Here is a 144,179-nt window from a genome sequence, read left to right as displayed (position 1 = left end):
TGATTACCACCTGGGTACTGGGGCACAGAGCTCCAAACTCAGACCTACAGAAGCCTGGGTTCCCTGAGATCAACCCCCAGATACTGCTCTAAGGGACAACCAGTTATCCCTAAATAAACTGACCAAACCATGGGGTACCCAGATTACAGCTTCAGCTCACTAAATTTACAGCAAGAACCCCAGCATGAGGGCAGCTGTCTCCAGGATTTCTCTGGGTGAGAGGAGAGCCCCCTTGACTAACACAGAAAATTTCCACTAAGGTCCGTATGCCTAAGGTGAGCTGTGACAATTCCTGAAAAACACCTGTCATTCAGTGACCGTACCCCAAAAGCTAAGAAAGCCTCCTTTGAAAAAAATCTTCTTCCTGCCAAAGGGATTCTCCTTCTCCCCAGCACAGGATTCTAGGAACCACCAGACACTAACACCCAACACCTAAGATAGCCAAATGGGTAGAGGCCAGCATAAAAGCTCAACCAACAAAAGACAGAGCAATATGGCATCTCCAGAACCCAATTATCCAGGAGCAAGCAGCCCTGGATACCCCAGCATAAAAAACAATTTCAGGCCAATTTCCCTTATGAACATTGATGCAAAAATACTCAACAAAATACTTTGCAAACACAATAAAAGAACACATCAAAGATATCATCCACTACAACCAAGCAGGCTTCATGGCAGGTATGCAGGACTGGTTCAATATACAAAAATCCATTGATATGATCCACCATATTAACAAATTGAAAGAAAAATAAACACATGATAATCTCCTTAGTTGCTGAAAAAGCATTTGAAAAAATCCAGCATCCATTCATGTTTAAAGTATTGGAGAGATCAGGGATAAAGGGCACATACCTAAACATGGTAAAGGCAATATACAACAAGACTATAGCCAACATCAAGCTAAATGGAGAGAAAATTAAAGCAGTCCCACTGAACTCAGGGACAAGGCAAGGCTGTCCACTCTCTCCATATCTCTTCAACATAGTTCTTGAAGTCCTTGCTAGAGCAATAAGACAATTAAAGGAGATCAAAATAATACAAATTGGAAAGGGAGAAGTCAAAGTATCACTATTTGCAGATGATATGATAGTATACCTGAATAACTCCAAAACTTCTACTAGGGAACTTCTATAGATGATAAACACCATCAGCAAAGTGGCTGGAGACAAAATTAACTCATAAAAAATTTAGCCCTCCTGTATATAAAAGATAAAAGGGCTGAGAAAGAAATTAGGGAAACAACACCCTTCACAATAGCCTCAAAGGACATAAAGTACCTTGGTGTGACCATAATCAAGCAAGTCAAAGACTTGTATGAAAAAAACTTCAAGTCTCTGAAGAAAGAATTAGAAGAAGATATCATAATATGGAACTATCTCTGATACTCATGGCTTGGCAGAGTTAACATAGTAAAAATGGACATCTTACCAAAAACAATCTACAGATTCAATGCAATTTCCATCAAAATACCAACAGAATACTTTACAGACCTTGATAGAAGAGTTCTCAACTTCATATGGGATGCAATGAAAGCAGTCCTAAGAGGAGTTTGAATAGCAACAAAGGCCATCATAAGCTATTGGAGACATCTCATACAAGCAACTTAATGGTATACCTGAAAGACCTAGGAAAAAAGAAGCAGACACACCCAGCAAGAGTAGACCACTAGGAAAAACCAAACTCAGGGCTGATATCAATAAATTAGAAACAAAGATAATAATTCAAAGAATCAATGATACCAAGAGCTAGTTCTTTGAGAAAATAAAAAACACAGACAAATTCTTAGCCTAACTAAGTAAATGGCAGAAAGATACTATCCAAACCAACAAAGTCTGAAAGAAAAAGATATAATAGACACTGAGAAAATCCAAAGAATCATTACCTTTTATGTCAAAAGCCTATATGCCCCAAAATTTGAAAATCTAAATGAAATATACAATTCTCTTTAAAATCCACTTAGCAAAGTTGAATCAACATCAGGTAAAGATATTAAATAGTCTTATAGTGAATAAGGCAATAGAGGCATCCATCAAAATACTCCCAACCAAAAAAAATTCAAGGGCCAGATGATTTCAGAGCAGAATTCTACAAGACCTTCAAAGAAGAGCGAATACTAATATTCTCCAAATTATTTCACAAAATAGAAATGGATGCAACATGACCAAATTCCTTTGGTGAGACCACAGTCACCTTGATAAATCCTCAAAGATCCCCCAAAAGAAAGAGAACTTCAAACCAATCTCTTTTATGGAAAATTATGTAAAAATACTAAATAATATACTTGCAAACCAAATCCAAGAACATATCAAAGATATCATCCACCATGACCAAGTAGGCTTCATCCCAGGTATGCAAGGGTGGTTAAGTATATGGAATCCATCAATGTAATCCACTGTATAAACAAATTTAAAAAAAGACCATTTTCTTAGATGCTGAAAAAGCATTTGACAATATCCAACAGTTATTCTTGTTTAAAGTCTTGGAGAGACCAGGGACAAAGGCACATATCTAAAAATAGTAAAGATAGTATACAGAATATACAGAATATATACAGAATAGTATATAGATAACATCAAACTAAATGAAAAAATGTTAAGTCAATTCCACTGGACTTGGGGACAAGACAAGGCTACACACTCTCTCCAAATCTCTTCAATACAGTACTCAAAGTCCTATCTAGGGCAATAAGACAACTAAAGGAGATTAAGGGGATAGAAATTAATAAGAAGTCTAAGTATCTTGATTCACAGAAGATATGACAGTAAACAAAAATGACCCCCAAAATTCTACTGTAGGGAACTCTTACAGTTGAAAAACACTTCAGCAAAGTGGCTGGATATAAAGTTAACTAAAAAAAAAAAAAAAAAAAAAAAAAGAAAAAAGAAAAAGAAAAAAAAAAGAAAACTCAAAAAAATACACTCCTGTATGCAAAAGACAAATGGACTGAAAAAAAATAGGAAAATAACACCCTTCACAATAGCCAGTAAAAAACAAAAAAAAAACAAAAAACAAAAAACAAAACATAATGTATTTTGTTGTTATCTTCAATAAGCCAGTAAAAAAACCTATATGAACAACAACAACAAAAACCCAAAAACTTCAAGCCTCTGAAGAAAGAAATTGAAAAAGATACCAGAAGATAGAAATATCTCTCATGCTCATGGATCAGTAGGATCAACATAGTAAAAATTGCGATCGTACCAAAAACAATCTACAGATTCAATGATATTCCCATCAAAATATCAACACAATTCCTTAAGGACCTTGAAAAAACAATTCTCAGCTTCATATGGAAAAATAAAAAAGCCAGAATAGCTAAAACAATCCTGTACAATAGCAGATCTTCAGTAGGTATCACCATTCTTCATCTCAAGCTCTATTATAAATCAATAGTAATAAAAACTGCACGGTACTAGAATAAAAACACTCAGTGGATCAATGGAATTGAAGTGAAGACCCATAAATAAACCCACACACCTATGGCCAGTTGATTTTTGACAAAGAAGCCAAAACCATGCAATGGAAAAAGGACAGCATCTTCAACAAATGGTGTTGGTCTAACTGGAAGTTTACATGTAGAAAAATGAAAATAGATCCATATAGATCACCCTGCACTAAAACTGCAGTCCAAGTTTTTCAATGACCTCAACATAAAACCAGATACACTAAATCTGTTAGAAGAAAACGTGGGAAAGAGTCTTGATCTCATTGGCATAGATGATAAATTCCTCAACAGAACACCAAGAACACTGGCTCTAAGATCAAGAATTAATGAATAGGATCTCATGAAACAAAAAGCTTCTATGAAGCAAAGAACTCTGTCAATAGAATAAAATCGCCACCTACAGCCTGGCAAAAGATCTTCACCAACCCCACATACAACTGAAAGAGCTAATAAACAATATATATATATATATATACATATATATATAAAGTGCTGAAGAAATTAAACTTCAATAATCCAAATAATCGAATTTAAAACTGGGGTACAGAACTATACAGAAATTTCTCCACAGAGGAATATCAAATGGTGGACATTAAGTGCTCAATATCTGTAGTCATCCTGGAAATGCAAATGACATTCCACCTTAAACCCATCATGGCTAAGGTCAAAACCTGAATTTAATAGCAAGCTAGTGAGAATGTGGAGAATGAGGAACACTCCTCCATTGCTGGTGGGTGTGCAAACTTATACAACCACTTTAGAAATCAATCTGATGCTTTCTCAGACAATTGGAAGTAGTGTTACTTCAAGACCCTGCTATACCATTCCTGGGCATATATAAAAAAGTTGCTCTACCATTCAACAAAGATATTTGATCAACTATGTTCATAGCATCTATATTCATAATAGTCAGAATAGGGAAACAAACTACATGTCTCTCAAACAAACCATTGTTTTACAGAAATTGTGGTACATTTACACAATGGAATGCTACTTGGGTATTTAAAAACAAAAAGGAAACCATGAAATTTTCAGGCAAGTGGATGGAACTAGAAATGATCATCCTATGTGAGTTATTGCAAAACCAGAAAGACATGCATGGTATTTACTCATTTGTAAGTGGATAATGGCCATAATATAGGATAAACATACTACAATCTGCAGACCTAAAGGAGCCAAATAAAAAGGAGGACCCTATGGAGGATGGTCAATTCTTATTCAAAAGGGCAAATAGAATCAACACCAGAAATGACTGAGGAGAGGGAATAGGATGAGAGCCTAACATACATATTGTCCGAAATACTCTACCCAGTAGGGGTTCGAAGCAGATGCTAAGACTCACAGTTAAACTTTGGGTAGAGCACAGGGAATCATAGGAAAGAGTGGGGGGATAGAAAGTAGAAAGATGCAGAGCTGGAAGGACTTACATAAGACCAACAAGGACAACAAATCTGGGCCCATGGGGACTTGCAGAGATTTATGCACCCACCAAAGACCATTCATGAAAAGGAACCATTACCCTGCTCAAATGTAGCTGATAGACAGCTCAGTCTCATGGGGGTTCCATAGTAAGAAGAGTAGGAGCTGGCTCTGACATGGACTCTGTTGCCTGCTCTTTGATCACTTTCCCCTGGTAGAGGAGGCATTGCTATACCACAAAGGAAGAGGATATAAACAGTCCTAGTGAGCCTTGATACGCTGGAGTCAGATGGTAGGAGATGAGGGCTCCCCTTATCTGAGAAATTAGAAATGGGATAAGGGTCAAAGAGGAACAGAGGGGTGAAACCAGGAAGAGACAAGGGAGGGGGGTAAAATTGGGATGTTAAGTGGATAAATTATTTTTAAATTTTATTTATTTATTTATCACAATTTATTTACTTTGTATACCCACTGTAGCCCTCTCCACCATCTCCTCCTAGTCCCACCCACTCTCCTTCTTCTCCCCCTATGCCCTTTCCATAGTCTCCTGATAGTCGTCCCCTTCTGTCTGACCCTAGCTTTTCAGGTCTCATTAAGGATGGCTGCACCATATTCCTCTGTGGCCTCACAAGGCTACACCCCCAGGAGGAGGTGTTCAAAGGGCCGAGTTCATGTCAGAGAATAAATTATAGAAAAACAAATTTATATTAAAACAAATTAAGTGTGAATAAAATAAATAAATAAAGTCTAAAAAAACAAATACAGCAGGTAGAAAGAATGTCACACACCTGCAATTCAATAACTCAGAAAGCTCAGACACTGTTAGTGTCATGAATACATGCCATCCTAAGAAATTAAATATACTCTCTTCCAAATTTCAAATGCAGGATATAGATGAAGATCAGCACAACAACCTATGCTTACGTGTACAAAACAAAACAAAACAAAATTAAAAAACAAAACCCAAAATGCTACATTCCAGACTCAGCAGATAATGTTGATATGTATGTTGATGCCAGGCATGTTGGACTATATTTAAGCCCAACACTAGACTGGAGTTAGATCTGTAAGTTCAAAACCTTTTTGGTCTACATACCAACTTTCAGGACAGCCAAGGCTACAAAGAAACTTTTTCTTCAGTGTCAAAGATAGAAACATGATCTTCTCTGGGAGCTTTTTTGATTCAAGCAAATAAGTTCTGACCAAATTCCCTATAGGCTTATTGTCATCCCCTAATGAAAATGTAGTCTAACTTTAATGAGCCTAAAATTCTGCAATAACTCATACACTGTTCAAATATCCAATGTTTCTTCTGACACACAAGAAAATTTCTTGGCTGCCACATCTTTTAACATCAGAAACAAATCACTTTATTCTAACTTAGATGCACAGAAAACCCCTTCCCATTCCAGTAAAGAGGAATGTATACATAGTGTGGGAAGAATGGACCAAGGCAAGAAGATTAGCAAGGAAAACAATAAATCCTGTTGCTATTTTTAAAGGCTTAGATTTCCCTATCCCTACAACATCTCATACATCTCAGTTTGGTTACTTCCACTTGCTACAGGAAGCACTCTATGGGAGGTATGTCATAACTTAGGTACCTCAACATCTTGTACTGTCAAGATGCAACTCAGGCTTCACCCTCACTGCTTCATGCAATGAACTTTTACAGCTGACTCTACCAAACACAGATGGCTGTCACAGTGTTGAAATGAAAACACAAAGGAATAATCTTAAATTTTGCATTTTTTTTTTTGTTTCCAGAATGAGCATAACATGGGTGAGCCTGTCAAGTTGGATTTTAAGTTGGGATGGACAAATTGGGATGGACTGTGCCACACTTGGAACACATTTGGAGCAGGTTTTATATGAAGTTCTTTCCTGGTACTAGGAATCATTTACCTACTCTTTTGATTAACAGAAGAATTATCAGGAGGGAGTGTTAATTTAAGGACACCATCTTAGGCTTCAAACCCAGACCTAGGACCTTCTATTTGATGATGATGGTCTCCTTAAAAATTCCTGTCTCTGTTTCAGCATGTGACTGCCATCTGAAACTACCTAGTGATGCTTTTATCAACACACCAAAAACTTTACATTTATTTCTGCTCCACTTGACTCTTTCTTTCATTGTGGTCCTGAAAGTCTCATTAATAATAACCATTCAATAGATTCAATATTCCTTCTAAGAAATCCAGCCCATCAGAAGTGGCTGCATTGTCATCTTCTGTGGCCTGATAAGGCTGCTCCCCCATCAGGGGGAGGTGATCAAAGAGCAGGCCAATCAGATTATGTCAGAGGCAGTCCCTCTTCCCATTATTATGTAACCCACTTGGACACTGAACTGCCATGGGCTACATGAGAACTGATAGACTAAGATCAGAAAGAAGGAGAGGAGGACCTCCCCTATCAGTGGACTTGGGGAGGGGCATGCATGCAAAAAGGCGAGGGAGGGTGGGATCAGGAGGGGAGAAGGGAGGGGCTTATGGGGGATACAAAATGAATAAAGTGTAATTAATAAAAGTTAAATAAATTAAAAAAAAGAACTCAGACAACTCAATAATAAAATGGCAATCCTACCAAAAAGGAGTGAAGAATTGGAATGGACGTTTCTCCAAGGAAAGATCTACAAATGATAAACAGGAATGTGGGAAGGTGTTCAATATCATGTACCTTCAGGGAAACACAACTGGAACCAAGATCTTACCCCTTTATGCCAAGTGCAGCAGCTATAATCAACAAGCCAAACAGCAACAGCTGGTAAAAATCTGGAAACAAACACACCTTACTCTACGCCCCTGCTTGGAGTGGACCATTTGGTTTTCAACAGGGTTTGGCAGTTCCTCACACCATGAAACAGTCATCGTGTGGCACTGCTACCCTACTGGTATGGGTATGTACTCACAGGATGTGAGTCACAAGCCACACAAGTGTTTATAACGAAATTATTCCAAAAAATAGGAAGAGACAAAAGGGCCATCACCAGATGAGTAGGTAAACATATGACATATCCCACTCTGAAATGTTACTCAGCAATAACAAGAAATGGAGCACTGACTTTGTCACTGTCTGGATGAGTCATGGAAACATAATAATAATAATAATAAAAGAAATCCAGCCCATTATTGTTTTAATTCTGCGTTACTCAATTTCTCAAGACATGGGCAGAATAAGTATGATTTGCAGCTAAAATATCACACAAATGACCTCTAGCTTAATTTTCCATGGAGTCTATTTTTCACTGAAATCCTATGACCTGGACTTTGTCTGCAGTACTCTCAACACTCTGATCTTCTAGGTCCTGCCAGAACAGCTGATGAAGCTCTGTATACAGCTTTCTAAAGCTTTTGCCAACTTAAATCCTGGTGTTTTCCACATTCCTTACAAAGAGAACATTCCAAGATTTTGTCCAGCAGCAAAAATCACTCTTTGCATATATTTTTTTGTTCTAATTTGCTACTTTGTTCTGTGACTACATCCCCTAACCAAAAGAATCTCAGGTCATGAATGGGTTTATTCATTGATTTTGGTACTGTCAGATCACAGTCCATTACTTTAGGAGCTTAGCATAGAAAGTCAAGCTTGAAGAAAATTAAGGCAAAAGCCATCAGCAAAAGTTTTCTGGGTTGGTCTCTTGCTTCGTCACTGTCTCATACTTAGGTAGTTGTCTTACATGGCCCAGGCCTACTTGCTAAGGGATATTGCATCTCTCAGTGAAAGAGCCTATCCACATCAATCATCTGTCAACACAATCTCTCACAGATATAGCAACCAGCTTCTCTGATGAGCACAGGCCCTTAATTGAGGCTCTCTCAAATGACTGTAGGGTTCGAAATGTTGACAACTGAAGCTAATAAGGACAAAGAGACAACAATATATGAGAAAGTTTTAAAAACCCTAAACCAATGTGTTAATTCTATCAGTCATTTAAGTAGCAAAAACCGAGACATTGATGATTACAACAACATGAAAAACAGATATACCAAGAAATGAGGAGAGGCAAGTCTTTAAGATCAATAAGAGTAAAGTAAAACTGTTTCTCTAAATCAAGTCTCCAAATCAAGAAAAACTCAAGGAATTATAGCATAATATAATAAATTTTCAGAAGGCAAAAAATATGTGAAGGTGTATGACTTTCAAGAGAAAAAATATACTTAGATCATAACTAATCAAATCACACAATATACATAGCAGCCCTGTCAAAAGGAAACACAAAGCTAGCCCTATAAATATAATACAGTCCTATAAGTAAATAAAATAACATTATAGTCAAAATCAAAATCAAAGAAATCATTGGCCAGCACCCAACTTGTTCAATCTGGTTATTTTCTTTGGCAACAAGAAAAAAATGGAATTGAGGGCTATTCCAACTGAAGAAATTCATTAAAGCATACAAATGTTTCAACATTAGAAAAAACAAATTTGACTACTAAAATTAAATCATACTCTTTGATAAAGAAAAGGATATCTATTATGATCACTTGGGAACCATATTATTTTCTTTGACTGATGGTTGGATATATGTCTGTGTCAGTGTGAGAAAATGTAAACTTTTAAAAGCCAAGTAGAAGAAAGCAGATTTTTAAGAAACAGTGTGTTTGTACTTAAACACTGCCTTTTGCACCAATTTGCTTTAATGACCAATATCATCTTCATGGAGTTTGTTTCAAGATCTTTTTCTTGTGCTTTCAGCTATGTTTGTATATTCAGGAAATGCTGTGGTATGTGGTATGAATAAATTCCATAAAGAAATCCAGGCAAAACATAATCAAACAATTGGAGGTAACCATTAAATTCCTCAAATAAAGTCATGAAACAACAAACAAACATTTGAGGAATGAGAGGCTTTTCTTGATTAGGGTGAAGTCTGACATCTCTGGATAACCATTTATTTCCACTCAGTCTATGAAGGTGAACTCTCTTTTCTCAGTGAAGGGCCTAAAAATCTGCCTCCTGATCTCTATGACTCCAAGTTTTATAAAAGGTCTCACATAGCCCTCAGGAAAGATTATTATTCAAACCCTTTCCAGAGAAGGAAACTGCTCCAACAAGCATCTGGGAATTCATAGAAATGGATCACCCTGCTAAGGATCATAGTCTTCAGCAGCGACTTTCAACTGTACTCAGAGATTTTTCCCTCTACATATATAGGATAATTGAGTACTGTGATCTCCTTCTTGTGATAGGACCATGCTACTGCATGGAAAATGAGGCATCATGGCCCAATATTTAAGCTAAGTATCCTTGATCCCTAGACACCAGAAAACCAAACATTCATACTCGAAATCTGTCCCTCTGGCCAAGATTTATAAATTCTGATCTCAAACAAACATGCTGGGGGTGCATGCATGCTGGTAGGTTGTATACCACCTGATACCATCAGCCTTCTATCATGGCTTCTGATATTCATCATTTATCCACCTCTGGGCCTACTCACTGCCCCACTGGGCCTAGGCCTCACTGGGTCTGTATTTCATTAGGCCTATGTCTTGGATGCAAGCCAACCATGCATGGACTTTTACTTGTACCTCTGAGGTGAAAGTCCTTAGAGCAAGGCACAGCAGCTTATCTGAGAATGGTAGCACTTTGGTATTGCCATAGGCTCTGGAATACCAAAATTTCCACTACCACTGGCGATTTCATTCTAAAAGAGCTAACTACCTGTAACAGTCAATAGAAAATTCTTTCCACACCCCCACCAAGTGAACATGGGTATTTCCCTAACGTGTTCTAGCTGCCCCTGAGAGAAATGGAGCCACTTTTCCATCTGGAAGCTGAGCTCCAGGCCTCTTCTGAATGGAGAATGACAGAATGAAACACATTCTGAAAATATGGAGATTTTTTTAAATGCAGAAATTTAGGGAATCCTGGAAATGAAAAATTTAAAGACTATAACAAGAAAATACATAGGCAAGGTTCACACAGAAAACAGACATCAAGGAGATAAATTTATGCACTGAATACAAAATAGAAGAAATGGAAGACAGGTGTGTTTACACACTCCTATAATACCAGAACTCATGGAGGCAGAAACAGCTGGACTCTTGTGAGATTGAGGCCAGCCTGGTCTACAAAGTGATTCCAGGACAGCAAAGGCTACAAAAAGCAATTCTGTCTGAAAATAAACAACAACAACAACAACAAAAAAAAAACAGAAAAAAGATTAAATAGATACATGTGTCAAAGAAAAATGTTAAATCCAAAAGCTCCCTATCACAAAACATCCAGGAACTCTGAGACATTATGCAAAGACAAAACATGCTGATAATCAGATTAGCAGAAGAAGGATGAGATCACGGGTCCAGAAGATATTCTCAACAAAATCATACAAGAAAAATTTCTTCACCTAAAGAAGAAGATGTCTATCAAGGCACAAAAAGCATACAGAAATACAGCAAAGAAAGTCCTCTTACCAGAGAATAATAAAAACGCTAAATATACAGAACAAAGAAAGAATATTAAAAGTTATAACAAAAAAATAAAACAGACCACACTAACCAATCAGACAAACCGAAACAAACAATAACCAACCAAGAAATAAATAACGGCAGATCTATTGGAATTAATCCTGTATTCTCAGTAAAGATGCTAGAGGTTGAAGAATATAGACAGTGTTCTTGTGACTCTAAAAAAAACTAGAGAAGCCAAGAAAAATTACTAACTATGCCCAGAACCTTTTAATCAGCAAGTGGAGAAAATAAGATGTTGCATGTTAAGATCAAATTTAAACAATATGTATCTAAAAATACAGCCCCACACAAGGTGCTAAAACCACCACCACCTCCACCACCAAAATACCAAGATTAACAATCACTGTTCATTGATATCTCTTAATACCATTGACCCAAATTCACCAATGAAAAGACACAGGCTCACAAAATGGGTGATAAAACAGAATCCACCCTTCTTCTAAACACATCAAACACAGCTTCACTTCAAGGTAGACATTATCTCAAGGTAAAGATTTGGAAAAAGATATTCTAAATAAATGGACTAGAGTATCAAGCTCATATAGCAATTTTGATATCTAACAAAACAGACTTCAAAAGCAACTAATCAAACGATGGCAAAGGACATGACATATTAACAAAAATCCAGCAATATAACATTTCAATACTTAACATCTATGGCCTGAACCTAAGAGCACCCAAGTTATAAAAGAAACCCTTCTGCAGCTTGCATCACATCATGGCCCTCATAAGCCGATAGGGGAAGACTTCAATATACCACTCTCACCAATGGACAGGTCCTCCTGACCAAACAGAACAGAGAAATGTTCCAGATAACTAACATTAAAAAACTAAATATACCCAAATGATGTTTACAGAACATCCACCCAAGCACAAAAGATTATTCCCTCTTCTTAACAACTCATATACTATGCTCCAAAATTGATGATATACTTGAACAGTGGAAGTCTCAAAAGATAAGAGAAAATTGCAATAAGTTCATGAAATGAATACATAACATATCAAAACTCGTAGCACACAACAGAAGTGTCGACCAGAAGACAGTTCATAGCACTAAGTACATTCAGAAAAAAAAAAATCAGAAAGATCTCTTCCCAGCAACTTAACAGCACACCTAAATATTGTAGAACAAAAAGAAATAAACACAACTAAAAGGAGTAGATAGTGAGAAACTGTTGAACTGTGTCTTCACTGGTAAAACTGAATGTTTCCACAGGAAAAGAATGGTGGATCCTATCAAAATTGATAATGATTATATTTGAATAGTAGAGATCGCCTGAATAAGCAGATGTAACTTTTCATCAGACAGCTTGGTCATTGAGTACAACCAAACTTATGAAGACTAGTGTTTTCTTCTTAAATAAAAAAAATATATATACTTTTATTGTTTCATATTAAAAAACAGTTAAGGGGTTTAAAATGTTTTAAGTAAATTCAAAGGTATAAACTTGTTTGCGTTGGAATACTTTGGAGTGAATATAAACTTTTTGATAGACAGTGTGGTGATAGACAGTGCCTTTAATCCCAGCAGAGACAAGCAGCTATCTATTAATTAGTTGTTTTCTAAATTCAGAAGTTACAATGACAGGGTGTTGGTGGTTCATAGCCTTAATCCCAGCATTTTGGAGGCACATGCCCTTTACATACCACCTGGGAGGCAGAGGGAGGCACACAGGATTTACAGTGATTTTATTTAAAAGCTGCTTGTAAAAGGCAGGCTGAAAATCAAAGTGAGTGCCTTTTATTATCTAGAAGTAAATACACTTTAAGGTATATTTGTAAACTTTGAAAGATTTTTTAACTTTGAGATATTATACTTTTCTATTTAAAAAAAACCATTTTGCCCTATAAAAGATATAACATGCCTAAAAAGGTATGAACCTCACCCCTGAATTAGGGTTGGGGTAGGGTTTTGATTTAATACTTTCAGGAGAATAAAATCATTCAACTAAAGAATGTGGAGACCACTGGACACATGAAACTGCTGAAGAAAATGACAGATCACCAAAAAATAAAAATAAATAAAATGTCAAAAGAGAAGGAGTAATCTAGCCAACTGCTATCACTCACCTCCATCACCTTCATGTTGTCTCTTCTGCCTTCTACCGACATGAGTGCAAATTGTCTTTATGTGATTGCTAAAGAACAATCCAAAATCTCTATCTCATATCAGAAAAGCCACCTGGTAAGAAACAGAGGAAAACAGAAAAATAAGGGATGATTCTATTGTCACAAATCTCATAATCTTCTGGCGTGATGTGACTTCTGTACTTACCACAAACTTCAATAATCAAGAATGTGCACAGTGTTTGTGAAAGAATGAGGGGGTGAGAGAAAAGGCCAAAAAACAGAAGCCTAAAATATAGCCAAGTTTACATGAAAAGACCTAAGGAAACTCTAGCATGAAAAATGTGCACTGGACCAGAGATACCTTTGATTTTGTAATTAATACAAATTAAATAAACACAGATTTCACAACTGCTACAAAACAAACACAAAGTGACACCTAAACTGTTATATTTCTGACCCTAAAGTACTACTAACTTCTTTTACAGAGAGTCCTTTTGTTTTTGAAGTCTCTTGGAAAATGGAGGTGATCATAAAGCTGGGCTATGGCTTGCAGTTCCTCATGTCCACTTGTGAGTTCAGGCACAGCCCAGGCTTGCCAACACTCTCACACAAAAAATGTTGGAGAATAATTTAGTATCTGTTTCTCGCTGCATGGATTATGTCACAAGATGTGTAATCTGCCTATTCATATACCTAAAACCACGCACACCTGACACTGACAAAAGTTTGCATCTCAGAAAATCCTTTTGAACCCAAGAATTGAATTTCCCTGAATCACATCATTGTGCCCGGTGGTAGTTGAAAGGTGAAAAATAAATTTAAAAAAAATAAGCAAGTGTTGCTTAATGATGACCACCACCACTTTTTCTTTTTACCAGTTTCGAAACTATTTATAAAATTTGTTACACAAAACCACGTGTGGATTATAACATGCAGCATTTCTAAAAATGAGACCTTCAGTTTTCCAATCTATCTATCTAAAGCACAGCGAAAGCAATGCCTGGGCGTGAACACTAGATAGTGATACTATAAGCACCACAACTTTCTACTGCCCAAGCCACAGGGTCCCCTCCTCCTTGGATAGTCAACACTCAAGAAGGGTCAGAGGACAAGGATCTCTGCTGAAGTCACCACATGGAAAACAATAGAACCAGAGTCTGAACCACAGCTCATCTCGGTCAAAGCAGATAATGCTGTGATAGTTCAGCAGACCTGCTCTGCCTGGCCTGGGAACAATAGCCCCTCATTCACCATGGCATGTGCTCTGGTCTCATTCACAGCTCCCTACAGCTACATCAGAGGACAATCCCAGAACAAACCCTTACCTCCCACTGTTGTTCCTGACTGCTAGGCCCATGCAGACTCCCTCATTAGCTTGGACAATACATCTGTGTCTCAGGACAGTAGTAGCTCTTCTACCAGTGGATCAAAGATCAAATAATGCAGATAGCAGAGGTATTCTAGCTTTGCCCTAGAGGCACACAGAACCCAGTGTTGTTATAAAAGAATGAAAATCCCAATTATTCGATTTTAAAACCTGCTAGCACAGAGAGGCAGAGAAAGCACCCATCTGACCCTGCTACTCACCTCACCTCCAAGAGAAAAAGCCACAAAACTTCACTAGTTCATATGACAGCTCAAGGGTGATAGGCCAAAGGAACCCAAGGCCAAAGGCTTTCTAGCTCAAAGCTCAAAAAGCCCCAAAGGAACCAAGATAAAACTCCTTCCACTTTTACACTCTGTCTTAAATACATTTCAGCCGAAAGTTCCACTTACTCTTTAATCCATGTCAGCTGGTTTCTTGCTTTGACTCTTGATCTAGGGTTAACATTATTTCATCCTGTGCACAGAGAACTTTTGAATTGAAGGTCTGTTCTAGGGCTGGTGGAACCATACTGTAATCACCTGTTTACAATAATTTGTAAGTTCTTGGAATTAAGGATTGTGTTAGGGCTCACCCACACTAAACAAAGCACAGGTTTTTACAGTTTACAATCTAAGGGATCACACTGGGATCAAATATCCTGCAACAACCTCATCTTGAAAATGTTTTAAAATACAATCTCACACTTTCCTAGGGCACCTGCTCATCTTCCAAGTTACAGTCATTTATGTTGCACACTCCATTACACACTCAGTGTCCAGTGCAGGCACCTCTACCTCATAGTTGGGAAGTCCTTCATTGAAACTTCAGTCAAAGCCAAAGAGTAATAACCATTAAAGAAACAAATGTCCATGAATTTTAAAGAAAGGAGTAGTTAACGGGAGCTCAACAAAAATGAGATATAAACCAAAAAGGATATGGCTGTTCCTAGGAATATTGGAGTAGAAAGTTTATTATAGATAGACGAGAGAATATAGTCAGACCCAGGGAAATCTGGGACAGTCTAGAGTTGACATGACCCTGAGCTATGTGAGAAGAGAGGAGAGAGGGAAGTGGAGAGCCAGAACAAAGGTCCAGGAGGATAAATGATAAATGAAAAAGACCAGGTAACCAAAACGATTAGAATACAAAAGGAAGGACTGCTGGGAAGAGGGCAGCTCAACTCCTGGACTAGAGATCTGTGTTTGACAGCCATACCTTGTAATAGGTAATGACTGAGGGATGCTGGGAGAACCTGACAGCCACGTCTGCTTTGATTGTTAAGTAGCCTCCTTAACGATTCATCCCAGCATTTGAGATGTAAGAGTAGAGAGAAATGAGAAGGATGAAATGATTTCATTATAATCTCAAAAATTATTTTTAAAAGTTGAAAATGGCTTTATGGTCCAATATTCTTCAGGGACTTCAAGTATGTAATAAAACACACCAAGTATTACTCACACCTTTTCTCTCAGGTTGTGCATTTTCAAATGGGGGGAGGGAAAAGCATTCCTGTTAGGCACTACCACACCACTTTGTCCAGATCTTCTGTGTGTTTGAACTAGTGTAAGTGTAGAAATTTGCTTTCCAGAAACAAGTTCAGCAAACTCGCAGGCCTAGGTGTACACTTTTCACTTTTACTGACCATCTAAAATTGATTACCTGACTCATTGACATCTTCGCTCCTTCCCCTCCCTTTCTGTGTTGTGACAACACCAGCTTCAAAGTAGGTCAGTGAACTCAATTCTTACACAGGTCCCTCTTTATTTGTAATCAACCTCAGAGTGGAAAAAAAAAACATAGCCATACTGACCTTGAAAAACACAGGCCATTTTCTTGTAGAGGGAAATCCATTAATAAGATACTGTTTGATGCTGTCCCTGTGTACAATATTAGCTGCTGAGACCTTTAACCTGACAAAGCTTTGGCCAATAGCCTGTGTCTCAAATTTGAACTGACAGAACTGTGTCAATGAGGATTGTACATATGGGCATAGGACAGTCCCTTAATTCGAAATTCAATATTCACTGCATCAAGCTACCTGACCCAAATTGTACACCCCCCCAATCAAGTCTGTTTTCATTCCGATTCATGAATTGATAAATACAGGTTGGGAAATTACAAATTAAAAAACTTCACTCTGCCACATTTCTAGATAATCCTGGTGAACAAACGTGTATCCCCAGATCCTAATCTCTAACGGGCCTGGTTAGCATACTACTTATCTGTGGAATGTTTTACAGGCAGTCTTCCCTCAGCTAAAATCTAACTGATGCCACTAGTTTCTCAGCAATAGGAAATCCTTTACATCATCAGTTCTACTCTTCTATATCACAGTTTACTATTGGAGTACTCTCTGACACATGACATACAATTTACAATCCCCACAAAGTCCAAATGGATTTTTTAGAACTGAGAGAACCATACCTGACACCCCTAAAGGTCACCAGGAACTAGGCCTAAAAAAGTCACCCAAAGGTCACCAGACTACTGACTCTACCCCAAGGTCACCAGGAGAGATGATGAATGTGCCCCTATCTGTAAATGGTGGGAGAGAACCCAGTTTTCTGTGATCTCCAAATCTTTGGATAAGGACAAGAGAGGTAGCTCCTGCAGCACTGATTCACTGATGTCCTACTTTCAGTTTTTCTGCTGCATGAGTGTGGGATTTGTTGTCTGGCCCTGTGTTTCCTGCTGCACAAGCAGTGGGTTGTGGCTGTTTGTGTCTTTTTGTTTGACTGTATTGTCTATTGCTTCCAGCTGCCTTTTTTTTTTTTAATTGGGACTGACTGAGGATATGTAACAGAATCCTTCTATCCCCCTTTACTTGATTCTTTCCCATTTCAGGAGGCTTGAGCCATGCTCCACAGGCTCCAGTGACAGTGGCAAGGAGACACCATGGGATGGATAAGATATGCGAAGCCCCAGTCTTGGCACCTCTGCAAATGTTCTCTGTTCTCTGTTCTGCTAGAAGTTAGCCTCTGCTCTGGCCTCTGGTCTGGCAGAGCTCAGCTGCTGCTATGGTCTCTGGTCTGGTAGAGATTGGCTTCTGCTTTGGGTCTGATCTGGTAGAGATCAAAAGATGTTGATGCTCCATTCTATGGTCTGGCTGAATGCGGTCACCATTCCAAACTCTGGTGTAGTTTTGTGGAGCCTGATTTGGTGGTAATCCACCACTAATGGAACAGGATAGTTGGCCAATAGAGAGAGAGAGACCACTGTTCTGAGTTTTGGTATTTTCTTCTTCCATTATCTTTGTGCACATTGTACCTGGTACATTCTTTTCTTGTGTTGTTCTTTTGTGGTTTTGTTTGTTTTTGATGGTCTCAGTAGGCCAGTGACCAAACAGCTGTGTTTCTTGGTGACTTTTCCTGCCCCATGCTCCCAGTACTACAAGTTGGGACATCTCTGGTCGCTAGTGGGAGCACACATTTCTACACGGTTGGCTGGGAAGGCTCAGTTGGAGAGGGGTCTGTGTGCAGCAAATCTTGCTGGGCTGGACCTCTTTGCCTCCTTGCTTCCTCTCTGAGAAAAGTTGGTGACCTGAGGTTAGCTCTGGCTTGGAACAATGATTGCCAAATATGCTCTTAGCCAAAATGTATTGTGGTTATTACTCTTGCTATTATTTGGTTAGGGTCCCCTGTAGCCCACCCTGACCTGAAACTAAACAGCTATAAGATGACCTTGAATATCTGCTCCACCTCTTATCAACTGAGCTACACCCCTAATCCCTCAAACTCCTTGTATTGAACCATAGGTGACTTCAACAAGGAAGTGGACCGAACCTGAAAGGAGAAGGCTTGGCTGCACTGAGCTCCTGCATCTGTGCCAGTGTACTGACACTTTCCAAGAATACCCACCTGAGCACCTTGGCACATGGTTCATTAGCCTGGCTGCACTTATGAAATTGTCACCTGAGAACTAAGCCAATTCTTTCTCTTTTTCTTTTTTTAAGATTTATTTTTTTATTTATACAGTGTTCTGCCTGCATGTGTGACAGCAGGACAGAAGAGGGCACCAGATTTCATTATAGATGGTCATGAGCCACCATGTGGTTGCTGGGAATTGAACTCAAGACCTTTGGAAGAGCAGTCATTGCTTTTTAACCTCTGAGCTATCTCTCCAGCCCAGCCAATTCTTTTTAGGCGAGGTCTCAGACTGGCAACTCCAAGAATTTTGTTAGAAAATCTTAGAAAGCACATGTATGATTGTGGTTTGCTTGGGTGGGGATGCAATACCAGGATCACATGACCCTCATAGACCACCAGAAGACGACTTGATGCAGGAGCAAGAGAGCTTTATTACAAGAGTGATTGAACTCGGGGCCCAAGTCTCACTGACACAGCAGTAGAGATCTGGGACCTTGAGCCCTGAGTGAGCAGGGGTTTTAAAGGGAAAGACTCTAAGCAGGTGGTTTCCATAACAGCAAGCAGGAGGATATATGTTTCCATGAGAGAAAGCAGGGGAGTCCATGCCTTGATGCTACAGAATTGGGTAGAAGCCATAGAGGAGAGGTGACCATTTACATGATCACAATTACCTGGGAGATTGTCTCTATTTTTTACTAAACATTTATTCTGTCATATTTCCTGGAGGCCATTGCTTGGAGAGCTAACTTTGTATTCTGCCAGGTGCACATTCTGTGATATTTCCTGGTACCTGAGTTAAGCTCCTGGTCAAGATGGTGCCTTATTTCAAAATGGAGTCACACATGTAACTTAAACTCCTCAGGGAACTTCTGTCTATGTGTTCTCCAAAGTACAAAAGGATTTAAGTGGAGGGTGCAGTAGAGGGATAGATGAAGAATTCACCATGTCTGGGGATCTACCCCTCCCCCACTGAAAATGAGTTGATTTACTTAATCACCAGTACAAGAAAAAACTAGCCAGAATGTATTTTAAGTTCAAGACCTAAAAGTGAGGCTGCAGGGGTCCTTTTGGCAATGCTTTTGCAGCATTGCATCAATTCACTTGCAATGTTTGTAAATTACACTGAGCAATGAAGGAAAGGAATGGGAGGAAAGTGAAGGGGAGGAGAGGGTAGGGGAATGGAGGGGGAGGGAAGGAACATGTTCAAAATCTTCCTGGCAAGAAAACAAAACGGAAAAAAATCCTGCTTAATGAATTTCCACCTTTTGTGTGTCCAAGAATTCTTAAGTTGTGTTTATTTGTACATCTTTTCATATTTACATATATGATGAAAAAGCTTGCTGAATAATCGTGTTTCAATGTCTTCCTTACATTTCAACTGAATTATTTTGGGGCCCTAAATCTAGACCTAATTCTTATCAATATTTGGAGGTTTTGCTTGTTTTGAATATGTTGTTTTATTTTCTTAGTTAATAGTGTGTCCACAATCCATTACACCAGGGTCATCATACTTGGGTCTCTAGAAAAGTAACGAAAACCAATAAACAGTACTAATAATGTTAGTGACTAAAATGAAAGTAACTGAGTGCATTGCACAATGATCTCAGATGATCTTTTCAGACAGGTCATTTTATGATGAAATCTTTTTTTCATGAGGAACAAACTGCCTGTTAAGCTTAGGGCTTGTTTACAGCATGCTCTTGAAAACAAGGTTCAAGATGCATCCTGAAGTCATAACATCTAATGATGTACAGAGAGAACACAATCAGCTTTGCGGATATGGTCTCCTAGTGATAAGTATGGCAGGGTGCAAAGCCCAGGATATTTTCTGAGGACCTGACCTCTCATAAAACCTAATGAAAATATAGATTCTTCTCAGAAAATGAACATGTACATAAAACCAATTATGTATAAAACATGTATACAGTGAATGTCAGGAGAAGGACCAGGATAAAACTAACAACAAATAAGTAGCACTGTTGTTGTACCTGTAATTTCTATTTATCTGGAAGGCAGAAACAGGAAGACTGTTAACCCCTGTATTTAAGGCAGAGCATCTGCATAAAGAAAAGCAATGCTTTGCTTCTCCTGTTCCTTTTCTTCCTCCTCTTCTTCCTCCTCTTTCTTTACCTCATATATGTGAAGGAAATGTTCTACCTCTGACCTGTATTTCTAGCTTCTGTACAAAACAGACAGATACAAATAGTCTTTGCATATGATAAAGCCATATGGTAAACCTCACTAAAGCTTAAAGGAAGTAACTTGTTATGAGATAAATGAAAGAGAACACAGAAAAGGCAACAGACATAGAGGCTGTCCTACTAACAGCAGAAACAGAACAAAGATAAAAAATATTTCCAGAGAAGTTTATTACAGATGGCACAATGGCTGTCATTAACAAATAAAATGCTAAGTGCTCCCATCCTCTAGGTGGGAATTCTGTATTACTATCAGATTATGAAACCTTTGTTAATAGCATTTACTGTTTAAAATGTGATTTGTCCTTCTGCAGACAGTTACTGTTTGTGAATTAGGTACTCAATACTGTGCTAAGTCCTGAACACACAAAAATGATTCATGCAAACATCATTTTTTCTCTATAAGCTTACAGTCTTGTGGGGTTATCCACCAAAAATAAACCTATAGACCATGCATAGAAATATGTACATCACTATAAATTACACTATGTAACCTAAAGAAAAGCAAGAGCTACTTAACACCCCAAAAGGGATAATATATATATATATATATATATATATATATATATATATATATATATATATATATTCAAAGGCCTAGAGTTAAGAACATTTTAGTTCAGCAGGTGAAATGAAAGAAGGTGAATTTGTTTGGAATAAACTAGGGAAGAAGAAAGGAATAATAATAATAATAATAATAATAATAATAATAATAATAATAGAAGAGATGGCTTAGTGATGAAAAATACTTTCTGTGGGACTGGAGAGATGGCTCAGAGCTTAAGAGCACTGGCTGCTCTTCCAGAGGTCATGTGTTCAATTCCCAGCAACTATGTGGTGAATCACAACCATCTATAATGAAATATAGTGCCCTCTTTTGGCATGCAGGTGTACATGCAAACACAACATTGTATACATAATAAATAATAAATCTTAAAACAAAACACAACAAAACATTCTCTGCTTTTTTTTTCCGAGTTCCTAGCATGTTCATGGTCGCTGTCAATCTTCTCTAGTTCCTGTTTCAGGGAATTTGATGCCATTAGACCTCCTGGGATATAAGGCACACATGTGGTACACTTAGATTCATACAAGTAAAATACTCTTACCACTGATCTACACAAAATTTAAAAATACTCCCCTTCAAAAAAGGAGGTCAGCAGGCATAGTGGCACCCACTGGATCTCTGTGTGTTTGAGGCCACCCTTGTCTACAGAGCGAGTCCAGACCAGCTAAAGCTACACAGGGAAAAACTGTCTTGAAAAGCAAAACAACAACAACAACAAAACAAAGCAAAACAATACAAAAATAAACAAGATCATAAAGCAAGTGTGTTGACACATGCCTCTAAATGGAGCATCAGGAAGGTCAGGAATGAAGGTCAACCTGGACTATAAGAAACTCTGTCTCAAAAACAAAATAGCAATAGCAACAACAAAACAGCACAAGAATCTGAGTGTCTGGGAAGCTTTTGGACATTGAAATTTTTTATCTTAATTCCTGGCTACATAGGACGCTATTGAGGAGTGTAGTTGTTTGAATGATATGTTTGAAAATATGGTCCCCAGTTGATGGATCTGTTTTAGAAAAATTAGCAAGTATGCTCTTGCTGAAGAGGTGTGTCACTGTGGGTGGGCTTTGAGGTTTTAAAATCCCACACCATTCTCAGTTAGCTCTTTGCCTCATACTTATAGATCAGGATGTAGGCTCACAGCCACTGTTCTCTCTGGTTCTCTGCCTGCCATTTCTGTTTGCCACTATGGTCCTTTCCATGATGGTCATGGACTTACCCTCTGAAACTCTAGGTACCCAACCAATTGTAGGTACTTGTGGTAAGCAGCCTTGGTCATGATATCTTAGCACAGTGATAGAAAAGTAACTAAGGCAAGGGGTTTGAAAACAGGAGAGAAATGCTTGGAGGTACACTTATCTCAAAGAGCCTTTTGTCCCGTAAAATTAATAGTAAAATTCAGGCCTCACAGCATCCCGACCCAGAATGCAGAACCTACTCGGGTGGGGCGGGGAGGGGCTTGCCTGAGGCGCAGCACAGGCGCACTGCGCGCCTCCATTGTCAAGGATGATGCAAGCGCCATTGCTATGGCTACAGACGCTGAGCTCATCCCGGGCCTGGTGGGCGACAGCGTCGAGGGCAGCGACGGGAACCCGCTTCCCGGGCGCGGTGGCGGCGGTCGTGGCACAACTTCATTGTGGTAGGCTGAGACCAGGAGAAGCCAGGTAAGGGTGTGGGGCGGGCGCAGCCTTGGGCTCCGCCTCCGCCCCTGGGCTCCCGCCTCCACCCCCGGGCTCCACCCCCTGGCTGGGCTCCTCCCCCACCTCTGCCTCTGGGCTCCGCCTCCTCCCCCAGCAGCCATCCAGTGGGCTAGGTGGTGCTGGGGCAGGCATCGCAGCTGGGAGGTGGGGAGGGGAGAGCGTTGGGTCCCGCGGCCGAGGAGCGGCAGGTCCACGGGTGTTGGCCATCGCGGAGCGGTTGACCCTGGCTGGCTGTGGGCATGTGTGAGGGACCCGCAGAATGACAGTCGGGAGTGAGGCTGGGGCTGTGCAGTTGTAGGCTGGCGGGCTGGGCAGGTCGGGAGAGCCTGCCCAGGTCTGCCAAGAGCTTCTGTGGATGCTGCTGGTACCTGGGACTGCGCCCTCGGGCAGCAGGAGTTGGGAGGGCAGGAGCACACTATGTGGAGTTCCTAGGGATACACTTGTGCCCTGCATCCTGAGGAAGAGTGATACTGGGGCCAGTCCTCCCGGAAAGGAAGTGCAGAGAGTCCGGTGTTGCCTCCTGCCTGGCCTGGGGCAGGTGGGGTGGGGGATTCTGGACATCCCAGTGGAATGAACACTTGCTGCTTGGAAAGGCCACAGGATCCTTGCACCTTGAAACATTTCTAGGACTATTGTTTCAGGACATATGTGGCGGCATTCCAGAATGAAATGACTCTTCTTAAGTAAAGACAGCCAGCCTACCACTGCAGGTGCTCTCTCTCACTTAGCTTTCAAATGATTTGATTGTTCTCTTTATTCCATCAGAAAATTCATCTTAAGGCACAGTTTGGTACCAGCAGCCCCTTGTCTCAGGAAGTGCTTAGGTTGTGTTCGGATGATAGTTATTCGTTGGTTGCACTAGTGTGCTAATGTTCTACTCATCTCTTTTTTATTATTTATTCATCCCTAAGAAATTGTTTAAGAGAAGGGACACTTCACATTTTTTTCTCACTATTACCTAATTGAGGTCATTTAAGAGAATCGCTTGCAGGTTGGTAGGATGACATAGTAGATAAAGGCTCTTGCTGGGCAAGCCTGGAGACCTGAGTTTGACCCCTGAATTCCTGAAAAGGTGGAAGGCAAAAATGACAGCACAGAGTTGTCATCTGACATTCCCCTGTGTTCACTAGTATTCATCCTTTACCCACATCATGAACACTCCCTCCTCCCCACACATACACAACAAAAAAAGAAGACTGTGGGCTGTATTTAGAGAATCTTATTGCTGTTCCACAATGTCATGTCATTTCACTTTTCAGTCTCTTACAGACATAGTCTTACCCAGACTGCCAGTGTGGAGAATCAGCTTTGTTTTTAATCTTGTTCAGTTTTCAGTTACATTGTTCTCCTTACAACAATTTTATTTAGTTTGGTTTTTTGAAACAAATTCTCTCTACAGAGACCTGGTTGTCCTGGGCTTCCCTATGTAGACAAGGCTGGCCTTGAACCTACAGAGATCTGTCTTTCTCTGCCTCCCAAGTGCTGGAGTTAAAGACCATGTTCAGCTCTCCCACAACACTTTTGAAACGATAACAAACTTGAAGATAGTTTCAAGTATGTACAGTTAATTGCTCTTTTACTTTGGACATTTTGAGAGGAAGCTGCTGACCTTATGCTCTGTCACTCAGAATGGTTTAGTGTTGATTTTATACAAACAAGAACTTTGTCTTACATAATGACAGTGCAGTTATCAAATTTGGTAATTCACACTGACACAGTATTACATTTAATTTGGGTTTTGTTGACTATGTTATTACTCACATAATTGTCGAAGAAGTTGGTACATTTAAGTGTTGCATTGTTTCCTTATCTTTTTCGTATCTTTCAATATGGAATAGTTCCATCATCTTTTTCATGATCCTGTCACTTTTGATGACTGTGGGTCAATTGTATTTTGTCTTCATTAATTTATTTATTTGTTCATTTTACATCCCACTCACAACCCCATTCCTTCCTCTCCTCCCAGTCCTGCCCTCATCCCACTCACCCATTTTCCCCAGATAGCCCACAACCAACCCACCCTGGCACATCAAGTTACATCAAGATTAAATACCTCCTCTTTCACTGAGGCAAGATAAGGCAGCCCTGCTAGGGAAATGGGATCCAGAGGGAGGCACCAGAGTCCAAGTCATAGACAGACCCTGCTCTAGTTGTTAGGGGACCCACTTGAGGACAAGCAGCCCATCAGTTTCATATGTGGAGGGGACCTAGGACTAGTACAGGCATGTTCTTTTGTTGGTGGTTCAGTCTCTATGAATCCCCATGGTCGCATGTGAGCTGGTTATGTAGGTCTTGTGGGGTCCTACCCCTCAAGCTCCCTCAATCCTTCCTTTAATTTTTCCACAAGACTCCCTGAATTCTGCCAATGTTTCTTTGGCTGTGGGTCTCTGCAACTGTTTCCATTATCTGTTGGATGAAGCCTCTCAGATGATAGTTATGCTATTCCCCTGTCTACAAGCATAACAGAGTATTATTAATAGTGTCAGAAGTTGAGTCTTTCCCATGGGTTGGGTCTCAAGTTGTGTCAGTCATTGGTTGGCCATTTCCTCAATCTCTGTTCCATCTTTTATCCCTGCATATCTTGTAGGTGGTCAAATTTGAGTGAGAGTTTTCTGAGAGTTATCCCTCCTCTGGCTATGGGATATGTCTACTTAAGTTTCAATATCCCTGCTTTTAGGAGTCTCAGCCAGGGTCACCCTCATATCTTCCCAGGCACCTCCAAAATTTCAGGTCTTCATCTTGTCTCAGATATGCCTCAACACCAATTTCCCTTCTCTCCTAGTCCTCTCACCCCCATTCCCACTTTACCCACACCTGATCCCCCTCCTGTTCCTCTCTTCACCCCAGTCTCCCACCCACTTCCTCTCTCGATCCACCTCCCATGTCTGTCCCCTTCTTAGTGGGATTCAATAATCCTCTCTTCAACCCTCCATGTTACTTAGTTTATTTCAGTCTGTGGGTTGTACCATGGTTATCCTGTACTATATGGCTAATATCTCAGGTTGATTATTTTTCTAGACTCTCTCTAAGCTCTCTGTGTTCTCATGGATCGATGCATAAACATGGACAAGGTTATCACAAAAGTGTAATACACTGTGTCCTGTCAGGTGGTACATACTTTCAGTCTGATTACTTGTAATCAGTGTTTTCCAGGCTTTTCTACTACACAGTTAATATGCTGCACCCCCATGAGTACCTTGACACTATGTCTTGGTCCTCATCAGAATGTTAATGCATTTGCCATACACTTACATCAATATGTATTCATGATTTATGTGCCGTCTGTAGTGGACTGGACTGTTACTGTTTGTTTTAGTCTGCTGGGGCTAAGTGACAAATGATTTATAAATAAAGGCTTTACTTTTCACAGTTGTGAACTCTGGAAAGTCTAAAGTTAAATTATAAGGTCTAGTTGGGGGCATGCTTGTCTACAGTCTTGTTCTCACTTTAAACTCAGTGTTCTAAAGGGCCACATGATTTTATAAGGTCTCTTCAATAAGGTTATGAACCTATTTATAAGGGCTTCACCTCCCAGACCTGAGTACCTCCCAAATATTTCTTGTAGTTCTATTACTTTGGGTCTCAAGATTTCAACATAGGAATTTTGGGAGGACGTAGATATACAGAACATTTTGATGTTCAAATTGTTTTGTCATTTGACCAATGAGAGTTTATATATATGGCTTCTGTGTCTTTTTTTCTTTCCATTTTTTATATTAATTTTTTAATTACACTTTATTCACTTTGAATCCCTCTGTGCCCCCTCCCTGCTACTCTCCCAATTCCATCCTCCCTCCTCCTTCTCTACACATGAACCTCCCTAAGTCCACTGATAGGGAAGGTCCTCCTCTTTTTCCCTATGATCATTGTCTATCAGGGCTCATCAGAAATAGCTTCACTGTCTTCCTCTGTGGTCTGGTAAGGTTGCTTTCCCCTCAGGGGGAGGTGATCAAAGAGCAGGCCAATCAGTTCATGTCAGAGCCAGTCTCAGTTCCCATTACAATGGAACCCACTTGGACACTGAACTGCCATGGGCAACATCTGTGCATGGTTCTAGTTTATCTCCATCAATGGTCCTTGGCTGGAGTATCAGTCTCAGAAAATACCCCTGTGCCCAGATTTTTTGGTTCTCTTGCTCCCCTTGTGGAGCACCTGTCCTCTCCAGGTCTTATTATTTCCTACTTCTTTCATGAAGTGCTCTGCACTCTTCCAAAAATTTGGCTACAAGTCTCAGCATCTTCTCTGATACCTTGCAGGGTAGAGCCTTTCAGATTCCCTCCGTTTTAGGCTCTTATCCTGTTCCCTGTTTTCTTCCCCTTCTGATGTCCATCCTCTTTGCCTTTCTGAATGAGGATTCATCACCTTAGCCAGAGTCCTCCTCATTCATAATTTTCTTCAGTTGTATAGATTTTAGTATGTTTATCCTATATTATATGTCTAATATCCATTTTTGAGTAGTATATATCCTGTGTGTCTTTCTGCTTCTGGGATACCTCACTCAGGATGATCTTTTCCAGTTCCCACCATTTGCCTGCAATTTTCATAATTTCCTTGTTTTTTTTTTATTGCTGAGTAATATACCATTAATTAGATGTACCACAATTTCTGTACCCATTCCTCAGTTGAGGGGCATCTGGGTTGTTTCCAAATTCTATTACAAATAAAGCTGCTACAAACATGGTTGAGCAAATGACCTTCTTGTATATTTGAGCATCTTTTGGATAAATGCTTAGGAGTGGTATAGCTGTATCTTGAGGAAGCACTATTCCTAATTGTCTGAGAAAGTGCCAGATTGATTTCCAATGTGATGTACAAGTTTACATTCCCACCAGGAGTAGAGGAGGGTTCCTCTTTCTCTATATCCTCTTCAGCATGTATTGTCACTTGAGCTTTAGAACTTAGCTCTTCTGATGGGTGTAAGGTGAAATCTTAGGGTTGTTTTGATTTGCATTTCCCTGATGACTAACAGCATTGAGCATTAAAGTGTTTCTCTGCCATTCCTCTATTGAGAATTCTCTGTTTAGCTCTGTACCCCATTTTTTAAAAATTGGATTACTTGATTTATTGCTGTTTAACTTCTTGAGTTCTCTATATATTCTGGATATTAGCCCTCTGTCAGATATAGGGTTAGAGAACATCCTTTCCCAATCTGTAGACAGTACCCTTTGCTTTACAGAAGCTTTTCAGTTTCATGAGTTCTCATTTATTGATTGGAGCTGTTAAGAGTCTGTGCTTTTGGTGTTTTGTTACACCAGTGAAGACACAAGACCTGAGAAAGAGATTTTCCTGACACAGGCAAGAAGAGCATAAGAGTCCTTTGCAAAGCAATGGTTTTCTTCAACAAAGCAAGCACCAAAATTTAACTTAGGGCATAAGGATAAGTTCAAATATGGGTTTGCCTACTCAGAGCCATTCTAAATTAATTCCCATTTTGAATGTGATAATAATGTAAAAATAAGAGATAAAAAGGCAATCTTGGCTCAAATTCATGCAGAATTAGATGTAAAAATTTTAAAATTATGGACAGAAATGCCTCTGGAATGGTTATCCTGTACTATATAGCTAATATCCCAGGTTAGTTATTTTAATAGACTCTCTCCAAGCTCTCTGTGTTCTCATGGATCAATATATAAACTGGGACAAGTGTATCACAAAAGTGTAACACACTGTCCTATCAGGTGGTACATACTTTCACTTTGATTACTTGTAATCAGTGTTTTCAAGCTATTTCTACTACATAGATAATACCCTGCACCCTCATGAGGACCTTGACACTCTGTGTCTTGGTCCTCATCAGAATGTTAATGCATTTGCCATACACTTAAAAAACATCAATATGGATTCATGATTTATGTGCCTTCTGCAGCAGACTGGACTGTTATTTTTGTTTTAGTCTGCTGGGGCTAAGTGACAGATGATTTATAAACCAAGGCTTTACTTTTTACAGTTGTGAACTCTGGAAAGTCTAAAGTTAAATTATAAGGTCTAGTTGGGGGCATGCTTGTCTACAGTCATGTACTCACTTTATACTCAAATGTTCTAAAGGGCCACATGATTTTATAGGATCTCTTCAATAAGGTTATGAACCTATTTATAAGGGCTTCATCTCCCAGACCTGAGTACCTCCCAAGGATCTCCTGCAGTTCTGTTACTTTGGGTCTCAGGACTTCAACATAGGAATTTTGGGAGGACATAGATATGCAGAACATTTTGATGTTCAAATTGTTTTGTCATTTGACCAATGAGAGCTTGTATATTCGGCTTCTGTGTCTTTTTTTCTTTCCATTTTTTAGTTTTATTAATTACACTTTATTCACTTTGAATCCCTCTGTGCCCCCTCCCTCTTCCTCTCCCAATCCCATCCTCCCTTGTCCTTCACACATGTGCCTCCCCAAGTCCACTGATAGGGGAGGTCCTCCTCTCCCTCCCTATGATCATTGTCTATCAGGGCTCATCCCGAATAGCTTCACTGTCTTCCTCTTTGGCCTGGTAATGTTGCTACCCCCTCAGGGGGAGGTGATCAAAGAGTAGTCCAATCAGTTCATGTCAGAGACAGTCCCTGTTCCCATTACAATGGAACCTACTTGGACACTGAACTGCTGTGGGCAACATCTGTGCAGGGTTCTAGTTTATCTAAATCAATGGTCCTTGGTTGGAGTATCAGTCTCAGAAAATACCCCTGTGTCCAGATTTTTTTGGTTCTGTTGCTCTCCTTGTGGAGCACCTGTCCTCTCCATGTCATATTATTTCCTACTTCTTTCATGAAGTTCTTTGCACTCTGCCCAAAATTTGACTACAAGTCTCAGCATCTTCTCTGATACTCTGCAGGGTAGAGCCTTTCAGATTCCCTCTTTGGTAGGCTCCTGTCCTGTTCCGTTTTCTCCCTCTTCTGATGTCCACCATCTTTGCCTTTCTGAATGAGGATTCTGCATCTTAGCCAGAGTGATCCTCGTTCATAGTTGTCTAGATTTTAGTATGTTTATCCTATATTTTATGACTATTATCCACTTATGAGTAGTATATACCCTGTGTGTCTTTCTGCTTCTGGGATACCTCACTCAGGATGATCTTTTCCAGTTCCCACCATTTGCCTGCAATTTTCATGATTTCCTTTTTTTTTATTGCTGAGCAATATTCCATTATGTAGATATACCACAATTTCTGTATCCATTCCTCAGTTGAGGGGCACCTGGGTTGTTTCCAACTTCTATTACAAATAGAGTTATTACAAACATGTTTGGACAAATGTCCTTGTTGTATACTTGAACATCTTTTGGATATATGCTTAGGAGTGGAATATTGAGGAAGCAGTATTCCTAATTGTCTGAGAAAGTGCCAGATTGATTTCCAAAGTGATTGTACAAGTTTATATTCCCACCAGGAGTGGAGAAGGGTTCCTCTTTCGCAACATCCTCTTCAGCATGATTTGTCCCTTGAGCTTTAGAGGGACAAATAGCTGTCTCTTAGCTATTCTGATTGCTGTAAGGTGAAATCTCGCAGTTGTTTTGATTTGCATTTCCCTGATGACTAAGGGTGTTGAGCATTTCTTTAAGTGTTTCTCTGTCATTCCTCTATTGAGAATTCTGTTTAGCTCTGTATCCCATTTTTTTAATTGGATTACTTGAGTTGTTGCTGTTTAACTTCTTGAGTTTTCTATATATTCTGGATATTAGCCCTCTTGTCAGATATAGGGTTAGTGAACATTCTTTCCCAATCTGTAGACAGGGTTCTTTGCTTTACAGAAACTTTTCAGTTTCATGAGGTCCCATTTATTGATTGTTGTTTAGAGCCTGTGTTGTTGGTGTTTTGTTACACCAGCTAAGACACAGGACCTGAGAAAGAGATTTTCCTGGCACAGGCAAGAAGAGCATAAGAGTCCTTTCCAAAGCAATGGTTTTCGTTAACAAAGCAATCACCGGAATTTACTTAGGGCATATAGATAAGTTCAAATGTGGATTCACCTACTCAGAGCCATTCTAAATTAAGTCCTATTCTCAATAATGTAAAAATAAGAGATAAAAAGCACTCTTGGCTCAAAGTCATGCAGAAATAAATGTAAAAAATTTAAAATTATGGACAGAAATGCCTCTGGAATGTTTTGACCATAAATTCTTATCTCAAAATGAAGTAAAGGAGGCCATAAAAGTAGATTGCTCAGGGAGCAATGCCATCTGGTAATAATGTCTTATCTATGAGGGGGATGTTACAATACTACAGTTTTCACTTACAGAAAGGACAAAGCACAATTTCAGAAAACTTCTAACGTCCCTGTGTACACTATCCCTCAGGAAAAAAAATCTATACTTTGAAAGATAGTTTGCATTTTGAAATCATTGTGTAGCCATGCCTGTTTTAGAAGTGTCCGTGGAGGTGTGCATGGTGGCACACAGCTGTAATCCCAGCACTCAAGGAAGATGAGGCAAACAGATTTATGTGATTTTGAGGATGGCTGGGTCTACAAAGTGAGTCCAGAACAGCTAAAGCTACACAAGAAAATTGTGTCTCAAAAACAACCAACCAAACAAACAAACTGAAAACACACTCTGTGGAACAATCTGGCCTCAGTCTGAAAGATTAGCCTGCACTGAATAATAGATTTAGGATGACAGGGATGCATTTCTGAGCTAAGCTATGATTTTTAAGTGGTCTATCCTTGAATCAAGGAATTAAAGAATAAAATAAGATGTACGAAGGAACCATTTTCCTTTTAATGAACAGCAATAAGTCTTCATATTCTACAAATAATTTCTGTTATCTATAAATGGCTGCATTGCTTTGTTAACTTCATCATTTATAACCAGATACTAGACATATAAATATAGGGTAATCATACTAAAATCTGTAGGGCTAAAGAAGCTAATCAAGAAAGAGGACCCTAAGTAAGATGCTCAGTCTCCATTCAGAAATAGAAACAGGATGGACACCAGAAGAGGGAAAAAGCAGGGAACTGGACAGGAGCCTACCAGAGAGGGCTTCTGAAAGACTCTATGCAGCAGGGTGTCAAAACAGATATTGAGACTCATAACCAACCTTTGGGCAGAGTGCAGGTAATCTTATGAAAGAAGGAGGAGAAAGAAAGACCTGGAAGGGACAGGAGCTCCACAAGGAGAGCAATAGAACCAGAAAAATCTGGGTACAGGGATTTTTGGAGACTCATACTCCAAACAAGCACAAAGAATGGATATAATGTAGTACCCCTGACAGATTTAGCACATTGCAGCTCAGTGTCCAAGAGGGTTTCCTAGTAATGGGAACAAGGACTGTCTGTGACATGAACTCAGGGCCTGGCTCTTTGGTCACCTCTGCCTGCATGGGGAACAGTCTTACCATTCCACAGAGGAAGACAATGAAGACAGTCCCTGTGAAACCTGATAGATTAGGTTTAGATGGATGGAGAGAAGTACCTTCCCTATCAGTGGAGTGGGGGGGGAATAGGAGAAGAAGAGGGAGAGAGGGTAGGATTGGGAGGGGATGAGGAGGGGTCTATAGCAGGGATACAAAGTGAATAAACTATAATCAATAAAAATAAAAATGAATTAAAAAATGCTGGAGTGTGTTTGTGTATACTTACATGTTTTGTGTATATGTGCTAGTGAGAGTACAACTTATTGCTGTTTATTATCTACATCCCATATATAAGTTCTTGACATGGAACACAATGAGTCTTTTGGCCAGTGACCACACTGGCCCTTATTTAGCCTGAAAATATATTTACATATCTGCTAGTGTGTGAATTTGCATATACAGCAGCCCAACTATAGAAACATTAGAAAAATCCGTAGCAGTGATATGGACTACTCAGGGATTGAGCTCAAATCATCAGGCTTAGCAATAACTAAATTTACCCACTGAGACAATTCTCTGACATTCACTTGCAGTTTTGAGAAAGTCTTATGAATAAGTCTTTACTCCTAAGAACCAACACGTTCCAAAATGAGACAGGAGTGTATAATTTTCATTTGCAAGTAGCATTTATTATTCAAATCATTTTATATTATTCCATTCTCTGATGACAATATATTCATAATCTGAATAAAATACAATATTGTACTGATGTAATGTTTCAACTAAATTTTGTGCATGTCAGTGAGCTCAGTGGGAAGACTGTTATGCAAAACTGACAACATAAACTTGAAGATCATATAAGCATGACTAAAATAAACCCCACAAAGTGTCAGACAGTCTTCATATATCTGTCATAGCCTAAGAATGAATAGTCCACTAAACACACAACATGTTTTGAAATAAATCTCATTGCTGTTACATTAACTAGCACCTCTAGATAAATCTCTAAGAAGGCTAGATAAATCTCTAAGAAAGCTAGATAAATCTCTAGGAAGATGATGTGCCATATAGTAAATGTGGGAAAATGCAGAAACATGGAACTTCAAACAACATATACATATATATACACACACACATACTATTGAGCATTTATTAATTATTGATATCCAAGCAAGGCTTAAAAACAAACATTTTAAATGAATTTGTGAAAACATAAAAAAAAAATACCACACGTTCTCAGAGACCCTTCCTTGAAAACTATGATCACAGACTGCCTGATATAAATAAGCAATGGACCACATAGATGATGGGGATCCCATTCTATACATTGCACAGAAAAATACCTTTCACCAAGTGGAAATGCATTAGAATACGAACAGCCACCACAGAAGGAATATCAGAACAACCTCATAAACTTCTGTGAATGGATTTGCTACACATACAGCAAATTCAACACCTACTCCGATGTTCAAAATTCAGACCACAATCACAAATGGTGTTCTGCTCCATTACATTTAAGGGAACATGGTAAATAATTTACTTCCTCCAAGGCTATGATAAAAACAGATACAAAAAAGGTTCTTTTCTTGAAAATGGATACATTTATTATGTACAAAGTAATCAACTCCTTTGTACAAATAGGGTTGCTCTCCTATGAATTCTTTTCTACTTCCTGACATCACGATAATATAAGATATTTACAGTACTAGAGACATGGCTTTGCAGTTAAGACAAGTTCATTCCCAGGACCTAGGTAAGGTTTTTGACAACTTTCTAGAATTCCTGGTATGAGAAGATCTGGTCTCAGAAAGACCAGACGATAAGGTCTGGTCTTCATGGAAACTAGAAAGGACAGGCACATCAAAAACACAAAGACAAACTGTTATCACATAATGGAAATTAAAACTAATTCTTAAATATGTTTACTCATGAATGTTTTACTTATATAAGCATTCATTACTGAACTCAGGTGTTGAGGCAACTACAGGCTTATCTATAAATGTTTTCTTCATCATGAATTCTTTCATGTAACAGAAATCAAACACGTACATTTGAAGTCAGAGAAATGAATCCTTCTCAGTTGGTGGTATCATTTGGGAATGTTTATGAAATGTATCCCTGCTGGAGAAAGTATGTTACCACATAGGTTACATTAATAAGGTTTCTCTCGAGTGTGAGCTCTTTTATGTATTAGGAGATGACTGTTACATGCAAAGCCTTTCCACATTGCTTACATTCATATAGTTTCTCTCCAGTATGTCTTTTTTATGTCATGGGAGATTACTATTATGTCAAAATGCTCTATCACATTGGTTACATTTGTAATGTTTCTCTCCAGTGTGCATTCTTCTATGTAGATGGAGATTATTATGGCATGAAAAGTTTTTCACACGTTGGTTACATTTATAGGGTTTCACTCCAATAAGTGTTCTTGTTCAAGATGACTCTTACATGAAAAGACTTTATTATGAGACTGTTGTAAAAAGGTGATTCCACACGGCTTACATTCATAAGGTTTTTCTCCAGGATGTGTTCTTTTTGTCTTCAGAGACTACTCTGAAATGCATAGACTTTATAGACTACTCTGAAATGCATAGACTTTATCACTTTGGGTACATTCATAAGATTTCTCTCCAGTGTGAATTTTTTTATGTACTACCAGATGACTGTTCTGTGCAAAGGCTTTACGACATTCATTGCATTCATAAGGTTTCTCTCCAGTGTGAGTTCTTTTATGTCTTAGGAGAACACTGTTATATGCAAAGGCTTTACCACATTGGTTACATTCATAAGGTTTCTCTCCAGTGTGAGTTCTTTTATGTCTTAGGAGAACACTGTTACATGCAAAGGCTTTACTACATTTGTTGCATTCATAAGGTTTCTCTCCCGTGTGAGTTCGTTTATGTATTTGGAGACTACTGTTCTGTGCAAATGCTTTATCACATTGGTTACATTCATAGGGTTTTTCTCCAGTGTGAGTTCTGTTATGTACTAGGAGAGTATACCTCTGTGCAAAGGTTTTACCACATTGGATACATTCATAAGGTTTTTCTCCAGTGTGAGTTCCTTTATGTCTTATGAAATCACTGTTACATGCAAAGGCTTTACCACATTGGTTACATTCATAGGGTTTTTCTTCAGTGTGATTTCTTTTATGTCTTAAGAGATTACTGTTACATGCAAAGGCTTTATCACATTGGTTACATTCATAACGTTTTTCTCCTGTGTGAGTTCTTTTATGTATTAGGAGTTCAGTGTTAGATGCAAAGGCTTTATCACATTGGTTACAGTCATAAGGTTTTTCTCCAGTGTGAGTTCTTTTATGTCTTAGGAGATGACTGTTCTGCGAAAAGGCTTTACCACATTGGTTACATTGATAACGTTTCTCTCCTGTGTGAACTCTTTTATGTATTAGGAGAACGTAGTTGGATGCAAAGGTTTTACCACACTGGTTACATTCATAGGGTTTCTCTCCAGTGTGAATTCTTTTATGTAGTAGGAGCTTTTGTTTAGATGAAAAGGCTTTAACACACTGGTTACATTTATAAGGTTTTTCACCAGTGTGAGTTCTGTTATGTACTAGGAGAATATACCTGTTTGCAAAGGCTTTACCACACTGGTTACATTCATAGGGTTTCTCTCCCGTGTGAGTTCTGTTATGTAATAGGAGTGTACACCTCTGTGCAAAGGCTTTACCACATTGGTTACATTCATAAGGTTTTTCGCCAGTGTGAGTTCTTTTATGTATTAGGAGACCATTGTTGTATGCAAAGGCTTTACCACACTGGTTACATTTATAGGGTTTCTCTCCCGTGTGAGTTCTGTTATGTAATAGGCGAGTACTCCTCTGTACAAAGGCTTTACCACATTGGTTACATTCATAAGGTTTTTCTCCAGTGTGAGTTCTTTTATGTATTAGGAGACCATTGTTGTATGCAAAGGCTTTACCACACTGGTTGCATTCATAGGGTTTTTCTCCATTGTGAGTTCTTCTATGTCTTAGGAGATAACCATTATTTGCCAAGGCTTTACCACGTTGGTTACTTTCATAACGTTTCTCCCCAGTGTGAGCTTTTTTATGTATTATAAGAGTACTGTTACCTGCAAAGGCTTTGCCACATTGGTTACATTCATCAGATATCTCTGCTATATGTGTCCTTTTATGTCTTAGGAGATGACTGTTATGTGCAAAAGCGTTACCATATTGGTTTGATTCATAGCGGTCCTCACGAATATGCTTACTTTCATATGTGTGGGGACTCCTGTGATGTGTAAAGACTTCACCATATTGAGTATCTTCAGGGGGTTTGTCTCCACTATGAGTATTTTCATACCTGCAAAGATAATTGATACATATGAAAACTTTACCACATTCATTACACTGATGAATCTAATTGTCCATGTCAATTTTACAATTTGGTGTAAAGATAAATAGGAATTACATCTTAGTTTTCATCATTATTTTCACATTCACGGTTTTCTCCTTCTCTAGGGGGTGTTTTGCATATTTGAAAATACCTGTGATGGTGAAAATATTTGTCACCTTGCTCACATTTATACTATACTTTCTTACTTTATTCTTTAAGGTGTTTTGCCACATATTTGTACAAAACTGCAATACCTCAGAGTTTTAACTCACTGATTGGGTTAATAAATTTCCCTATACTGCACACCATGGTAAATTGGCAAAGTTAACTGTGAGAAACAGAATAATTTATATATTCCTAAAACTACATTTTCTGAAGTGTGATTTTTGTGAAAATTCCTAATGAAGTTGAATAACCAGTTAATTGATGTTGTTGTAATATTATGTGAAAGTGTGTCTGTATTGGAATGCTGATTGCTGAGACAGCAGAAAGCTAAGTGCTGAGCAGATTGCATAATTCTCTTTTTATGGTCCATCACCTGCCCTATATTTTGTAAACATTTGTCCTTCCTTACATTGGAAATAATAAAGAGCTGACAACTGATAGCAGGGCACAAAATGGAGGGCAGAACTTCTGAGTGAGAGAGGTTTGCTGGAAAGAAGAAAGCAAATGACAGGCGATTCACCAGCAGGACAGAGGGGTTAAGAGATAGACATGAAGATGAACAAAGAGGTAGTGCTGCCCATGCAGCAGGACACTGTATTAGGTTTATTTGTGTTAGGGAAAAAGAGGTTTCAGAATCCAACCAGTTAAATTGCCTAAGCTTTAAAATATAAAATAGTCTCTGTGTCATTATTTATACTGCTTCCATCTCTGAATAGTCCATATAAAGCATAATAGGTATCCCCATTTAAATATCTACTCATAATGGGGACTACCATTTATTTTAGTTGTTTTGAGTGGTATATTGTTTCTTTCAATATATCTATGACTTGTATTCATTGTGATATATGATGTCCCTATTAAAAGAAAAATAATAAATGACATGGTTTCACGTTGCATTCACACATTTGATTTTTGTTCATTATAGATATGTGCTACAGGGATTATGGTTTTTCCACAACAACATTCCTGACTCTAAAAATCTGTCCTTCTCACAAAGCTTAGCAACATTATTACAAGTGTATGAGTAACCCCAGCTTTACTATGGACTACTTTAGTATAATGTTTTCTACATACTTTCAGCAACTATTTACTGTGAATACCTTTAGCAATATCTGAGTTGTAGGAAACTAAAGAAATGCAGCTCCACCTCATAGCGCTAACAAGGCTATGATTTAAATGTTGATCTTGCATGAGGTATGGTTTCCTTGCATTCTTAGAGGAGTGCCTTGCAAACACACATCAAATACCTAACATGGAGGTAAATAGTTTAGTAACAAGTTAGTAATCATCAGTAAATATACTTAAATTTACACTGTCCCTTTTCTTTCAAATTTCCAAGACACATTAACATTTTCTCAGAACCATATTCATATCAGCTTACATATGAAAATTACCTTATATGTCTTCTAGAACTCTGACAATGCTTTTCAATATTATGATCTTCCCAACTGTAGCCTAAAATACAATACCAGAAAATGTAGGTTTTATTATTGGAAATAAGGCAAAATTTAGGTCATAATCTATGATCAATCAAAGAACCATTCACTTTAGTCTTCCCCATGGGCAAGTGAAATTACAGAAGTACATCAATAATAAATAAAGAGTTCCTCCCTCATTTTAAAAAGTAAAGATTATTCACTCTCATACCTATAGCAGTGAGATTCCTGTAGGTCTCCAGCATCACATCTTGGTAAAGATTCCTCTGGGAAGGATCCAGCAAAGCCCACTCTTCTCGAGTGAAGTTCACATGCACATCATTGTAGGTCAATGCATTCTAAAATATTCACACATGTGTACAACAGAAAGCATGAAACGGACAAAGTATACTGGAAATGTATACTTCGTTTACAATATTTTCATTGAATTCTGGTGTTTCTTCTACTTATTTTCTGATACACAGGTTCTAATGTAATCATGAAATCTTTTTAGGAGGAAACTGAATAGTGAGGTTCACCTCTCTAATTTCTGCATCCTTTCAGGAGGATATAGCCTTGCAAGAGAAATGCCAATTCACAGACATAGAGAGAGAGAGTAAACACTAACAGTAATGAGCACATATCAGATAAATAGTATGAACAATCCCTAACTAAAATAACAATGGACAAGCTGGGTGTATTTTCTCAAGTCTTTTATTCCAAGAACACTCAGGAGACAGGCCCAGGAGTATTTCATAGAGCTGGATGCTAGCCTGATCTATCCAGTAAGTTCCAGGACAGTCAGGGGTATGTAATAAAAACCTGTATATTCTGTAAAAATTAATCAACCAAATAAAAAACATAGAGACACCTCTGTGAACACTACACCAACAGCTCAGACAATAAGATCAACAATTAACAAAGGGACACATGAAGATGAAAATCACCTGGAAGGTAAACAACTCCATCAATAGAACAAATGATAGCATATGGACTGGGAGAGGACCTTCACCAACCCTATCTCTGACTGAAGGATAATATCTAAAATAAAGAATTGAAGAAATTAGACACCAACAAACCAAATAACCCAATTAAATCATGGCATAAAGAACTAAACAGACAACCCTCAACAGAGGCAGTGCTAATGGCTGAGACCCACTTAAAGATATGTTCGTTGTCCTTAGTCATCAAGGAAATGCAAATCAAAAGGACTCTGCATTTTGAGCTTACATTTGTCAGAATGGCTCAGATCATGAACTCAAGGGATAGCACATGGTGGTGAGGATGTGGAGTAAGGAAAACACACCTTCAGTGCTGGTGAGAATGAAAACTTAAACAACCACTTTGGAAATGCATCTAGACAGTTCTCAAAAACTTTACAACAGTCCAACATCAATACCTATATACCTGAAGAGCTATACTACTCCGGGGAATATACCCAAAAGATGTTCTACCATAACACACGGACACTTGCTCAACTATGTTCATGGCAGATTTATTTGTAACAAAGAGAAACTGGAAAAAAACTAGATGTCTTCTGTTGAAGAATGGATAAATAAAATGTGATACAGTTATACAACCGAATACCAATTAGCTATTAATAACAAAGACTTCATGCAATCAGCCAGAGAATGGATGGAGCTAGGAAAGATTTTTCTGAGTGAGGTAACCCAGACCCTGAAAGACCCACATGGTACCTACTCACTCATAAGTGGAAATTAACCATAAAGTACAGGATAACCATGGAACAATCCACAGACCCAGAGTGTCAAGGAGAGCAAAGGGAGGATGTAGGAAACTCACTCAGAAGAGAAAATAATATAGGTATCTGAATTAAATGGAGGGAAGGAATAGGGTGGGAGAGGGAGTGAGGAGGATAATGGGGATGGACATCAGCTTTGGGGAAAGTAGAGGCAAGGAAGGAATCAAAAGAGAGAATAGAAATCAGGGTGGGTGAATTTGGAGGTCATGGGAGGCCCCTGGCAGGATACAGGTGTGGCCCTAGATGAGAAACCAGAGCAGCATGGGTTACGGACCATGAAGTTACCAAATGAGAAATATAATATGCTCTGTTAAATCTCAAAATTCAACATGTGGATGAAGATCAATTGAAGAACAGATTTGATATGTACAAATACCTACATTTCAGGTCATCAGCCAGTAATATAAAAACAAAACAAAATTACAAAGCTAGCACTCTAGTTTAAGATTCAGATGAATCTCTATGTCTGAGGCTTCTGATTTACAAACCTACTTACAGGACACACAAGATGGGAGAAATTTTTTCTTCAAAAACAAAACCAACAAAATTAATAATATAAAACAATAGATCAATAGTCCCTTAGAAAATGGAAGCAGTAATTAAAAGTCTGCCAAACACACACACACACACACACACACACACACACACACGCCCTGGGCTAGATGGTTTTAGCATTGACTCATACCCGATTTTCAAACAAAAGTTCATACCAATATTCATCAAAGTATTCCACAAAATACAAACAGAAGGAACATTGCCAAACTCATTGTGATGGCAGTCACCCTGATACACAAACCAAACAAAGTCTCAACAAAGAAAGAAAATTTCAGAGCAATCTCACTCTAGAACATAGAAAAAAACATATTCAATAAAATACTCACAAACCAAATCCAAAAACACATCAAATATATACACGATGAACGAATAGGCATCATCTCAGGGATACCAGGATGGTTCAAAATCCATCAGTGTAATCCACCATATAAAAAAAACAAACAACAAAATCACATGATCATCTCATTAGATGAGAAAAAGCCTTTCACAAAATCCAACACCCCTTCATGTTAACAGACTTAGAGAAATCAGGCATACAAGGAATTGGGCACACATTTAACATAATAAAGGCAGTAAAAGGCAAGCTGAGAGCCAGCATTAAATTATTTGGAGAGAAACTTAAATTCCACTAATATGAGGTACAGGACAAGGATGCCTACCCTCTCCATATCTTTTCAATATACTACTTAAGTCCTAGCCAGAGTAATACCACAACTGAAGATGATCAAAGAGATACAACTTGGAAAGGAAGAAGTCAAAGTATCACTATTCACACATGATATGCTAGTATACATAAAGATCCAAGAAATTCTACCAGAGAATCCCTACAATTGATATATACTTTCGACAAATAGGCTGGGAACACATTTAATGAAAAAGATCATTAGGCCTTCTGCTTACAAATGAAAAATGGGCTGAGAATGGAATTTGGGAAACAACACCCTAAACAGTAGCCACAAACAATATGAAATATTTTGTAGTAACTCTAACCAAATGAAAGACCTCTATGACTAGAATTTCAAGTCTTTAAAAAAAGAAACTGAGGAAGATATCAGAAGATGGAAAGATCTCCCAAAATCATGGGCATGTAGGGTTAACATAGTAAAACAGCATTCTTAACAAATGCAATGTACAGATTCAGTCCATTTCCCACCAACATTCAAACGTAATTCTTTAAAGACCTGGAAAGAGCAAACAAATTTCATATGGAAGTTTGAAGTTTGAAGTTTGAAGTTTTCATATGGAAAAATAAAACACCCTTTTGAGCAGACCAATCCTGTACAACTAGAATAAGGACATAGAAATAAACCCACACTCCTACTGAAACTTTACTTTCACCAAAGACAAAACCATACAATGGGAAAATAACAGCATCTTCAACAAATAGTTGTGGTCTAACTGGATGTCTGCCTGTAGAAAAATGCAAATAGACCCCTTTGTATCCCCTGAAGAAACTCAAGTCCAAGTGGATCAAAGACCTTGACATAAAACTAGAGCCTCTAAATCATTTAGAAGACAAGGTAGAGAAAAGTCTGGAACTCATTAACATAGGAGACAATAGAACAAATCAGCACAGGCTCTGAGATCAACAATTAATAAATGGGATCTCAAGAAACTGAAAAGCTTCTGTAAGTCAAAGGACATTATCAAAAGAAAAAATGGCAGCCAACAGATTGGGAAAATAACAACACCAACCCTACATCAGACAGAGCGGTAAAATCCAAAAAGAAATCAAGAAATTAAACACCAACAAATCAACTAATCCAATTAACAAATGGGGTTCAGAGCTAAACTGAGAATTCACCACAGAGGAATCTCGAATGGCTGAGAAGCACTAAAGGAAATCATCAAAGTCCTTAGTCATCAGAGAAACAGAAATCAAAATGACTCCAGGATTCCATCTTACACTCGAATGGCTAAGATCAAAAACTCAAGTGACAACACACGCTGGTGAGGATGTAGTAAAAAGGGAACGTTCCTCCAACTTCTCTGGAAATCAATAAATCTGGTGCATTCTCAGAAAATTGGGACTAGTTCTACCTCCAGACCCAGCTATACCACTCCAGGGAATATATCCAATAGTTGTTCTCTTATATTATATAACAAGGACATTTGTTCTACTGTGTTCATAGCTGTTTATTCATAACAGCTAGAAACTGGAAATATCCTAGGTGTCCCTCAAATCTAGAAGAATGGATAAAGTACTTCTGGTACATTTACACAATGGAATACTAACAAGTTATTAAAAATAAGAAATAATGGAAACTGCAGGAAAATAGACTGAACTAGAAAAAATCATCCTGAGTGAGGTAACACAGACACAGATAAAAACACATAGTATGTACACATTTATGAGCGGATATTAGACCTATAATACAGGATAACCATATTACAATCCACAGACCCAAAGAAGCTAAATAACAAGGAGGGTCCACAGGAGGGTGCCAGAATATCACTCAGAACAGAAAACAGAATAGACAGCAGAATTGGATGAAGAGAGGGAACTGAGCAGAAATTTTTTTTCTATCTGTGAAGAATAAGAATAATATACTTTTTATTGCATTTGTATTGAGTTTGGGAATAGCTTTCAGTTGAATGGTCATTTTCAAGATTTTATCTTTATCAATCCAGGAACATGGGATGTCTTCCATTTTCCAGTGTCTTTCTTGATTCCTTAAGGTGTTTGAAGTTCTCATTGTAGGTATATTTTTTCTTTCATCTGTTTATTACTAGATATTTTACTTTCCTTCAGACATTTCTGAATATATGTTCAAGATCACCTTTGAATGTTTGATGTTGGTACATACAAAAGTAAATAGATTTGTGTACGCAGATTCTGTATCCTGTCACATAGGTATACTTTTTAATCATTTCAAAATTTTTTGTGATAGAATTTTGGGGAATTTTAATGCATATTATTACATCATCTGCAAAGAGTGATAGTTTGAATTCTAATTTTCCTATTTATATTTCTTTACTGCTTAAACTAACACTTTGAGCAAAATATTGAAAAGGACTGGGGGTGGTGGACATAGATGACAAACTTCTGACCTGAGTAAACTTGCCTGGACCTTTTCTCCATTAGGGATGATTCTGGATGCAGGTTTCTCACCTATAGCTTTTATTATGTTCAGAGGTGTTGCCTCTAGCTTTACAACTTTTGAAACTTTTATGATAAAGGCATGTTGGATTTTTTTCAAAGATTTTTGTTGTTTTTCTGTTTAAAATCTTGAGATGTTCATGTGATTTTTGTTTATACATCATTTATGTGATTTTTATATTTATTGACGTATGTTGTGCCATATCAGGGATAAGAAATTTGTTCAGAGTGGATAATAATTTTGATGTATGTCTATATTCTCTTTACAAGAATTTCATTAGAATTGAGTCTATTTTTATTAATTAATTTTTCAATAAATTAGTTTATTCACTTTGTATCCCCACTATCCCACTCCATCATCCCCTCCCAATCCTACCCTCCCTCGCTTATGTCCTCCCTTTTCCCACCACAAAACGACTAATAGGGGAGGTCTTCCTCCCATCCCTAGCTGACCCTAGCCTATCAGCTCTTGTCATGACTGGCTGCATCGTCTCCTGTGTGGCCTGTTAAAACTACAGTCCCATTAGGGGGAGGTGATCAAAGAGCCAATCACTGAGTTAATGTCAGACAGTCACTATTCCCCTTTCTAGAGAACTAACTTGGAGACTGAGCTGTCATGGGCTACACCTGTGTAGGGGTACTAGGGATTCTAGGTTATCTTCATGCATGGTCCTTGGTTGGAGTAGAAGTCTCAGAAAAGACCCATATGCCAAGGTTTCTTGGATCTGTCATTCTCCTTGTGGAGATGTTGTCCCCTCCAGGTCTTCCTACCTCCCCCTTCTTTTGTAAGATTACCTCCTCTGTGCCCAAAGTTTGGCTGAGTATCAGCACCTGCTTTGATATCCTGTCGGGTATAGTCTTCAGAGGCCCTCTGTGGTAGGGTCCTGTCCTATAGCCTGGTATCTCTCACTTCCAATGTCCATCCCATTTGCCATTCTGAGTGAGGATTGATCATCTAAACCAGGGTCCTCCTTCTTGTTTAGCTTCTTGAGCCGTACACATTTCAGTATGTTTACCATGTATTATATGTCTAAAATCCACTTACAAGTGAGGATATGCCATGTGTTTCTTTCAGTTTCTAGGAAACCTCCCTCAGTCAAGATGAGCATTTCTAAGTCCCACCATTTGCTTGCAAATTTTATAATTTTTATAATACCTGAGCAGTATTCCATTGTGTAAATGTAACACAATTTCTGTGTCCATTCTTTAGTTGAGGGACATCTGGATTGTTTCCATATTCTGACTTTTACAAATAAACCTACTATAAACATGTTTGAACAAATACCCCTGTTGTATTCTTGAGCATGTTTTGGATATATGCCTAGGAGTGCTATAGCTGGATCTTGAATTAAGAGCATTCCTTTTTCTCTGAGAACATGCCAGATTGATATCCAAAGCGGTTGTTCAAGATTACATTCCCGCCAGAAGTGAAGGAGGGTGCCCCTTTTCTCCACATCCTCTCCAGCATGTGCTATCACTTGAGTTATTGATCTTAGCCATTCTAATGGCTATAAGGTGAAATCTCAGGGTTGTTTTGATTTGCATTTCCCTGATGATTAAGGAAGTTGAACATTGCTTTAAGTGTTTCTCTGCCATTCAATATTCCTCTATTGAGAATTCTGTTTAGCTCCATTCTGTTTACTATATTTTTAATTGGATTATTTTTGTTTAATTTCTTGAGTTCTTTATATATTCTGGATTAGCCCTCTGTCAGCTATTGGGTTGGTGAAGATCCTTTCCTAATCTGTAGGCTGTTGTTTAAGTCTGATGACAATGTCTTTTGTTTACAAAAACTTTTCAGTTTCATGAGGTCCCACGTATTAATTGTTGCTCTTAGAGCTTGAGCTGTTGGTGTTCTGTTTAAGAAGTACTCTCTTATGCCAATGAGTTCAAGGCTCTTCCATGTATATGTAGGCTTTTTGTTATTTCTGGTGTTATTGAAGTCTAGTTTTAGGCCATGTGGTCTGATAGGATACAAGGGATTATTTTGATCTTCTTGTATCTCTTGAGGCCTGCTTTGTGCCCGATTATATGGTCAATTTTAGAGAAAGTTTCATGTGGTGCTGAAAAGAAGGTAAAAGAAGGTATACTCTTTTGTGTTTGGGTGAAAAATTCTGTAGACATCTATGAGGTCCATTTGATTTAGGACCTCAGTAATTGTCATTATTTCCCTATTTAGTTTCTGTCTAGATGATCTGTCCCTTGGTGAGAGTAGAGTGTTGAAGTCTCCCAATATTAAAGTGTTGAGATTGATGTGTGGTTTAAGCTTTAATCATATTTCATTTGCAAATGCAGGTGCTCTTGATTTGGGGGCATAGACGTTCAGTGTTGTAATGTCCTACTGGTGGATTGTTCCTTTGATGAGAATGGATTGCCCTTCCTCATCTTTTTTGATTAATTTTGGTTGAAAGTCTATTTTATTAAGGATATTGGCCTATGGTTTTCTTTTTGTGTAGTTTTAATGGGTTTGCAAATGACAGCAATGCTGGATTTCTAGAAAGGGTTTTCACAGGCTCCTTCTGTTTCTTTTCATTTTTTTCTTTTCTTTTCATGATAGTTTAGGAAGGATTATTGTAGCTCCTTTTTGAATGTCTGGTAGAATTGTGGTGTGACTTCATGTTAAGCAGACACACCCAAGTGGAGTAGATGATTAGAAATAATCAAATTCAGAGCTGAAATCAATGTATTAGGTACAAAGAAAACAATTCAAAAAATCAATGAGACTAACAGCTGGTTCTTTGAGAAAATCAACAAGATAGACAAATCCTTAGCCAAACTAAGTAAAAGGCAGAGAAAAACTATCCAAATCAGCAAAATCAGAAATGAAAATGGAACGTAACAACAGACATTGAGGAAATCCAAACAATCATTAGGTCTTAATACAAAAGCCTATATGCCATAAAATTTAAAAAGCTAAATAAAATGGACAATTTTCTTGATAGATTCCATTTACCAAAATTAAATCTAGATCAGATAAATAAATTGAATAGTCCTATATCTCCCAAGGAAATAGAATCAGTCTTCCAAAAAAAGAAAGCTCAGGGCCAGATGGTTTCAGCGCAGAATTCTACCAGACGTTCAAAGAAGAGCTAACCCCAATTCTCTTCAAACGAATTCACAAAATACATACAGAAGGAACATTATCAAACTCATTCTAGGAAGCCAGTCACATTGATACCTAATCCACACAAAGATCCAAGAAAAAAGAGAACTTCAGACCTATCTCTCTTATGAATATTGGTGCAAAAATACTCAATAAAATACTTACAAACCATATCCAAGAACACATTAAAGATATCATCCACCATGTTTAAGAAGTACTCTCTTATGCCAATGAGTTCAAGGCTCTTCCATGTATATGTAGGCTTTTTGTTATTTCTGGTGTTATTGAAGTCTAGTTTTAGGCCATGTGGTCTGATAGGATACAAGGGATTATTTTGATCTTCTTGTATCTCTTGAGGCCTGCTTTGTGCCCGATTATATGGTCAATTTTAGAGAAAGTACAGGCTAGAGCAGTAAGAAAACTAAAGGAGATCAAGTGGATACAAGTCAGAAAGGAAGAGGTCAAAGTATCACTATTCACAGGTGTTATGATAGTATACATGAGTGGACCCACAAATGCTACCAGAGAACTCGTACAGCTGATGAACACCTTCAGCAAAATTGCTGGATATAAAATTAACTCAAAAAAATCCGAAGTCTTCCTGTATACAAAAGACAAGTGGGCTGAGAAAGAAATTGGGGCAACAACAACCTTCCAATATTCACAAATAATATAAAGTACATCAGTTTAACTCTTATCAAGAACGAGAAAGATCTGTATGAAAAAAAAAACTTCAAGTCTCTGAAGAAAGAAATTGAAGAAGATATGAGAAGATGGAGAGATTTTCCATGCTTATGGATCAGTAAGAATAACAGCAAAAATGGTCATCCTACCAAAAGAAATCTAGAGATTAATGCAATTCCCATCAAAATATCAACACTATTCCTTACAGACCTTGAAAGAACAATTCTCAACAACATATTAAAAAAAAGAATAGTTAAAACAACCCAGTATGATAAAGAACTTCTGAAGTTAACTCCATCCCTGATCTAAAGCTATACTATAGAGCAAGAGTAATAATAATGACATAGTACTGGCGGAGAAAAAGCCTTGTGGATCAATGGAATTGAATCAGATATCCAGAAATAAACCCACACACCTACAGACAGGCAGGACTAACGCCAGAAATTTATACACTGAACCCCCACGCTATGTCCTTCTCCCTATCAAGCTACTTAAGACCTCCATCCCCCGGTACTACAGCATAGAATCTCTACTTCCCCGCTCAATAGACTACCATATCAGTGTTCTGTCTGAGAGAAAAATCCTGCTTTTGGAAATGCCCGTCTGCTCTCTTTTAAGTCCATGACACCTGCATCAATCCTGATCTAACAGACACTGCAACATGCACTGAGGAAAGCTGTAAATCATTGGTTCATATTTTAAAAGTTTTCATTCAACTAAGCATTTAAATGCAAAAAAATTAATGGGTAGACTTCTAGATGTATAAAATCTAACAACATTAAATCAAGATGAAATAAATTATTAAAACAGAAACATAACAACCAAGATAGAAATGGTAACTTAAAAATCTCTCAAAAAAAAAAAAGAGAGAAAAGAAAAGCCTAGGTCTAGAGATTCAGCATGAATTCTACAAGAGTTGCAAATAACTCACTACAATACTCCTCAAAGTATTCCATAGAAGGGACAAGGAAGAAACACTTCCATAATTTTGTTAAGACACCAGCAGTATTATCTTGATTAGAAAAAAATCAACTTCTGAAAATTAATAACACAACCTAATATTGTGTTAACTAATTAATAACTCATGTTATAAACAACTTCTATATAGGTACTCAGTTATTCATACAAGAGACAAACTCACTCACCTAATACATCATGACTGGAAGCCATGATTACAGACTATTTCAATATCAATGTCAAATATTACTGATCCCCATAATACTAAATTATATAGTACACACTCACATTTCATCTTTTATTTACCTATCATTGACTGAATGAAAAGTTCAACTGACTTGCTCAACAATCATCTTGATATCCTACTTAAAGTTCATCTCCAAGATTCGTAAGTGTCAACGAGTCCTAGTTTATATCTTGTTGGTTTAAAACCCACACATTATACTCATCACTAACACACTGAGTTGTGGCCCAAGCTTATGAGTACTGTCTGTGTTCTAAAATTTATTAATGGAACCACAATTTTCGTTTCACATTCATCTTACCTTATTAATACTAAATCATCTGTGAAAGCAATTACTTTTCTGTTACTGCTGGCTTGAGGACAGGGTATTTATTGTCCACAAAAGGATCTTTTTATGGTCTTTTGTCATAAATACAGATTGTATTTTAGGTGAAATGGTTGCTTTGCATATGAGGCCATAGTCTATATCTTATGTCATTGGACATATTCTATGAAATCATAAAAATTTTGGTTCTTGAACTTGCTATATTTTTACACTATGTATAATTGTATCTTACAGAATTTCATCTCACACTAGGAAATCATTTGTTGAAAAACATTCAAATTTAATGTCTTCAAATGAGTGCTTTCTGTCCCCAAATCATGTAATATATACTCATACACTTTGACAGAACCTATTTCCATTTTAATTTGTACTTGCAAATATAAGATGAAAATGTTTTATAGGTTTGAGGATAGTAATTACTTAACAATAATATAAGATCCTGATGCTTCGCTTGCTTATGAGTGAGGCTTACCTGACATGGAAGAAGCCAGTCCATGTTTCTGTCTTCTTTAGGTCCCATTTCAATTTTGCTCAGCAGCATTTTATGAAGGGCATGGGACACTGCATACACTGCATTCCATATGGAATAGCTGGGCTCAGAAACGGTCACCACATCATTTTCTTCTGGTTTAATCTCTATAGAAATTGGGTATGTGTCATGATTTTCATATAGCACAGCAGGAGATGAGCAATCAAACCTGTCAATCCAGAATTTATGGAAGTAAAAATCTCCTGGGTACTGGGAGGCTGTAGAAGACTAGAGATAGTTCATTAAGCCAGGGATAGCTCTTCTCTTCGAATATGAGAAGCCTCCTCTGAAAAAGTTCATCAAGTCATTCCTATTTGATAGGGACTCAAAATAAACTGTATTGGTTTGCCATGTTCTACACCTTCCTTCTGGTTGAAAAAAATTTATTTACCATGTGGAAAAAACTTCAGTTACTTATGTGAGTACAGAATACCTGCACTTTTACCTGTGTATGTTGGTTCAAATTCAGGAAATCAACACCAAATAGTACCCAAGTTTTAATTAGCTGTTGTTTTTCTGCAAAACCACACAGATTTCTTTCGTTCTTTCCTTCCTTTTCTTTCTTCTCTCTCTCCTTCCTTCCCTCTTCTTCCTCCTCCATCTCTTACTTTTTCTCTTTGCCCATATGTATATGCCTTTAGAACAGCAGAGGTAGCCAGATCCTTCTGTACTGAGTCCCCAGCACCCTAACAACTAAGCCCAGTGCACCTACCTACTCAACCCCCAGCCCCCTAAACATTATTTATAGGATCCTCCCTGCTCGTGCACCCGCAGGCCAGCAGAGGGCGCCAGAACAACCAATACAAGGTCGTGCACAGCCTCACCCAGGACGGGGTGCACCCATCTCCCCCAGGAAGCATGCAGGAATGGTGGGAGCAGAGGACTGTGCCTCCTCTCTTCCCGCCATCCCCTGCCTGCAGTTCTGCACGAGCCTCTCGGGGACTCCAGGCGGATGGATGGAAGGCGAGGAGTGGACAGAGGAGGGAAGCGGGGAACCCCAAAATCCCTCCTTCTCCCCTTCCTCCCCGCCCCCACCCCACGTGTGAGCAGGACTATGAATTCATAACTGCTTGAGATAAGAAGATTGCTGACCTGGGAAAACCGTTCCGGGTAGCAGCGCGTCTATAGCGGAAGTCCCGCCCCTTATGGCTTCGCTTCCAGATCCGCCCCGCAGAGAGCAGAGACTTCCGGGCTCGGAGGCACCGAGGCCACCCTACCATCTCCCTGGCCTGGGCTGTAAACACAAACCCTCTACTCACAGACAGACCTTTATCCCTTCGTTTCTCACTTCGGAGCTCTTGCTGGTCACGGAAGTCCCAACGGTCCAAGATACATCGCCTCAGAGACCCACCAGCCTGAGAACTACAAACATGGCTTCGGAGCCAGGACTTCCGGGATTGTATCGGAGAACTACAAAAATGACGTCCACGTGGCGCGATGCATTCTGGGATTGCTCGTAGTCCCGAGTTTGATTCCTTCCCTGTCCGTTGCTGGACCGTGGACACTGAGTCGCTTACAAATCCCAGAATCCCATGCGCGCTTTTTCCAGCATTATAAACGCTGGGAGGCAGAGATGCACATGGAGAGACCCATGACAGGCCCGGCTTCTGTATCCCTCTGTCCGGAGTAGGCGTGGGTTGATGACGCACTTCCGGCCTGGTTTGTTTTTCTCCCGCTGGCGCGCTGGCCGGGGTAGTGAGCTGTGGTGGCTGTGCTTTGGAGGAGACGGTGCCCGTGAGCCCTGCTTTCCGGGAATCTCATCGGGGTCTCGGGGCCCCGGAGGCAGCGTTGGCGGCGGCCTGCGCGGTGGTGCTGGCGTTGAAAGCAGAAGCGGAGGAGGAAGAGAAGGACCCCGGGGACGCTTCGGGCGGCTGCGCTCCGGGGACGTGTCCGGCCCGGAGGAGGCGCTGAGCCGCCGGCGGGAGCTGTGCCGCCGCTGGCCGCGGCCCGAGCGGCGCTCCAAGGAGCAGATGCTGGAGCTGCTGGTCCTCGAGCAGTTCCTCAGCCTCCTCCCGCGCCGGCTGCGCCACCGGCGCCCCGAGAGCGGGGAGGAGGCGGCGGCCTGGGCGCGCTCCCTGCATCCGGCCTCCCCGCAGGTGAGGACCCCCCCAAACCCCGAGACCGTAGGCGAATGACTCTTCCCGCCGCTGTGTTAAGGGCTCCGAGAGGGAAGGGCTTATTTTGGGGTGTCAGGGTAGAACAAGAGCCACAGTCCAGGCCCAGGAAGGTGCAGCAGGGGTGGGGCTGGTCCCCTTGTTTCCCAATTAGCGGTGAGGAGGAGGTGGACACCGGCGCTCCCCTTGTCTCCATTCCGCACATTCAGCTTAGTCAAAGCTGCCGGGAGATGCTGGCTAGCTCAGGCTAGTCCCGAAGCCGTGTTTCAGGGGTCCCTGAGTCCAGTCGAAGTGACGTGGGTCGCTTTGTTACCCTGCCACTCGGCTCACCAGCTCCTTGCTACTCAGCAGAGAAAGCGAGTACTAACTGAGGTCTTGCGCCCCTCCAGGGCACCCCGACTTTCAAGGCCGAGGCTGAATGTCCAACCCAGGGAGAATGGCAGCAGCTGGCTGTGGATCCCCAGAACGGCTCGTGCAAAGAGAGCGCGGAGGACTAAGGGAGCACGACCGTGCCGGGTGAGTGAGGCTCCTCTCTGACGCCCTGAGGTCCGCATGGCTCTGGTGAGCCAGGGTCTCCTCCTGGATGCTGTGATAAAGCGTCCTTCCCAGAATACCCCAGTTCCTGTCCTGCCTCTGGAACCCCTCTTCTTCCCAGTATCCCCCAGTTCCCATCCCCCCCACCTCCCTCTCCCTAAGCGCTCAGGGGAACAGTTCTTATAGATTGACCCCCTGACCCCACCGAGACCTTGGGTCCTAACACTGACATTGGAGTCCCGGGCTGGGCCCATTCTCTCTCTGCTCACATTCTCTCGTTTCAGGCCTGGAGAACCAAGCTGCCTGAAACCTAACCTGATCCCAAAGCAGTAAGAGGACTACAAGGAGGAGACCAAGCCTGCGCAGGCCTGGGTACAAGGCGCGCCCCCCGTCCCCCTGGGGATGGACTTCGAAAGGGAAGAGAAACCACCTAAAGATGCTGTTCTGCCACCGCCACAGCCCCAGGGTGCTCCAGGAGAGTCAGGGCACACAGCCACCTCTTGCGTCCCTTGTGCACCCAAGGAGGAAGGGCTTTGGAGAAGTGGAGAGCCAGGTGCACGGCCACCTCATAAGTCCTCTGCAGGGCCAAGGAGGAGGGGCTTTGGAAAAGTGACAACCTTGAGGTTGCCACCACCCCTGCCCTTGCTCGGGATCAACTGTGCCACTTTTGTGAAGTAGTCCTCTTTGGATAACAAGTTTGCTGTGGGGAGTGGAGGCTGGCTCATCTCCTCAGTCTGCTACTTTGAGTCTGAAAACAACTGGTGAGCCATGCTAATCCCCCTTCCCTTTCTTTCTCCCTCTACCTCCTCCTTCATCCCTTCATCTCCATCCTTCCTTTTCCAGCCCCCCACTCTTCTTAATTCATGTAGGAAGCATTTCCTCCTGACTGCCTTGGAGCAGTTGATTCTATGTGTTTGCAGAGAGGTTGTTAGTGGACTGGACCTTACTGTGGTCGCAAATGTAGTCCCTAAACATGAGCTGTACGTCAGCCCTCAGGCCAGTGTGGTGCACAGGCCTGTAATTCTAGCTTGACTTTAAGAGCAGTGTGGGGTTCACAGCAAATCAGAGGCCAGCCTGAACTCTGTATAGGAAGCTCTTCCCTGACGGAGAGCAAGCCAGCCTTCAGCAGGAGCAGCTGTGAACTGTAGGGAGCCCATGAAAATACTCAAGCCTAAGTCAAAGGGCAGCCTTACAACATTAAAAGTGCCTATATGACTTATCTCTGTAAATGTAGCTAACTTTGCTAGTAGATTTCAGAATTGAAATGGTTTTTATAAACATATAGATCAGTTTTATTTGGAGGGGGTTTATGGGGCGTCTTGGCAAATGATGCTGTTTTTGTCTGTGAAGACAGTGTAAACTAGGTTTTCTCCTTCCTTAGGTGGGTGAGCAAGCACATTAAGAAGCTGATTCGCTCCACAGTCCTCAGGTTGGGCTGGCACTCCAACAACATTTTGCTGGCTGCAGGGTCATGTGACTTCAAATCCAGGTGAGGATAAATGGGTACTGCCTATTGCTCAGCACTGCCAGGTACCCTTTGGGCTCCTTTATTTGCAAAGTACAGTACCATGTGAGCAGCTGGGTGATAAAGAGAGCTTCTTCATTTAGAAAAGGAGCTGGGGCTGAGATGTGGCTCAGCAGGTAGAGAACTTGCTGAGCTGGTTACCTTCCCCCAGCACTGCAGAAGCCCGGTAGGTGCTGCACACCTGTAAACCCAGCACTAAAGCAGCTGCACTGGTGGCTGGGTGCACAGTGTCAGCTGCTCGGCCAGTGGGAGCCGCCTGCGACAGCACAGTGTCTGTGGCTGACACCTCCAAGAGTGTTCAGTGAGTCCTCGCCTGGCTGAGGGGAGGGTTGGGGGGTACAGTTAACGATCTGTACATGCTGGCCCTACACGGCAGCGAGGGGAAGGGTGGACAGCTACCGATCTGGACATGCTGACTCTCCTTGGCAGCTGGGGGAAGTGTATACAGCTGGCCACAGTCACTCTGGACACAGTAACCTAGAGCACTGCAGCTAGGGGGAGTGTATACAGCTCCCAGGATAGAGCAGCTGGGTCTCACTGGGGGTCAGTAACCCACGCCCACCCTTCCGGCAGCACTTGTAGACAGCAGGCCTGGTCCAAGCCGCCCTCATGAAGATGATGTCTGGGAGCTGGGAGGATGGCACCTCAGATGCCTGAATGTCTCCTCACATCTGTGGTCCCCACCAGCCCCCAGGGAGATGAGACAGAGCGTGGTGGCCCAGGATGCAGAAGCAGGAGGCTCAGAAGTTCAAGGCCAGCCTGGTCTTTGTCCCAGAAAACCAGAGCTGAAGCTGCTGCCACCACCCAGCACATGCACACCCTCAGCTCCTTCCCCTGACACCACCCCAAACAGGACAGGGGCCATCTTTCTCCTGCCTTCGTGCCACCCCAGGTCTTCAGGAAGAGTCTGAATGGTGCTTTTTCACCAGACTGCAGTGAAGGTGGCTCGGTGGCAAGGGAAGAAGCCCAGAGTCCGCTTTCAGGCAGCTTGGCACTTGCCCTCCCATGGGCAGCCTAGGAATGTGCCTGGGTTATGGCCTCCTCCTGGCCACCCTGTGAGGATGCAGTGGCGTGGACAGTATGGATGTGGTCCTCCCCGTGCTGACTCTACTAGTTCTCTTATGAAAGGGTCACCATGGCAGAACTGTGCTCTGCGACAGCTTTGCTGGTGTCAAGCTTTTATTTTGTTTTTTGGTTGTTTGCATTTTGTTTTGTTTTTAAATTAAATTTCTATTTTTATATTAGCTATAGTTTATTTGTAACCCAGCTGCAGCTCCCTCCCTCCCCTTGTCATTCCTCCCATCATCTCTCCCTCCCTCCCTGTCATCCCTCCCTTTCTCCCCACCAATCCTCCCTCCCTCCCACATCATCCCTCCTTCCCTCCGCACATTTCTCCCTCCCTCCCCATCATCCCTTCCTCCCTCCCCATCATCCCTGCCACCCTCCCTTCCCGTCATCCCTCCCTCCCCATCATCCCTTCCTCCCTCATCTCCTCCCTGCTCCTCCCCCAGTCCACTGCTAGGGGAAGTGTCCCCCCCCCCCTTCCATATGACCCTAGTCTATCAGGTCTCATCAGGACTGGCTACAGTGTCCTCCTCTGGCTTGGCAAGACTGCTCCTCCCTTGGTGGTGGTAGGGGAGGTCAAGGAGCCAACCACGGAGGTCAAGCCAAAGACCTTGGTGTCAAGCTTTCACCCTTCCACATGAATACACTCTTCCAAGCCAGGCACGGTAGTGCAGGCCCACAATCCCAGCATCCGGGGAGCCGAGGCAAAGGGATCATGCCTTTGAGGCCAGCCTGGTCTGCAGGGTAGGACCCTCACATGAAGGTGGCACTGCCCAAGTTTGGTCCTCAGTGTGCGCTTCACAAAGGAGGAGAACCATGTGTGATGCGTGTTTCCCCTGTGCAGTGTAGTCTGAAGACAGAATTTCTGCCACTGCTCAGTTTGTCCTCAGAGAAGAGCATCGTGGCCGAGGTGAGTGTGTGCCCCTCCTGGGATGCCTCCTGTGCTGGGCCCAGGACTTGCCTCACACACCCTCCCACGCACACACTTCCCCGCAGTGGGCACCCTAGCTGCGTGCCACCCGCTTGTGCCATTCCCAGGGTGCTCCCCTCACACAGTCCCCTGCACATAGTCTCCTGTAGTGTGCCCCTTCTCAGGGTGCCACCTGCCTGTGCCAGTCCCAGGATATGCTCCGCACACCCTCCCCCACACACAGTTTCCCGCACACAGTGTGCCCACTTGCAGGGTGCCACTGCCTGTGCCAGTCAAACAAGGCGCATGTGCTGTCCAGAGCCCACACGGAGAAGGGAGAGAACAGATTCTCATAGTCGTTTACTGACCTATATACCAAAAACACAGCTTAACGAACTAATAACAACCTGAAATGATTGTGAGTGTGTAAAGGCTCTTCTCACCGGCTGTGCTGGGGCCTCCACACAGCCAGGCTGGCATCTGAGGAGGAGGAGGAGTCTCTCTGGAAGCTCTGCAGATGGGTTGGCTCACCCGGGTATCCCCTGTCTGCCCAGTTCTGCAGGCATCTTGGGGTGAAGGCTCTGTAGGGAGTCTCCCTATTTGTTTGTTTCCTTTGGGGTTGTGGGTTGGGATGGAACCTGGAACTCCTGAAGGCCGATTTCAAAAGCCAGGAAGGCTGTGGCTGCCCAGGCAGGCTGCTTTCAGAGGCCTTGTTGAGGACTGGTTGGCTTCAGCCATGCTCCGGTCACTTTTGAGCTTGGAAGGAAAAAGTAGTTCTTTGTGTCTGCATCTGCTGAGCCCTGTTCTGTCCCTACCAGCCCCATGCTGAGGCTGTGGCCTTTTCTCCTTCCTCCCTCCTTCCCTGTCTTCCTCCTGCCGCCTTCCCCTCCCTCTCCTTCCCCCTTCCTCGCTCTCCTCTCTCCTGTATCCCTCTCCCTCGCCTTTTCCTTACTTCTCCATTCCTCTTCTCTCTCCCTCTACCTTCCCCTCCTTCCTCCTCCTTCTCCCTCCTCTTTCTCTCTCCCTTCCTCTCTCTCTCCATCCCTCTCCCTCCCTCTCTCTTTCTCTCCCTCCTTTTCCCTCTCCCTCTCCTCTGCACCAGATGGCTATGAGCCACCGTGTGAGTCCTGGGACTCGAATTCAAGACCTCTGGAATAGCAGCCAGCACTCTCAACCTCTGACCCATCCCTGCAGCCCCCTGACCTTGAACTTGTAGCCTTCTGGCCTCCACCTTCAGATAGGTAGGTCTCCATGCAAGCACCAGTAGCCAGTGTATGTGTCTTTGGGGACCTGGCCAGGGCCTGATGTAGTCTCGGGCCTACCCCCTGGGCCACATCCCGGGTGAGTGAGCCCTCCCACTCTAGGACAGGGTCTTGTCGTGTGGCCCTGAGGAATCTGGAGCCTAGTGCACCCCCAGCCATCTTTCGGTGCGGGGCTTGGGGCAATGGCCTCACTCCCTCCACCAACCTCATGGTCTCGCTCTTCTTTTAGCCAGGTGTCCATTTACAAGGTGGACCAGCAGGACAGTCGCAAATTATACACCACTGGCATCAATGGGGCCATGATGATCTGGGATTTCAAGGTATGTCTCTCCAGTGGCAGTTGGCAGCACTGGGGTGCAGCCCGGGCCATGCATGCACTATCCACTGAGCCACTTTGCCACAGTGCCTGGCAGAAGAGCTGGCCCCAGAGTCCCTAAGACAGGGGGAGCACAGTCCCTGGCAGGTGGGTGGGTGGTGGTTCTTAGCCACCCTCGTCACAAGGAAAGCTTGGTGCCGTGTTGAAGCCAGCAGCCCACACAGCTGTGCACAGACACAGCTTCTCAGTTTACACAGTTGGCTATGGGCTCGGTCCTGGAATGCCCAGGTTTGGGAGGCTGAAGCAGAGGGATTGCTCTGAGCTTGGTGCTAGCCTGAGCTAGATGATAGAACCTTACCCCACACACACCAAAAAATAATGCAATGAGCCGAGAAGATAGAACATGCATGCAACACACAAACACACACACACACACACATACATGCAACAAGTGTGATAATACAAAAAGTAGTATAGGGCCTGGAGTGATGGCTTAGCAGTTAAGAGCACTCGCCTAGGCCTCAGGATTTGGTTCCCGACACCCCCTTGGCAGCTCACGACCATGCCCATGAACTCTGATGCTCTTCCACCTTCCACAGACACCAGGCACACATGTGATGTATGCAAAAATACGAACATACATACATACATACATGCTTACATGCATATATACATAAATTAGCTGGGTGGTATAGCACACCTGTGACACCAATACTCAGGGAGGCGGAGGCAGGGGCATCTCTGTGAGTTCAGGGCCAGCCTGGTCTACAGAGCAAGTCCAGGACAGCCAGGGCTACATAGAGAGACCCTGTCTCAAAAAAAAAAAGACATAAATAAATCCTGAAATAAAGGTCCAGACTTAGGGACACATGTCTTTAATTCCAGGAGTCAGATGAAGATTGGTCTCCATGGAGTTGGAGGCAGCCTGGTATACAGAGTTCCAGACCAGCCAGGCCAGGCAGTGGGGGGAAGAAGAAGTGGGAGGGGAGGAAAGGGAGGAATGAAGGGAGGAGGGAAGGACGGAAGGAAGGAAGGAGTGAGGAAAGGAAGGAATGGAGGGAGGGAAGAAAGGAAGAGAGGGAAGGAAGGAGGGAGGGAGGAAAGGAGGAAGGCTGTGTAGCCAGAGGTGATGTGAGCTCTTGGGGGAAGAGATTCCATGCCCTGAGGCCAGGGAGTACAGCAATGTGGCGGAGAGCCAAGGTCTCCAGGGCTGACAGAGCTCTGCTTTCTCCAGACCCTGGAGTCATCCATCTAGGGCCTCCTCAGCATGTGAGGAGGAGCCACCCACACTAGGACCGGGGCTCCTTAAACAAAGTAACATGTCTTGGACATAGTGATACTCACTTAATAAAATATATACTTTAAATATTCAAACTGTATGAGCAGGGACAGCAGAGAAACCAGCAAAATAGCATCTGGTCCATTATTACAGTGAGTAATTTTTTATGGATGAGAGAGGAAAAATGTTCAGAGGCACATGGAAGAATTCAGATCAGAGAGAAAAAGAAGCAGACTTGATATGACCAAGACTGTCTCAAAGAAAATAGAGAATATTAGGAGAAAAGTAGAGGTAGCTTAGATAGAGACAAAGTATGCTTTCATCAATGCACAGGCTGTACCTAGGGCCCCCCTCACTTAAGTAGCGGGTGTGCAGCTTGGGCAACATGTGGGTCCCTTAACAATTGGACTGAGAGCTTTCACTGACTCTGATGCTTGCCCTTAATTCCCTTCCCCTTAGCGAGATGCTCTTAGTCCTGCCTCATGTAATATGTCAGGGTGGGTTGGTACACATAGTGAGCCTCTTTGAAGAGAATGAGGTCATGGGGGAGTGAATAATGATGGTAGGACTGTGAGGAGAGAAGGGATGGGGGCCTGTGATGAAGGTATGAAATTAATTAATTAATTGGTGGAAAGAAAGACAGGGTAATTTCTAGAATATTTAGAAAATTGTGATAGTGCAGAAAGAGATGAGGCTGTTTGGGAAGGCACAGGAATCTAGATGGGTGTTTTGAGGTGTGTAACAAGTACATTTACTCCCCCTTCAGGCAACCTGGAAGCCACCATGGGTGTTAATATCCTGATAGGAGCCACAGGTCAGTAGAGAGCAGTATGTTCCTTTTGTCACAGCAAGAAAAATGGTTATTTTGCTGGACAAGGACTATTTCACTAATTCTGGATGAATACTGTTTTTGGTATATGTATTTATTTGTTTGTCTGTTTTTGTTGTTGTTTGTTTCTAATCACCAGAATTCCTTTGATACTGCATGTTGAGCATTTTTGGATAATTGCACTTCGTGGGACCTAACAAGTTTAAACTTGTTTTTTAAATTATTTAAATTAAATAGTGTAATCAGGAGAGCCTGATTAAACTATTCCCACCTATTATGTCCTTTTAAAAAGTAATGGGTTTAGTTATCACATGCCACTTTAGAGATTTCCTTATGATGTGTTTTTATTTCCCATACTCAAATGTGTCATATTTTTAAAATTATAATTATTTGGCAGAACATCTTTATGAAGAATCTCACAGTCTGGTAGAATTTTGCTATCTTAAAGAGAACTGTATAATTAAATGTATTAATGAAATTATACACTTTGCAGAAGTCTAAAATCATTACTATCACCAAATACAATCACCATACAGACAGGTAATTCTAATTTTGAATGGTTTGTTCATGGTTGTTATATGTCCAAAGTATACTACATATTTTATTACTAAATGTACAGAGCATCTCCCATGTTTCAGTTACAATTCTTTGTGTATCTAGGATTAATATATAAAATTTACTGTATACTCATAAGCATGTGTACTCCTCTCCTTTAAGCTTTCTGACTTCTCTGTGCATGAAGCTTTCTGACCATATCTCAATAAAGCGCATTCATCTTTCAAGTATTCTATGATTTTTGCATGTGTTAGACTCTAAGTTTCAGAGTTTTAATGATTTTGCATGCTGCCTTTTTTTACCTGGGCCTTTAACAGGTTAAAAAATTAGGAATTAATAATCTTTGGAGATGAATATAAATTTCCCGATATTTTTACATTACTGTCTTTTAAATATTATTATTATTATTATTTATTTCAAGTTATTCAAATTATATTGTGGCTGTGGCCCTCTCCCTCATCTCAGATCCCACCCTCTTTCCCTCTTCTCCCCCTGCACCCCTCCCCTAGTCCACTGTTAGGGAAGGTTGTCCTCCCCTTTTATTTGACCCTGTACAAGTATTCCCCCTATTTGACCCTATATAAGTATTCCTCCTATTGTTGTGCTGATAGCATTATAGTTATCTATCCTTCTATCTAACATCTATTCTTTGTCTATTGTCTGTATCATATATCTATTACACACGCATACACACACACAGTTTTGAATATTTCTTCAAAACACATGTGGCTCAATTGTTTTTTTTTTAAATCAATGTCTTAAAGTCAAAATTTGAAATGCATGCGTCACTTTGTCAGTTATGGCCTGAGCCTTGGAATGTTGACATCACAGTGGTTTCTTCCCCTGACTACTACAGAATGTTTACACTTCAGGGGTTTGTCTACAAACTGCTGTAGCCATTTTGGTTAGTGCCAGGAAAGAAAAGGATAATTTTTTGCCCAGTGAAAGGTTCTCCATTCCAGGCTCCGATGTAAAGGTATTTTAAAATGCTCATTATGATTTTCATGCTAGACTAATGGTCTCAGGAAGTGTTCTGTCTTGAGTTCTCTAGAACCTGTGACCTAATTCTTAACAGTTTTTTTTTTCATGAAAAGCTACTCCTGTTAGCAATAATCAGTACCATTCCCCCAAAGAAACAAAGTTATCATGACAGAGAGTAATGCTTTGAGTTATTACAAGGAATGATAGCCATGTACCTTCAAAACTATATGCCCAAGATATGAGAGATTATTTTCTCTTCATCTAGTTGTATTACCCATTGTGCCAACAAAGTTTTGTTGGAAACTGCTCAAATTTCAGCCCCAAATTCAACAACCTTCTAGTTTCAAACATATATTTCTCAATATGTGAACATTGATTCTACTAGATAGGAATGACTTTCCAGACATACTCATTTAATTTCAATTTTATAATGAAATTGCATTGGCAATATTTTATAAAATACCTTTACATTATTGCCAGATGCATTTGATGACAACCTTGGCTGATGTCTCTCTTTGACTGTTCAATTCACAGGGATCTTTAATCCTTCCCAAGTAAAAACTATGGCTTGTCAGTACATATTCCTTGAATGAAATGAAATGACTTAGGCATAGTAATATTCACTTAATAAAATATATATGTTAAATATTCCAACTGTATGAGCAAGAACAACAGAGAAACCATTAAAATTGTAGCCACTCCATTATTACAGGGAATAATTTTATTATGGGTCAGAGAGGAAAAATGTTCAGAGGCACCTGGAAGAGTTCATAGCACAGAGAAAAAGAAGCAGACGTGATATGACCAAGACTGTCTAGAAGAGAATGGAGAATATTAGGAGAAAAGTAAAGATAGCTTAGACAGAGACAAACTATGCTTTCATAAATGTACAGGCTGGACTTAGGTCCACCTACACATATGTAACAGATGTGCATCTTGCTCAGCATGTGGGACCCCTAACATTGAACTGAAGGCTATCTCTGACTCTGTTGCTTGCCCTTAGTTTCCTTTCCCCTAGCTGGGCTGTCTTGCCTGTCCTTAGTGAGAGAGGAAGTCCTACCTCATGTAATGTGTCAGGGTGGGTTGTTACACACAGTGAGCCTCTCTGAAGAGAAAGAGGGAATGGGGGAGGGAAGAATGATGGTGGGACTGTGAAGAGAGAAGGGACGGGGCCTGGGATGAAGATATGAAATTTATAAATAAATTAATTTGTGTAAAAAAAAAATCAGGGTATTTCTAGACTATGCAGAAAATTAGGATAGTGCAGAAAGAGATGAGGCTCTTTGGGAAGGCACAGGAATCTAGACGTGTGTTTTGAGATATATAACAAGTCCATTTACTTTCCCTTCAAGGAACCTGGAGGCCACCATGGGTGTTGATATCCTCATAGGAGCTACAGGTCAATAGAGTGCGATTTGTCCCTTTTGTTGGAGCAAGGAAAATGGCTATTTTGCTGGACCAGAACTTTTGCACAAATTCTTGATGAATGCTATTTTTGGTATGTGTGTTGTTTGTTTTTTGCTTGTTTCTATCTAATCACCAGAATTCCTTTGAAAATGCATGTTGAGTAGGTCCAGGACTGGCATGTTTGGATAATTGCACTCCCTGGGACCTAAATAGTTTATGCTATTAGGAAAGCCCGATTACTTTCTTTACACGTATTTATTACTATTTTGAAAATAATGGGGTTGGTTACCACGTGACACTATAGAGATTTCCTTCTGATGTGTTTTTATTTCCCATACTCAAATGTGTTATATTTTTAAAATCATAATTATTCAGCAGAATATCTTCATGAAGAACCTAACAGTCTGGTAGAGTTTTGCTATCTTAATTAGAAGTATATAATTACACATATTAATGAAATTGCACACTGTGCAGAAGGCAAAGACTATTACTGTCACCGAAATACTATCATTTTAAAGACAGGCATTCTAATTTTGAATGATTTGTCTATGACCATTATATGTCCAGTGTATACTACATTTCTTTATTATGAAACTTACAGAGTATCTCTCATTAAGTGTTTTCTAACTAAAAGCTATACATTCCTTGTTTTTAGCAGAGTAATAGTCACTTAAGTACAGATACATTTTAAATGTTCAATTTAAATGATCTGGATAACAGGAAAAAAAAACACCAAATCTTAGATGATTATAGGAAAGAATTTTGTTATGGATAAAAGATGAAAAATGTTCAGAGGATTCTAGAAAACTTCAGACCTGGGGGGAGAAAAAAAAATTTCATGTGACCAAGCTGTCTATGAGAAAAGAAACAATATTAAGACAGGAAAGTGGAGATAGCTCAGACAAGTAAAGAAACTGTCTTTATAAAATATTTTGCTTGAATATTTTGGGAGTTAGCAGAGTGTAGGCTTGTTTGGGAAGTAACAGGAATACAGGTGTGGGTTCTGAGATGTATAATAAGTACTTTTACTTCCCCTTCAGTTGACCTGGAGGCCAGCATTGGTGGCTGATATCCTGATATCACAGGTTGGTGGAGTGCCATATGTCGCTTTTGCCAGAGGCAAGGAAAATGACTTCTCTTGCAAATTGAGTCTATGTTTTAAAACTATGCACCCTTTGAAATTTAGTATGGATATCAGTCTTGTAATTATCCACTGAATATCTGTTCTGTTAGGTTGAGACCTGTCCCAGGAGAATCCATATTTACCCACATGGAAGCCTATGAGGAGTTCACCAACGATGGAATATACTGGACCTTGCTATGCCAAGGCTCCAGGAAACTCAGAAGAGACAGAACAAGGAAAAAAAAGAAAAACTACATCTCTCCTTGTTTAATGATGTTTTGGTTGTGACTAATAACCTATGAGTATGTCCCTCATGCCTGCCATAGTATTAGAGGCTACACTTTGATTAGGCTTTACTGTACAAAAATAAAATAGTTTTTTGTTCTGTTTTGCTTTATAATTACTTCATTATTTCCCTATTTTATTTCTTATTACACATCCTCCCATGTTTCCTTACTTGGTCTCTTTTCAAATCATAGCTTCTTTTTTAATTAATAATTGTTACACAGATGTATATGTGTGTGGATATATATATATGTATTCGTAACTACATAATCAGCTCAGTCAGTATAATATTAATTGTATATATATTTTTCAGGACTGACCATTTGGTATTGATAGCCAATTAGTCTGCTATTCCTATGAGAGGTATTTCTCTTACTCTCAAAATTGCACAGCGGCACAGACTTTTTGAAGTAGAGTTGAAGCTTAGTGGACTTTCTTCTGTACACATTTTCACTTTGTTATCACAAATGTTTCAGTCATATTTTAAAAAATGAATTATTTAAAGTGTGATTCTGCTGTTTGAATTGAGAAAAAAATAGCAAAAATCATGAAAAGGAGAGAGATATCAGCAATTATAGTTATTTTGAAGCTGACTTATGAGTATTGGAAGTTTGTGGACTACACTAAAATTTTTCTCAAAAACTGTTTAAAATATGAAAGATAAAATCACTGGTTATATTGGTTGCTCAAAGGGGATCATATATGTAAGCCTCTGAACTCATAACTTCCAAATTAGTGTGAAGAGATGAGAAGCAGACACTATCCCTACACTCATCAGGGGAACTGCTGGTACCAAGTAGGTCCTGCTTGGTGATCCTGCAGATGCTAAGGACTGCTGTGATTGGAGCATAGAGGTGTTTTTAGGACCACATCACATATAATCTCTAGGGGCCATGATCATAGCCTTCATATTCTGAGAGAAATAAAATTGGTCCTGACCTCATCAAGTACATATTTTAAGGAGTATTCTTATAAGTATGTAAATAGATTTTAGGACAGACATCAATAAAACAGTCTCAGTTTGGGGCGTAAATTTTCCAGTTATTGAGTAATATTCCTGAAGATCCATTTCATAAATTGTGAAAAAAAATGAAAGGAGAGAGTTCTTCTATACATTATAGAGACAACCAAATGCATACATTTTTCTCTCAACCCTGAGAGAAAACTCAACCCTCAACATTTTTCTCTCACTGTAAGCTCCCACCCTAGAAAAGGGTGACTTAGTGTCTGACCAGTGTAGGCCTAAACTAAGTGAATGGCCCAGCTGTCTGTCCATCTTTGTCATTTCTCCTCAGCTCCACTTTAGTCCACAATTGGAAATCCTAATTTTATTTTGAAAGATAGTAATCAACTCATTTAAAATAAAAAAAAAAAAATACTGATCATTTTCCATCAATGTGTTTGTGAAACTGGTGAATTTCACTTTGACTTTTGAAGATAATGGAAACTAAAAAATGTTTGATTTTCTTAAAAGAAAATCTATTTTGTTCCTCTTTGAAAAATCTTTTGTTCCTCTGTGGTTGAATTGGAATAGTAATTAAAAATGTTTTGAGATTATCATTTATATTATAAAAAGGATTATCAAGCTTATGGGATGGTTATCATTTTTCCATTTTCAATGTAGATTATTTCTAATGAGAAATATTAGAATTAGAAGTTACAGGTTTCATGAAGCATTACTTCCCAATTTTGGTTCATATATGTATATGTATATGTACGTATATATATTATGTATATACATATATGTATATATACATTCATACATATATGCATAAATTCACAAGTCTTGAGGGTGGAAAGCAAATGTAAATATGAATATTTCATATATTTGAGGTGTTTGTGTGTATATGTGTATCCTGAAGTACATGTTACATGATATGCTTGTATTTTCACTATAGGATGTTATGTTAGATGGGTGGGAAATCTTTATTTCTTCACATTTTGGATTTTAGAAATATTTACGTGTAGGATTTTTGAATCAGGTTTATACTTGTGACCTAATTTCTCCTGAATCTGAGAGAGTCAGAGTCATTATCTTCAGTCCACCAGTATCCAATGAAGAATTCCAAATTCAGGTTTACATAACAAATGCCCCAGAAAATTCTCAGTCTGTCATAAAAATAATGCAAAAGAATCACAAATGTGGGAAGGAGAACTCTCAGGAGATAGGAGAAAGTGAGAAAAATTAATCAGAACACATTACATATGTGTATGAAATTCTTAACCAACTTCATATAAAAAGTGTAAAGAAAGAATGAGACTTAGGCTCCCACGTAATTGTTTTTCAAGAACAGTTTTGATAACATCAGAATGCTTGATAAGATGCCATTTGTAATCAATGGATGAGGTTATTGGAAAAAAGAATCCTCTGTGTTACTTGCACATCGTGGGTTCACTGAAGGAGCAACAGCAGTAGGCTGGCATGACTAAGTAAATTGTCCTTTACTTAGTACAGGGTAAAGGACAATGGAATGTGAATATTATGTCAGACAGTATTTCTATAGTATTTATTTTGAAAAGTTTATCAAAATTATTTAATAAAAAATCTTAACCAATTTTAATATGAAATTATGGAAATAAACAATGCAAAAAAGGTTAGTATTTAATTAAATGGGGGGGGAGAAATATTGAGATAGCTTTTAAAAATGCTATGCCTTTAAAATCCATAGTATACCTATACTACAAAACACTCACTAATCAGAAAAAGACCAGTCTACGGGTATTTGTGACCATCAAAAAGTGTGTACTCAGTGACTTCCTTCAACACTAACTTTGTTGTTGTCTGTGTACCATGGCATAAGCTGTGCCTTGATCATAGAGACTTATGAGTCCTCCTCTGCTTTGGGACAGGAAGAACTGGGTCTTACTACAAGCAATTCCAACTATAATGAAAAGCAAATTAACAAATACTTGATTCTCCTTCTAGGGGAAGAAAGGTTTAAAATAAGAGTCCATTTCACTGAGTTACTTAGGGATAGATGACTTTGTGGACATATTCAGGACAGACAGCAGCTCTGCTGGCAAGTCCATTCACCTGTTCTGTCCCAAGAAACATCTTGTTGCCACTTTTTGATAAGACCTACAGCTTGGACCTGTGTTCAGAAAAAGGATGGCTGTACAAATTGTGGGTCAGAATAATGCTAACTCACATAGAAAATATAAATCTCTTCACCAGAATATTTACTAAATAAGAATTTATTAGTGTAATTGTATGCAAGCTACCAACTCAAGTTTTCCACTTCTATGAATACTGAGTATGTCTGTACACACATTTCTATATATAAGTACGTTCCTTAAGATTTTGATCTGTGATATTCATCAGGACTCCACAAAATCCTTGGGGTGAAAATGAAGTGCATTGTGTCATATGAAGAACGTGACAGGACCAGGCCTTACCTCATTCTTCACATTCCTCACTGCAAAATGACCTGGTATTTTCTGTGTTTTTAAAGTATACAAATTGATCTCTCCTCAGTGATATTGTGTAGTATAATTGATTTTGAAAAAACTACCTCCTATACCCTCAAGTTAATTTCCTAAAAGTTGTATTTGATTGTACACATAAAAATAATTACCCTTAGACTACAAAAGGTCTTAAATGTCTGTGCAGCAGAATATCACTGGTGTCTATATTCAACAGATGAGGACCAGTGTCATTATACCATCGGAATCACTGATTTGTGCACTGCAGGTAAATTTCAAATTCACATTCTGATCTTTCAAGAGAAGATGTGATCATGGTATACTGAGAATATCTTGAATATGAAGGTTGGAATCACAGGGATTATGTAGTGTAAACCTTCTGTTCCATGCAAGTATACACCAGAATTCATGTCTTTTCCACATTAAAGTTTCATCACAGGCAACCCCCTTCATTCCTCTGTCCATATATCTAGTCTCATCACAGAGTTGACTTAATTAACATAAGTGCTTGCAAGTGTATAAACTTCTGGGTTCTGTGACTTTACTCTTTACCTGGAAAAGCATTTCCATACACTTGAATAAGAAGATCATCTTTGTGTTGTTCTCTCAATATTTTCTGTCATTTTGTAATATATCTGAAGATTTTCTATGTTAATTTTTGGTGTTTCTCCCATCTAGAATATGAGAAGATACTGTGTCTAGAGATATATGAAGTATTTACTGACATTTCCATTAAACTTTTCTTTTTATGACTGAGTGAAATTTGGAAGTCAAATTGACACTAAGTGCACATTCAATTAAATATGCACCAGGCATTTTCAATAATGCATATAACCAAATTCATTTGATGTTTCTATCTATGCCACCTTTTAATTTGGTGATATTAGATGTATTATCTGTTTACACATGCATATTGAGGGCCACAAACATAATCCACCCTTCTGATAAGAATGGTTTCAGGCAGAATATAAAGTGGGTGAGCAGTTAATAGTGGAAACATGAAAGGTGAGAGTCTCTTGTGAAGAATCAGTCACAGAATTTCATTATGGATATGCAGCTCCATTTATGTATGTAGAACCATGGCAAAAGAGAAGTAAAATGTATCTGAATGTTCCTGGCAACAAGGATCGCAATTTTCAGAAATTTGAAATAACTCACATTTTAGCTTATGAATGAAAAACAATACCTGGCATAGGTCTATAAAATAGTAGAATTAAGAAGAGTGGAATGAATCTTTCAGAGGCCCTGTGTGGTAGGATTCTTTCCTGTTCCCTGTTTTCTCCCTCTTCCAATGTCTGTCCCATTTGCATTTGTGAATGAGAATTGAGCATCTTACCCAGGGTCATCCTTCTTACTTAGCTTCTTTAGGTATACAGATTTTAGTATGTTTACCCTATATATTATGTCTAATATCCACTTACAAGTGAGTATATACTATGTGTATCTTTCTACTTCTGGGATAACTTAGGATGATCTTTCCTAGTTCCTACTATTTGCCTACAAATTTCATGATATCCTTGCTTTTATTGCTGAGTAGTAGTCCATTGTGTAAATGTACCACAATTTCTGTATCCATTCCTCAATTGAGGAACATCTTGGTTCTTTGGAGATTCTGTCTATTATGAATAAAGTTGCTATGGACATGGTTGAGCAAATTTCCTTGTATATTTGAGGATATTTTGGATATGTGCCTAGGAGTTGTAAAGCTGGATCTTGCGAAGGAGATGCTGAGACTCATAGCCAAACTTTGGGCAAAGTGCATGGAACCTTATGAAAGAAGGGGGAGACCTGGAGCGGGACAGGAGCTCCACAAGGAGAGCAACAGAACCAAAAAATCTGGGCCCAGGTATCTTTTCTGAGACTGATTCTCCAAGGAAGGACCGTATGTGCAGATAGTCTAGAATCGCTGCACAGATGTAGCCCATGGCAGCTCAGTGTCCAAGTGGGTTCCCTAGTATGTAGAACAGGAGCTGTCCCTGAGATGAACTCAGTGGCTGGCTCTTTGTTCAACTCCCTCTGAGGGGTTGTGGGCAGCCTTATGAAGCCACAGAGGAAGACAATGCAGCCAATCCTGATGAGACCTGATAGGCTAGAGTCAGATGGAAGGGCAGGAGTTCCTTCTCTATCACTGGACTCTGGAAAGTGTAGGGGAAGAGAAGAAGGAGGGAGGGCATGATTGGGAGGAGAGAAGGGAGAAATTACAAGTATACAAAGTGAATAAGTTATAAAGTAAATTAAAAAAGATTGTAGAAAAGAATAGCGCAATGGGTAAGGGTTGTACTTTGGATAAAAAAATGTTCATCAACAAAATAATGTTGATGTGATAAGACCTTTTGAATATATCCAATATAACTGTTGTCTAACTCATTCAACATAATACTTTTCACTTTATGAAATCTTAGTGTGCCACATTCATCTTAAACCATTTTATATTTGAGTGTTACATGCTACAATTAAATACAGGTGGGCTCATTATTAATTAGCACCAAAGGAATTGATCTTATGTTTCACCCAAAATACGTGAAACATTTGATCATGTGAAGGTATAGGGGAATATGTGTTTGGTTTTGTTTTTTGTTTTTTTGTTTTTTTGCATATATTCATTGTACTCACTCACTTAAAGAAAAATTGAGTGAAACCACATTGTGTGTTTAGCTTGAAAGATCTTGCTGGGACAGATAAGCTGTGGAAAAAGAGTAAAAGTGTGGTCTGAACTGGCCTTCTGGGTCTTGTTCCATCCACCAAGGTGTATGTATGTCCGGTGGTTTGGACCACACTCTTTGGAATTTGTTTCATCTGAAAAGATGTATGTGTATGTATGTATGTATGTAAGGTTAAGGTTGGGATGGAGCTTGCTCTTTTGTGTTTGTTCCATCCATCATGATGTATGCATATGTAGGTAAGGTGGTTTGGTGCTTGCTCTTTGGAGTTTGTTCCATCCACCTATATGTATGTATGTAAGGTGGTTTGGAACTTACTCTTGCAAACAAACAAAAAATCATTTGAGTGCTTTATCACATCCCAGAAGAGAGCCTCAGATGCCAGTGTAGATAGTTGTAAGCTGCCTTTGTGGGTGCTGGGAAATGAACTCAGGACCTCTGGAAGAGCAGCTGGTGTTCTTAACCACTGAGCCATCTCTGCAGCCCCCAAGTGCTTATCTCTTATACTGCTCAGAATGCCCTGCCTCGGGAATACCACTGCCCACTAGGGCCTAGGTCTTCCTTTATCAATTAACAATCGCCATTTCTGAATTTCAGTAACCTGATAATTACTAACTGACCATCTTCACACCTAATGGACTAGCTTTGATAGCTCAGCATGGCCAAATTCCATGTTGTATGATTGGCTTTCCTTTGTGATCCCGTGGCTGGGAGCTGCAGCCCTGGCCAGTGTTGCAGGAAGGAGGGTCATCTGCCACTTCCTTTGTGGCTAGATTTTAATTGTTGGTTCCACCATATGTGTGCACTTTGATCTCTAGTATATACATTATAATGTCTCTCTGTCTCCCTCTCTTCCTCCCTCTCTATCTCTCTATTTTTAATTTTTTTAAAGACATGGTTTCTCTATGTAGCTCTGGCTGTCCTGGAACGCCTCTATAGACCAGGCTGGCATCAAACTCAGACATCCACCTGCCTCTGTTTTCCAAGTGCTGGGGTCAAAGGTGTGTGCCCCCTCTACCAAGCTCCATGTGGTTCTCAAAGTTTCCTTCAGAAAGTTATTCTCAAAGACCCTCCATGGTTCTTCAGACTGTCCACTGAAGGGATGTATAGTTGCTGTACAGATCTGTTGGGGATGAAACCAGTGGTGGCCAGTGCCTTCACCATGTGGCTTCACCTTCTTCTAAACCCATTTTAATTGTTACCTTGAGACATAGGAATCTCATCTGAGAGGAAATCTTCCATGGGGCAATTAACTAGATTTTATTGGCCTTGGGGAATATCTATGGAAAATTGTCTTGGTTACTGACTGATTCAGGAGTACCCAGCCAATTTCGGGTGGCACTGTGGCAACTCTAGTCATCTTGGGCAGTATAAGAAGGCTAGGTAAGTGTGAGCCTGTGAGCAAGCAAGCCACCAAGCACGGTTGTTATTACATGGGTCCTTTCATGATTTCTCTCATAGATGGATTGTGACCTGGAAGTGTTAAGTCAAATCATTTTCTCTGCCAGTTGCTTCTGGGTAGAAAGTTTTATCAGCACAGCCACAAAGTGAAACCAGAACAGCACCCTCCTTGGGAAGAGCTAATGAGGAGTATTAGTCTCATAAAAAGATCCCTAGGCCCAGATTTCTTGGTTATGTTGCTCTCCTTGTAGAGCTCCAGACCCTTCCAGGTCTTTCTATCTCCCCCTTCTTCATAAGTTTCCCTCCACTCTGCCCTAACTTTGCTATGAGTCTTAGCATCCACTTTGATACCCTTCAGGGTAGAGTCTTTCAGAGGCTCTCTGTCTTGTTCATTATTTTCACCTTCTTCCAATGTCCATCTTCTTTGCCTTTCTGAATGAAGATTGAGCATCTTACCCAGGGGCCTCCTTTTTACTTAGCTTCCTTAGGTGTACAGATTTTAGTACGATTATCCTATATTATATGTCTAATATCCACTTATAATTGAGCCTATACCATGCATGTCTTTCTTTGTCTAGGATAACTCACTGATTTTTTTTTCTAGTTCCCACACATTGTCTGTAAATTTCATGATTTCCTTATTTTTAATTGCTGGGTAGTATTACATTGTGTAAATGTACCACGATTTCTGTATCCATTCCTCAGTTGAGGGTCATCTGGGTTATTTATGATTTTGTCTGACATGAACTCAGTGACTGGCTCTTTGATCACCTCCCTGTGAGGGGGAAATAGCCTGAACAGGCCACAGAGGAAGACTATGAAAGACAGTCCTGATGAGATCTAATAGTTTAAGGTCAGATTGGAGGGGGGATAGGTCTTTCACTATCAGTGGACTGGGGAAGGGTCATGGGAGGAAGGGAGGGAATTGGGAAGACATGAGGGGAGGGCTACAGCTGGGATACAAAATGAATAAATTGTAATAAATAAAAGTTATATTTAAAAAGAAATGACAGTAGTTGGATTTATCCATTATGAAAACCTGTATGCAATGAAATATAATTGTACACACCAAAAGAACTGATGAAGAAGGGCAGACTGTCTTACAGCTGATGTTGGAGGTTCCTGAACGCTAATTAGCCTGCCATTTTCCTCCCAAGAGTGGCCTGGAGTTCACGGAGGGAACTTTAAACTGAAGAATGAGAGAGGGCAGGAGGTGAGGAAATGGTCAGTCAGTACAGTCCCACTGAGCCCCAAAATATCCCCACTGATATCCAATTAGATCAGCACTTCCTCCTAAAATTCTCCCAGCAGGCAGAGTGCATGGAGAAATGAAAGGGTCATGTTAGGAGATCTAGACATGGTTCAGTTGATTGAGAATGTCTGAGTCCCACCCTCACCACTGCTTGAACTAGGGTGTGGTGCTGCACACCTGGAATCTCAGCACCCAGGAGGTAGAGCCAAGAGGATCAGAAGATCAAGATCATTTTAGTTTATATATAATTTTTAAAGACAATACAAATGGGAGACCCTGTCACATATTTACACAAAATCAACTTCTAGCCTCTCCTCTCTCTTTCTCTCCCTTTGTTTACAGATGAATGTAGGTGCTCTCAGAGCCAGAAGAGGGTGTCAGATCACTTGGATCTGGAGTTAGAAACAGTTGTGAGTAGCCCAACATGATTGCTGGAACTAAATTTAGTTCCCCTGGCAGAGGAGCAAGTCCTTTTAACTGCTGAGCCATTCCTCCAGTCCCTATTTTTAGCCTCTAATTTGTGACACTCATTTTCCTGTGGAATTTGTGAAAACATACTCCAGTCAAAACAGGCAACATGTAAGGGAACACTCATCAGAGTTCCGCAATAGAAGACATTTATGCCTCCGGCAGAATCTTACATCTTAACTTTGGTGATCAGGCATTCTATTGGGTATGTATCATGTGTGTGTGACATCTTAGTTACTTTTCTACTTCTGTGATTGAAGAGTTTAAATTAGCTTGGGTGACTCCATTTTGAAATGAGAAGCCATCTTGATCAGGAGCTGAACTCGGGTACCACAAAATATCACAGAATGTGCACTTGGCAGAAAACAAAGTTAACTCTCCTAGCAACAGCCTCCAGGAAATATCACAGAATAAATACTTGGTAGAAAACAGAGACCTTCTCCCCGGCAACAATCAATGAGAATTGGTTGGGCAAATTCTCCCCAATGTTCCAGATGTAGTTTAAAAGAATTCCAATTGTGATTATGTGCCTCAGCTAGAGGGTTACCTCACTATGACTTTTACCCAATCCTGTAATGCGAAGGCATGAATCTCCCTGCTTGCTCTCATGAACACCCCCTGATTTCAGTTTTTTCCTTTAAAAACCCTGTTCACCCAGTGCTCGGGGTCCCCCTTCTCTACTGCTGCATCAGTTAGACTTCGGTCCCGAGTCTGATCGTTCTCATAAAGCTCTCTTCCTTTTACATCATGTAGTCTCCTGGTGGTTTCTAAGGACCTTGTGATGCTGGCATAACACACACAGTCCTTCTTAGATAAAAGGTTTTATTGTTATGATTAAGAAATTTTATTTTTAGAAAACTGCCTCGCCTTCCTGTGTGTGACGTTGTGAGATCTGCTGGAAGTGGATTCAGAACAGTGGTAGGTGTTGGGAATTGAGCCTAGTACCATCTGGAGCAGCAGGCACCTCCAGCAGTTTGTTATGTAATTTAAAAAAAAAAAGCATTAATCACTGTCAAACAAAATCCCTACAACTGATCTGATACTGGGATTTTGGGGTGAAGAAAACTCAAGAGACCCTCCTGTCACTGCCTGCAGGAATGCTAGGATGACAGACGTGTGCTGCCATACCCAGCCTTTATATATTTGGAAGAGATTTATTTCCTGTGTCTGACTCCTAATGACGTAATCAAATGTGCAGAGACCCAAGGATCCCTTCTCCAGCTCCCAGGCACTGGACATTTTATACTGTAGCAGCAGCTTCCAAGACATGGGGCTGGGCGATGACGTCACAAAGCAACTGTCCAATCGTGACCCAACGACAGAATGGCATGGCAGGGAGATTTGCAGGCACTTGGAGCAGGGGAATGGCCATGCAGGCTCTGAAAACTAGTAGCAGCAGCGTGAAGAGTCCCCCGTGCCTACTTCCTCCGTAAGGGAAGGTGAGGGACGCCGGCGCGATTTGGTGGGAACAGCATGTCGGGCATTCTGGGATTTGTAGGCGTCCCCCGGCCCTGGTACATGCTGCTTAACGGGAGAGAAACAAAGATGGGACTGCAAACAATCCCAGAAGGCATTGCGCCGCCCAGACGCCATTTTAGTAGTTCTCAGATACAATCCCAGAAGTCCTTGCCTTGACGCCATGTTTGTAGTTTTCAGGCAGGTGGGTCTCTTCCGCAAAGCATCGTGTTACTGTTGTTACTTCCCTGACCAGCGAGCGCTCGCTCAGAAGTGGGGAAAAAGGATGAAGGTCCGTCTGTGACTAGGTTTGAGTTTACATCCCTGTGGCGGGGGACAGGGAGATGGCGGGGCGGCCTCGGAGCGTCTGCACCCGGAAGTCTCAGCAGGGCAGATCCAGAAGCGAAGCCCAAAGGGAGGGACTTCCGCTAGAGGCGCGCCGCTACCCAGACCTGTTGTCCCCTGTCAGCAGTCTTATCCCAAGCAGTAATGAACTCATAGTCCTGCTCACACGAGGGGGCGGGGAGGGGAAGAACCTTGGGGCTCGCCGCCTCCCGCACCTGTCCATCGCCCGCCGTCCGTCCTGGAGTCCCCGAGCGGCTCCTGCGTGGGGCAAGGGGGATGGCGGGAAGAGAAGAAGCCCAGTCCTTCTCTCCCACCAGGCCTGTGTGCTTCCTGGGGGAGATGGGTGCATGCCGCCCTGGGTGAGGTTGTGCACGACCTTGTATATGTTGTCCTGGCGCCCTCTGCTGGCCTGCGTGTGCATGAGCAGGGAGGACCCTATAAACGATGTTTTGGGGGTTGAGTAGGTAAGGTTCACTGGGCTTAGTTGTTAGGGTGCTGGGGACTCAGTACAGAAGGATCTGGGGCAAAGAGAAAAAGGAAGCGGTGGAGAAGAAAGAAGAGGAAGGAAGGAAAGAGAGAACAAAGGAAGAAAGAAATCTGGTTTTTACAGAAAAAAGTCAGCTAATTGAAACTTGGGTACTATTTGGCGTTGGTTTGCTGAATTTAAGCCAACATACACAGGTAAATGTGCAGGTATTCTGTAGTGATAAAAGTAATTGACATTTTTCCACATGGTAAATAAATTATTTTCAGCCAGAACGGAGGTGTAGAACGTGGCAAACCAACACATTTTATTTAGAGTCCGTATCAAATAGGAATGACTTGGTGAACTTTTTCAGAGGAAGCTTCTCATATTCAAACACAAGAGCTATCCCTGGCTGAATGAACTTTCTCTAGTCACCTACACCCTCCTAGTACCCAGGAGATTCTTACTTCCATAAATTCTGGATTGACAGGTTTGATTGCTCACCTCCTGCTTTGTTATGTGAAAATCATGACCCATACCCAATTTCTATAGAGATTAAGCCAGAAGAAAATGATGTGGTGACTGTTTCTGAGCTATTCCATATGGAATGCAGTGTATTCAGTGGCCCATGCCCTCCATTAAACGCTTTTGAGCAAAATTGAAATGGAATCTAAAGACAGAAATCCTGACTGGCTTCTACCATGCCAGGTAAGCCTCACTCATAAGCAAGGGAAGCATCAAGATCTTATATTATTGGTAAGTAATTCACTGTCATCAAGCCAGTAAAACGTTTTCATCTTATCATTGAAAGTACAAATTAAAATGGAAAAAAGATTTTGTCAAAATGTATGTGTATATATCTGTATCTTACATGATTTGGGGACTGAAAACACTCATTTGAAGACATTAAATTTGAATGTCTTTCAACGAATATTTTCCTAGTGTGAGATGAGATTCTGTAATATATATGTGTAAATACTATAAAAATATAGCAAGTTCAATAACGAAAATTTTTATGATTTCATGGAATATGTCCAATGACATAAGACTAGGGCATCATATCCAAAGCAACCATTTCATCTAAAATACAATCTATATTCATGACAAGAGACCATAAGAAGATCTTTTTGTGGACAATAAATAACTTGTATTAGAGTAGGCAGTAACTGAAACATAATTGCTTTCACAGATCATTTAATATTAATACAGTATGATGAAGGTGAAACCAAAACTGTGCTCCCATTATTAGATTTTAAAATACAGACAGTGCTCATGAGCTGAGCCGTATCTCAACATGTTAGTGATAAGTGTAATGTGTGGGTTCTAAACCAACAAGATATAAACTAGGACTCATTTACACTTATGACCCTTGGAGATCACCTTCAAATAGGGTATCATGAAGAAGATTGTTGAGCAAGTCAATTAAACTTTTCATTCAGTCAACGTTAGGCAAATAAAAGATGAAATGTGAATGTTTGTATACTATATAATTTAGTATTATAGGAATCAGTAATGTTTGACATTGATATTGACATAGTCTGTAGTCATGGCTTCCAGTCATAAAATAGGTAAGTATGTCTCTTGTACAGATAACTAAGTACCTATATAGAAGTTCTTTATAACACAAGTTATTAATTAGTTAACACAATATCAGGTTGTGTTATTTTTAAAAGTTAATTTTTTTGTAATCAAGATAATACTGGTGTCTTTACAAAAATATAGAAGTTTTTCTTCTTTTTCCCTTTTGTGGAATACTTTGAGGAGTATTGCAGTGAGTTATTTGAGACTCTTGTAGAATTCATGGTGAATCACTATACCTAGGCTTGCTTTCCTTTTTCTTTTAATTAAGAGATTTTTAAATTATCATTTCTATCTTGGTTGTTATGTGTCTGTTTTAATAATTTACTTCTTCTTGATTTAATGTTGTTAGATTTTATACATCTAGAAGTCTACCCATTTATTATTTTTTTTTTACATTTAAATGCTTAGTTGAATGAAGACTTTTAAAATATGAACCTATCATTCTCTGCTTTCCTTAGTACATATTGTAGTATCTTTTAGACCAGGATTGATACAGTTGACATGGTCTTAAAAGAGAACAGACAGGCATTTCCAAAAGCAGGATTTTTCTCTCAGACAAAACACTGATATGCTATTCTTTTGCGGGGGGAAGTGGAGATTCTGTGCTGTAGTACCAGGGGCTGGAGGTCTTAAGTAGCTTGATGGGGAGGACATACTGTGGGGGTTCAGTGTATAAATTTCTGGCCTTAGTCCTGCCTTCTGTAGGTGTGTGGGTTTATTTCTGAGTATTTGATTCAATTCCATTGACACTCCAAGTCTGTTTCTCTGCCAGTACTTTGTATGCTGTTATTATTACTATTGCTCTATAGTATAGCTTTAGATCATGGATGGAAATAACTTCAGAAGTTCTTTATTATACTGGGTTTGTTTTTTTTAATATGATGTTGAGAATTGTTCTTTCAAGGTCTGTAAGGAATAGTGTTGGTATTTTGATGGGAATTGCGTTAATCTCTTGATTTCTTTTGGTAGGATGACCATTTTTGCTGTTATTCTTACTGATCCATAAGCATGGAAAATCTTTTAATTTTCTGATATCTTCTTCAATTTCTTTCTTCAGAGGCTTGAAGGGTTTTTGTTTGTTTGTTTGTTTGTTTTTCATACAGATCTTTCCTTTGCTTGGTAAGAGTTGAACTGATGTACTTTATGTTATTTGTGACTATTGGAAGGTTGTTGTTTCCCCAATTTCTTTCTCAGCTCACTTGTCTTTTGTATACAGGAAGACTTCAGATTTTTTTTTTGAGTTAATTTTATATCCAGCGATTTTGCTGAAGGTGTTTGTCAGCTGTAGGAGTTCTCTGGTATAATTTTTAGGGCCACTCATGTATACTATCATATCATCTGTGAATATTGATACTTTGACTTCTTCCTTTCTAATTTGTATCCCTTTGATCTCCTTTATTTGTCTTACTGCTCTATGGACAGGGAGGATGATATCTTTAATGTGTTCTAGGATTCGGTTTGCAAGTATTTTATTGAGTATTTTTGCATCGATGTTCATAAGAAAGATAGGTCTGAAGTTCTCTTTTTTGATTGGGTCTTTGTGGGGTTTTGGTATCAAGGTGACTGTGGCTTCCTCGAATGAGTTTGGTTGCTTCTGTATCTATTTTGTGGAATAGTTTGAAAAGAATTGGAGTTAGGTCTTCTTTGAAGGTCTGGTAGAATTCTGTGCTGAAACCATCTGGCCCTGGGCTTTTTTTTTTTTTGGCATGAGACTTGTGATGACTGATTCTAGTTCCTTGGGAGATATAGGACTATTCAATTTATTTACCCAATCTAGATTTAATTTTGGTAGATGGAATCTCTCAAGAAAATTGTCCATTTCATTTAGATTTTCAAATTGTGTGGCATATAGACTTTTCTAGTGAGACCTAATGATTGTTTGGATTTCCTCAGTGTCTGTTGTTATGTCCCACTTTTCATTTCTGATTTTGCTGATTTGGATAATTTCTTTCTCCCCTTTACTTATATTGGCTAAGGATTTGTCTAGCTTGTTGATTTTCTCCAAGAACCAGCTCTTAGTCTTCTAGATTCTTTGAATTGTTTTCTTTGTTTCTAATTCATTCATCTCAGCTCTGAGTTTCATTATTTCTAGTTGTCTACTCCTCTTGGGTGTGCCTCTTCCTTTTTTTCCTAGGGCTTTTAGGTGTGTCATTAAATTGCTTGTATGAGATGAACTACTCTCTGGAGGCACTTAGTGCTATGAACTTTCCTTTTAGCAGTGCTTTCATTGTGTCCCACAAGTTTGGGTAAGTTGTGCCGTCATTTCCATTGAATTTTAGGAAGTCTCTAATTTCTTTTTCCATTTCTTCCCTGACAAAGCTGTCATTGAGTAGAGAGTTGCTTAGTTTCCATGTGTATGTAGGCTTTTTGTTATTTCTGTTGTTGTTGAAGTCTAGTTTTAATCCATGTTGGTCTGATAGGATACAAGGGATTATTTCGATCTTCTTGTATATTTTGAGGCTTGCTTTGTGCCTGATTATATGGTCAATTTTTGAGAAGGTTCCATGAAGTGCTGAAAATAAGGTATACTCTTTTGTGTTTGGGCGAAAAGTTCTGTAGACATCTATTAGGTCCATTTTATTTAGGACCTCTGTAATTGTTATTTCCTTATTTTGCTTCTGTCTAGATGATCTGTCCCTTGGTAAGAGTGTAGTGTTGAAGTCTCCTACTATTAAGTTGTTGGGATCGATGTGTGATTTAAGCTTTAATCATGTATCATTTATCATCAAATTCAGCTTCTGAATATGGGGCCTAGATGTTCAGGATTATGATGTCCTTCTGGTATATTTTTCCTTTGATGAGAATGAATTGCCCTTCCTCATCTTCTTTCATTAATTTTGGTTGAAAGTCTATTTTTATCAAGAGTATTGGCCTGTGGGTTGTGTGTGTGTGTGTGTGTGTGTGCATGTGTGTGTGATTTTAATTAGTTTGCTTATGACAGGAATGCTGGATTTCTAGAAAGAGTTTTGAAGTGCTTCTTCTGTTTCTTTTCCTTTTTTTCTTTTCTTGATAGTTTAGGAAGGATTATTATAGCTCCTTTTTGAATGTCTGGTAGAATTCTGGTGTGACTTCATCTTAAGCAGACACACTCAAGTGGAGTAAATGATTAGAAATAATCAAATTCAGAGGTGAAATCTCATTCTATTAAGCCACAGTCACCTTGACACCTAAAGTCCCAAAAGACCCAACAAAAAAAGACAACTTCAGACCTACCTCTCTTATGAACATTGATGCAACATTACTCAATAAAATACTTGCCAACTGAATCCAAGAAAACATCAAAGATATCCACCATGACCAAGTGGGCTTCATCCCTGCATGCAGGGGAGGTTCAGTATATGGAAATCTATCAATATAATCCACCACATAAACAAACTGAAGGAGAAAAAGCACATGATCTTCTTAGATCCTGAAAACGCATTTGATAAAATCCAACACCCTTTCTTGTTTAAAGTCTTGGACAAATGAGAGGTACAAGGCACATACCTAAACATAGTAAAGACAATATACAGCAAGTCTTTAGCCAACATCAAACTAAATGGAGAGAAACTTAAATCAATCCCAGTAAACCTCAGGGAAAAGGCATGGCTGCTCACTCTCTCAGTATCTCTTCAACATAGTACTTGAAGTCCTCACTAGAGCAGTAAGATAACTAAAGCAGATCAAGAGGATACAAATCAGAAAGGAAGAAGTCAAAGTATCGTTATTTGAAGATGATATAATATACATAAGTAACTGCAGAAATTGAACTAGAAAAAGCCTTCAGCTGCTAAACACCTTCAACAAAGTGGCTGGATACAAAATTAACTGAAAAAAAATCAGTAGCCCTTATGTGTACAAAAGACAAAAGGGCTGAGAAAGAAATTAGGGAAACTACACCCTTCACATTAGCCAGTAATAAGTACCTTGGTGTGACTCTAACGAAGCATGTGAAACACCTGTTTGAAAAAAATGTCAAGGCTCTGAAAAATGAAATTGAAGAGGTATCAGAAGAAGGAACGATCTCCCATGCTCATGGACTAGTAGGATTAACATAGTGAAAATGGCCATCCTGCCAAAAGCAATCAATGGATTTAATGCAGTTCCCATCAAAATACCAACACAATTCTTTATAGATCTTGAAAGAACAATTCTTTACTTCACATGGAACAACAAAAATCCCCAGAACTAAACCTATCTTGTACAACAACAGATCGTGTGGAGGCATCTCCATTCCTGATCTCAAGCAATACTATAAAGCAACTGCATAATACTGACATATAAACAGAATGGTGGGTCAATGGAACTGAATAGAAGATGTAGAAATAAACCCATACACCTATGGATACTTGTTTTTTGACAAAGAAGCCAAAACCATACAATGGAAAAAGCCTGCATCTTCAACAAATGGTGCTGGTCTAACTGGATGTCTGCTTGTAGGAAAAAATGCAAAACGATCCATATTCATCACCTTACACAAAACTAAAGTCCAAAGTGGATCAAAGATCTCAACATAAAACCAGACATAGTAAACCTGTTAAAAGAAATATTGGTGAGGAGCCTTGAACTCATTGGCATAGGAGAATACTTCCTGAACTGAACACCAATAGCTCAGGCTCTGAGATCAAAAATTAATAAATGGGGTCTCATGAAACTGAAAAGTTTCTGTAAACAAAGGACTCTGTCATCAAAATGAAACGACAGCCTACAGATTGAGAAAGTATAGCCCTATAGCTGACAGAGGGCTAATCCAGAATATATAAAGAACTCAAGAAGTTAAACAGCAATAAAACAAGTAGTCCAATTAAAAATGTGGTATAGAGCTAAATAGAGAATTCTCAGTGGAGGAATATTGAATTGCAGAGAAACAGTTAAAGCAATGTTCAGCATCCTTAATCATTAGGGAAATGCTGATCAAAACAACCCTGAGATTTCATCTTACAGCCATCAAAATGGCTAAAGCTCAAGTGACAACACATGCTGGAGGAGATGTCCAGAAAGGGGAACCCTCCTCCATTTCTGGTAGGAATATAAACTTGTACAGCCACTTTGGAAATCAATCTGGCACTTTCTCAGAGAAATAGGAATATTGTTTCCTCAGGATCCAGCTATAGCACTCCTAGCTAGGCATATATCCAAAACATGCTCAAGTATACAACAGGGGCATTTGCTCAACTCTGTTCATAGCAGCTTTATTTGTAATAGCCAGATCTGGAAACAATCCAGATGTCCCTCAAATGAAGAATGGATACAGAAATTGTGGCACATTTACACAATGGTATACTGCTTAGATATTAAAAACAGGAAAATCATAAAAATTGCAGGCAAATGGTGGGAACTAGAAATGCTCATCTTGACTGAGGTATCCCAGAAGTTGAAACAAACACATGGTATATACTCATAAATGGATTTTTAGACATATGTAGGACAAACATTCTAAAATATGTTCACCTCTAGAAGGTAAACAAGGAGGACCCTGGTTACATGATCAGTCCTCACTCAGAATGACAAATGGGACAGATATTGGAAGTGGGAGATACCAGGCAATAGGACAGGAACTGACCACTGAGGGCCTCTGAAGACTGTACCCCACAGGGTATCAAAGTAGATGCTGACATTCATAGCCAAACTTTAGGCAGAGTGCAGGTAATCTTATGAAAGAAGGGGAGATGAGAGGACCTGGAGGGGACAATATCTCCACAAGGAGAACAATAGATCCAAGAAATCTAGGCATAGGGGTGCCAGAGCCCACCAGGAGAGTTGAATGGTTCTTGAGTCGGGAGTGAGGATTGAAATTAATGAAAAAACAAACAAACAAACAAACAAAAAACCCCAAATACACAGCATACAGGAAACTTTTTTAAAGAGGCTCCGGACTGCAGCAGCCGCAGTCACAAGTAGCAAACAGATGTAGCAGCAGCAGCAAGCCACACGCCTTAGCCACAACAGCCTGATTTTTTTTGTAGACAGCTTTTAAGCCACAGTAAAAACAGCTCAGAACAATGGGTTAAATTTCCACAAGGAGCTGGAGCAAGAGGTATGATCTTCACAAGCTATCTCACCTGCTGTCACAAACAAAAGGTGATGGACTTGCAAATTCTTCCCTGACTTCAGTGAAGTCCTGGTAAAAGCAGTCTTTCCACTGAGATATAAATATCAAAGCAGCTGCCAGAGCCACGGCTCCCAACTTAAAGGTCTTTTCTGAGACTGCTACTCCAATCAAGAACCATGCATGGAGATAACATAGAATCTTTAATAGCTCTACACAGTTGTAGCCCATGGCAGCTCCAAGTGGGTTCTGTAGAAAGGGGAACAGTGACTGCCTCTGACATGAACTCAGTGACTGGCTCTTTGATCACCTTCCCTTGATGGGGCTCCAGCCTTACCAGGCCACAAAGGAAGACAATGCAGCTAGTCCTGATGAGACCTGATAGGCTAGGTTCAGGTGGATGGGGAGGAATACCTTCCATATCAGTCATCTTGTGGTGGGGCATGGTAGGACATGAGGGAGGTAGGATTGGGAGGCAATAATGGAGTGAGATACAGTGGGGATACAAAGTGAATAAACTAATTTATTTAAAAATAAATTAATAAAAATAGACTCAAAAGTCTAATAAAATTTCTCTGAAGAGAATACAGACATACATCAAAACTATTATCCACTATGAATGACTTGCTTATCCCTGATATGGCACAACATAAGTCAATAAATATAAAAACTACATAAATGATGTATAAACAGAAATCACATGAACATCTCAATAGCTTAAACAAAAACCAAAAAACGTCTTTAAAAAAATCCAACGTGCCTTTATCATATAAGTTTCAAAAGTTGTAAGGCCAGAAGCAATACCTCTCAACACAATAAAATCTATAGATGAGAAACCTGCATCCACAATCATCCCTAATAGAGAAAAGGTTTAGGCAAGTATACTCAGGTCAGAAGTTTGTCATCTATGTTCACCACCCTCACTTTTTTCAATATTTTGCTCAAAGTGCTTGTTTAAGCAATAAAGAAAGATAAATAAAGGAATATAAATAGGGAAAGTAGAATTCAAACTATCACTCTTTGCAGATGATGTAATAATATGCATTGCAGTTCCCCAAAATTCTATCACAAAAAAATTATGAAATGATTAACAATATAGCTATGTGACAGGATACAGAATTAACTTGCAGAAATCTATTTACTTTTGTATATACCAACATCAAACATTCAAAGGAGATCTTGAACACACTCCCATTCAGAAATGTCTGAAAGAAAATAAAGTATCTAGTAATAAACAGATGAAAGAAAAAAACACACCCACAATGAGAACTTCAAACACCTGAAGAAATCAAGAAAGACACTGGAAAATGAAGAGACATCCCATGTTCCTGGATTGATGATGGTAAAATTTTGAAAATGACTGTTCTACCAAAAGCTATTCACAAATTCAATGCAAATGCAATGAAAAGCATAATATCATTCTTCACGAACAGAAAAAAAAATTCTGCCCAGTTTCTTCATCCATTTCTGTTGTCTATTCTATTTTCTATTCTGAGTGAGACTGGCACCCTCCTGTGGACCCTTGTTATTTTGCTTCTTTGGGTCTGTGGATTGTAGTATGATTATCCTGTACTGTAGGTTTAATATCTGCTCATAAGTGAGTACACAGTATGTGTTTCTATCTATGTCTGTGTTACCTCACTCAGGATAATTTTTTTTTCTAGTTTGATCCTTTTGCCTGCAGTTTCCATGATTTCTTATTTTTAATAACTGATTAGTATCCCATTGTGTAAATGTACCAGAAATGCTTTTATACATTCTTCTAGATTTGAGGGACATCTAGGTTGTTTCCAGTTTCTAGCTTTTATGAATAAAACAGCTATGAACATAGTAGAACAAATGTCCTTGTCCTATAATGGAACATCTTTTGAATATGTTCCCTCGAGTGGTATAGCTGGGTTTTGAGGCAGAACTATTCCCAGTTTTCTGAGAATGCACCAGATTGATTTCCAGAGAAGTTGTACAAGTCTGCATTCCCATCAGCATGGGAGGAATATTCCCTTTTCTCCACATCCTCACCAGCATGTGTTGTCACTTGAGTTTTTGATCTTAGCCATTTGAGTGGTATAAGATGGAATCTTAGAGTCATTTTGATTTCCATTTGTCTGATGGCTAAGGACTTTGATGATTTTCTTTAGTGCTTCTCATCCATTCAAGATTCCTCTGTTGTGAATTCTCAGTTTAAATCTGAACCCCATTTTTAAAATTGGTTTAGTTGATTTGTTGGTGTTTAATTTCTTAAGTTCTTTGTATATTTTGGATTTTACCACTCTGTCTGATGTAGGGTTGGTGTTAGTATTTTCCCAATCTGTTGGCTGCCATTTTGATCTATTGATAATGTCCTTTGACTTACAGAAGCTCTTCCATTTCCTGAGATCCCACTTATTAGTTGTTGATCTCTGAGCCTGTGCTGTTGTTTTTTTATTGTGTCCTATGTTAAGGAGTTCCAGACTTTTCTTCACCATGTCTTATCTAAATATATCTCTGGTTTTATGTCAAGGTCTTTGATCCACTTGGACTTGAGTTTCTGCATAGTGATACAAAGGGGTCTATTTGCATTTTTCTACAGGCAGACACCTAGTTAGACCACAACCATTTGTTGAAGATGCTGTCATTTTTCCATTGTATGGTTTTATCTTTGTTGAAAGTAAAGTTCCAGTAGGAGCGTGGGTTTATTTCTGTGTCCTTATTCCTGACCTTATTTGTAGAGGATCGGTCTGCTCTCAAGGGTGTTTTATTTTTCCATATGAAGTGCTTGCTCTTTCAAGGTCTGTAAAGAACTATGTTGGAATGTTGGTGGGAAAAGGATTGAATCTGTAGTTTGCATTTGTTAGGAATGCTGTTTTACTATGTTAAGCCTACATATCCATGATTTTGGGAGATCTTTCCATCTTCTGATATCTTCTTCAGTTTTTTTTTCTGTAAAGACATGAAATTCTAGTCATAGAGGTCTTTCACTTCTTGGTTAGAGTTACAACAAAATATTTTATATTGTTTGTGGCTACTGCACAGGGTGTTATTTACCAAATTTCATTCTCAGCCCATTTTTCATTTGTATACAGAAGGGCTAATGAACTTTTTGGTAAACTGTGTTCCCAGCTATTTTGTGAAAAGTATATATCAATTGTAGGAATGCTCTGGTAGAATTTCTTGGGTCACTTATGTATACTAGTATATCATCTGCAAATAGTGATAATTTGACTTCTTCCTTTCCAATGTGTATCTTCTTGATCACCTTCAGTATTTTTTATTGTTCTAGCTAGGACTTAAGTAGTATATTGAAGAGATGTGGGGAGGATAGGCATCCCATCCTTGTCATGTACCTCATATGAGTGGAATTTAAGTTTCTCTCCAAGTAATTTGATGCTGGCTCTCAGCTTGCTTTTTACTGCCTTTATTATGTTAAGTATGTGCCTGATTCCTTGTATGCTTGATTTCTCCAAGTCTTTTAACATGAAGGGGTGTTGGATTTTGTGAAAGGCTTTATCTCGTCTAATGAGGTGATCATGTGATTTTGTTCTTTCACTTTGTTTATATGGTGGATTACATTGATGGATTTTCATATGTTGAACCATCCTGGTATCCCTGAGATAAAACCTATGCGTTCATTGTGTTTATCTTTGATGTATTTTCGGATTTGGTTTTCGACTGTTTTATTGAGTGTATTTATATCTATGTTCATAAGTGAGAATGGTCTGAAATTCTCTTTCTTTGTTGAGACTTTGGTTTGTGTATCAGGGTGACAGCCATCAGAATGAGTTTGGCAATGTTTCTTCTGTTTGTATTTTTGGAATAGTTTGATAAGTATTGGTATTTACTCTTGTTTGAAAATCGGGTATGATTCTATGCTAAAGCCATCTGACCCAGGGCGTGTGTGTGTGTGTGTGTGTGTGTGTGTGTGTGTGTGTGTGTGTGTTTGGCAGAATTTTTAATGACTGCTTCCATTTTCTAAGGTGTTATTGGCTTTGTTGTTTCATTTTATTAATTTTATTGTTTTTGTTTTTGAAGAAAAAGTTTCTGTTGTCTTGTGTGTCCTGTAAGTAGGTATGTGAATCACATGGGCCTCAGACTTAGAGATCCACCTGAATCTGGATCATGGATTGTATGTGGGCCCACATGCCTGTCTTTGTAGTGTTGTTTTGTTTTCTTTTTATATTATTGGCTAATAGACCTGAAATTTGTTCATATCAAACCCGTTGTTTACTTGATCTTTACTCACATCTTGAATTTTGAAATTTTTCAGAGCACATTTCTCTTTTGGCAACTTCAGGCTCATTAACCAATGCTGTTACATTATGGCCACACCCATAAAATTCCAGGAGCCTCCCTTGACCCAGAAACTCACCCAGATTTCTATTTTTTCTTCTTGTTACCTTCCTCCCTCTACTCTCCCCATACCTGATGCCCATCCCCATTACCCTACCCACTCCCTCTCCCACTCTGTACCTTCCCTCTATTTAATTCAGATACATATCTCATTTTCTCTTCAGAGTGAGTTTACTACATCCTGCCTTTACTCTCCTTGACTCTCTGGTTGTGTGGATTGTTCCCTGGTTATCCTGTAATGTATGGTTAATTTCTACTTATAAGTAAGTAGGTACCATGTGGGTCTTTCTGGGTCTCAGTTATCTCACTCAGAAAGATCTTTCCTAGTTCCACCCATTCTCTTGCTGATTGCATGAAGTCTTTTTTATTAATAGCTAATTGGTATTCCATTGTGCAACTGTATCACATTCTCTTTATTCATTCTTCAGTGGAAGGAAGTCTAGGCTGTTTCCAGTTTGTGTTTATTACAAATGAATATGCTGTGAACATAGTTAAGCAAGTGTTCTTCTGGTGTAGTAGAGCATCTTTTGGGTATATTACCCTAAGTGGTATAGCTATTAAGGTATGTAGGAATTGACATTTGTCTTTTCTTAATTTTTTGAGACATATCTAAATGGATTTCCAAAGAGGTTGTTCAAGTTTTCATTCTCACCATCACTGGAGGTGTGTTCTCTTTACTCCACATTCCTCACCACCGTGTGCTGTCACTTGAGTTTCGTGATCTGAGCTATTCTGACAAGTGTAAGATTGAAATGAAGAATCCTTCAATTTACATTTCCTTGATGACTAAAGACACTGAACAGTTCTTTAAGTACCTCTCATCCATTAGCACTTCCTCTGCTTAGAGTTCTCTGTTTAACTCTGTATGGCATTATTTATTTGGGTTATTTGGTTTGTTTGTGTCTAATTTGTTCAATTCTTTAATTTGAATATTATCCTTTAGTCAGATGTAGGGTTCATAAAGGTCCTCTCCAAGTCTGTGTGCTGCCATTTGTACTATTGATAGAGTTGTTTAACTTCCAGATACTTTTCACTTTTATGCATCCCTTTTATTAATTGTTAATCTTAGTGTCTGAGCTGTTGGTGTACTATTCACAGAGGTGTCTCCTGTACCAATGAGTTCAAGGCTATTCCCCACTCTCTCTTCTATTGTGTTTAGTATATCCAGTTTTATGTTACAGTCTTTGATCCAATTGGACTTGAGGTTTGTGCAGGGTGGTAAATATGGCTGTATTTGCATGTGTCTACATGCAGACATCAAGTTAGAGAAACACCAATTGCTGAAGATGCTTTCTATTTTTCCTTTGTATCTTTTTGACTTTGTCAAATATCAAATTCCTGTAGGAATGTGTGTTTATTTCTCGGTCTTTAATCTGGTTCCATTATCAATCTGCCAGTTTCTATGCCAATACCATGAAGTTTTAATTACCATTGCTCTGTAGTATAGCTTGAAATTATGGCTGCTGGTACCGCCAGAAATTCTTTTACAGTATAGAAATATTTTATCTATATTGCATTTTCTTTCCTATGAAGTTAATGGTTGCTCTTTCAAAGTCTATGAATAATTGTGTTGGAATTTTGATTGGAATTGCTTTGAACCTATCAATTGCATTTGGTAAGATGGCCATTTTTTACAATGCTAATTGTATGATCCTTGAGTTTGGGAGATCTTTCCGTCTTCTGGTATCTTCTTCAGTTTCTTCCTTCAGGGACTTGAATTTCTAGTCATACAGATCTTTCACTTGCTTGGTTAGAATTATACCAAAACTATTTTATATTGTTTGTGACTATTATTCAGGGTGTTGTTTCCCTAAATTCATCCTAAGCCTATTTACTGTCTGTATACAGAAGGGTTATTGATGTTTTTAGTAAATTTTGTTCTGCGCCACTTTGTGGAAAGTGTTTGTCATTGTAGGAGTTCTTTTTTAGAATTTTTAGATTCGCTTATGTATTCTACTATATCATCTTCGTATAGTGATTCTTTGGCATCTTCCTTTCCAATCTGTCTCCTTGAACATGTTCCGTTGTCTTATTGCTCTAGCCTGGAATTTGGTGGAATTGCTTCAATTTTTTTAAAATTTAATTTGATGTAGTCTATAGGCTTGCACTCCATTGCCTTTATTATATTTAGGTTTGAACCTTTTGTGCATGATCTCTACATTCTTTTAAGATGAATGGCTGTTAGATTTTTTGTCAAAGGCCTTTTCAGCATCTGATGAGATGACCATGTGATTTTTTTCTATCAGATTATTTATAAGGTGAATTAAATTGATGGATTTACATATATTGAACCATCCCTGCATCACTGAGATGGAGGCTACCTCCTCTTGGTGGGCAATATTAATGATGTGTTTTTGGATTCAGTTTCTGAGTATTATATTGAGTATTTTTAGATCGCTTTCATAAATGAGATTTTCTGAAATTCTTTTTTTCTGTTGTGTTTTTATTTTATTTAGTTATAGGGTGATTGTGATCCTATAGAATGATTTTGGCAATGTTCCTTCTTTTTCTGTATTTTGTGGAATAGTTTAAGGAGTATTTGTATTAGCTTTTCTTTGAAAGCCTGTCAGAATTCTGTGCAAAAACCTGCTGGCTCAGAGCTTTTTATTTTATTTTGGAGACTTAATGACTGCTTCTTTTTCCTTAGTGTATGTAGGTCATGTTTATTTTTTTGTTTTGTGGTGTTTGTTTGTTCTTTTTGTTTTTGAAGTTATTTTCTTTTTGTAGTCCTGACTGTCCTGTAAGTAGGTATGTAGATCAGGCAGGGTTCAACTTAGAGATCCACTTTAAAGTGTCTCTAGAGTGCTGGGATTAGTTGTGGGCCCACATGCCTGGCCTTTTTGTTTCTTTGTTATATTATTATGTGATAGGCCTGGAATGTGCATATTGTATATGTCAAACATATGCTCTTCATTAGGATATTAATACTGTTTGAACCTCTGAATCATACGATTGCTTGTTTTAAAATTTTTTGAATGAATATGACTATTTTTCCTGTTTATGTGAATAAATATCTCATGTGTGCCTGGTCCTCACAAGATTCAGAACTCTTGAATTTAGAATAATAGATAGGTGTGAGCCTCTATGTGTTGGGTCAAGGTAAGCCTTTAAGAGGCCCATACGGAATGGCAAGTAAAGCTTCAGGAACTCCTGTTTCTCCTTGAAAGGTTCTGATCCAATGCACACTGTTGCTTTACTAGTGACTCCTAGCACACTAGTGAAGTCTCAAAGGGATCCAAGGCTAGTGCGGTGCTGCTTCCCCTTTCCATATAGGTATATGGAAATATATACCACAAAACTAAGTTGTGGTGTGGCAACTCTCACATTCCTTACAGTTGCACCAACCTGATTGATTGTTACTAGTATTTGAGGCTAGTATGGGATGGTCTGATTGGGCTTTCAGTCATTTAAAGGCTGTAACGCTGTAACAAAGTTTGATCTGCACCTTTGAATGTTGTCTCTGGAGTTTGATTATCAGGTTTCTGTGTGGACCCTGTCACCCCTAACCCACCTACCCCATGGTACCTGATCGCCATCTGTGTAAGTACTGGCAATCAGGCCCAAATATCTGCAAGACCAACAAGATCTCTTCACAGCTGAGCCATCTCTCATGTCCTATGTTGCCTATTTCATTTATTTATTCATTCATTTTTTATTTCTAATAATTTAATTTAAATTTGTGTGCATTGATGTGAGGATGTCAGATTGATTGAATTGGAGTTACAGATAACTATGAGCTGTCATGTGGGTGCTGGGAATTGAACCCCTGTCCTCTGGAAGAACAGACAGTGTTCTTAACCACTGAACCATACCTCCAGCCCCCATGTTGCCTATTTATGATCAACATTTACATTCCTAATATTTGCATCTCTCCTTTTGTAATTGTTCAAGTTTTCATTTCATTTTAGCAAGATCGTATTAATGTTACAATTTAAGTGAGGCACTTCAGGTTTCTAGACATGTATACAGTACTGGATAGAATATATAACTCTTTGTAGAAACTTGAGAATGATCTTTCAGTTCTTTCCATGTTTTTAGTTTGATTGATTTTTTTGCAGATTATTCAGGTTCTTATTATGTACTCCTGACTGTCCTGGAACTTATTGCAGAGAGCAGGCTAGCATCCAGCTCTATGAGGTACACCATCCTCTGTCTCCTGAGTGATTTTGGAATTAAAGACATCAGAAAATACACCCAGTTTGCCCATTGTTATTATAGTCAGGAATCTTTTATACTATTTCTCTCATGTGGGCTCAGTACTATAGATATGTTTACTCTCTCTGTCTCTTTGTCTGTTAATTGGCATTTCTCTTGCAAATCTATATCCTAATTAAAGGATGTAAAAATTAGAAAGGTAACTCACTATTCAGTTTCCTCCTAAAAGGAGTTGGTTATTACATTAGAACTTGTGTATGAGAAATAAATAAAAGAAACACCAGAATTCTTTGAAAATATTGTAAATGAAGGATACATTTTCAGTATTCTAAGTATCATGCTTTCTGATGTACATGTGCATGAATATTTTAGAGTGCATTGACCTACAATGATGTGCATGTGAACTTCACTCGAGAAGAGTGGGCTTTGCTGGATCCTTCCCAGAGGAGTCTATACAAAGAGGTAATGCTGGAGACCTACAGGAACCTCACTGCTATAGGTAGGACAGTGAATTTTCTTTACTTTTTAAAATATGGGAGACTCTTTATTCATTTTTTATCCACTTCTGTAATTTTTCTTGAGGATGAAGAAGGATGAGGTGAATGGTTCTTTGAGCATACATCATGACCTAAATTTTGCCTTATTTCCAATTACAAATTATACATTTTCTTTTCCTGTATTTTAGGATACAATTTGGAATATCATAATATTGAAGAGAATTGTCAAAGTTCTAGAAAACATGCAAGGTAATTTTCATATGTAAGCGGGTATGAAAGTGATTCTGAAAAAAAATTGATTAGTCATTAGCGCTATGAGGTAGAACTGCAATTTGTTTAGTCTCCTACAACTCAGATATTGCCAAAGGTATTCACGGTAAATAGTTAATGAAAGTATGTCCAAAACATTATACTGATCAATATAGTCCATAGTAAAGCTGGGGTTAATTATTTACTTGTAGTAATGTTGCTAAGTTTTGTGAGAAGGTCAGTTTTTTAGAGTAAAGAATGTTGTTGTGGAAAAACCATAATCCCTATAGCACATGTCTCTGATGAAAAAAAAATCAAATCTGTGAATGCAACGTGAAACCATGTCATTTATTTTTTTTTCTTTTAACAGTTATATCATATATCACAATGAATACAAATCATGTTACTATAGGTATATTGAAAGAAACAATGGACCACCCAGAACAACTAAAATAAATAGTAGTCCCCATTTTGAATAGATGTTTAAAAGGTGATACCTGTTATGCTTTATATGGGCTATTCAGAGATGCAAGCAATACAACTAATGACACAGAGGCTTTGTAATATTTTAAAGTTTAGTCAATTTAACTGGTCAGATTCTGAACCCTCTTTTTCTCTAACACAAATAAACCTTAACACAGTGTCCCACTTTTTGGCCAGCTCTACCTCTTTGTTCCTGTTCATGTCCATTTGATGACCTCACTGTCCTGCTGGTGAATCGCCTGATTTTTTTCTTCTTCCCAGCAACCCTCTCTCACTCAGAAGTTCTGCCCTCCATTTTTGCCCTACTATCAGTTGTCAGCTTTTATTTCCAATAGATAAGTAAGGAATGACAAATGTTTACAAAATATAGGACAGGTGATAATGGGCCATAAAGAGAACAATACTACAATCTTGTCAGCACTTAGTTCTCTGCTGGCTCAGCAATCAGCATTTACTTATACTGACACACTTTCACAAAATATACACCAACATCAATTAACAGGTTCCTTAACTTCATTAGTAATTCTCACAAAATCACACTGCAGAAAATATAAGTTTTAGGAATATATAAATGTTTGTTTGTCACAGTTATCTTCGCAGATTTAGGATGGCACACAGTATAGGGACATTTATTCATCCAGTCACTGTGTTAAAGCTCTGAGGTCTTGGATTTTTCTACAAATACATGGAAAACCATCTTATAGAAGAAAGTATAGTGTAAGTGTGAGCCAGGTAACAAATGTTTTTACCATCACATGTATTTTCAAATATGCAAACCCTAGAGAGAAGGAGAACACTATGAATGTAAAAATAATGATGAAAATTTAAGATTTAATTCCTCTTTACATTTTACACCAAATTGTAAAACTAAGTGACATGGACAAAAAGATTCATTAGTGTAATGAATGTGGTAAAGCTTTCATATGTGTCATTCATCTTTGCAGGTTTGAAAATAGTCATAGTGGAGAGAAAGCTTCTGAAGATACTCGATATGACGAAGTCTTTACACGTCACATTAGTCCCCACACATATAAAAGTATGCATATTGGTGAGGATCGCTATGAATGTAACCAAAATGGTAATGCCTTTGCACATAACAGTCACCTCCTAACACATAAAAGGACACATTTTGGAGAGAAACCTTATGAATGTAACCAACGTGGTAAAGCCTGTGCACGTAACAGTAATCTAATACACGAAAAAAATCACAATGGAGAGAAACCTTATGAATGTAACGAATGTGGAAAAGCCTTTGCACGTAAAAGTACTCTCATAGTACATGAAAGAACTCACTCTGGAGAGAAACCTTATGAATGTAACCAATGTGGTAAAGCCTTTGCATGTAATAGTAGTCTCCAAATACATAAAAGAACTCACACTGGAGAGAAACCATATGAATGTAACAAATGTGGTAAAGCCTTTGCACGTAACAGTACTCTCCTAGTACATGAAAGAACTCACACTGGAGAGAAACCATATGAATGTAACCAATGTGGTAAAGCCTTTGCACATAACTGTCATCTGGTAGTACATAAAAGAACTCACACTGGAGAGAAACCTTATGAATGTAACCAATGCAGTAAAGCCTTTGCACGGAGCAGTCATCTGGTAGTACATAAAAGGACTCACCCTGAAGAGAAGCCTTATGAATGTATCCAATGTGGTAAGGCCTTTAAACATAACAGTAATCTCCTGATACATAAAAGAACTCACACTGGACAGAAACCTTATGAATGTAAACAATGCGGTAAGGCCTTTGCATGGAACAGTCATCTGGTAGCACATAAAAGAACTCACACTGGAGACAAACCTTATGAATGTAACCAATGTGGTAAAGCCTTTAAACATAACAGCAGTCTCCTGCTACATAAAAGAACTCACACTGGACAGAAACCTTATGAATGTAACCAATGTGGTAAAGCCTTTGCACGGAACAGTCATCTGGTAGTACATAAAAGAACTCACACTGGAGAGAAACCTTATGAATGCAACCAATGTGCTAAAGCCTTTGCATGTTACAGTGCTCTCCTAAAACATAAAAAAACTCACACCTGAGAGAAACCTTATGAATATAACGAAAGTTGCAAAGACTTTGCACGTAACAGTAATTTCCTAATACAGAAAAGAACTCCCACTGGATATAAACCTTATGAATGTAACCAATGTGGTAAAGTCTTTGCACAGAATAGTCATCTGGAAGTACCTAAAAGAACTTACATTGGAGAGAAATCTTATGAATGTACCTCATATGATAAAGTGTATGCATTTCAGAGTAGTCTCTGAAAACCTAAAAGAACACAACTTGAAGAAAAAAACATTATGAATGTAATCTGTTTGGCATCATCTTTGTACAACACAGTCATCTCCTAATACATAAAAATGCATGTTGCAGAAAATTCTTATGAAAATAACCAATGTCATAAAAGCTTTTCATGTAAGAGTCATCTTGAACAAGAACACTTACTGGAGTGAAACCCTATGACTGTAATCAATGTGTTAAAGCCTTTGCATATCATAATAATCTCCATGTACATAGAAGAATACACACTGGAGGAAAACTATGAATGTAACTAATGTGATAAAGCTTCTTGACGTAATAGTAATATCATATGACAGAAAGAACATATACTGGAGAGAAACCTTATGAATGTAACCAATGTTCTAAAAGTTGCTCTTCACACTCATCTTCAAAGTCATGAAAGAATTCATATTGGACTGAAAGACTATGAGTGCATTTAGCATGGTGAAGCTCTTCCACATTTGTATAGTCATCATCATTAAAGAATTCATACTGGAGAGACATTAATGAATGTTTTAAAATGTGAGGGCTTTGCATATATCTATATTTTTCATCATTATAAAGGTTTCATAATGGAGAGGAATTCCAAGAAAAAAACATTTTTAAGAGGTGCAGCTGAGAGGCACTGTGGTTATGTGGACTAGATATGCAAAATATTTCAAGTGTTTCACATCTTTCTTCTTCACATGTTCTCTTTACAAAATAATTAGAACCCTGTGTCTCTCCACACCCCTGCCCTGTGGATCTTCTGTACTTTCTCCTGCCTTCTTTGATTTCTTTTGTTTTCAACCCATTAAGAATTTATTGTAATGGAGACTTAAAAAATGAAATAAAATGAATTTTCAAATCTTTTTTCAATCTGCTATTTTATCTATAAACTCTACTGTGTACCTTCCTTGTGAAAAGAACCCAGTAATGTGCCATCAGGCCTGGCTCAGATTTTTTGTTTTATTATTATTATTATTATTATTATTATTATTATTATTATTATGGTTTTTTTGAGACAGGGTTTCTCTATGTAGCCCTGGCTATTCAGGCCTTTCTTCTACAGACATCCACCTGCCTCTGCCTCCCAAGTGCTGCGATTAAGGGTGTGTGCCACCATACTTGTCAGGACTCTCTTATAGCCTGGTTGAAGTCATATTTTGTGACTTAGGACATGTCCAGATAAGTGAGTGTGAAGAGCTGGCCAGGGGAGCCTAGAAGAACTGTCATCAGAGACTAGAGAGACTTCCTCCAGGAAATGATGGGAATAGATGTAGATTCCCACAAACAAATGCAAGGTACAAGTGTGGAGTTCTTGAGGAAGGGAAGAATCAAAGGAACCAGGGGTATCAGAGATACCATGAGAACACTGACCACAAAATCAGCTGTCTATGACTCATCCGTGTTAGCACAGATGAGGCCTGGAGGACTCTTCGGGAAGACTTTTTGCACGTGTAGGGAGGGATTAAAGGAGTGTCAGTGGGAGGTGTCAAGAAATCAGGTGACAGAGAAGGGAAGAAGCCAGAGAGGAAGAACCAGAGGGGGTCACATGATGTGAGTGGAGCCAGGAAGGGGCCAGAAGTATCACATGAGAGGTTGGATTGGCCAGGGAGATTAGGGGTGGAGCTGAAGACCCACCTGACATGCAAGGGGCTGGGGGAGGGCCAAGGATGTGGCCAGCGTTTCAAGTGTCACAACCTCCTAAATAGTGATATAATGTACTGTGTAATATTCTATATTATTTTCTGCCTTTTGTCTCAGGTCTCAGGTGTTGAGTCCTGATGTCTCCTTGTTGGGTCACAGGCAGCTGAAGTATGTCTAAGCTACTGCTACAAGACATGATGATGGCATTGACTACTACATAAGGATAACAGAGGGGCCAAGGATTGGGACTTAGGGCTTAAGCCTGAGGCTTCAGGGCTCAGGCATCAGTGACCAGTGATCAGGATTTAAAATTGTGTTTATAGGGTCTGATCTAGGCCCCTCATTCACTTTCATATCTAAATGATCCACATTCATAAGACCTGGGTCTGCTCCTCTCAAATCTACATATCTCAGGAAACTTTCTTCTTGGATTATTACCAGAAAAAAATAAATTATCTTTAGGGACCATTTGTCAACAGTCCTTTAGGAAATGAGCTGATCTTACCCAATCAGAGCAATGTACATTTTGAACATACAAATCTTTTGAAATTGTTTGTTCAACCACAACCAAATTGTTAGCTTTACACTTAATATCTATAGTAGTTTTAATGCATTCAGAAAAAGGTGCAGATGTAGAGCTTGAAGGTCTAATAGCCCTTTTCCATTCAGCATTCACACACTCATCAGCTAAAGGTACAAGTAAATTTCTCTAGCATCTGGATCTGATATTGCTCTATCTAAATCCCAAGTAAATCTTTGTAAAAAGTCAGTGAAAGATTTGTGTGAACTCTGGTTTACCTTTCTGAATGACTCAAAATATTTTTCTCATTCTTCAGTCTTGCCCCAAGCATTTAAACTTATTGTACTACATTGTTCTGAGATGTCATCATTCAACATAATTGGTATTCCTTTTTTCCCTGCTGTTTTATTATTTTAATTTATTACAATTTATTTACTTTGTATCCCGGCTGTGGCCCCCTCCATCGTCTCCTCACAATCTTACCCTCCATTCCTCTTGACTCTATGTCCCTCCCTTACTCCACTGATAGCATAGGACCTCCTCCCCTTCCACCTGATCCTAGCCTGTCAGGTCTCATCAGGACTGGCTGCATAGGCTTTCTCTGTGACCTCACATGGCTGTATTCCTCTTTTCAATTTGTATTTTCTTTACGTTTATGTGCTATAAGCCCTAATGGTGCCTCTCTCTCAACTCCTCCCAATTTTTCCTTCCTCTTCTTCCCCTTCTCCTCCCCCTTTCTGCCCAGAAAAGGAGAGCTTCCCTCCCTCCCATATCAGCCCTGTGATTTATTAAAGTGTTCATTGTATATTTTCCATTTAAAGTACTTTTTATACTTATGCATGGACTTACATGTATTATAGCTATTTTATGTAGATAATTTATAGGATGTTTATGATGTTCACATATGTTTATTGTTATTTCACACTCTTCCTTCTTTTACATTTATCTACCTTTGTATTTAGAGTACTTCCCCCATATTATCCAAATCAGATCAATTGCACACTGCTTTTTGTACTGTAATGTACAAAATGCATTGCTTCCCCACCATGTTTCCTGGTTTCTACAGTTATTCCATGGTAAATACTCACATCTGAAGATTTTGAGTTAGCTGCCTCAGAGTATAGAGAATGAGTGATATTTGTCTTTCTGGATCTGTGTTACCTAAATCAATATAATTTTTCTAGTTTCATCTATTTATATGTATGACATATGTGTTCTGTATGTATTTCTATGTATGTTTGTGTGTATATGTATTTATATTTATGTCTGACTTATGTGTTTAGATGTTTCAATTTCCTATCCATGAGAAGAGAATAGCAAGAAACATGGCTGATCAATTATTTCTGTAGTGATATATCAAGTACTTTGTGCATATGTCAAGGTATAAATCAGCTGGGTTGTATGGTACATTTATTATTACATATTTGAGAATTCTACACAATGATTTCTGCAATGGCTGAATCTGTTTAAAAGTTGCTCAACAAACTTAAGTTGTTTTACAGAGAAATGGTACCTATGGTCTGAGGATTCCTCTGTTGACCAAATGCTTAGCAACCACAATAAAATCTGAGTCCCATCTTCACCACTGCTTGAACTGATGTATGGTGCTGCACACCTGGAATCCAAGCACCCAGGATTTAGAGGCAAGATGATTGGATCAAGGTCATTTTAGTTTATATGTGATTTTAAAAGACAATACAGATGGGAGATCCTGTCACACACACACACACACACACACACACACACACACACACACACACCTAGCCTTTCCCCCTCTCACTTTCCATTTTCTCTCTCTCTCTCTCTCTCTCTCTGTGTGTGTGTGTGTGTGTGTTTAGAGAGGAACGTGGGTCCTTACTTGGATCTGGTGTTACAGACCATTGGGAGTAACCCAATGTGAATGCTGGAAACTAAATTCAGTTCCCCTGGCAGGACAGCAAGTCCTCTTAACTGCTGAGTCATCCCTCTAGTCCCGATTTTTAGCCTGTAATTTGTGACACTCATTTTCTTGTGGAGTTTGTGAAAACATACTCCAGTCAAAACAGGCGATACAGAAGGGAAACGCTAGTCACAGATTGGCAGTAGAATACATTTATGTCTCCAGCAGAATCTTACATTTTAACTTTGGGTGTATATATATATATATATATATCATGTGTGCATGGTATCTTAGTTACTTTTCTACTTATGTGATTGAAGAGTTTAAGTTAGCTTGGGTGACTCCATTTTGAAAGGAGAAGCCACAGAGGGAGACAATGCAGCCACTCCTGATGAAACCTAATAGACTAGGATCAGAAGGAAGGAAAAGAAGACCTCCCTTATCAGTGGACTTGGGGAGGGGCATGGGTGGAGAAGGGGAGGAAGGGAGGAATTGGGAAGGGAGGGCGGAAGGAGCTACATGGGGGATACAAAATGAATAGTGTAATTAATAAAAAAAATTTAAAAAAGTCCCCCTCCAAAAGAAAGCTGAGTGGTATTTATGTAAAAAAAAAAAAAAAGATTTATTGTCTGTGTCTGACTCCCAGTGACATAATCAAAGGTGCAGAGACCCAAGGACCAGCTACCAGGGACAGGACTTTTTACTGTAGTAGCAGGAGCAGCTGCTGTGTGTTTGACTTCGTGGACAAGGGGCGGGGCAGTGACGTCACAAAGCACCTGATCCCAACGACAGTATGGCATGGCAGAGAGATTTACAGACACGGAGAGCAGGGAAAAGGCTGTGTGGGGTCTGAGGACAAGGAGGTTTCCTGCGCCTACTTCCATGCTCCTCGCCAAGCCAACTGGTGGTAATCTAAGGAACGCATGCAAACGATGCTGGCAACAGCACCCAGCGGATTCTGGGATTTGTAGGCGACTCTGGGGCCACGGTCCAGGCAACAGAGAGGAGAGACGGAAAAAAAAAGGGAAGACTGTTAGCATTTAGGTAGCCTGCTTCTCAGTTGCCTAGCTACCTATGATGTCATCATGTGTCACTGACCAAGTAGCTCACCTGGCAGGCATGGTTATGTGTTGTTCCTTAAGAGGTTCAACCCACCACTTTGTCTCTCTTGCCCTCTTACCCTCTTACCCTCTCCCCTTTTCTGTCGAGGCATCCCCTCCCTTCCCTCATCCTGTCTCCCTGTCTCCTTCTCTTTCTCTCTTCATATCAATCCAATAAACCTTTCATATAAAATCTGCTGTGCACATCATCATTTTTGGGTCCTAACAATCCTGGACTCTGTTAACCAGGCTGACATTGAACTCACAGAGACAGCCTATGTCTGCCTCTCATGTGCCTGGATTAAAGGCTTGTGCAACCATGCCTGGCAAAACCTTAGATTTTTAAGGATTTGATTAAGGGAGGGTTTCATATATCCCAATCTTTTTATAAGATTTCAGAGTGGCTGAATGAGGGGACCTCTATTATTATCTGTGTGTGTGTGTGTGTGTGTGTGTGTGTGTGTGTTTGTAGTTATCAGGCAGGTGGACTTCTGTTGCTATAAATCTTGGAATGGTTGGTACTTCCCTGACCAGGGAACACTCCGAAGTGAGACCTGAAAGGATAGAGGTCTGTCTGTGACTAGAAACTTTGTGTTTACATCCCGGGAGCAGAGGCCAGGCCAGAGAGTTCGTGAGTTAGCCTCTGGAGCCTCTGAGCTCCATAGTGTCTGCCCCCATCAGGGTGGATCTGGAAGCAAAGCCTGAAGGGGCAGGACTTCCACTAACCTGCGTCACTGGCCGGACTGGTTTTCCCTTGTCAGCATCCTTCTTATTCCAAGCTGTTTGCCTAAACTCTTTGAGTCCCACTCACATGGGGAGGCTGTCCATCATTCTGTCTCCCTGAAGTCCATGAGCGGCTTGTGCATGAGGCTCCCACCATATCTGCATGCATCCTGTAGGAGGTAGGTGCATGATTCCAGGGGTTCAGGCTATGCACAAGCTTGTATAGGTTATATAGGTGCCCTTTGCTGTCCTGCAGGTAACTGAGCAGGCAGGACAGTATCAATAATTTTAGGGTGCTGGAGATTGATTAGGTAAGGTGCTCTGCTCTTAGTGGTTAGGGTGCTTGGTCTCAGTACATAAGCATCTGGCCACATCTGTTGACCTGAAGGCATACACACATGCTGAACAATGAATAAATAGTGTTTAGGGTGCAGGGGGCTGAGTAGCTAAGGTGCTCTGTGCTTACTGGTTAGGATTCTCTCAACTCAGTACATAAGGATCCTGCCACCTCTGCTGGCCTGAAGGCATACATACATGGGCAAAGAAAAAAGGAGGAGGATAAAGAAGAGGAAAGGGAGGAAGAAAAGTAAGAAAGATATCTGTGTGGTTTTTACATGTTTCAATTGAAACATGGATACTATTTGGTGTTGATTTGCTTTATTTGAACCAACATACACAGTTAAGTGTGCAGGTATTCTATAGTAATCTGAATAATTGATGTTTTTCTGCACTGTAAATAAAATATTTTCAAACAGATGGAAGGTGTGGGACATGGCAAAACAACACATTATATTTAGAGTCTGTATCAAATAAGAATGGTTTGGTAAACTTTTTCAGAGGAAGCTTCTCATATTCAAAGACAAGAACTATCACTGGCTTAAAGCATTTTCTCGAGGCACCTATATTCTCCCAGTACCCAGAAGAGTCATAATTCCATAAATTCTGGATTGGCAATTTTGATTGCTCACTTCCTGCTATGTTATCTGAAAATCATAAACCATATCCAGAAAATATTTCTATAAAGATTAAACCAGAAAAAAATGGTGTGATGACCATTTTGTGAGTCCAAACCACAACATATGGGATGCAGTGTATGCAGTGGCCTATGCCTTCTGTAAAATGCTATTGAGCAAAACAGAAATGGGTCTATAAAAGACTAAAACAAGCAGGGGCTTCTACCATGGCAGAGAAGCCTCACTCATAAGCACGGGAACTGTTAGGATCTAACATCATTGGTAAGTAATTTACTGTGGTCAAGCCAATACAACATTTTTTCTTATAATTAAATTTATAATTTTAAATGAGAAAAGTTCTATCACAGACTATTTGTCTATGTCGATAATTATCTGACATGATTTTGGGACTGAAAGCACTGATTTGAAGACATTAAATTTAAATATATTTCAGCAAATGTTTTCCTAGGATGAGATGAACTTCGGTCTCTGACATGAACTCAGTGGCAGGTTCCTTGAACACCCCCCCCCCCTAAGTAGCCTGGCCAGGCCACAGAGGAAGACAATACAGCCAGTCCTGATGAGACCTGAGATGCTAGGGGCAGAAGGAAGGAGAAGAGGACCTCACCTATCAGTGCACTTAGAGAAGGGCTTGGGAGGAGATGAGGGAGGACACTACAGATGGGATTCAAAGGGAATAAACTGTAATAATATTAAAAAATTAATAAAAATGACAAAGAAGTCATAAAAAGATGTATGGGTAATCAATGTAAAAATATAACAAGTTAAAAAAATTAAATTTTTATAATTTCATCCAATATGTCCAATACCATAAGATACAGACAAAGGGATCAGATCCAAAGCAGCCATTTCACCTAAAATACAATCTATATTTATGACACAAAACTTTAAGAAGATCCTTTTGTGGATGATAAATAGCTTGTTCTACAGTCAGCAGTAATTGAAAAGTAAATGCTTTCACAGGTTATATAAGGTAAGTTGAAGGTGAAACTAAAACTGTGTTTCCATTATTAAATTTTAGAACACAGACAGTGCTCATGAGCCCAGGCCATATCTCAAGATGTTAGTGATAAGTATAATGTTTGGGTTTCAAACCAACAAGATATAAACTTAGGACTCATTTAAACGTACATTAAGCCTTCAAGGAGAGTATCATTGAGAAGATGGCTGAGCAAGTCAATTGAACTTTTCATTCAGTCAATGGTAAGTAAATAAAAGAACTGTGAATGTTTAGTATACTATGTATTTTTTAGTATTATGGGAATCAGTAATATTTGACATTGATATTGACATAGTCTGTAATCACGGCTTCTAGTCATAGTATATTAGGTAAGTTAGTACATCTCTTGTACACATAACTGTGTACCTATATAGAAGTTCTTTAACACAAGTTATTAATTAGTTAACAATATTAGGTTGCATTATTAATTTTCAGAAGTTTATTTTTTTGTTATCAAGATAATACTGGTATCTCAACAAAATTTTGGAATATCTTTCCTTTAATTTATCCTTTTCCCTTCTGTGGAATACTTTCAGGAGTATTGCAGTGAGTACTTTGAGACCCCTGTAAAATTCATGCTGAATATCTGGAGCTAGGCTTGCTTTCTTTTATTTTTACATTTAATTGAGAGATTTAAATTACTGTTTCTATCATGTTTGTGATGTGTCTGTGTAAATAATTTACTTCATCTTGATTTAATGTTGTTAGATTTTATAACTGTAGAAGTCTACTTTTTTACAATTTAAAGTTTAGTTGAATGAAGACATTTAAAATATGAACCTATGATTCTCTGCTTTCCTCACTGCACATTGTAGTGTCTGTTAAATCAGGATTGTTGCAGTTGACATGGAATTAAAAGAGAGAAGATGGGTATTTCCAAGTGGAGGATTTTTCTCTCAAACAGAACACTGACACATTAGACTTTTGAGGGGGGAGTGGAGATTCTGTACTGTAGTACCATGGGCTGCAGGTTTTAAGTGGCTTGATGGGGAGAAGAACATATTGTGGTGGTTCAGTGTCTAAATTTCTGGCCTTAGTCCTGCCTCTGAGGTTTCATTAATGAATTGTGTATGGTGGCAGTTATTCTTGAGCATGGGGTAGTTTGGGGGGAAGCATTTTATAGTCTGAGATTTTTTTCTTTGTTAATGTTTCTATTGCTATGATCCAACATTGTGTGTGTGTGTGTGTGTGTGTGTGTAATAACAATGAAAAAAGACACCATAATTTTACAAAAGAGCAATGAGGAATGGGAGTGTTTGGAAAGAGGAATGAGGAGAGGTAATGACGAAGTTATATTATGCTTAAAGTTATATCAGAATTGAAAAATAATAGAAATAAAAATAATAAATCAAATCACTATCATTGATGTATTAAACTTTCTTGAAGGCAGCAAAAATTCTAATTGATTTTTTTGTTTAACAATCTTTGCCACTTTGTTGTAGAATTGAGTCTGTTACTACTCAGGTTTTACTGGAACATGTTTATAAATTCCCATTATTTTGTTGATTTTGGTGTTATCCTTAGATTTTCAAAAAATGATTATGATTGGTTGCTTTCATTCTTATATTTAACTATAATTTAACTACAATCACTTAGAATATTCAGTTTACTAATAAAAGGATATATATTGTTCAGCCCTGAAAACATACCTACAGATTGCATTATAAAAAATCATCAGTTTATATTTCAAAATACATGTATATAACACATGAAATAACAATGAATAAAGAAGCCGTGAATTTGAAGGTGAGCAGTTGGGAACATGTGGGAAGGCCTGGAGGGAGAAAATGGAAGGAAGAAATTTTGTAATGAAATTATAGCCTTAAAATAATTTGTAACTGTTAATATCCAAAAGTCAATACCCAGGGTGGAAAAAGTGAGGCAGGTAAATTCATGGTCAGGGACTGATATTTGTATCTTACTCTATACCAAAATTTAATTTATTTGGGCATCTTGATGAGGAAATAAATAGTTTTATTTAGGTGTGAACCCCCAACCTCCATTCTTGGAGCCTGCTGCTTTAGCAATTGAGCTACTTAAGGCTTTCTGCTCACTCTGCCACCAAAATCACTCTTTCCCTAATGTCCTCATTGTTTAACAACAGATGATCTTAATTAGACTGACAAAGAGCTCCAGGCTTGTTTAATCAGAGACTTTCTTCAGGCCTCTATGGGATCAGTGGCAATCCTCTGTCCTCTCTCTGAGGTAAGCTCAGAGGACTGATAGAGATTTAGGGGCCCATTTACCCTCTGCAATTGAAAGAGAAATGGAGATAAAGAGAGAAGTCTCAGGCACATAAGCTCACTGAATAAAAGTAGATGGAACAAGAAATTTAACTAAGAAATTCCCACAAGCTTACATATGATGATGATGATGATGATGATTTCAGCTAGCATCTCCCCTGCTGAAACTGTAGCATATTAAGGCTGCCCTTGGGGAAAATATCTTCGACCAGCTGTTATGGCTTACACATAGACAAATAGTCATGCTTACACATAAACAAATGATCAGACATATAAACCTGTGTATACTCATGCATATATTGCATGGGTGATAAAAAGGAGCTCCTTGTAGCTAGGGAATTGACATACATTCAAAAACATGTACAAAAAAAGACATATTTCATGCAAACATATCAATATTTATATTTACAATTCATAGATGAAGCAAATCCCAATGGGCTTCAATGCTTCTATTGTCTTTTCATAGCTTTTATATTTCTGAAACAAAGGAATTACTTCATAGTCAAAAATGTTTACAGATAAAGATGAATTTGAAAATGCAACAGATTACATGTATTTTCATTAAAACTAAACATTTCATATTTGGGTATCCATTATAGAAGTTCATAGTGACAAAGGTTGACAAGTATTAAAGGTTAACAGGGTCGAAGAGGTTGCAAGGAGATATATGTCCCCATTATATTTTGGGTTTGGTGACCAGTAAACATCCCTATATTTATGGTGTGTACAAGAATTAATGGAGCCATCCCTAGAGTGAGAACTTCTCTGAAGCCACAAATCTATCTCAATCCTAGTGAGGCATTGGGAGGCATCCAGAAAGGTATTTATTGCTACCATAAAATTGTAAAATTGTTTTAGAACAAGTTAACTTCTAAGATTGTTTTAGTCAAATCAGGAATTCCATAATCAGGAATTAATTCATGTGAACAGCATTGCATCTTCATAGAGATCCCATAGAAAGTTATCCAATCAGAGATTGTAAAAACCCAAAAAGTGAGTGTTCATGCCAAGCCAGAAATTTTGAGACACAGTAGCACAGAATAAAGGAGTGTCAGTGTCTGGAGCAATTCTGGGTGCATTGGGATTCAGACCTTATGAAATACCAGCTCTCCCTTCCAGAAAGCTCACATGCCTTTTGAACTTCCCCAAATGAATGGCTCTTAGTCTCAAAAATTAAACAAATAAAATAAAAATTTCAAAGAAGTAATCATGGTCTAAGAAAGCACTGCAAATGGAGAGCACACTAAATTAATCTTCCAGCTCCTCAATTTTACAAAGAGAGGGACTATATTTTGCCCTTTCTTTTCCTTGAATTTTATTCAATCCCATCAACTATATAAGCAAAGAAAATATAAGCAAAGAAACATTGGTGATTTTATTTATTCTTTTGATTATTTCCTATATTTATCAGTTATAATTTCATAATTACCCCTACTTTTTCTTCCAAACACTCCCATACACTTATATTTTCCAGTGTAACAATAGGTATAATGAGGAAATAAAATCTTATATCAAAATGCCTGATCCTCTGTCTCTTAAATGTTTGTACTCCTTCCTTCTCCATTACAAAAAAAAGTTTCTAAAATTTCTGATAAAGATCACACTTATCTGTGAATATAATGATAGATATTTAGGATGAGGTTAGGAATTTTTTAGGTTGGTTATTGCCAAGATATGTGTGTCTTTACTTCATCCTTAGGATTATCATGTGATGTCGATCATTGTTGTGGTTCATCAGCATCACAGCAATGTAGGACTGTTGTTTGACAATCCTTATTGATATTTTACTATCCTCTCTTTTGTATTTCTCTCAATCTCACCTCCCTGATTATTATAACGCCCTCATATTTTTCCCATTTCCTCTTTGAAATCAGTTATACCCCGCTGTATTCTACTGCCTCCAGTGCAGCACCATTCTCACCTTGGAAACGGTCCCTTTTTAATTCCTAGTTTTTGCAGTAACTGCCAGATATAGACTCATATCTGAGTACATACATACTCAGGTTTCAGCTATGTTTTTCTCTTAGAAGAGAAAATATGTGAAGTTTGTCTTTCTGAGGTTGAATTACCTCGGATAACATGCTTTTTTACTAGTTCCACCCATTTTGGTGCAAATTTTATTTTCTCAACTATTGAATAGTAATTCATTTTAAAATCATGAACTAATGAACCAATATGTACTTCATTTTTGAGGTTATAATATAATTACATAATTTTCTGCCTTCTCTTTACTTCCCTCCAAATATTCACAAATACCTCTCCTGTCTTTCTTTCAAATTCATGATCTTTTTTCATGAATTCATATTATGTCAATATATGTTTGATATAGACTTCTAATTCTAAGTGGCTTAGTCTAATAATGTGACTTCTATGCATGTTTTCAGGGCTGGTTGTTTGATTTTGGATAAGTAACTGATTTTATGCCCTTTCCTGCGAAGAATATTTATCCCACTGTCAGCCTTTATTAGTTCCCTATAAATTTTTGCATAGGATTGAGGCCACTGGTTTCTTCCTGTGGCATGTTCATATGTCTATTAGCATTTTTCAATGCTTAGTTCACATTTATTCAGGTATATTAGTAAGCCTTTTTCTTTATTTTTTTTATTGGTAAGTCTTCTGGGTGTAGCTTCTAGTATTACTAGGAGACACACTACCAAAACATATTCTGATCCTCTGCCTTATATAATTTTTTTTCATCACCTGTTCTGCATGATCACTGAGCCTTAGATGTGGGAATTATTTTGTAGATGTATCAGGTGTGAGTGTTCTCCAGAATTCTGCCTTGTGATTGGTTGTGGTCTTCAGTCATGACTGTTGTTGCAAAGAAAAGATTATTTGGTCAGTGGTGAACTATATTTATCTGTGTGCATTATTAAAATTATTTAGGTTGTAACATGTTTATATTCATGCATGGACTTACATGTATTATGGGAATTTTATGTAAATAATTCACAGTATGATTGCTTAAAATTCTTTCATAAATATTTATTGTTATTTCACTTACTTAATTCTTAAATATTTATCCACCTTCATATTTAGAATAACTTACAAGCAGATCAGTTTTTCTCTGCCATTGTATCATTTGCCCAAAATGTTTTCTTGTTTCTACAGTTATTCTGTGGTGAATACTCACATCTGAACATTTGGAGATAGATGCCCCAGAGTAGAGAAGGAGAGATATTTGTCTTCTTGGTATTGGTTACCTAAATTATAATTTTTCTACTTACATGTATTTATGTGTATGATATTTTTCCTATCCATTTATCATGTTAAAGATATTTATGAGTTTCCATTTCTTACCTATTGAGAATAAAATAGCAATGAAGGTGACTGAGCAAGTATTTCTAGAGTGGGATGTTGAGTTATTTTTACATATGTCTAGGAAAAGAGAGCAGGGTCAGATGGTAGATTTATTTTTTCCCTTTTAGAAAATCCTCTACACTTTTTTCTGGAATGGCTTAACCTGTTTAAAAGCTCCCTCCCCCTCCCAGAGACCAATTTTCTTACCTGTTCTATAGAAGAATCTCAAACACCACCCAAAGCCCTGCTATACTCCCAAGAATAACAAAGAGAACAAGTATTTAGTTCATGTACTATTTTTCTCACTTACTATCATATAATTACATTTTGAATATGAAAAGTGTCCACAATCAATAATTAACATGCATAACTTACTAAAATATGTTTTCAATAGCAGCTTCTATTCTGAAATACAATTCTATGAGTGTGAGACAAAGTGAGGTGCTCTTATTCTTGTTTAAATATATATTTCAGAAAAAGTTTCTTAAAAGTAGGTGAAAATTTTAATTTTAGTATGCTAATGGGTATATTAGAAAACTAATACATCAAAAAGATCAATTTTTATTTGCTATTTTTTGTTTTTTACTAAATCTCAAAGAGTTCTTATCAGGTCTTAAGAGAATAATGTAGCACTTTTGGAAAAAGGTGCACCCCAGCAGCCCTGCACTGGAGGCCAGCATGGAGAAGACCTCCACAGCCACCATGGCCTTGCCCTTGGTGCTCTGGTAGACAGGGATGAAGGTGACCCAGACACTAAGGAACACTAGCATGCTGAATATCAGGAACTTGGCCTCATTGAATGTGTCAGGCAGGTTCCTTACCAGGAAAGCCATAGTGAAGCTCCCTAGGGCCAGGGTCCCTAAGTATGCCAGCACAGAATAGAAAGCAGTAACCGAGCCCTTGTTGCATAAAATGATGACATGAGGGTGTTCAGAGTGTACATCTGTGTCAATATAAGGAGGTGAGGTTCCCAGCCAGACTCCAGAGAGAATAAGTTGAATCAGGACACAGACGGGGATGACAGCATTATAGATGCCTGAGACAAACAACCTTCTCATTGTTCTCCCTGGTTTCATGACTCTAAAGGCCAGAATTACAGTTATAGTTTTTGCCAAAACAGTGGAAATAGCCAACGTGAACACAAGTGCAAATGTTATTTGTTGCGTTATGCAGGAAACAGTGTTTGGGCGTCCAATGAAAAAAAAAAGGAGCAGAAGAAGCAGAGGAGGATGGAGACAAGCAGGATATAGCTGAGAGTCCTGTTATTGGCCTTAACAATGGCTGATTCTCGGTGTTTAAAGAAGATCCCCCAAACTATAAATGTGCTGACCGAGAAGAACAGAGCTGTGCAGGCCAGAACCATGCCCAGAGGATCCTCAAGGGATAGGAAGGTAACTGCCTTGGGTAAACACTGGTTTCTCTCAGGGTTTGGGTAGTCTTGACTTAGGCAAACACTGCACTCCTGCTGATCTGTGTGGAGGAAATGAATCAACATTTCAGCTTATACATGTATTTACACATTGCACATTTAATTCATAAGAGTTCTTTTCAATGATTCGTATGGCCTGGCATATTCTGCTTCATGATAGTGCCAAGATCATGAACTTTTTATAAATCCCAATTCTATTGTTTTCCATGATACTTAATAATAAGTTTCATTTAAAGAGTTTATTACTGTTTGTCTAAGGCAATTAAAGTGAAATCTATATTACTCATATTCAGAGAAGGTAAAACTGTCAAGTAATCCTTCAAGTGTATTTTTTTAATTAAGTGATTTAAATTTCTAAGTATAGTGTTTTGATCATATCAGTGTATACAAATGCACTTCTCTGATTCCACTATCATGGGTTCTTCTCATTTTTCTTGTTACTCACAGTTTCAGTAGATATTTATTACCTCAATTCTATATATTTTTCCAAAGTAACATGCGAAGAAGTTAGATACCACATCCATGGTCTATGAAACAATTCTGATTTGTTGGTAAGCATACAACACTTGCATCAACAAATTGCAGCTCTAAGCTCAAATTAACCAGTACCTATCTCAGCTGTAGAAGTTGCAAATAAATTTCTAAATTCTTTGGCATTCTTTGACTCAGGACAGGATTCTTTGTCCTTTCATTATAATTCAAGAGTAATCCTTGGAATTGTTCTAATTTTCACAAATGTTCTTCTAGTAATCTTCTGAAGACTAAAAAAAATTCCTATATGTTACACAAGAGGTCTATAAATCTTTAAATCATTACATCAAAAAGGAGAAAATGGCACAGTAATATTCACTGGAGTTGGTGAGAGTCATCCACTTTGCTTGATGGAATTCCAGCAAAGCTGAGCAGATTGTTAAAATCACTGTTCTTCTAACATTTTGAATATTTTTTTCTACAAAAATTTATGTTTGAGTCTTTTTATGAAAATCCAAAACTTAACTTTATGTGTCCACTGTTTGGAAATCTTTCTGCCTAGGACATCATTAAGCACAGATAAGCAGATTAGAGGTGAGGCCATTATTTCAGAAGTTTTCTGGGGGTATTTTCCCCTAAACAGTATTTTGGCGCAGAGTAAACAAGGCATTATGCAAACCATGAGATCCAGGAGATTCAAGATTTAAGACTTCCTTTCATTATAGGTTTAGAGCTCCCTGAAAAGGTATTTGAAAGATAGGAGATCATAGAGGATACACCTCTGATGGAATAGAACTCAGTAAATAGGATAGATTGACTAAAATAAACTTTTTCTACTTAATAGCATGATGATGATGCATATAGTAAAAGGAGTTATTTATTAGTATTTGCTATTCATACAAAGACCTGTTAAAGTATTTTCTGTTTTTCTGGACTGCACTCATACTACAAACACTGCCAGTCTAAAAGCAAACTGTCATACATTAAATATGTTTTCTTTGCAGGAGACATTTTTAGATTCCTTAGAATCATGGGGCTAATAATAATATCTTTTCTGTTTGTATTTTTTAATTGTTGCTGAACTTGTAATCCTGGATAAGTAATGAAAAAAAATCAAGCACCCACTCTGTACCACTTGTATCATCATTAGTCTGTGTTTGAACTGTGAAACTTGTATAAATAAAGAAGCACCTTGTTGATAGTATATCAGAGCTACAGAAATGTCTGAATTTTAAATGTCAACTGAGAGATTCCTCTGACCACTGCACCTGACTCACTCCCTTCCCTTACTGACCCGTCATCTACTCTGTGGAGCACCCTGTTTGCAAACATACTCCAACTCTCTTTTTCATGGTGAGGATGGCCCCACAGAAAGGCTCCTGGTACAGGCTCACAGAGAACGAACTGCCAAGAAGAAAGCATGTATGGGACAGATTGGTGCTCTCTGTACATATGTAATAATTGTGCAGCTTCGCCCTCGTGGGACTTCTAACAGCACACGTATAACAATTGTGCAGCTTGGTCTTCATGGGGGGCACCTATCAGCAACATCAAAGCTGTATCTGACTTTTGCCTGCCATTGGATATCTTTTTCATAATTAGACTGCCTTGTGTAGCCTCAATAGCAGAAGTTGTGCATAGTCTTATTGCAGCTTTATATGCCAAGGCTGGTTGATATCCTTGGGAGGCTTCTTTTTTTCTGAAAAGAAAGAGAGAAAGGGCACATGGGTTGGCAAGTGAGGTGACAGAGAGGGACTAGGAGGAAAAGTATGATTCGATGCTGCAGTAGTACATAAACAAATTATTTAATAATCCAGCATGCCCTTCCACATACTCCAGTGAGTTTGGACCTGCAGGATCTCTCAGCTATAGCAACCTGACCTCAGATTCTTCCTGCTCCCCTGAGGTCAACATCAGGATTACTGGGACAGCATCCCAGCCACCAAGCCACAGTTCCTCTGGTCAACCTGTGGACACCAGGGGAACAAGAGAAACACAGGGATCCCAGATCCAATATGGCAGAGCAGAGAGGAATCTGCATACAAGGAACACAGTTTTAGGCAGGCCTATAAGCTGCAGCCCAGCTTTCTTCTGATTAACCCTCACTGTTGTCACCTTGGCCTGAAGCCCTTTGGGGCATCTGCATATGCTCAATGTTTATGACCAGCAGCAGCACCTGCACCCCAAACATCAGGGCTCCCATGCATGCACACTCCCTGACCTTCAATTCACCTGCCCCCATCTGTTTTTTTTTTTTTTTGCTCACTACCTGGCCTGTTCACTGCCCTTCAAGACACTGTCATCTGAATTGCCAGCACCCATTCTTGAGCCACTGCAAATTCCTCATATTCCTGAATGCTACACTAGACTCCAAAGACAGGCTGGTCCAGTCTTTGGTGCAGGTTCCCAGAACAAACAGCTAAGGCTACAGAAAACCACATGGCAAAAGTCTAGCATAAAATAACAGTCAACAAAAACCAGGACACCATGGCTCCACCAAAACCCCCCAAAACAATGGATATACTAATGTAGCTGTAACACAAGAAAATGACCTTAAATCTATGCTTATTCATTTATTTGTGGCATATGAAGAGGAAAACAACTAATCTCTCAAAGAAATACAGGCAAATACAATCAAACAGAGTCCATCATAGACAGGAAACCACAATCAAACATGTGAAAGTTATAAAATTATTCATGACCTTAGAAAATTAGAATTAATAAAGAAACCACAAACAAAGAAAACTGGGGATGGAACACTTAGAAAAGTGATCAAGTACTATAGAGATAAGCATCAACAACAGAATACAAGAAATTGGGGAGAGAATCTCAGGCATTGAAGATGTAGTTGAAGTAACTGGTAAATCTCTCAAAGGAAATAAAAAGGATAGTTTCTGATGCAAAGCATTCAAGACATCCAGGACCATGAAAAGATGAAACCTAAGAATAATAGCAATAAAATAAACAAATTATTCCAGGCTCCAAGGTCCAGAATCTATTTTCAATAAAATCATAGAAGTTTCACCAACCTTAAGAAAGAGATAGCCTTAAAAATAAAAGTGGCTTATAGAACACAACATATTTTAGACCAGACAAGAAAATACTTGTGCAACATAATAATCAAAACACTAAATCTACCCAATGAAAAAAATAAATAAAAGCAGCAAGGAAAAAGGCCAAATAAGATATAAAGGCAGACCTATCAGAATCACACCAGACTTCCCATCAGAGACTATGAAAGCCAGAAGGGCCTCAGTGGATGTTATGCAGACACTAAGAGACCACAGATGCCAGCAAAAGTGACCCAGCAAAAGTTATAGTCAACATAGATGGAGGAAACAAGATATTCCATGACAAAACTAAATTTAAACAATATATTTGCAGCATCCAGACCTAGAGAAGCTACTAGAAGGAAAACTCCAACCAATGAGATAATCTAAACCCAAGAAGCACAGGATATAGATGACATCATAAAAAAATCAAGAGAATACAAGCACACAACATACTATTAGCACCAACTCCACAATAACAAGAACTAACATTCATTGGTTTTTAATATCTACCAACATCAATGGACTCAACAGTACAAGAAAAAGACACATTCTAACAGAATGGTTACACAAACAGGATCCAACATTCTGCTGCAAACATGAAACACTTCAGCCATAAAGATAGACACTACCTTTGATTAAAGTGCTAGAATGAGCAAGTGGCACTAGCATCCTAATATCTAATCAAACAGACTTCTATCCAATATTAATCAAAAAAGATTGGGAAGGATACTTCAATTTCATCAAAGAAAAATCCACCTTTAGGACATCAATATCTTGAAAAACTATGCCTCATATACAAGGGCATCTGCATTGTAAAAGAAACATTCAAGCTGAAATCACACATCAGTCCCAACTTAGTAATAGTGGGAGACTTCACCACCATGCTCTCACCAATTGACATATCATTGAAACAGAAGCTAAATAGTGATAAGCATTACAGAGGTCATGAATCAAATGGATCTAAGGGATTTCTACAGAAATTTTCACCTAGACACAAACAAATATGCTTTCTTCTCTGCACATCATGGATCCTTCTCCAAAACTGACCACAAAATCAGGAACAAAGCAAATCTCAACAGAAATGAGAAGACTGAAATAACCCCTTGTATCCAATTACACTGCCATGTTCTAGAAATGGACCTCGGCTATGACAAAATGAGCAAAACACCTGCACATATATCAACCCTGAACAACTCTCTACTCAATGACAGGTGTGTCATGGAAGAAATAAAGAATGAAAATAAAGATGTTCAAGAATTAATTGAAAATGAAGGCAAAACATACCCGAACTCCTATGACAAAATGAAAGCCGTGCTAAGCGGAAAGTTCATAGTGTTCAGTGCCTTCATAAAGAAACTTGGGACATCTCATACAAGCAATTTAACGACACACCTGAAAGATCCAGAAAATAACAAAAAGATACAGACACACCCAAGAGGAGTAGATGGCTTTAATTAATCAAACTCAGTGCTGAAATCAATATACTAAAAACAAAATGATTCAAAGAATCAACAAAACCATTAGCTGGTTCTTAGAGAAAATCAACAAAATAGACAATCTCTTAGCTAAAGTAACTAAAAGGTAGAAAGACACTATCAAAATGAACAACATAAAAAATGAAAACATGTATGTAAAGACACACACCAAGAAAATCAAAAGAAAAGTCTTACTTCAAAAGCATATATGTCACAAAATTTTTAAATCTATATGGAATGCACAATTTTCTTGATAGAGTCCACTTGCCAAAGTTAAATCAAGATCAGGTAAATAAAGTAAATAGTCCTATCTCTCCTAAGATAATAGAAGCTGTAATAAAAAAAATCCCCATCATAAAAAGCCCAGGTCCAGATGGTTTCAGCACAGAATTCTACCAGACCTTCAAAGAAGAGGAAATAAGAATATTCTCCAAACTATTCCACAAAATAGAAACAAAAGGAACATTACCAACCTCATTGTATGAGGCCACAGTCACATTGATACCTAAACCACACAAAGACCCTACAAAGAAATGAACCTCAGACCAATATTGCTTATGAACATTGGTGCAAAACTACTTGCAACCTAAATCGAAGAACACAACAAAAATCTCATCCACCATAACCAAGTAGGCTTCATCCCAGATATACTGGAGTGGTTCAGTCTACAGAAATCTATCAATGTAATCCACCACATAAAGAAACTGAAGAGAAAAACAAAACAAAACACATGATCATTTCCTTACATGCCAAAAAAAGCATTTGACAAAATCCAACACCCATTCATGTTAAAAATTTCTGAGGAATCAGAAATAGAAGGCACATACCTAAAGATAGTAAAAATAATATACAGCAAGCCTATAGCCAACATCAAACTAAACAGAGAGGAACTTAAATCTATCCCACTGAAATCAGGTGCAAGGCACGACTGCCTGCTCTCTCCATATCTCTTCAACATAGTATGTGAAGTCATATATCACACTGCAAAGAATTTAACCTATGGTAGCAGTAGATCTCAGAATATAAAGAATATTTATTTAATCTTTCAACATTTTATTGTTTTCAATAAAACATAAAAAGTTTTGTTTGTTATCCAGTTGTCTAAGGGTTGGCCTTTTGAATATGATAAAAAAATAGTAGATTCTCATCATTATATTAATGTATTTTCATTTTGACTTTTTATTTTCTTATAAAAATTTTCATTTTTAAAAATAACATAATTATCTCACTATACCTCTTCTTGTTCTTTGCCAAGAACATCTTCTCAAGCCACTTTATATCTATTCTCTCTCAAATTCATGGCATCTTATTTATTATATGTTTATTTGTGTGTGTTTGTTTGTATTAAATATACAACCTGCACATGCCATATGAAGTTATTTGTCTATGTTATCACACATTTGACCATAACCCTAAACAGGTAACCATATTTTTATTTACATCAACTTGCTTTTTCTACTATTGTTGATACTGAAGATGACAAATGTAAGTGTTGTAAATGCAATTCAATTTCTCATGCATTCAAGAAACAATCACACATGTACTTTTCCTGGAGTTATCTTCAGGCAAAAATTATTAGGTTTGTTTATTGCAGAAATAAAAATCAATTCTGGACAAGTGGGGATCTCACATTTAATGGGGAACCTATACCATGGAGATAGCCATGTCATGCACCAAAAGGCAAGGTTTTTTTTAGTAGTTTTCATATGACACAATAGGATGAGAATTGCCACTCAAATCTTCACACACTTTGTGGCATCAGCAGTGATTACTAATGGATTCAGGGATGAGGGAAAGAGACATGGAGAACAACATTGCATTATGACACCATAGTCACTTCATAACTTTCCCCTACTACATTCCCAAGCAGTTGAGGACAGGTATTATTTTTCTACCTGTCTGGTTGGAAATGTGCCACTCTGGACAAAATACACAAGAAGAACAGCAGATCGGTCTTTCTTCTTGTAGAACTTTCCAGAATCCTGGATTACAGCTCTGTGTACATACAGATTGAGGAGTCTGAAGGCAACACAGAAAAACTGGTCATAATATTGAACATTAACTTAAAATACTTTAGGCTAAATAACTTAAATGTACATATTGTGTGTGTTTAATTTTTTTATAATTTTTATTTTTTTATATTAATCACAAGCTCAGTATCCAAGTGGGTTACCCTAGTAAGAGGAACAGCGACTATTACTGACATGAACCCAATGACTGGCTTTTTTACCTCCCCTTCCCTCTGTGGGAGGAGCAGCCTTGGTAGGTGAATTTTGCTTACTATGTGCAATAAAGTTTTGTATATCATATGTTTCCATAATATTCTTGTTCTCATCAAAGCTTATTTCATTTCCAGCAGCATTTGTCACTTTAATTTTCCTCAAAAATGGATGCAGCTGAAGAGAGACAAAATTTTATATGAGTGGCCCACACAGATTACTGGTTGATCTTTAAGAGAAATTCATTTTCCCTCTCTCTGATATGCATTTCTTTTTGAAGGTGCTTAGTTTGTTTAGGTGTCTCCCCAGTTATGTAGCGAGATTAAAATTATTCCCCTTGGAATAATGCTAGAGCTACTAAACACAAATAGAAATATTATCTATAAGATGGAAGATAGTATAGTGTGTAGCGTGTCCTTAGTTAGAAAATGGTCCTGTGTCTTTCTCCAGCACCAGAAAAAAAATATTTCCATTTAAAAGATGGAGATTTGGAAATGCAAAGCGGATGGACATCAGAAGAAGAAGAAAACAGGAAAAAACCTAGGAACCTACCACAGAGGGCCTCTGAAAGCCTCTGCCCTTCCAACTATCAAAGCAGATGCTGAGCCTGAGGGGCAACTGTTGGGCAGAGTGAATGGAATTTTAGGTAAGAACTGGGAAATAGTAAGAGCTGGAGAGGACAGGGTCTCCACAAGGAGAGCAACAGAACAAGAAAATTTGAACACAGGGGTCTTCCCAGAGACTCATACTCCAACCAAGGACTATTCATGGAGATAACCCAGAACCCCTGCACAGATGTAGCCCAGGGCAGTTCAGAGTCCAATTGGGTTACATAGTAATGTGAAGAGGGACTGCCTCTGACATAATCTGATTGGCCTGCTCTTTGATCACCTCCCCCTGGGGGGGAGCAGCCTTACCAGGCCATAGTACAGTACAATGCAGCCACTTTTGATGTGAACTGATAGACTAAGATCAGAAAGGAGAGGAGAACCTCCCCTATCAGTGGACTTGGGGAGTGGCATTCAAGCAGAGGGAGGAGGGAGGGTGGGAGTGGGAGGGGAGGAGGGAGGGGCTTATGGGGGGATGCAGAATGAATAAAGTGTAATTAATGAAAAATTTAAAAAAATGGAGATTTGAAGAGGATTCAAAATGGTGGTGCCCAGTGCACATGGTTACTGAGTGCTAGGACTCTAGTGACTGCACAGTAAATAAGAGGCTATGCTGTGGACCCCAAAACACCAATGTCTATGCTTCTCAGCGTTAAGGTACACTAGAAGGAAAACCCCAAGCAAAGAAAGTTAACCACACCCAAGAAAACAAATAAGATATAAAAAAACACCTTGCTGCAAAACCAAAAGGAGAGAAACACAGAAACTCACTACAGCCAGAAAAATCAAAATTACCAGCACTAGCAAACATTAGTTATTAATATCACTCAACATCAATGGATTCAATTCCTCAAAACAAAACAAAACACAGACTAACAGAATAGATGCATAAATAGGACTGCTGCATACAAGAAACACATCTTAACAAAAAAGGAAGACATTACCTCAGAATGAAGGGCTGGAAATAGCTTTTTCAAGGAAATGGACCCAAGAAGCAAATTGAAAGAAGCCATCCTAATATCTAATAAAATAAACTTTTAACCGAATTTATTCAAAAGATATGGGAAAGGATACATATCATAGTAAAAGGATACATATCATATCAAAAATCCACCAAGATGATGTCTCAATTCTGAATATTTTGCTTCAAATACAAGGGCACCTACATTTGTAAAAGAAGCATTACTAAAGCTTAAATAATACACTTATATCCACAGTAATAGTGGAAGACTTCAAAACCCCACACTCACCAAAAGACAAGTCATGAAAACAGAAACTAGATAGAGAAACAATTAAACTAACTGATGCTCAAATCAAATGGATCCAACAGATATCTACAGAATTTTCACCCAGACAAAAATGGATATATCATCTTATCAGCACCTCTCAGAAACTTCTTCAAGATTGCCCATTGAATTGGTCAGAAAGCAAGCCTCAACAAGTATAAGAAATTTATAATAACCCCTTGTATCTTATCAGACCACCATGGATTAAAGCTAGAGTTCAATAACAATGGAAACAATAGAAAATCTATAAAACTAATGGAAACTGAATGACTCAGTGATCATTGGGTGAGGGAAGAAATAAAGAAAGAAAATATAGATTTTCTAGAATTCAATTAAAATAAAGGGACAACATACCTAAACTTCTGGGACACAATGAAAGCGGTGCTAAGGAGAAGGTTCATCGCATTAAGTGCCTTTCTAAAAAGAATTAAGGAATACTCATAGTAGCAATTTAAAAATACATGTAAAAGCTCTAGAACAGACTGAAGTAAACACCTAAGAGGAGTAGACAGGAGGGAATAATCAAACTCATAGCTGAAGTTAGTGTCATAGAAAAAATGGGAACAATACAAAGAATCAGTGAAACCAAGAGCTGTTGATGTTTTATAAAAACAAAAAAGGAGAGAGATAGTATCCAAATAAACAAAATCAGATAGGAAAGGGGAGTGTAACTCCAAAGAATCATTAGGTCTTATTTCAAAAGACTGTATTCCACAAATTTGAAAAATCTAAAGGAAATGGAAGATTTTCCTGATACATGTCACTTGCCAACATTAAATCAAGATCAGGTAAGCAGGTTAAACAGTCCTATAACCTCTAAAAAAATAGAAGCTGTTATCAGAAGTCTCCCAACCAAAAAAATCCCAGAGCCAGATGGTTGTAGTGTGGAATTCTACCAGACTTCCAAAGATGGATCCTACAGGATGGACACAGAAAGTTATTCATAAAATTCATGTAACCTAAAGAATGTATAATATGATCCCACTGCAGTTTTAATTTACTTACCCAAATAACTGCTTAGGCACAGTGTCTGTAGAGATGTCGTGTATGTTACCTTCTGCTCACTCAGATGAGTTTTATACACTATTCTTAATTTTCCCATTGTCTTTTTATTCTTCAGTTACTTGTTGATTGTACTTTTTTTTTTCAAAAGAATTGTCCTAAACGGTGACATTTTTACTGTTGTTATAAATTCATTTTTAAAGAAAAAAAAAGAGCACCTCATTCCAACATTCTGAAACTATTCCACAAAATATAACAGAAGGAGTATTTCCAAATTCATTCTATGAGGCTACAGTCACTCTAACACCTTAAACCACACGAAGACCCAACAAAGAAAGAAAATTTCAGAGCCATTTCCATTATGGACCTATCAGCATGGGAGAGGAGAGTGTAGAAAGCCCCCTTCTAGCCAGGAAGAACCTATAGTGGTGGGAGGGAAATACCAATCTACCTAAAAACCTTCCAAACAAAATTTATCCTAACTACATGATGGACAAAGATGAAGATACAGTAGGTCTGATGGAATGAACAATAAATACCTGTCCCAACCTGACACCCACCCCATGGGAGAGAGCCAATCTTTGACACTATTAATGATATGTTCTATGTTTACCAACAGGAGTCTAACTTAACAGAGCCCTCTCACCCTCAGCAGTTAATCAAATCACATGCTGAGACTCACAGCCCAACATCACACAGAGCTTGAAGCATCTCATGGAAGAGTGGTTGGGAAGGATATAAGGAGCCCAAGTGCACTAGAATGTTGCAAGAATACAGAATAAACTGACCTAGATCTACGGGGGCTTCATACATGGAGTGGAACTAGGTCCAATACATATATGTAAATGATGGGATGTTGGATCTTCGTGGGTACCTTAGTAAGTTGAGATGCTGTACCTTAATAAGTTGTGAGCAACCATGTATGTGCTAACAACCACACTTGGGTCCTCTGTATGTGCAGCAAGTATGTGTCATCCTGCAGCATGATTCAATTACATATCTAACTTAATACAGTGGGTAAACAGTTCAACTACTGAGACACGATAGTGTGTTACCTAATTAACAGTGTGTGTTATAAAGGTTGCTTAGGTGCTAAGTTATTTGTACACAGGACATACTAACTTAGATAATATCACATCTCTAGAAAGCTGTGTTCACAAACTGTGTCAGTGTTTATGTCAAATATTATTGTTTTACATGATACTCTAAATTATACAGTACACTCTATGTTCAGAATTCATTTTTATTTATTTTTGAATGGATTTAAAGTTCAATTGACTTGTTCAACAAACTTCTTCATGGCACCCTATTTGAATGTGATCATCAAGGCTCATATATATAAATGAATCCCATGTTTATATCTTGTTGGTTTAAAACCCAAACACATCCATCTATCGCTAATATACAGAGATAGTGCCTAAGCGTATGAGCACTGTGTTCTAACATTTAATAATAGAAGAACAGTCTTGGTTTTTCCTTCATTTTAAGTAATTAAGAATGAAGAAAGTATAAAAGCCATTACTTTTTATTTACTTATGTCACTTGCACAGGCTATTAATTTTATGGTCTTTTGTCATTAAATATAGATTGAATTTTATGTGAAATAGCATCTTTGGATATGGTCATTATGTCTAAAGCTTATTTCAATGGGCATATTCCAAGAAAATATAAATTTTGATTATTGAACTTGCTATATTTTGACATGAATCGCATATTTATATTTCAGAATTTCATGTTAGGTTAGGAAACATTTGTTGAAACACATTTTAATTTAATGTCTTCAAATCTGTGCTTTCAGGTCCAAAATCATGTCAGATAATTATAGACATATATAGATATACTATGACAAACCTTTTGCCTTTTAAAATATTCTTTTAATTATAAGAAGAAAATGCTTTCTTGGTTAACCACAGTAAATTGCTTACCAATAATATATGATCCTGGTGATTCCCTTGCTTATGAATGAGGGTTACCTGCCATGGTAGAATATCACCCTTGTTTCTGTCATCCATAGGTCCCATTTCAGTTTTGGTCAACAGCATTTTATGGATGGCATGGGCCACTGTATATACTGCATTCCATATGGAATAGCTGGGCTCAGAAGTAGTCATCACATCATTTATTTCATCCCCAGTCTTTAGGGAAATATTCGCTGGACAGGGTTTAAAATTTTCACATAGAAAACCAAGAGGTGAACAATCAAAATTGTCAGCCCAGAATTTAGAGAAGTAAGAATCTCCTAGGTACTGGGAGGGTTTAAGTGCTTCAAGAAAGTGCTTGAAGCCAGGAATACTTCTCCTTTTTGAAAACGAGAAGCTTCCTCTGAAAACATATATCCAAAAATTCCTGTCATTGAATGTAGACTCTAAATATGTCAGGTGTTGCTTTGCCATGATTCACACCTTTCTTGTTAAAAATTTTTTAATGTATGGGAGGGAGATCACCAAGTCATCTATATTACCATAGAATAAAATCACATTTACTTGTATATGTTGGTACAATTTCAGCAATCCATAATCATATATTATTCTAAATTTTGAGTTATGAGACAGTTTTTCTGTAAAAGCCACACAGATATCTTCTGATCTAATCTTTACTGTCAGGTCTGAGAGAAACTCCCTTCCTCTCCCATCATCAGACACAATGAGCCCCAGCCACCTCCAGCCAAAGTGGAGCAATAAAGAGATCAACCCTTGGGTTAGAGCTCTGTCCTTAGGAGACATCTGATAAAGGGTTGGAAATGTATCTTTGTCACTTAGCATGGAATCAAAGGGACCATATGTGACCTGAAGAAGCAAAGGGAAAAAAGGTGATTCTAAGTTTTATGTATTTGGAATCATCACCTGGAGGGAGGAAGTGAGTTTATTCTTTGCATATGAGAATCAAAGGACTGAGTATTGGTGAGGAGGATGTCTTCTCTGAGATTAGCTTGTCTCTCTGATCACATGATGGAATATGTCTTTTTTTTCAAGTACCATGACCTCCAACTTTACTAAGATATCTGAAGTAAACAATATTCTGTTCACTCTCTTTGAAAGACCTGATAGATCTCCCTTGTTGCAATAACAATGCAACAGAGCATCTGATGTAGTGAAAGACTGCAGAAAGCATTACTAAGTACTTTCTGGTCACATAACACCATATTTCCCAGAACCATCAGCTTTAGGAAAGCAAATACAGAAAGAGATTAACAAAGTTTTTAGAGATTCAGTTACCTAAGTTAAAATGGTGCACGTTGTGAAGATGTGAAATCACATTGCCAGGGGTTATTGCATCATCCCTGTCTAATGATAGATTTGGCTGAGACAAAACTCTGAAACAGATGTAAATTATTGTGTGTTTCATTTTTTTTCTTACATTAGGATAAAATACATTTATGAATTGTTTAACTGAGTGATAACAATCAGAGTTACACTATAGGTTTTATAATCTTGATTATTTCTGACCCTTGTGCTCACAAAGTATTTTCTCTGCATGTGGTAATGCCTGATGATGGATGCCTTTTTCCAGTGTATCCTGGAAAGAGTAAATTGTGGCAATCTATTTAAGTGGTTGGTCTCTGTAGGTGCTATTCTGCAATCTACTTTTCTGCATGAGATCGTTAATTCATCAGTGATGACCTTGAAGATTGTCCTAAATTTAGTTACATATCCCAGACTTTCTTTTTTCATGCATCAGTATTGAGAACTGCAGGAATTCTGAGATGGTTATATGCTTTCTTTGGTGCTTTGGTATCTTTGTTGTACAATTTGGCTTATGATAAAATGCAGCCTTACTATCCACAGTACATCTTCCAGTGTTTGACAATAGAGTCATGGTTTCCACTAAGTGATCTGCTTAGAAATTTTCAGAATGTACTGAGCATGATTTTTACCACACTCTTGCTACTGTTAACCATTGTCATATCAAAGTATTTCATTCACTGCTCTTTTAAATCTGCCTATACTAAACATAAAACACTTCTCTGTTTTCTTTCATTTGTTTTGTTTTTGTCAGTTTTGACCTGTGATTATGCACAAAAATACTTTTCTAACTTACTTGTGGGACTTTGTAGAGCTCTAAAAGTGTTCCAATTGCAGCAGAAAATTCTGACGTGGTTCTTGAAATGATTCCTAGAGCTTTGTGTTGTGTTTTGCATTTGTAGTTAGGAACATACTCAGTTCTTCCAGACATTGACATCAGAGGGCCTTCCAGGGTTTTTTTTGTTAGAATTAAAGACATTTTAGACATGGAAACCCAAGGTCACATTGGGAAGCAGTTGTGAGTCCTTATTGATCTGATCAATGGCAAAGTATAAGGTCAGCAAATATAGTTTCTCCATTTCTGTTTAAACCAGAAGAACAGAATGATGAGTGTCATCAGACCATTTTGTCAGAAACTTTTTATCAAACTCAGGAACCTAGAAGTGTTAAGCCTTGACTTTTACTGTGACATATACAGCTTTTGTGAATAAGCCCCTGATGAATCAGGAACATTATGGAATGGTTCCTAAACTCTCAGAAATTGAACTATAACTAATAATGGTTTCCTTACTGAAGATTTTGTGGATAAAGATTTTGTGTCACTTTTTTTTATGTCCTGTGAATGCTGACTATATAGTTGTTTATGGTGTTTCTCTTCATGGAAACATTGGAATACAGAGGAGTCACTAAGGTGTTCACTAGGAATGTGAATAAGAGCTTCATATCCTTTTGTTTTGCAATTATTCATTTCATACTCATTTACAAAAATTCTAACAACTTTGTACGCACTCTTAGTGTTAAAGTGTTGCTTTGAAGGATAGATAGACATCCAGGCATCTGGGCACATTGACCTCTTTTGTACAAAGAAAAGCATCAGTCTCAGTGCCTACAGGATGTCCTAGAACCATCTGTAGCTTTATGGCATGATATCCCTTTTGGAATTTAAGAGTGCCAGGCATACATGTTGTATTCACACAAGAAGGCAAGCACTCAAGTACATGAATTAAAAATAAATACACCTGTGTAAAATAGTGTTTGGGGACTCCAGAAGTGACTGTGATGTTATGAGTACTTGATGCACTTGTGAAAGACTCTGATTCAGTCACAGTAGCCACTTTTTGGATTACCATACCATTTAACACCAGTTCTAGAGGTCTTCCTCTCTTCTCTGCACACACCAAGCATACCTGTGATACACAAACAAACATGTAGGCAAAAACACTAATAAACACAAAATAAAAATACAAAAAAAATTTATAAAAAGGTAAAAAGTAATAACTAAAGGAGAAGTGTTTCTATAAGTTTTCAGACAAAATCACTGACTAGAGTTTCCTGGGTAAGTAAGGCAGTGAAATAAAAGAGTAAGTTAAACTATCATAAGAATAAAAAGGAAAACACAAGTCTGATCAGCAGTAAAAAAATTACTCATTATAGGAGGAAATGGAATTTTGGTGCAGGTAGTTGGGCTGAACTGTCTCACACATAGACTTCCATGTTTGGGGATGGGTCTTCAGATGCTTCTTTCCAAACTCCTGGTAGGTGAGAGCCTGCCTGGCCCCAATAGAGGCAGAGTAAAAGAAATCATTAGCCTGAAGTCCACTGGTTTCTACTGAAGGAAAGATTCTGCCTTCATTCTTGCCATCACTAAGTAGAAATTCTATTTGGTTACAATATATTAAATTGACGTCTATGGCTAGATGCTGTAAAGAGAATCTATTGGTCTAAACCATGCAATTAGCAACCATTGACAGAGGGAGGATTAGTCTTTCCCAGGAATTACTCAATACCAAATATTCAACTCTGTTAATGTGTACATGTATGAATGATAACTCCTGGAAAGAGCTATGTCTGCAAAGACTGGCTATAAAACTTCATTGATGATTTTAACTTCTGGCTACCTGAGGTCTGACTTTGGATCCTAGTCCCTTAGCTGGTCTGCATTGTCTGTCCTCAGTGGGAGAGGATGATCCTGGTCTTGTAGAAACTTAATATGCCAGGTTGATACCCATGTGGAACCTTCCTCTGCTGTGAAGAGAGAAGGGAAAATAGGGGAAAGAGTGTGTGAAAGGAGGTACTGGAGGATAATGGGAGGGCTTCTATCAGAATGTAAAATTAATAAATATATAAATTAATGGAGAAAAACTTGTAGCTTCTATATAAAATTTATTTCAAGATTTCTAAGAATATTTTGTATACATTTTATAACTCAGGATTTGTAAAATCATCAACAAAATGTCAGGTTAAAATTGTAAGAAAAAGGGGGGGGAGCCAAGATGGCAGCGCCGGGAGAGCACCATGTCTGAGAAGCAGGACAGCACTCTCTGTGCAGAGACCAGGAGACTGAACTCGGGTCCCTGAAACTACATCAATCGTATTTCCCAGGTGAGGGGAGGCTCCCATGGCGTGGGAATTGGTCGGGTCCACTCACAGCTACCCAGCAAGAACTCGGAAGAAATCCCAGGTAACATGGGCTTTGTGTCTCCGGGCTGGAGCCACAAGAGTGCGTGTCTCAATCACTTACCCAGGCTGATCTGTGGGCACAAGGGTGCCTGAGACTGAGAGTCCCAGTCACGGGGGGAACCCACGGGGAAGCAAGGTTGCGGGTCTGATCGCAGGTCACCCAGTCTTTCCCCGGAAGGTCTCTGCCACCATCACAGATGAACCCCTGCTGCACGCAGAGAGCTGAGAGCTCAGCTCAGTGGTACAAACAAGCTGCGGGCCCCAGTACAACAGGGACTGGGAACCCCTGTCCAGATAGGACCCCACAGAGAAGGAAGAAACCGTGCTGCTGGGGTCACCTAGGGAAAGTCTAGCAGACTGCAGATCGCAAACAGGTGAGTACGGCCAGCCATCACAGATCTGGGCCCAAACAGGGAGCACAGAGTGATTGGAAACTCAGCTCCCACAGACTAGCAGGTGGGTGCACGCTCCGCCAGCCCAGAGGCCTGCTTTGTACCAACTACTCCTTACAGACAGAACTGTGTGCCCCAAGACACCAGAACAGTACTCACCCGCCACAGATTACCTCTTGGGCTCTGGGGCACAGAGCCCCAACCTCAGACCTACAAAAGACTGGGAACCCTGAGATCAACCCCCAGATACTGCTCCAAGGGGCAACCAGTTATCCCTAACAAAACCGACCAAACCATGGGACACACAGGTTACAGCAGCTGATCACTAAATTTACAGCAAGAAACCCAGAAGGAGGGCAGCTGTCTCCAGGACTTCTCCCAGTGAGAGGAGAACCCTCTTGACTAATCAGGACCACAGTTACCACCCAGGTCTCTATGCCTGAGGTGAGCTGTAGCAACTCCTGAAAAACACTGGACCTCCAGGGACTATACCCAAAAAGCTGGGAAGGCTTCCTTCAGGAAAATCCATCTTCCTACCAAAGGGATTCTCTCCACTACAAGAGTCCAGGAAGAACCAGAAACTAAATTCAAACAACTAAGATAGCCCAATGGGTAGAAGACAGTGTAAAAGTTCAACCAACAAAAGCCAGAGCATTATGGCATCTCCAGAACCCAGTTATCCAGGGGCAAATAGCCCTAGATACCCCAGAATAAATGAAATTCAAGGAGATGACCTAACATCTATGCTCATGAAGATGATAACAGAGGAAACAAATAAAATATGAAAAGAAATAGAAGAAGCTGCAGCCAAACAGTTTGTGGCCTTTAGAGAAGAAATGCTTAAATCACTGAATGAAATAAAAGAAACAGTGGATTGTTCAAACAAACAGCTGAAGGAATTGACGGAAAAACATGAAAATACAGTCAGACAGGGGAAGGAAACCAACAAAATAGCTCAAGACCTGAAGATAGAATTGGAAAAATTAAAAAAAAATACAAATGGAAGAAATTGTGGAGAGAAAGAACTTAGGGAAGAAAGCAGGAACCACAGAGGTTAGCATAATCAATAGGTACAAGAAATGGAAGAAAGAAACTCAGGTGTGGAAGATACAATGGAAAAAATAGATGTATCTGTCAAAGAAAATGTGAAATCTAAAAAATTCCTGACACAGACCGTCCAAGAAATTCAAGACAACATAAAAAGACAAAACCTAAGAATAATAGGAATAGAGGAAAAAGAAGATTCCCTGCACCAAGGCCCAGAAAATATTTTCAACAAAATCTTGAAGAAAATTTCCCCAACTTAAAGGAGAGGCCAATAAGAATACAAGAGGCCTATAGAACACCCAATAAATTAGACCAGAAAAGAAAATCCTCCCGCCACATAATAATCAAAACTGTAAGTATAAAGAACAAAGAAAAAATACTAAAAGCTGCAAGAGAAAAAGGCCAAGTAACATATAATGGCAAACCCATTAGAATTACACCTGACTTTTCAACAGAGACTATGAAAGCTAGAAGGGCCTGGACGGATATCATGCTGACCCTAATAGAACACAGATGTCAGCCCAGGCTACTATACCCTGCAAAACTCTCAGTCCTCATAGACGGAGAAAACAAGATATTCAATGACAAAAATAAATTTCAACAATACCTACAAACAAATCCAGCATTACAGAAGACACTGGAAGGGAAAATACAACCCAAGAAAACTAGCTACATTCAAGAAAACACAGGAAATAAATAACCCCACTACAGTAAAACAGAAAGCAACCAAGCACACAACCGTATGACCACAGCCAACATCAAATTCAAAGGATCTAACAGCCACTGGTCATTACTCTCTCTCAATATCAATGGACTTAAGTCTCCAATAAAAAGACACAGACTAACAGAATGGATTCATAAACAAAACCCAGCAATCTGTAGTATACAAGAAACACACCTAAGTCACAAAGATAGACATTACCTGAGGGTAAAGTGATAGAAGACGGCTTTTCAAGCAAATGGATGCAAGAAGCAAGCAGGAGTAGCCATTCTAATATCTAATAAATAAACTTTCAACCAAAATTAATCAAAAGACATGGGGAAGGACACTTCATACTCATCAAGGGAAAATTCCACCAAGAAGACATCACAATCCTGAACATCTATGCCCCAAATACAAGGACATCCAAATTTGTGAAAGAAACATTGATAAAATTTAAACCACACATAGATCTCCACACACTAATAGTGGGAGACTTCAACACCCCACTCTCAACAAAGGACAGATCAACAAAACAGAAATTAAACAAAGAAACAATATCTCTAACAGAGGTCATGAATCAAATGTACCTAATAGACATTTACAGAACCTTACACCCAAACACAAAAGAATTTACCTTCTTCTCAGCACCTCATGGAACCTTCTCCAAAATAAACCACATAGTTGGTCACAAAGCAAGCCTCAACAGATACAAAAAGATTGAAATAATCCCTTGTATCCTGTCTGATCACCATGGAATAAAGCTGGACCTCAGTAACAACAGAAATAGCAAAAAGCCTACACATACATGGAAACTGAACAACTTGCTACTAAAAGACAGCTGGGTCAGGGAAGAAATAAAGAAAGAAATTAAAATCTTCCTAGAACTCAATGAAAATGAAGACACAACATACCCAAACTTGTGGGATACAATGAAAGCAGTGCTAAGAGGAAAGTTCATAGCACTAAATGCCTTCAAGAAGAAATTTGAGACAGCGCATTCAAGCAAATTAATGGCTCACTTAAAAACCCTAGAAAAAGAAGAAGCAGACACACCAAGAAGGAGAAGATGGCTGGAAATAATCAAACTCAGGGCTGAAATCAATCAATTAGAAACAAATAAAACAATTCAAAAATTCAATGAAACCAAGAGCTGGTTCATGGAGAAAATCAACAAGATAGACAAACCCTTAGCCAAGCTAACTAAAAGGCAGTGAGACACCATCCAAATCAACAAAATCAGAAAGGAAAAGGGGGACATAACTACAGATACTGAGGAAATCCAAGCAATCATTAGGACTTACTTCAAAAGTCTATACACAACAAAATTTGAAAATTAAAATGAAATGGACAATTTTCTTGATCGATTCCACTTACGAAAGCTAAATCAGGACCAGGTAAATCAATTAAATAGTCCTATATCCCCCAAGGAAATAGAAGCAGTTATCGAAAGTCTCCCATCCAAAAAAAGCCCAGGACCTGATGGTTTCAGCGCAGAATTCTACCAGACATTCAAAAAAAGAGCTAACTGCAGTTCTCTTCAAACTATTCCACAAAATCGAAACAGAAGCAACATTATCAAACTCATTCTATGAAGCCTCAGTCACCTTGGTACCTAAACCTCAGAAAGACCCAACCAAAAAAGAGAACTTCAGGCCAATCTCCCTTATGAACATTGATGCAAAAATACTCAACAAAATACTCGCAAACCGAATACAAGAACACATCAAAGATATCATCCACCATGACCAAGTAGGCTTCATCCCAGGTATGCAGGGGTGATTCAATAGACGAAATCCATCAATGCGATCCACCATATTAACAAATTGAAAGAAAAAAAAAACCCACATGATAATCTCCCTAGATGCTGAAAAAGCATTTGACAAAATCCAACATCCATTCATGTTTAAAGTATTGGAGAGATCAGGGATACAAGGCACATATCTAAACATAGTAAAGGCAATATACAGCAAACCTATAGCCAACATCAAACTGAATGGAGAGAAACTTAAAGCAATTCCACTGAAATCAGTGACAAGACAAGGCTGCCCATTCTCTCCATATCTCTTCAACATAGTTCTGGAAGTCCTTGCTAGAGCAATAAGACAGTTGAAGGAGATCAAGGGGATACAAATTGGAAAGGAAGAAGTCAAATTATTACAATTTGCATATGATATGATAGTATATGTGAGTGACCCCAAAAACTCTACCAGGGAACTCCTACAGCTGATAAACACCTTCAGGAAAATGGCCAGATACAAAATTAACTCCAAAAAATCAGTAGCCCTCCTGTATACAAAAGACAAAAGGGCTGAGAAAGAAATTAGGGAAACAACACCCTTCACAATAGCCACGAATTGCATAAGGTACCTCGGAGTAACCCTAACCAAGGAAGTCAAAGACTTGTATGAAAAAAATTTCAAATCTCTGAAGAAAGAATTAGAAGAAGATATGAGAAGATGGAAAGATCTTCCATGCTCATGGCTTGGCAGGATTAACATAGTAAAAATGGCCATCTTACCAAAAGCAATCTACAGATTCAATGCAATTCCTATCAAATTACCAACAGAATTCTTTACAGACCTGGAAAGAAAAATTCTCAACTTCATATGGAATAACAAGAAACCCAGAATTGCTAAAACAATCCTCTACAATAAAAGATCTTCTGGAGGTATCTCCATCCCTGATCTTAAGTTGTACTATAGAGCAACAGTTTTAAAAACTGCATGGTACTGGCATAAAAACAGAATGGTGGATCAATGGAACCAAACAGAGGACCCAGAAATAAACCCAAACACTTATGGACACCTGATCTTTGACAAAGATGCCAAAACCATACAATGGAAAAAAGATAGCATCTTCAACAAATGGTGCTGGTCCAACTGGATGTCTACATGTAGAAAAATGAAAATAGATCCTTATATATCACCCTGCACAATACTGAAGTCCAAGTGGATCAAAGACCTCAACATAAAACCAGACACATTAAATCGGCTTGAAAAAAAAAGTGGGGAATACCCTAGAACTCATTGGTACAGGAGAAAACTTCCTGAACAAAACACCAACAGCGCAGGCTCTAAGAGCAACAATCAATAAATGGGACCTTATGAAACTGAAAAGCTTCTGCAAAGCAAAGGACACCGTCATCAAAACAATGCGACCACCTACAGATTGGGAAAGAATCTTCACCAACCCTTTATCTGACTCATATCCATTATATATTAAGAACTAAAGAAGCTGAAAAGCAGCAAACCAAGTAATCCACTTAAAAAATGGGGAACAGAGCTAAACAGAGAATTCTCTGTAGAGGAATACCGAATGGCAGAGAAGCACTTAAAGAAATGCTCAACCTCACTAGCCATTAGGGAAATGCAAATCAAAACAACCCTGAGATTTCACCTTACACCCATGAGAATGGCCAAGATCAAAAACTCAAGTGACAACACATGCTGGAGAGGTTGTGGAGAAAGGGGAACCCTTCTCCACTGCTGGTGGGAATGTAAACTTGTACAACCACTCTGGAAATCAATCTGGCGCTTTCTCAGACAACTAGGAATAGCGCTTCCTCAAGATCCAGCCCTACCACTACTGGGCATATATCCAAAAGAGGCTCAAGTACACAAAAAGGACATTTGCTCAACCATGTTTGTAGCAGCTTTATTTGTAATAGCCAGAAGCTGGAAACAACCCAGATGCCCCTCAACTGAAGAATGGATGCAGAAATTGTGGTACATCTACACAATGGAATATTACTCAGCAATGAAAAATAAGGAAATCATGAAATTTGCAGGTAAATGGTGGGATCTGGAAAGGATCATCCTGAGTGAGTTGTCCCAGAAGCAAAAAGACACACATGGTATATACTCACTCATATAGACATACAACATAGGACAAACCCACTAAAACCTGTGCATCTAAAGAAACTAAGCAAGAGAGAGGACCCTAACTAAAACGTCCAATCCCCATCCAGAAACGCAAAGAGGATGGACGTCAGAAGAAGAAGAAAACAGGAAACAACCTAGGAACCTACCACAGAGGGCCTCTGAAAGCCTCTGCCCTTCAGACTATCAAAGCAGATGCTGAGCCTGATGGGCAACTGTTGGGCAGGACAACGGAATTTTAGGTAAGAACTGGGAAATAGTAAGAGCTGGAGAGGACAGGGTCTCCACAAGGAGAGCAACAGAACAAGAAAATTTGAACATAGGGAACTTCCCAGAGACTCATACTCCAACCAAGGACTATTCATGGAGATAACCTAGAACCCCTGCACAGATGTAGCCCAGGGCAGTTCAGAATCCAATTGGGTTACATAGTAATGTGAAGAGGGACTGCCTCTGACATGAACTGACTGGCCTGCTCTTTAGTCACCTCCTCCTGAGGGGGAGCAGCCTTACCAGGCCATAGTAGAGGGCAGTGCAGCCACTTTTGATGTGAACTGATGGACTAAGATCAGAAAGGAGAGGAGAACTTCCCCTATCAGTGGACTTGGGGAGTGGCATGCATGCAGAGGGAGGAGGGAGGGTGGGATTGGGAGGGGAGGGAGGGGCTTATGGGGGGATGCAGAATGAATAAAGTGTAATTGATGAAAAATTAAAAAAAAAGAAAAAAAATATTTTAAGAACCTTAAATGACTTTCAAAAGTGGAGGAAAACATGGAGTTTGTCAATTTACATGGAGCACGTCTCGCCCCTGGGGGCAATGGTCTCCTGAACCTACTCAGACCTCGGACACCACCACTGCTAGTTCTAGAATTGATGCAGGATGTTCCAACGAGGGGGTTAAGGCTTCTCATAACATTTCCTATAAGCCCACACCTGTTTGTTCTTATTCCCCATTTTTATTCATTATTAGCCAAATAGAGCCAAGTAATTGTGGTGATGATACTTGCTTTTTTTTGCCCAATGCTGGAATGCTAGTAAATTTACTAGCTCGTTACTTGCATGCCTCGCTGGGCGCCTGTGCCCGTTGATGCCCCTCACGCTATGACTCTCTTCAGACAGAAAAGGGATCTTGGAATTACAGCCGCCATTGTTACTGCCATCTCATTGGCGGCTGTTGGAGCTACCACTGTGGCATTAGCCATGAGTCATATTGTGCAGACTGCTCAGACCCTGAATAACCTTTTAGCCAATGTAGCTCATGCCTTAGATGTACAAAAAGGAATTAATGCTCAACTAAAAGGAGGCTTGATGGTGTTCGATCAGAGGATTGACCTCATGCAGGAGCAACTTGATACCCTATGGCAAATCACTCAACTTGGCTGTCAATGAAAGTATGCTGGACTTTGAGTCACTAGCATACAAAATAAGATTTTTTTCCTGTGCTGCAAATCTGTCTAAAAAATTGTCTAGCTATATTTTAGGTAATTGGACTGGAGAACTCGATACTATGATGGAGCAGCTGAGAGTGGCCATTGTCACGGTAAATTCTACCAGAGTGGACGCAGGACTAGCCACAGGAATATCATCATGGATTGCTGCAGCCATGAATCATCTGAAGGAATGTGCAGGCATGGGAGCATTAGCAGGCCTTCTGGTGTTGGTCTCCTTGGTTTGCCTGTGGTATATATGCAAGATTAGAGTCATCGTAATGCAGCCATGACCATTCAGGCCTTTACAGCCATTGAAGCAGGACAGTCTCCCCAAGCATGGTTGGCTACCATAAAAAGCTAAAATGTTACGCTCAGGATGCGAGGCTAAGCACTGCACTCAGGATCACCCGCTTTGGACCCAGAGAAGAGCATGTCTGATTGCATGCGGGTTGGTGCCCCAGTTCCCGCCTCTGAGAAAAAGGTATCGGACGGGTCTGATGCTCTTTGGGTGGATGACACCTAAATGAACATCAGTACAAAGTCCCAATTTATTTCTAATATCAGAGATCAGACCTCTACTCTTGCCTGATGTGTCTAAACAAAAATGGGGAACTGTAGAGAGCTGCGTAATGCCGCGCCTTAAAGATGGATCTGGTTTCCGCCTTCCACCTTCCCGATGGTGAGTGCTCTCTGTCACGAACAATTCCACATTTGGCTAAGGCTGAGGATCTGGCTTGCTTCCATGTATGTGGACCTATCTGCATTGCCCACTTGGCATGCTGGGGTTGGCTACCCAGAGGCTATTTAAGCTGTGGGTTGGCTTTCCCCAGGGTCAGATGATTGTTCAAGGTTCCTGAATAAACTGCATTGAAAAAAAATTAAAAAAAATAATAAAATAACAAGCTTTTTCTTCAATGGTATTAGAAAAAAAATCTGTCCCCAGCAAAGAATAGGTGCAAACTTTCCAAGAAAAAATGCAAAATGTTTCTTCCCAGGCCAGTTTAGATAAGCTGTGCGCTCACCCTGTTTGTCAACTTCCTGACAAAAGTGATTATAAGACATAACACTTCCTCTAATAAGCAGACCTTGACAAAGGTCTTGGTCTCGCTCATTTTTCTCGCCCGTCTTCTCTTCAGGTATGGTCCCCCTCAACACCCTTCAATAACTGAGTCCCCGCTGATGGGGGCACCCCTCACAGTTCTCTTCAGATGCATCAGAGAAGAATCTTGGAGAGAGACTATGAGCAACCTCACACTGGTGCTACTGATTTGTAGATCTGCCCAGAGTCCCTCATTTCATTTGGCCATCCAGCTGAGCTTCAGGACAGTAACAGCTACTTAACTGGGGTATCAGATCAAGCAACTCAGACATCTGAGTCTTTCCCAGATGGACCCTTCGACCTTAGGGGCAGACAGAGCCCTACTCTAAGAAATCTGTATTTTAGTACAATTTTCCAGTCTCCAAGACACAAGGAGACAGTTCCTCTTCAAAGTCACAGGGTCCTTTGTGTGCACATTCCAATACACAAACAACGTTCAGTGCAGATATCTCTACCCCATAGCTGAGAAATCCCAAATCCAAACAAGTCAAAGTCAAACAGTAACAACAATTAAAGCAAAAAGTGACCATAAATTTGAAAGTAAGGAGTGGTAAATGGTTAATGAATGAAAAAAAAAAAAAGAAATAAAAAGAAAAGGACATGGATAATTCTAGATATGGTAGTGTAGAAAGTTTATTATAGATAAAAGGGACAGCACAGCCAGATGCAGGAGCATCTGGGAGAGTCCAGAGGGGACATGACTGTGAGCCTTATGAGGAAAGGAAGGAGGGAGAGGGGAAAGCCAGACCAAGGGGCCAGGATAGTAAAGGATAGATAAAAAAGGCCAGGTAACCAAAATGGTTGGATTACATAAGGAAGACCATCCAGGGGAAGTGGAGCTCAGCCCCTGGGCTAGAAGGCTGGGGATGCCAACCATTACCCAATCACAGGTAGAAACAGAGGGATGCTGGGAGAACCAGCAGCTGGGCCTGCTTTGCTTTGTTAAATAGATACCTCAGCCATTTGTCCCAGCATTTGAGACTTAACAGTAGGGAAGAATGAGGAGATTGAAATGATTTAACTATAATCTCCAAAATTTGTTGTAAAAAGTTAAAGCAGGCTTCATGCTCCAATAGTTTTCTGGGACTAGACATGCATAGCAGAGCACACCAAGAATTATGCACTCCTTTTCCTTGGAGTGCGCCATTGTTAGAATAATAACATTCCAGTTATGCTTGGCCACACCAGATTATCCAGGTCTTCTGTTTTTGTTGAATCAGTATAACTACAGAAATTTGGTTTCTAGAAATAAGTTTAGCTGCTTTTGCAGAATCTTGATTGCCTTGGTCTGTGAACTCCAAGTATTGCCAGTTTGGACATTTCCTAATCATCTAAAATTGAATAACTGACATTTCTGTCCAAGCAGAAAAGCTCTCACCATCCTTTTTTTTTTTCCATCCCTTTCTGTGCAGTGATGACACCAGCTTCAAAGTTGGTCACTGAACTCAATTCATACATAGGTGCCTCTTTATTTGTAATTACTCACCCCATGAAAGCCACGGGATATTTGAGGAACCTCATTCACTGGTCCCTTTTCCATTTCACTGACCGGGTTAAGGTTCAGCCTGAAATGAGTTGCAAGACACTGGGCTACAAAGGCAGGATTGGGTGGTTCAAACAAGTCTTAACTACATAGCATAAAGAAAGGCTGAATTTTGGGAGACATTGCTCTAAACAGAAAATAATAAAAAATCCATTTTTAATTAGGAATGAAATTCTTTTTAAAAAATATTTAATTTTATTTTCTGTGCATTAGTGTGAAGGTGTTAGATTGCTTGGAATTGGAATTACACACAGCTATGAGCTGTCACATGAGTGGTGGGAATTGAATCTGGGTCCTTTAGAAGAGGAGACAGTGCTCTTAACCACTGAGCCATCTCTCCAATACCAGGAATGAAATTCTTAATGACTGGTAAATGTTGGAGAAGAGAAAGAAACAAGAGATTAGAGCAGTGATACATAAAGAAAGTAAAACTTACTAAGTAATACCAACAATTGACTTTTTTTAGAAAGATAAATATAATTGAAAAACTATGTAGGTATACTGACTTTGAACAAAAGCAGGCCCTACTCTGGTAGAGCTAATAGCATTAATCGGATACTGTTTGACCTTGATTCTACCTGCAGTGTTAGCTGCTGAGATTGGTAACCTGACATACAAAGCTACCACCAATAGATGAGTCTCAAATTTTTGAGCAGACATAGCCCTGTCTATGAAGACTGTAAATAAATGCATAGGATAGAACTTACTTGGAAATTCAATATTCACTGGCTCCATATGACCTACCGAAATTGAACACCCACCAATCTGGTCCGTTTTCACTCAGATACAAAAGTTAATATGTGCTCGAAATTGAAAAATCACTAACCCTGTGGGGATCATGTCCTTTTTCATAGGGTGACCCCTGCAGCTGCCTGCCTTAGTCTTTGATCTAGCTATTGCCTACCCTGATTCACACAGCAATTGAACATAATAAATTTTTCTTCGTGTTCTGAACAGAAGACACAAACCATGCTCCACATGCAAATCCTTTCACTGTAACTACAATGGACAGTTTATTACTAACTCAAATTATAAAGCTCTTCTTTGGTACAGCCATTTAACTAAATAATTTAGAAATTTTAATCAAGAGGAAAGCAAGGTCATTGCCCTAGGGAGAAAGAGCCTGGGATGAAGGTGACCTCAGTCAGAAGAGCTTGCCTTGGAAACATTTATCTACAAGGCTAAAGATGCAACTGTTCTAGAACTAATATCCCCTCCCCAGGAGAAATCACTGCAAACACAATTAAAAAAGATTAATTAAGACAGCATACATTTAATGACAGCATACATTCAGCTCTGGCCAATGCTCAAAAGGAGCCAGCTGAGGACAGAATTTTGCATTACATGTATCTTGTAAACCTTAATTCACTTTTAGGTAAAGGCCTCAGGTTATGTTTTCAACAATTTAAATGAGGACTGGAGACATGTAAGTCTAGCCACTTAAAAAGATGGGAGATTTACACAGTAAAAATATTTCAAGAAGTACACCAGTGCCCTCAAACAGCAGGCCATTCTTCAGTGATAGGGTCCTGAACTGAGTGTGCCAGAAGAGAAGACAGGAAAAGGCAACATTGAAAAAAAATAAAGCCTGGGATGGGGAGGTCTTGTACAAGCTATGTGTTAAGCCAAGTAAGCATTTTTGTCCTTCAGTTCATTTATTTAATCACTTAACAGCCAGATGGAAAATGCCACCCTCCTTTCCTCCCTGTCTCATCCCCATACCCCACTCCTCCCTACCTCTATCCTCATAGAAGCAGATCCCCTTCCCCCCTTAAGTACCAACCTACCCTGATGCATCAAGTCTAAATGGGTCCAATTGTACCCTTTCCCACTGAAGCTAGGTAAGGCAGCCCAGCTTGAGGAAAGTGATCCAAATGCAGGCACAGAGTCATCAACAGCCAGGACTCTAATTGTTAGGGCACCTACATGATGAGCAAGCTGCACATCTGCTAAATATATGGAGAGGTTCTATGTCCACCCCATGAATACTATTTAGTTTGTGGTTCAGCCTCTGAGAGGTCCATGGCCAAGTTAGTTTCTCAAGAATAGCATCTGGTATACTACTTTCAGGGGAAATGGAAGGAAATGATTAACTTCTGTGATGTCAGCAGAAAATATCAGAAGTAGAAACAAATTCACGAGGAGTCTAATGAAACAGAGCTGCATTAAGAGGAACACAGGGTCTCTCAAGAACATTACTAACCAAGCCTACAGTGGCCTTGGAATTGACAACCACAGCCCCATGTGGTGGGAAGAACTGGGATCTCATGATCTGAAGCAATGCCTCCCCAAAGGCCTGGGACTCAGACCATTACAGGCTCTCCCAAACATATTCCTGGCTTTTGAGAAGGAACTCCATTTTATTCTCAATACATGGAGAACTTAGTGAAAGCTCCCAAGGCCTAGGTCCCAGTCTGTTACTGGCTATGCCAAAAATGTTAATGGGACTGAGAAAGAACTATGCCATTCCCCTTATATGAAGGCCTCATGGAATGCCTTTATTAATCAGGACAGCTGTGAACACAAACACGTTTGTTTTTGTTTCTTTGTCCTTTTTTCCTTTTCAAACAGTTGTAAACCAGTATAGACTTGCCCCTGTGGAAAAAGTATTCTTTTCTCAAAAGGAAAACTGGACCTTTAGGTAAATGAATTTTAATTTAGAACATGGCTGCTCTGACAAGAGATTACATCCAAAGACTTTCTAGATATATATGATCTGGATGGAATACAGACACATCTTTTGCAGTACTAGGCCTAGGTTAGCAGGTGAAGGCACTAATCTCCTGGAGGACAATGACATCAGGGGAATAAAAGTTACTTTAACTCCGTTATGTCGCCACAGGCTGTAATGTTGGTTGTGACCCTGTAAGATCACCTTGAGCAGCTTGGTAAAGGCCTGTTCTTTGATATGAGGATCGGACTGGTAGCTGGTTGTAAATCACAGTTGTCTCTCTCCTTTGCTAGGGTTGGGGCCAAATTTCTGGAGAAGCCCGGTCAACATGTGTATGCTAGCATGCTAATCTCTAACAGGACTGGTTAGCATACTATTTACCTGTGGGGTGATTTAGAGTCAGCCCTCCCTTGGCTAAATTCTGTTTAGTGTCACCTACTATTTCCCAAGCACTAGAAATCCTTTACATCATCAATTCTACTCTTCCTCATCACAGCTTTATATTGGAGTGCTACCCAACACACGAGATGCCATTTCCATCCCGCACAAAACTACCTCTAAATGGATCTCACACCCAAAGGTTAAATACTCAGAGCAGAACTTGTAGAAGACACGAGAGAAACTGGAACAGCGAAGACAAACTGAAGTACTCTTGAGTTTGGCATCCCTCCACGAAGATGATTCTGCACAAGAACCCCTGCTGCAAACATTCTGCGCGGATGTGGGCTCCTCAGTGAAGTGACTCAGATGACACCGCTGGGTCCAGAAAGAGCCCAGGACCACAAGGTCCCTTCCCGATGGCCACTGCTGACCAGCCAGTCCCAGAAGAGACTCGGCACACCAGCTCCGCCGCTCAGCCGCCTTCTCCTCCCCGCACTCACCATGTTGCGACTTCGGAGCTTGCCTCAGTTCCCCTCACAGCACCCAAACAGTGGCGGCAGCGCTCAGAGCTCTTCACCCTGAAGCATGCTAGCCTCCTCAGCAGTGGGAGCTGAACCTGCAGAAAAGCTTTCCGGAAAGACACGCCCCATCTCATTACTGGCGGGTCCGGCCAGAGGCCCTGATTGGACAGAGAGACTTGAATGACAGGAGCCCCTTCCTTAGGTTAGGGTGTCTCCCTTAGGGTAGAGTGTGCAGAAGGGACACAGCCCATTGGTCCCTGACCCCGGCTTCCAGTCCAGGGCCGAGTCTTCACCAGATCTGCAGAGATTCACATTTCCGTAGTGCTAATGCCTGTCCTCCTATAGTCTACACGTCTGCCTGCACACCCAGCCTTGGAACAGCCTCAGGACTGCCCAGCCTTCCCACTCTGGCCACTCAGCCACTTGCTGCTCCCCTCTTTGGGAGGGAACCCTAGGCTCCCCAACTCAAGCTCTCGGGGCGTGCCTGAGCTCCATCACAGCACTCAGTAGGTGGTTCTGCTTCTTTCTCCTGGAGAATCAGGCTTCCATAGCCCATTACTCAACTGCAGTGGAGATACCCATCTGTCCTTCAAATGGAAGGGGTCCTAGAATATTAACAGGTAAGGAGAATTTTTTTAATTATTAATACATTTTATAATTTAAGAACAAAATACAAATCAAGGTGACTTCTCTATTAAATTACCATGGTGTTTAAATGCTTTAGCACTAATATGCATGTATGTAAATAATATAAGATATAAAAAGGTAGGAATCACATACTCCAAGAAGCCCATTCCTTTGAGATGATTCATGTCTAGAGAACATATTTAGTACAATCAAACAATGTTAACAAAATGATTGCAGGATTCTTAAGTTAGACTAAATCATATTCACCTTTGGTGTAATGTCAAGTTTAGAGTGATTTACAAGTACTACACAGTTTATTAGATTTTATAAATGGCTCTTACAGGAGTTATATAGTCTTCTCAGATAACAAGATGCATTGTGTTTTGTAATAAATGCAAAATGCACTCTTGTCAAAAAGTATAAAAGGGACTGTGTGTTCCTTATACATTTCATTTCTGAATATTACGTTTTTTTAATTTTATTTTTTATAATAATTAAAGTTTATTAACTTTGTTTCCCAGCTGTAACTGTCTCTCTCATTCCCTCCCAATCTCACCATTGCTCCCTCATTTACATCCATGCTCCACTCTGTCTTTTCTGAGACTGATTCTCTAACCAAGGACCACACACAGAGAGAACCTAGAACTCCTGCTCAGATGAAGCCCATTGGAGCTCTGAAACCATGTGGGAACCCTAATACTGGGATCAGGGACTGTCTCTGACATGAACTCAATGAGTGGCTCTTCGATCACCAACTCCTGAGGAGGGAGCAGCCTGACCAGGCCACAGAGGAAGACAATGCAGCCAGTCCTGATGAGACCAGATAGGCTAGCATCAGATGAAAAGGGAGGAGGACCTCCCCTATCAGAGAATTTCAAGAAATAAGATTTTTGTTTTGTGGCTTCATGCTGGCCTCAGATAACTGCAGCTACATTTCACATGGTACCTGTGAAAACCCTGGGAGAAAAGCAGTTAACAGATGACGAAGTTTGTGAATTAGTGTTTTTAGCAGCCACATCTTCCCAAATGGGAAGGTAAACAAACCAAAACATCTATATTAGTAAAGACTCTCTAGATGAACAAAACCAATACAATAAATGTACATATGTAGAAAGTGGGTTTATTAGAATAGCTCACAGGCTGTGTTCCAACTAGTCCAGCAATGACTACTTACCAATGGAAAGTTGAAAAATCTGTGTTGCAGGATTATTTGGTCATCTTGTGAAACCTGAGATGGTGTCTTTGAAAAATCTGTCTCTAGTAGTGGTATGGCTCAGTGCAAGAACACACCTTTAATCCATGAGCTCTCTGTTAAAACAGTCTTAAATAAAGTCAACATAAGTCAAGAGGCCAAGCAAGCAACCAGTTGACACAGAAAGAACATAGAAAAAAAAAACAGTGAGAAGAAGTCTGGAAGACAGGTGGAGGGATGCATGTGAGGTAGAATGGAGGGACATTCAGTTTGAAAGAATTTTAAGAATGCATAGAAGGAATAGGATCTTTTTTTGTTTTCTGAGACTTTGCCTGAGTAGGAAGGTCAGCTGGGTGCTTTCTCTACCTCTCTGAGCTAGTAGGTTTTCACCCAGGCATCTGACTCCAGCATCTCTATTGGTGACATCAAATGTTTTGGATTTGCTTAAAAACAAAACAAAACAAAACAAAATCCAGTAATGGTTCAGCCAGTGTGGCTGGATGTCTCAGCTGGTGTTCAGTATATACGAGAATTCTTAATAAATAGGCTTTAATGTCAGTTTTTTTAAAAGGTGCTTGCTAGCCAGAGGTAGAGCCAGCAGACAAAGAGAAAAAGCTACCATCTCCCATATCATATGTATGTATTGTGTGTGTGTGTGTGTGTGTATTTATATATACACAGTGTTTTCTTGGTAAGTGGGTGGTTGCTACCTGTGAATGCAAAGGCTGGATGGGCCATATGAATCAGTGGAAAGGCACCTGCTGCCATGCCAGGTGACCTGAGTTTAAGCCCCGGAATCTGCAGGTGAAATCAAAACACCCAAGTTGTAGTCCCACCTCCACGAATTCTCACACACACATGCACAAATGAATAAAATATAGTAAACAGACCTCTACTCTTGCCTGATGTGTCTAAAACAAAAAGGGGGAACTGTAGAGAGCTGCGGAATGCTATGCCTTAAAGATGGATCTGGTTTCCGCCTTCCACCTTCCCGATGGTGAGTGCTCTCTGTCACGAACAACTCCACATTTGGCTAAGGCTGAGGATCTGGCTTGCTTCCATGTAAGTGGACCTATCTGCATTGCCCCCGTGGCACGCCTGGGTTGGCTACCCAGAGGCTATTTAAGCTGTGGGCTGGCTTTCCCCGGGGTCCGAGGATTGTTCAATGTTCCTGAATAAACAGCATTGAAAAAAAAAAAAAAAACTAGGCTCAGATACAGAAAGAAACGAAACCATAGATAAACAGAAAAAAACAGTTTTGTGATTCCAAGTCACCACTGCTTATGTAACTTAGAGAAAAATATGTATGTTTCATGTGATGGCTCAAGGATAACTTTAAAAAGGTTGACAGTTCTTTGTTCTGATTGAAACTGTATATTGAATGGATTTTTATTTTATTTTATTTTTGGCTTTATAAGACAGGGTTTCTTTGCGTAGTCCTGGCTGTTCTGGACCCACTTTGTAGACCAAGCTGGTCTCGAACTCACAGAGATCCTCCTGCCTCCACCTCCCCGAGTGCTGGGATCATAGGCTAATACACAAACAGCACAGCTCTCTAACCAAACATCACACTGTTTGGGTCAACAGACGTGGTCACACACACACACACACACACACACACACACACGGCTTAAAACACAGTGCAATAGTGAATTTTTTTTTGTACCTTCTCCTGCAGAGTCACCCAGGGGCAAGGAGCCAAGCCTTTACTGTCACACCTCCTCGGGGGAACAATAAGTGAAAGGAAACAAAAACAAACACAACCTCCCCTGAAGAGCACCCAGTGTGCCTAACCACTGGACCATCCCGCCCAGCATCCAGTGATACATGTGCCTGCAGGTCTCCAGGTTCCACGTCACTGAGTCACCAAAAAGAAGAATGCCCTTCTCAACCCAGAGAGCTTTAGTCACTCAGCGCCAGGCTTAAAATTCAAGAGGCCTTCACTCTTTGTATTTGTTTTTGATCGCTGTTCCCTTATTCTCTTTTGTTGGCATCAAAAACTTTACCTCCAAAGGGGGAAAAAAAAAGGACCAGGAGAAATTTGGCCATGGTCAAACTGACTGGCAGTTTCTCCCCCCAGCTTATCCAGCCAGAAGGCCCACACGGTTTCTGTTGTCTGGTGTGGCAATTTTCATCTTGCTTTTTAATTTTTATTTGTGATATCACTTGAGATGTCAGAAATAATCTTGTTCGGATGGCATCATGCTTATCTCTGTCATTGTTTGTTTGTTTGTTTGTTTTTGTTTTAGGACAGGGTCTCTCTATGTGGCCCTGGCTGTCCTGGACCCACTCTGTACACCAGGCTGGCCTTGAACTTACAGAGATCCCCCTGCCTCCACCTCGCCGAGCACTGGGATTTCAGGTGTTTGCCACCGCATCCTGGGTTGGTGTTTCTTGGGGGTGGTGTTGGGTCTTTTCTAAGCCACCCCATGTGGAGATTCTCCATGTACATGCGGTGTCAACGGAGGATAAAAAAATAAAGTTTGCTTT

General features: G+C 39.3%; 3 protein-coding genes and 1 long non-coding RNA gene across 12 annotated transcripts; 3 read left to right on the top strand and 1 right to left on the bottom strand.

Moving 5' to 3' along the window:
• Positions 1–33,161: 33,161 nt before the first annotated feature.
• LOC132651409 (zinc finger protein 431-like) lies at positions 33,162–51,133 on the bottom strand. The gene is made up of 6 exons (XM_060376616.1): positions 51,117–51,133; positions 50,867–51,009; positions 49,543–49,706; positions 38,573–38,699; positions 38,320–38,380; positions 33,162–36,727 (listed from the first exon to the last, which is right to left on the bottom strand). The coding sequence occupies exons 1-6, from the start codon at positions 51,131–51,133 to the stop codon at positions 34,966–34,968; spliced, it is 2,274 nt and encodes a 757-aa protein (XP_060232599.1). The 3' UTR covers positions 33,162–34,965.
• Positions 51,134–51,175: 42 nt separating this feature from the next.
• On the top strand, positions 51,176–52,573 carry LOC110544937 (zinc finger protein 394-like). Its single transcript, XM_060376627.1, has 3 exons — positions 51,176–51,695; positions 52,103–52,229; positions 52,532–52,573. The coding sequence occupies exons 1-2, from the start codon at positions 51,240–51,242 to the stop codon at positions 52,208–52,210; spliced, it is 564 nt and encodes a 187-aa protein (XP_060232610.1). The 5' UTR covers positions 51,176–51,239; the 3' UTR covers positions 52,211–52,229; positions 52,532–52,573.
• A 3,180-nt stretch (positions 52,574–55,753) lies between these two features.
• On the top strand, positions 55,754–63,888 carry LOC110544916 (uncharacterized). The gene is made up of 5 exons (XR_009589092.1): positions 55,754–57,329; positions 59,371–59,418; positions 62,322–62,467; positions 63,417–63,461; positions 63,610–63,888. It is a non-coding gene; the product is annotated as an uncharacterized LOC110544916 (long non-coding RNA).
• A 10,711-nt stretch (positions 63,889–74,599) lies between these two features.
• On the top strand, positions 74,600–95,725 carry LOC132651411 (zinc finger protein 431-like). Of its 9 annotated transcripts, XM_060376623.1 has the most exons (6): positions 74,618–74,751; positions 75,745–75,962; positions 91,248–91,326; positions 91,717–91,843; positions 92,030–92,090; positions 93,518–95,725. In XM_060376623.1, exons 4-6 carry the CDS (start codon positions 91,810–91,812, stop codon positions 94,626–94,628), a joined length of 1,206 nt encoding a protein of 401 aa, XP_060232606.1. In that variant the 5' UTR covers positions 74,618–74,751; positions 75,745–75,962; positions 91,248–91,326; positions 91,717–91,809; the 3' UTR covers positions 94,629–95,725. The 9 variants fall into 9 exon arrangements, with proteins under 9 accessions (XP_060232605.1, XP_060232601.1, XP_060232606.1 ...); XM_060376622.1 differs by lacking the exon at positions 91,248–91,326 and having other exon boundaries at positions 74,600–74,751; positions 75,807–75,962; XM_060376618.1 differs by lacking the exon at positions 91,248–91,326 and having other exon boundaries at positions 74,600–74,751; positions 75,807–76,010.
• Positions 95,726–144,179: the final 48,454 nt, after the last annotated feature.

Source organism: Meriones unguiculatus (genome assembly GCF_030254825.1).
Source record: "Meriones unguiculatus strain TT.TT164.6M chromosome 13 unlocalized genomic scaffold, Bangor_MerUng_6.1 Chr13_unordered_Scaffold_76, whole genome shotgun sequence".
Taxonomy (NCBI): Eukaryota; Metazoa; Chordata; class Mammalia; order Rodentia; family Muridae; genus Meriones; species Meriones unguiculatus.
This window is presented reverse-complemented; position numbering and strand designations above follow the sequence as displayed.

What these genes read in the sequence shown, in the direction of transcription:
- LOC132651409 (XM_060376616.1), bottom strand. An exon ending in TGAGAAACGAAGGGATAAAG is followed by an intron (nt 49,707 to 50,866) that starts GTCTGTCTGTGA and finishes CAATTTCTATAG; the next exon opens with AGATTAAACCAGAAGAAAAT. An exon ending in AGTTCTAGAAGACATATAAG is followed by an intron (nt 36,728 to 38,319) that starts GTAATTTTCATA and finishes TTATCTTTGCAG; the next exon opens with GTATGAAAATACTCATAGTG.
- LOC110544937 (XM_060376627.1), top strand. Translation starts at nt 51,240, where the DNA reads ATGACGCACTTCCGGCCTGGTTTGTTTTTCTCCCGCTGGCGCGCTGGC. An exon ending in TGCATCCGGCCTCCCCGCAG is followed by an intron (nt 51,696 to 52,102) that starts GTGAGGACCCCC and finishes GCGCCCCTCCAG; the next exon opens with GGCACCCCGACTTTCAAGGC.
- LOC132651411 (XM_060376618.1), top strand. Translation starts at nt 75,918, where the DNA reads ATGGAATCTAAAGACAGAAATCCTGACTGGCTTCTACCATGCCAGGTA. An exon ending in ATCAAGATCTTATATTATTG is followed by an intron (nt 76,011 to 91,716) that starts GTAAGTAATTCA and finishes TGAATATTTTAG; the next exon opens with AGTGCATTGACCTACAATGA. An exon ending in CAGGAACCTCACTGCTATAG is followed by an intron (nt 91,844 to 92,029) that starts GTAGGACAGTGA and finishes CCTGTATTTTAG; the next exon opens with GATACAATTTGGAATATCAT.